This window comes from Oculina patagonica, chromosome 8, assembly GCF_052425735.1.
Source record: "Oculina patagonica isolate OP01 chromosome 8, crgOcupat, whole genome shotgun sequence".
Lineage (NCBI taxonomy): Eukaryota > Metazoa > Cnidaria > Anthozoa > Scleractinia > Oculinidae > Oculina > Oculina patagonica.
This window is the reverse complement of record NC_135765.1, coordinates 10,036,587-10,180,765: the sequence shown is the minus strand read 5'-3', so window position 1 is coordinate 10,180,765 and position 144,179 is coordinate 10,036,587. Positions and strand designations below refer to the sequence as shown.

The 144,179-nt window shown below is 38.4% G+C and overlaps 5 protein-coding genes, 2 long non-coding RNA genes and 9 pseudogenes across 18 annotated transcripts in view; 10 read left to right on the top strand and 6 right to left on the bottom strand.

The window, feature by feature from the left end:
• The first annotated feature begins 1,017 nt into the window (after positions 1-1,017).
• On the top strand, positions 1,018-5,125 carry LOC144662663 (uncharacterized). The gene is made up of 3 exons (XR_013572497.1): positions 1,018-1,229; positions 2,715-2,794; positions 3,395-5,125. It is a non-coding gene; the product is annotated as an uncharacterized LOC144662663 (long non-coding RNA).
• A 5,239-nt stretch (positions 5,126-10,364) lies between these two features.
• Positions 10,365-12,182, bottom strand: LOC144662616 (melanocyte-stimulating hormone receptor-like; annotated as a pseudogene).
• A 3,322-nt stretch (positions 12,183-15,504) lies between these two features.
• On the top strand, positions 15,505-16,766 carry LOC144662590 (leukocyte elastase inhibitor pseudogene; annotated as a pseudogene).
• Positions 16,767-19,274: 2,508 nt separating this feature from the next.
• On the bottom strand, positions 19,275-21,085 carry LOC144662580 (leukocyte elastase inhibitor pseudogene; annotated as a pseudogene).
• Positions 21,086-21,254: 169 nt separating this feature from the next.
• On the top strand, positions 21,255-22,562 carry LOC144662588 (leukocyte elastase inhibitor pseudogene; annotated as a pseudogene).
• Positions 22,563-26,862: 4,300 nt separating this feature from the next.
• On the top strand, positions 26,863-28,614 carry LOC144662600 (leukocyte elastase inhibitor pseudogene; annotated as a pseudogene).
• Positions 28,615-31,236: 2,622 nt separating this feature from the next.
• Positions 31,237-31,993, top strand: LOC144664142 (serpin B6-like; annotated as a pseudogene).
• A 9,545-nt stretch (positions 31,994-41,538) lies between these two features.
• LOC144662585 (serpin B6 pseudogene) lies at positions 41,539-43,360 on the bottom strand (annotated as a pseudogene).
• LOC144662591 (leukocyte elastase inhibitor pseudogene) lies at positions 43,327-44,938 on the top strand (annotated as a pseudogene).
• Positions 44,939-46,018: 1,080 nt separating this feature from the next.
• Positions 46,019-51,824, top strand: LOC144662654 (uncharacterized). The gene is made up of 3 exons (XR_013572492.1): positions 46,019-46,660; positions 49,473-49,520; positions 50,592-51,824. It is a non-coding gene; the product is annotated as an uncharacterized LOC144662654 (long non-coding RNA).
• A 4,396-nt stretch (positions 51,825-56,220) lies between these two features.
• On the top strand, positions 56,221-58,492 carry LOC144662596 (serpin B6 pseudogene; annotated as a pseudogene).
• A 5,673-nt stretch (positions 58,493-64,165) lies between these two features.
• On the bottom strand, positions 64,166-99,428 carry LOC144662548 (rho guanine nucleotide exchange factor 7-like). Of its 10 annotated transcripts, none has more exons than XM_078523379.1 (30): positions 99,170-99,427; positions 98,961-99,053; positions 98,734-98,818; positions 95,700-95,800; positions 94,717-94,791; positions 93,217-93,255; positions 92,737-92,821; positions 92,548-92,633; positions 92,121-92,171; positions 91,840-91,883; positions 91,241-91,336; positions 90,261-90,315; positions 89,763-89,825; positions 89,403-89,486; positions 87,829-87,888; positions 87,329-87,388; positions 86,834-86,914; positions 86,074-86,136; positions 84,210-84,296; positions 83,499-83,577; positions 82,331-82,605; positions 81,716-81,889; positions 81,259-81,319; positions 78,394-78,420; positions 77,506-77,553; positions 76,438-76,527; positions 69,384-69,410; positions 67,687-67,786; positions 67,241-67,295; positions 64,166-66,745 (listed from the first exon to the last, which is right to left on the bottom strand). In XM_078523379.1, exons 1-30 carry the CDS (start codon positions 99,338-99,340, stop codon positions 66,617-66,619), a joined length of 2,544 nt encoding a protein of 847 aa, XP_078379505.1. In that variant the 5' UTR covers positions 99,341-99,427; the 3' UTR covers positions 64,166-66,616. The 10 variants fall into 10 exon arrangements, 8 of the variants coding, with proteins under 8 accessions (XP_078379505.1, XP_078379504.1, XP_078379506.1 ...); XM_078523378.1 differs by lacking the exon at positions 78,394-78,420 and adding an exon at positions 78,320-78,370; XM_078523380.1 differs by lacking the exons at positions 69,384-69,410; positions 78,394-78,420 and adding an exon at positions 78,320-78,370.
• Positions 99,429-100,522: 1,094 nt separating this feature from the next.
• On the bottom strand, positions 100,523-111,967 carry LOC144662554 (uncharacterized). 2 transcript variants are annotated; one of them, XM_078523392.1, is made up of 7 exons: positions 111,777-111,967; positions 111,571-111,664; positions 108,852-109,076; positions 106,448-106,637; positions 105,644-105,919; positions 103,383-104,545; positions 100,523-102,669 (listed from the first exon to the last, which is right to left on the bottom strand). In XM_078523392.1, exons 1-7 carry the CDS (start codon positions 111,941-111,943, stop codon positions 102,610-102,612), a joined length of 2,175 nt encoding a protein of 724 aa, XP_078379518.1. In that variant the 5' UTR covers positions 111,944-111,967; the 3' UTR covers positions 100,523-102,609. The 2 variants fall into 2 exon arrangements, with proteins under 2 accessions (XP_078379518.1, XP_078379519.1); XM_078523393.1 differs by having other exon boundaries at positions 103,383-104,539.
• A 2,153-nt stretch (positions 111,968-114,120) lies between these two features.
• LOC144662550 (tyrosine-protein kinase HTK16-like) lies at positions 114,121-132,687 on the bottom strand. 2 transcript variants are annotated; one of them, XR_013572474.1, is made up of 13 exons: positions 131,969-132,687; positions 129,188-129,502; positions 126,906-127,043; positions 125,424-125,696; positions 124,133-124,415; positions 122,947-123,068; positions 121,558-121,611; positions 120,481-120,573; positions 119,547-119,732; positions 118,787-118,878; positions 118,050-118,176; positions 114,325-116,175; positions 114,121-114,232 (listed from the first exon to the last, which is right to left on the bottom strand). XR_013572474.1 is itself a non-coding variant. In XM_078523387.1 (12 exons), exons 1-12 carry the CDS (start codon positions 132,554-132,556, stop codon positions 115,987-115,989), a joined length of 2,460 nt encoding a protein of 819 aa, XP_078379513.1. In that variant the 5' UTR covers positions 132,557-132,687; the 3' UTR covers positions 114,121-115,986. The 2 variants fall into 2 exon arrangements, 1 of the variants encoding a protein (XP_078379513.1); XM_078523387.1 differs by having other exon boundaries at positions 114,121-116,175.
• Positions 132,688-134,059: 1,372 nt separating this feature from the next.
• LOC144662631 (A-kinase anchor protein 14-like) lies at positions 134,060-138,475 on the top strand. The gene is made up of 4 exons (XM_078523492.1): positions 134,060-134,463; positions 135,320-135,499; positions 136,860-136,912; positions 137,320-138,475. The coding sequence occupies exons 1-4, from the start codon at positions 134,155-134,157 to the stop codon at positions 137,402-137,404; spliced, it is 627 nt and encodes a 208-aa protein (XP_078379618.1). The 5' UTR covers positions 134,060-134,154; the 3' UTR covers positions 137,405-138,475.
• Positions 138,476-143,540: 5,065 nt separating this feature from the next.
• The window catches only part of LOC144664141 (uncharacterized), a 3,696-nt gene continuing 3,057 nt past the window's right edge, over positions 143,541-144,179 (top strand). Inside the window, exon 1 of the mRNA XM_078525260.1 lies at positions 143,541-143,716. Within this exon, the coding sequence (XP_078381386.1) occupies positions 143,541-143,716 (176 nt within the window). The remainder of the gene's footprint in view (positions 143,717-144,179) is intronic.

Sequence of the window (144,179 nt, the reverse complement as noted above, 5' to 3'; positions counted from 1 at the left end):
TTCTTTAACAAGAAGATAGGCTGCCTGTTTCTGGCATTCCATGTTGGAATCGTTCATGAGTGCATAATTTTTCTGCACTGGATCTCGAACGTACCAATTGTTGCTCGAAAATGACTGCAAAATTCACTCGGTGCGTAGGTAATAATAATTATAAAAACAATATATAATTATAATAAAAACCTTCCCAAAATCCTTTGCAACTGAAAAATCGTCAATGCCAAATAACTTGGTCAGTTTGAAGTCAGCAGGAGTAGTACGTCGTATAGAAATAACTCTTACCATAAACTACTTATTGTATAAGTCGTAGGTTGATGACGTCATTAGTCACGTGACTTTGCTCAGAAGTTCGTTTTTGCTCACTGTGACGAAAATAGTTTATTACTAAAAAAGCAGTCATTGCAGTTTGAAGCACATTGGTGTGAGGCATTTCGGACTGCCCAGGTACCGAACAAAATATCAAAATTAAGGTAGCTATGCACAATTTTCAAAAAATGGGAGTCTGGGTACAAGTGCGTATCTGGCGTTGCATTAATGCGAGGTAATAAGAAATTACATGTTGGTAGATAATTATATGTGAAGTAGTTTTTAATTAATCCCATTGTTATGACGTCATCGGTCACGTGACCAGAACGGATCACATTTTAAAATTCGCTTGAAAACTTTACTAGAACCTCTCTCTTAGGATCTTTTTGAGCAAAGTTGTAGTTTTTTAAATAGTGTTTTGAAAAATGGCCATTATTACTTTTTCGTGAAAAAGTACGGTAGTAAAAAATACAATTGAAAAGTTTGTTGGCTTCCTACTCAACGACCATTTGCATTTGAAATAAAAGAAAATTTTGCCAAAGGCTTGAGTGTATGCTCTTTATTATAGCGTGATCAGTTTCTTTTCATTGTAATTGCTTTGAGCGAGGTTGAATGTAATTTCTTTCAGACAAAGGAGTGGCGCTTGGGGAGAGTTTAAGCTGTGTCCCCCCTAGTCCCCCCCTGCTTGCGGATTCCCCGCGGTCCGTATTGCGGGCGCATTTTCAAAATGGCGTCGATCTAGTGTTTTGATTTTGCAATTTCGAGTTCTATAGGATAGTTTTGTCAATGTTCTTTCTTCTTGACGCGAGTCCCGAAACAAAGGGTATTCGATATCCTTTATTTGTATTCCCGATACTGGAGAAGAATATGGAATGAGGAGAAACGGTGGAAGCTTTTCGCACAAACATTTCTAACAGAGACTTCAGGTAAGCGTTTCTCATTGTACTATAATTTCATTTTAGTAGAAACTCAGCTGTGTTCTATTGGAAATCCGCGAATCTGATTGGTTCTCCCACTGATTTCTATTCGCCGATAGAAAACAGTCGCGCGCGAGAGAAGCTCTTTAAGCGGTAAATTTTCTTCATTTTTGTCTTCAAAGTGCACAATATTGTAGGTTTTGGACTGCAATCCTTTAGAGTTTCTACTAAAACAATTAGACTACTCGCCCTCGTTTTCTATGAGTGATAGTCGACTCGGCTGCGCCTCGTTGACTATTTCCCGACGTTACTAATCGAACAGTTCGGTAATCGAACTTGATCGAACTGAATCGAACTTAATCGAACGATTCGGTTCGATTAGTTCGATAATCGAACAGAATCGAACCCAAAACTTTGTGTGAGAGAGTTCGATTCCGTTCGATTTCCGAACTAATCGAACCAAATCGAACTTAATCGAACACAAAAGACAAATCTTAAATTCACCCTCATACAACCAGATAATTGAACAGTCTGTCTAAGTAACAGTAATAAATGAATAAATTTTTTATTTATGGACTTTCGGCAAAAAAACCCGAAACGCAAAGTTCAACAGACAATAGAAAATAAATCCTCCTTCACTCTAGTTCTATTTCATGTTATCAACCTATGGAGTCCCAAGTAGTCTGCGTAGCTGGCGATTTCGTCGGAAAGCACGCGTGGGAGATCACACCCGTTTATTGGGAACATACCGCCATTTGCAGCCAAATGTAATTAGACCGTGAATTTTACGACCGTTGTTTTTTAATCAACATCCATTTTCCATGATTTTCAAATCGAACCCAGTCGAACTTAATCGAGCCTAATCGAACTTAATCAAACGTTCGATTTAGTTCGATTACTCAAAATTTTTTGTGAGAGTTCGATTCTGTTCGATTACCGAACTTAATCGAACCTAATCGCGTGATTACAGTTCGATTCAGTTCGAGTAAGTTCGATTAATCGAACGTTCGATTTGGTTCGATTAGTAACGTCGGGCTATTTGCTCATAGAAAACTCGGGCTCGTAGTCTAATTGTTAATTGAAGACTGGCTTAAGCTTATGTCTTCGGCGTTTTTTTATGTGAAGATTAATAAAAGTGCTAAAGATAGAATCGTACTAAAACTAAGCTGGTCTTAGCTCACTGGAATTAAAGCCGAAATGATCTTGTAGATTTTGAGGCGATAGTGTCATAGTAATGTCACTCAGTAGGTCGAGGCATGTAATTGTTATTTATATTTGTTATCTGAATGTTAAGCTACTTCAATTTAATAAGAATCGCATCCTTTAATTATTTATACGTGAGGAAATGTTTGTCAAAATATTGACCATGTGGTCATTTCCGGCCGCAAAGAAATAAATGAGACCATTTCTTAAGTTTAAATTTCTATCTTTCCATGATGTGTATTGTATTGCCAGACATAGATTGACGTTTCTTTTGCATTTTGTTGTATACAGGTAATTTGTGGGATTATTAGAATGTCTAATTTGTAAACAGGATTTACAGAATTCTGAACTGAGGACTTTCTGAATTGCTGGTGAGTTAAACTATGGATTATAACAAGTTCAGGCAGTTATTGATCTCTTCAGCCAATCTCAGCAATTTCCATCCTCCTCTCTTCACACATTCACTACCTGAGACATTTTTAAAAGATCTACTTTTTGACCAGACATTTGCCTATGTTATAAAAAAGCTGTTTGACATTTTTTTAAGGCATGTATTTTCAGTTGTTGGATGGCCTTCAGTAGCATTTTAAACTACAGCTAGCAATGTAAAAAATTCAGATGAAGACTGACATTTTTTTCTGCAAAATTATGATTAATGAAAGGAAGGGTGCAAAGAAAATTGATTTCTTCCTGGCCTGACCCAGGTAGACTGTGCAAGGTGAAACCATTATATGCTTGCCCAAAGTCCCATGTTTCTCTGGAAAGATCAACAACAACAAATAAAAATCCATAAATGTCATTTGGCTATCTAGCAAGTGGAAAAAATTATTGAATCCACTAGCCCAACATGAAAGCAGTCAGTTTTTTTTTTCACACACTGAAAAAGGCCATTCAATATACAGTCTGCATGCTGGAAAAATAGCAATTTTGTCAAAATAAACAGTTTTTGTTTGTTTTGTTTCTATTTACAGGTGACTTGAAGAGTGCAATGACATTTCTCTTAGTCAAAATGAACTCAAAAATACACATTGTGTTAATGTAATAAAATTGTCACATGATTGATTCCCACATGTTGCCAGTTTAAACCTGAATATACTTTAGTGACATTTATAGCTATTTTATATGTAATATGAACATCCCAGAACCCAATAAGGCTACATGTGAATACTGACACTTTATTACATGTAAGTTTTGAAACCATTCTGGGTTCATGACAAAACTATTTTGTTTTGGCATGATTGTAGATTACCCCGGCACTTTTTTGCATAACTGAAATGACTGCCACCGCAGTCCGCAGTCACCATACAAATATCAAAAATTATTTCATGCTGAACTGATTTTAATGTCACTGCAGTCCACGGTCCACGGTCCGTCACAAAAAGTTTGGTGTTTAGATTGCCTGCCACTGCGTAGTCACGCATTTCTTGTCTGCCACCGTGGTCCGCAGTCCCATAGTGAACATATGGGACAGAATGTTTTGTGTTTAGAGAGGCCTACTTATTCATTTCGGTTAGCCTAAAATGCACTTTGGTTAGCCTGTTCACGGTTAGCTATCTATATTTGTAAGGGCAACACTATATATTGTTAACATGTAGAATTCTGGGTACACTATGGACTGCGATTTGGTTGCTTGCGGTTAGCCTTTATATTGTGTTCAGGATATCTACTGTTCTTAAATCCACTACGGGACTGCGGACCAGGGTGGCAGGCGATTAGCAGACTTTGTATTATTTTCAAATAAAACACTATGGGACTGTGGACCGCGGTGGCAGGCAATTATAACAGTTAAATCCAATTTTGATCAATGGACTGCATGACTGCGGACTGCGTTATGAGTGAAATATAACTTAACAACAAAATTTCACTGCGGACTGTGGACCACGGGAGCAGATGAATAATGGCGGGGTATTCTCCAATGCTCCTTTGTTTCAATAAAAATAATGAAATTACAGAGAATTTACGAAATTATTATCGCAGACCATAAATTTACTCTAGCACAGGCTTAAGTGTCTTCAATAGTGTAAAGGTCGGGACAACTTATGCGACTTGACAGGTGGCGGCGACAAGTCGCTCCATGTGTACTGCTTACAACTAAGTCGCTGCAACAAGGTGTTTGTTTGGTGCACAAACAGCTAATTTGGAAGAGGGGGAATGCAAACTAGTTTTCCATATTCAATATGGCGAAAATACATGACGCGCTCTCAAACCAGTTTGAATTCGTGCGACACGTCGCAGGGACAAAATTCTGTTGCAGCGACACAGTTTGTCGCATGTCACACAAGGCGACTGTCGCCGCGGCGTGTTGCAGCGACGTGTCGCCTAGTGTGTCCAGACCTTAATGGCAGTTTAATTATAATGTGTGGTTCCAAAAATATCCATACCTACCCCAAGATTGGACCCTTCCGACCCCCTGGAACTTTCAATTTAGCTTCATACTTTATTTTAAAAATTTGGGCTATTGCGCCCTCCCTCCCCTTCGGAATTTCCATTGACCATCCTTGGGGTGAGTATCAAATTTTCTGGAACCGCACAATGTAGGCATTTACTTATAAAAGTACTGTAAGCTGCAGATTTATTCAGACTAATCTATTTTTTAACCTTTTCACATTTTCCTGTTTTCTATGGAATATATAATTATATATTGTTTTTACCGGTTTCACTTGTAATAATAATAATAATAATAATAATAATAATAATAATGGTTTATTAACAGTATATCCATACTACATGGCTCTTCACCTGTTAATACTAACTAAATATAGAAAAATTACAATTTGATATAGAAGACAAAAAGAAAATATTCCTATAGCTATTAATTATTAATATAAAAGACAAAAATTCCTATAGCTAACATGTACAAAAATTACAATTTGATATAAAAAAAAAAGAAAAATTCCTAAGTTTCTTAAGCAGGTGGTGGGTATGTATGTGTTACCAAGGTCTTCAATATGAATCCGCATTTCTAGAATAGCACAATTTTTAATACCCTAGTCTAGAAATCTAGTTTATTTCAATGGCCCACTTTCTGGGCCATTGAAATATTACACCCTGTTCCAGCAAATGTCTTAAATATTGGATACTCTGTTCTAGAATGGGAGTACTGTATAGATATTTTAGAGATGTACCCTTCTGAAGTAAAAGGATAAGGTTATACGCACAGGTTAACTATTTGGAGTGAGTAGAAGTAAAACATACTACTACTTGTTGGCTATCTTTGCAGATTCACAAAAACTTGGAACCCAACTACAAACCCCTTAACCAACCCTACTCATTTTCAGTTCACAATTATGAAGATCCATGCACCCAGCATACTTGCTTGTAGGCATGCATTGCATTGTACGCATGCATTTCAAAACAAGTAAGCAGCAAAACATGTACAAACATTACATGAAGTACATGGTACGAATAAGTTGGCTCAAGGAGCCTTTAATTACCTCAAGAGTTATATCGACTAAAAAGAACATGAATTTCGCGCTAGATCGAGTGAGCAGGACGGAACGCCTGGTAGAATAAAGGTAAGCGAAATCTCGTCCGTTTGGTCAGTTTCTTCGGAAAATCGGTTATCATTATTCACATTATGCAGCGGTTAAACCAACCGGATTTTTCCTACAAATAGTAAGCACCTACGGACAACCGGTTGGTGCGATCATCGGTCTTCTCTTTTGTGCGGACCTCTGTGGAAGCAGCATTAACCGGTATTCGATCTTTCAAGCTGTAATTATGACACAATCTGCTCAAGCAGGTCGATTTTGATATAGGCAAAAACATCGTAAATATTTCACACACGTACTGATAAAAACGGTTATAGCTAGAGAAAAACAAGAATTGTTATTGAGCAAATTGAAATATAAAATTGGTTGGTAGACAATGTAAATGAAATATTTTACAGCGCCTTGAAAAATTCCTTTTTTATCCTTCGAGATGCTGTGGCGGGCCTGGAAGGAGAAGATTAGAAGAATATAAATTTGAATCAAACCAAATCTGTTTTCGTTTTAGCGTCGGTGAAGTCTTTCAGTTACCAGAGTTTCAGCAAAATTATTGTTGACGTAAATTTCGGAGTGGGTAGTTTTTACAGAGACAGCCTCTTAAGTAAGATTATTTACGGACATGCTTATAACGACTCTTATTTACACCCATGTCTCTCCCCCCCAGAAGGAAATCGTTGACAAAAAAGCAGGCCGTAGGTAAGTGGCCCTTAGTGCCGGAGATTATCGCGGTTTCGGTAGCATTAAAAGCGGCTAGGAATATTTCTGTTCCCCCCTGGATGGGATGCTAGTCCATCGCAGGGTTACCCCCCAGCATTATTTCGCCGGTACCCATTGATAAACCTGGGTGGAGGGAGGCATTATGACAGTAAAATATCTTGACCAAGAACATAGCACAGTGACCCCGGCCAAGGCTCGAACCCGGATCGATCGATCCGGAGTCCGGCGCGCTAACCATAAGGCCACCTCGCCTCCCATAGCTCATCTTTATTAATAATGCAACTACAGCGACCCTGTTATACCGTAATTTTCTTTCCTAATATTTGAAAGTAACAGCTGTCCTTGAAAAAATGGATGAAAATTGTTGTTTTGTTTTCACAGCACGAAATGGCAACTTTACTATTCTGTAAAGCCGCCGTAAAGGTGCCATAAAGGCCGTCTTTACGGAACTTTTGGCACCTTTACTCGGACGTAAAGTTGAACTATACGCGTCTTTACGGTACGCCATAAATCTCCGTAAGGGGCTACATTACGCAACTTTACGCGTCCTTATAACAACTCCGTAAAGCAATCTCTTCAGCCTACGGAACTTTACGTAATTTGTAATGCTGCGTAAATTTTCCATTTCGTGCTGTGTTTGAAATAAGAAAGAAAAAGAGGCCGAAGAATTTCCGAGCCAAACTGTCGTATTTCAGTTTCAGGAATATCAGGCAAGAGCAAACAAGAATTATAAATTCAATTGTCCCTGCCTACACTTTTCTTTCATGCTCGTATTTGCACGTTTAATCCTAACAGTATTGTTCTCGATTGTTTCCATGCTTTCTCTAGGTGCATACTCCTATCCTCTTAAGTTTTTCCTTTAATCATACTACAATGTATCGAAAAACCAATCGACTTATCTTCTATTGTATCTATTTTCAAAAAAAGAAAACTTCTCAGAGTTACACGTATAAAAGCACACGCATAAGAGAACGAGAATTGTTTTTAATAGGTAGTTATACGTGTTTTAATCTTATACATCCATAGGATTGAAGAAACAGGATGGCATCGTTAGCAACAGAGGCAGCTGGTGACTAACAAGTGACCATTTGACAGCCACCACGGACCGCTGTTACCTCCAAAAGAGTTTATCCTTCATTCTACACTGAAATGCAATTTGTTGCGCATGGTCTTAATTCCACTTATAATATTCCAATCTCACCACCGTCACTTTGTCATGGATCATCCCTTACTTTTGACTCAAGTACTTCTAGTTTTTACTGGTTTATAGACGCCATAACACTTATCGCTTCACCCCTGACCATTCTTTTAAATATAATGGTAATCCTTGTTTTTAAGAAAAGTAAAGAGATGCAGAAACCCTCGAGCATTCTGTTGTCAAGCCTGGCCGTTACGGATCTTCTAATTGGCGCTATAGTTATGCCCTTATCTGCCACTACTGATTTCTTAGTATCATCTCAAGATTCGTTTGCGCTTTCATGTATGACAGACTCGGCGACAATTTTTTTCATGTTTTTTCTCTTTTTTGCTACTCTATGCCACTTGACTGTCATTGCTTGGGAGAGGTACGTAGCAATACAAAAATGGATGGACTACAAGGTTATCGTCACTAAAGGCCGCCTAAGAAAATTCGCACTAGCTGCCTGGCTCTCCGCGTTTTTCGCAGCGCCTCCATCACCTATACTGGCAGTGGTTGGTCTGGATCACAGGTTTACGGAAGGCTGGTATACCGTGTGTGCTTTTATGGGAGTAGTTTGTTTAATACTTATTGCGTTCTTTTATCGAAAGGTTTACACTGGAATACGCAATCGTCAAATAAACGAAATCAGCCAAGTCAATGTTCAGATGAGAGTGAAGATGGAAGCTAAAGTTGCCAAGACGACTAGCATGCTAACCGCTGCACTGATATTCTCCTTCATTCCAATATTTGTTGTCTCTATCTTAGGAATCATTTTTCCAGTGAAGGCTTTTGCCCTCTTGTATACAACTGACGCTTTCAGGTTTTCAGAGACAGTGACGCAGTTCAACTCTCTATTTAATCCTCTGCTTTACAGTTATAGAGACCGCCGTTTCAGGAACGCTATTAGAGAAATGTTAGGAATGAAAAAACCACAAGCAGTCAAGCAAGCAGTTGCTGCCGCTCCAGTTAACAGGCGAAAGGATCCGGTTGGGACGACAAACAAGCTGCACAAGGTGGAAAAACCTGCTCCCCGCTTGACAAGATCAGCATCCTGCAATCCACCAGTAGTTTTAGATTCTGTCCATCAAAGATCCCATGAAGTAACGTTGAAAAGGTCCAGGTCTGCCCCCATGCTTGATAAATACAGCAGCTTCTTGGATGGCCTAAGCCTGCAGCAACCCTCTTCCATTATGACAACACGTGTGACTATTCATGCTGAAAGCGGCGTGCAACGTAAAGCGAGGAAGAACAATGCCGCCCCACTTGCCAAGCAAAAGGATCCGGTTGGTACGACAAACAAGCTGCACAAGGTGGAGAAACCAGTTGCCCGCTTGACAAGATCGGCATCCTGCAATCCACCAGTAGTTTTAAATTCTGTCCATCAAAGACCCCATGAAGTAACGTTGAAAAGGTCCAGGTCTGTCCCCATGCTTGATAAATACAGCAGCTTCCTGGATGGCCTAAGCCTGCAGCAACCCTCTTCCATTATGACAACACGAGTGACTATTCATGCTGAAAGCGGCGTGCAACGTCAGGCGAGGAAGAACAACACTGAATGTTCAGAAGATGACGAAAAGCCTCAAGTAACTTTCAACCTCATCAAAAATAAATCAAGATCGAGATCTTGGGATTTCACTGCCTCCGTAAAGACCCAAGAACCTGAAGAAAGACCCAATTCGGCGCCAGGCTTGATGGTCCCAGATGAAGCGCCAACAACTACCGGATTCACAACAAGGCTTTGAAGAGCACGAATAAGAAGGTTTACATAAAGTGAGTGAGGTAAAAGAAGAACAAGTTAAAATGATTGCAGCAAAGTCACAGAACTTCAAACAAACCCCGACTACATGGTCAAAATGGCCATATATTGATGACTTATGTCCAGTTTAAATTGAACCGCCTTGGATATTTATGTTGTGCCTAGTAATCTCGAAGTCCTCGAGCAATGATTTTTGTTTCCATTTTCAATACCCTTTTTAAAATCCTGAATTCAACCCTTTGTATCTCAAGGATGTTTGCGCAAGAAGTGAAACTCACCCGCGCACGTGTGTAAAAGTATGTTGGTATTTCGAGTATTTTAAAAACAAAGTTTACTGTAAATATGTCAATATGATATGGCTGTGGTGAAGAGCATAGGTCTTGCCTATGTTTCGAATAGAAGATCACTGCCTGGCAATGCAAAATTAATAGAACAGTTTTCACTTGAGTGTCGAAAGTAATTCGCGTTTGCTTTGATTTTGCATCACTACGCTTAGTGATTGGCTCAAAAAACTCGCTTCACTTTCTCAGCCAATCAGAAGCAAAACCAAAACCAATTGTGATTCGCTCGCGCACTTTTTCCCGCGCTTCGTGTCGGCACATTGCTTCGAGTTTTTATTGGTTCACTGGATTGTCTGTGTCATTTGTGATTGGCCAGAGTAATTCACCTTGGTTTTGGTTTCACGACACTCAATTGAAAACTGCTATATATGTATAAAATGTCCAAAGAGAAGGGTAACCCTTCACGTAAACGAATATTTCTTTCATCATTTGTAAAGGGAGTATAAGCCACAAGTTAATGTTTTTTTTATATCCGTCGTCGGTATAGAGTGTTGAGTTTAATACGTATATAAATACCTTGTAGATTGGCAGTTACAAAATGAAATAGTATTCTCGATCATGTACATGTATTACGACACTCATCTGTATTCGAATTGTACAGTCTGTAAAGTTGCATGTCTACAGAACGCTATCTATTGTCAAGCAATTTGATTCAAAGTAGATTACGGTCGCGGTAAAATGTATTTATATGTAAATAAATAACATGATAGAAATTATTGAATCTTCTGCTAGCTAGAACTGAAAATCGAATTGTGATCAGGGCTGCAAGAAGACAACTTTGCAGTTCACTTCAAAATAAGAGTTGGATTGCAAAGTTTTTGGTCTCTCTTCATTGATCCTTCAAGCTAAGCATGTACAAAGCTGTAACTTGCCAATAAACTAGTAAATGTACAATGTTGTCTCTTTTTATCGACAAACTGCCTCAATAAACTTTGGGGAGATTGAAAAATCTGAATTAATATATTAGCTACGTGTCAAAAACATTGTTCCTTAGTTTCTTCCGCCATTGCAAAAGAAGTGAAGTAAACCAGAGGCGTCTTTTATAAGTGATTCCTGCTCCTTTCATTCCTGGGTTGGGCACCTTTGAGTACGTGCAGAACCAAGAGAAAATGAGGCTCGCCATTGTAAACGCCCATACAGATCTCCAGCTCATATTTTACCTACTACTTAAACGTTATATATTTTCTTCTTATAACAAACATCTCTTAAATTTGCATCTGAATCATTAAAAAAACAAAACTAAAACGTACGTACGTACGCTACTCGAATGTACACAAGCGGTACTGAACGAAAAGAGCATTGCTTAGCAAAAAATGAGTCAACGGCAAAACATTTGCTTCACGGCTCTGCGAATCTCTCGATCTCGCCAACAGTACAATAAAGGGTTTAGCGAAGAATTTATGAAAATAAGTGTGATCGTTGCAAAATAAACTTCTCGCGTAATGCTTCCACTCACAAGAGCAATACAATAAGGCATGTAACAACATAACAGTAAAATGTACACTAGAAAGGTGTTCAAAGCAGTTTTCTTGAATCTTTTTACGCTGAAACATATTTTCATGATTCGCATGTTGCTGCTGATGGTGCTGATGTTGAATCTGTGTTTGATGGCGTCGCACGATCAGGTAGATTTTGAAATAAACTGCAAAGTTTCCAAGAAGAATGGTAAAAATCGTAGCAAATGCGGCAATGTCAAAAAAACTCAGTCCTAAATTTAAAAGCAGCGTGCACACGCCAGAGAACACCCAAATAAAAATCACCACCCAAGTTACACGAACCAGTGTCACTACCTCATGATATCTCAAATGTAACTGAAGAACGAGCAAGCGATCGACTGTTATCGCTGTAATGGAGATGAAAGATGCACAGCACAAAAAGTAACTCATAATGTCATAAACTAGATAAACAGTAGATATTCGGCTTAGTATGATTGCTATAAACAAGGGCTGAGCGACCATGCCCACAGCTAGGTCTGATACGGCAAGACTTGACAGTAAGATATTCGCCCCTGAATGCAACGAAGATGTCCTCCAAAATGTTATTAGAATCACAGAGTTTCCGAACAGCGCAGTAAAGGAGAGAAAGGCATTCAAAACGCAGATTACGATCCAATAAGTTATAGATTGTTCGTTTGTTGTACCTTCAGGGTCAGTGCAAGTGTCGTTCTTGTTAAAATACTTAAAAGGCTGAGTGCAGTTAATTTTCATGGTTAATTCAAGCGTTCTTCCATCTATAGACGACTTTGTAGAGCCGCGGTTTGTAAAGGGCATGAAGGTCTTCTTGCTTGTTCTGTTGGAGAAAACATAGACTGGATTTTAACTGAAGTTTATTAACTTCCCACTTTCATTTGCACTAGGGAAATAATTTCATTAGTAAAGGAAATCTTTAAATGGGTTTATGTACACATAGCTGTCATTTTCGCTTGCCTGTACATTAACCGTCAATTGCACACAGAAAAAAATAATTTTCTGCATGCAATAACGCTTATTTTTAAGGCAAGCGAAAAAGACAAGTGTCTATACAGAATCCCGATTGTGACTAAATAATGTTTTTTGCCTGCAAATTTCGATTATTACAAGGAAGCAAAAAGAGGTGTGTAGATACAGAATGCTGGATTGTGATTTAACGATTAGTACAAGCTAGCCAAAAGGCCAAGTGTATGTACTGAAAGGGTATTGTGTCGATTGAATCAATGATGTTTTCTGCCTGCAAACGACACGTGTATATACAGAATGCCGGATTGTAATTAAATAATGTTTTCTGCAGCAATTTACGATTATTACAAGCACGCCAAAAAGCCAAGTGTATGTACAGAATGGGAGTGTGGAGTGATTGAATAATGTTTACTGCCCGCAATTTACGATAATTACCAGGAAGCCAAAACGACATGTGTATATACAAAATGTCGGGTTGTGATTAAATAAATGTTCTCTGCCTGCAATTTGCGATTATTACACGCAAGCCAAAAAGCCAAGTGTGTATACAGAGGGCCATTTGTGATTAACATCATTTAGTGACTCTTTAGTTTTATGAAGCAACTACTACAAGTCGAATACAAATGTTATCAAACGGCCGAGGTCACGCAAGGAAAAGAGCCATTATTTCATTGCCAGATCTCACTCTAAAGAGAGAAAGAAATACAACTTATAGAATTGCTCTGAAAAATTGATTTCTATCTTCAATTTGTTATTCCATGTAAATACAATTAAAGTCTTCGAAATTACATTTCCTTTATTTGCACTGTAAATGCATTTTATGTGGAGTTTATTCCAAATCCTTTTCATCCTTATCTTTGTTTTGGATTTTTCGTATCAATTTGGGAGATTTTCCTACATTTTTGAAAAATTTGATTATCCTAGATGGCGCATCCAAGATAGTTGTGGCTTACGTTTCGCTATATCCGTTTTTTTCGGCAGGGAAGGGAGGGGGGGGGGGTTATCCTGCATGACGTTCCCCTCGGGAAATTGCTTGTAGTTTTGTGGACGGCGCGTTTTGTAGTTTTTGATTGTATTGAGCTTCGTTGTGCTAAACTTGACTTTTTCTGGGATTTGGAGGAGCAATCATTGAGCCACTTGTGACGACGTCACAGTTTTCACGTTAGCGGATTTTTGCGAGAAGCAACTAATACTGATAACATAGATCTTTCTACACGACTGTCCATTTTGAATCTATCGACGGAATTCTGACAGAGCTAATAGATCAGTTTTTGGTGCAAATTGGTGGTGAAATAGGCAAATACAACTATTATTGATCCAGGTCTCTTTTACAGGGTTTACCAATGATTAAGACCATGCCAGTAGAAAGGATTTTTTTTAATGAACTTTATTTGACAACACACAAATTATTCCAAAAAAATAGTTTACTTGAATTGCAATTGACAAATTTAAATACAAACATTCTTATAATAACAGGTCTGAGAAAGAGAAGCCTTTTCTCCTCTCAAGTTGGAAATTAAAGAAGATTTTCAAGTCGAAGTTTGAAGAGTAGTTTGATAGTGAATTCATTAAAGTTACATTGCTTTAAATTACACTTTTGGCGGTATAAGAAAAATTTGGCAAATAATAAGCAATAATTAAATTTAGATAGCGTTTTATCGTTTCCGCTATTCCAGATTCCAAAGAGAATTTCAGCTACTGTTGGTGAAAATTCCGAAAAGTTTGTGTTATTGAACCATGAAATAACTTTTTAAAGAAGGACTTTGATACTTCACACTCGACAAAAGAATGTAGAATGGAGACGGGTCTATTGCAATAAATGCATTTGTTGTCCTTTTCAATTCCAGAAGTATATAGTTCCTTTTTGTAACAATTGTTCTATGAAGAAGTTTATAATTAAATTCTCTAAGTTTTGTTTCTTTTGAAGTTTTACTTATCTGATTAAAAGCCAGATCCCACCTAAAATTTTCCAGTTTAAGTTCTGGCTGCCATTTCTTTTGGCCGGTAGGTTCGACATCGGTCGCATTGATATAGAGCCAGTAATAATCTTTACATTTCATTTTGGCTAAGTCTATAACAGTAGAGTTAGACAGTTGATACAAGGTGTTGCCAGAGAAACTACGCTTGTTAACATGAGGTGCGGTCCTCGCCTTTTCAAGTAGATATTTTGGTATCGCTGAGAGGATTTGAAAAAACTTTAAAAAGCAACATTTAATGTTGTATTTTTGTTGAAACACTTGAAAAGAAAGAAACTTTCTATTGTGATCCAGAAGATCTTGGATTGATAGGACTCAGTAGAAAGGATGTAATTGGACAAGCCTTAAAACATCACTTGCCCCCATAAATAGCGAATTAATTGTTCTCGCATTTTATGCAATTTCCTGCAGCGTAATGTTTTCTTATGAAAAATATATATTTATGGTAATAATCGTTATTATTTGATTCCTTTTTCTTTTGAGTATTAGATGAGAGACCACAACGCTCCATGCAAGTAATCCCATATAAATAAGTAGAAGGGACAGGGTGGCGGGAGCCCGGGAGATAAGGGGCGGGAGAAGAGAGGGCGGGAGATGGGATTTCCAAGATGGCGGAAACCGAGAGGAATTGAAAAACTTTCGCAACATTTCGTTATTTTTTGCAAAAGAAATGGGATAAAGAGGAGGGAACCACCAAGGAAAGGGGCGGGAAGCGAAAAGTACGTTTCCCCTACCCCAAATAATGGTTTGCTCATAGGCATAATTCTGCTGTGTAGTTTGTTTAGCTGCAACACTTCTTGCAGTCTTAACAGTTCGCTGTTACCCATTTTAATATACAATTGTAGAGAAAGAGGTACTGTAAGAGTGAAGTGTCTTGCCATGCCGAAAAACACTGAACGAACCAACGGTATTGTTCGGTATTTTACTGTTGCTCAGAATTTTTGTAACCTTCCTCACTTTTAAAATGGAGTCCGCTTTAATTTATTTATTTATTTATTCATCTATTTATTTTTATGGGAGTTTCCTTTTTAAGCAAATCTGGTTTATCATGTTTATGGGGCTTTCTGTCTGTTTGACGTGACGTCGGCGTGACGCGCGTGACACAAAACACCCCATTCCTCCCCAGCCTGGCCATTATTTCGATTGTCACGAATGCAATGTTTATTCGGTGTTTGGACGTCAGTAAGTTTTCAAAATGAAGACAGTGATCGAAGCAAACAACAGATTCGCTGTGGATCTCCACAAAGCTCTCCGAAATGACGAGCATTTTGTGGACGAAAACCTGTTTTATTCGCCGAGCAGTTTGAGCATTGCACTTGCCATGACTTCCTTGGGAGCAAGAGGAAACACAGCTGTGCAGATGGCCAAGGCTCTACACTGGGAAGGAATATCTAAATATCAACTTCGCAGCGAAGAACAACAATTTCTCGATACCCTCTTGGAATCAAACAGCGCGAGCAACGAACTGCTAGCTGCAAATCGACTTTTCGTGCAAAAGAACTTCAGTCTTGTGCAAGAATTCGTGGAAGGAACAAAAACATTCTTCGATGCCGAAATAGCCTTGGTTGATTATCAGAAAGATTCAGAGGGCGCCAGAAAAGAGGTGAATGAGTGGGTCGAGGAGAAAACGAAACAGAAGATCAAGAATTTGATTCCTGAGAATGTGTTCAACTCACGCACTCGGCTGACCCTAGTGAATGCAATTTACTTCAAGGGATTATGGCAAAACCAGTTCGATGAAGAGGCGACTTTCCCACAGCAATTCTTCATCTCCGAAAGTGAAAAGGTAGAAGTACAGATGATGCACGTCACGACAAAGTTCAAGCATGCTGAAGATGGCGGGGAGCTTGCTTGTCAAGTTCTTGAGTTGCCTTACCAAGGAGAAGATCTGTCCATGGTCATTCTGCTTCCTCACGACACCCATGGGCTGGGCAAGTTAGAGGAAGACCTCACACATGACAAGTTACAAAAGGCTCTTGCTCTGGTATCACAGTCTCACCCTCACAAGGTAGAGGTGTCACTGCCAAGATTTATGCTGACTCAGCAATTTGCACTTAATGAAATTCTTACTAACATGGGAGCAACAGATATGTTTAATGAGTGCAAGGCTGATTTCTCAGGCATGTCACCAGGCCCCGAGAAGCTCCATGTATCTCATGTCATTCACAAGGCATTTGTGGAAGTGAACGAGAAGGGCACAGAAGCTGCGGCAGCTACTGCAGTAGTCATGATGGCTCCAACAGGTTTTGTGAGAAATACAATATTTTGTGCCGATCATCCATTTCTATTCATGATTTGCCACAAGAAGTCCAGTGCAATTTTGTTCATGGGACGTGTAGTGAAACCACAATCATCAACAGAGATAACATCAATATCATTGCCCCAGTAGGTGTGGTGGGTGAGGGTGGGGAGAACAGCCTATCAAAAGCTTTGTAACATAATGGGACTGAGAGCGAAATAAAAAAAAGTGTTAAATTAGGTTTCTTCATTTTGTATTGTATTTGGGTACAATACCCAGGGGTGGGGGGGGGGAAGACTACTTCCTATAGTGGCATAACGGGGAGGCTCCACCTGAAAGGAATACCTTTTCCAGGCTGTAGGTATATGGAAGGGTAGGGATTAATTTCATGGTTGGAGTGTACAAAAGAGAAAGGAGAGCTGTCACAAACAGAGTAAGTATTTTATCAAGTGAAAAAATTAAGAAAAGAGATGCAGTACACCTTCTGTAAGTGTGTGTAAGATTGGGAGGCGTGGTGGCCTAATGGTTAGTGCGCTGGACGCTGGATTGAGCGGTCCGAGAGCTGCTGATAATTTCTTTTTTATATGGCTGGCTCTGCGAGCATGCAAGATGAGGTACACCCTGCATTGTGATTGGCTACCCGAGTGGGTAAGATGGGCCTATCTTGTATGCTTGAGATTGCCCGCAATTTTCCTGCAAATTCGTCGCTGTTTCTGCAGGCTCACGCGCTGAAATTTTGTGCAAGGAAAAAGATTTGATTTATTCATTCTTCGAGCATGTCAATAAATTAAATCAATTTATTTTATTGTTTAATCTAATTGCAACAAATAATTTTGTGGGGTCGTTTGTGCCTTTAACTGGCTTCCTTCAGGTTACTATAAAGCAGTATAAAGAGAGTAATTTCAATTCATAACTCATGACTTTATTGCTCATATAATGAATCCTTTATTGACCAAGCTTGTTCGGTCAAGATGGTGGGATATTGGCCTCCTTCTTTTTCTGCGTGTTTATAATCTTAGGCTTAAACCTAAGGTAAACAAAGTGACATGATGCATAAAACCTGTTCTACAATTTTCAGTTGGTCTCTCAACATACAAATTATGACATAAAATACAAACCAACCCCTATCAGTGCTTAGCTGCTTTTCACCAAAGGAAACGCTACTACTTTTATGAGCAAAACAAAACAGAGGACAAGTGCTTTGGCTGCGTAGTTCTACAAATAAAGTACAATCAAACATGTTTTGCTGTTGATTTTTGAGGGATCCATTTTTTGATCTATGGATTTTTTCGGGTTATGGTGGAAGCCCTAGGGATTTTTTTGGATCCTGATTTTTGCCCCCATTCAATCATCCCCATCACTTGAAATCCCGAGTACCCCCCCCCCCCCATGGGGCCTAAACGCTCTGGGTTCAAGCCCTGGCTGAGGTCACTGCACTGTATTCTTGGGCAAGACACTTCACTCTCACAGTGCCTCTCTCCACCCAGGTGTATAAATGAGTACCAGTGAACTACTGGGGGCTAACCCTGCAATGGACTAGCATCCCATTCAGGGGGGAGTACAAATACTCCTAGTTGCTTAATGCCACACAAAACAGGATACGCTTCAGTGGTATGGGCCACTTGGTTTGACATAGACTTTACCTTATGTCCCTAGGGCGTACTCAAAAAAGTTTTATACGGGGAGGCTCTGCCTCGAGCTCTAACCCCTTACCCCTTTATACCCCCTTATATACCCCCTTATATACCATTTTGACAGAAATTGTTCTCCTTCCGTATACCTTTTACTGAAAAAGGTACCCCTTTCATATACCTAAAAGACATGGTTAGACTTAGAACACAACGTTTTCATGTCACTTTCATGTGCTAGCACTTTAAATGAAAATAATACAGCCATAATATTGCATCTGCTTGAAATATTTTAATTAAAGACCCTTTTAACAACCTAAAGGGCAGATTTCCATACTCTTGCGTATACCTAAACTTGTGAAATCCCTACCCTTTTACATACCTGAAGCCTGAAAACGGTACCCCTTTCGGGCAGAGCCTCCCATATAGGCAATTTAAGGGAGTACTCACCCCCCCCCCCCCCCCCCAAGCGCCTTATGAACAGAATAATTATATGGTACGTGTATAGGGACGTCCCCTTATCCAAAGGGCAGGGCTAAAAAAAGTGCCATCAGGTCCTCTGGGACAAGTAGATTTTCCTGTAAGGCAAGTACCATTTTCATGCTGACTTGCCCGATGGGAAAGGGCCCAGGCAAGTCATCCACCAAGTAATCATAAAAAAAAAAAGACAAGCATGCATGACTGCCCTGGGTAGGCAAAATTTGGGAAATCCCAGTCTGAAAGGCAACTGGAAATCAAGTTTTCTTCAAGCCCTAAAAGGTATGCCCACAGGTTAATAAGATTGCACTATTGATATATTTGTTGTAAGACCATGTACAAATGCAAAATGTCAACGTTTTAGAAATATCTCAGATGTTCAAGTTGAACAACTGCAAAGAAAGTCTGACAAAAAATGGTTCAACAGGGTTCAATGCCATGACCCCTGCAATACCACTGAGCTATTATGTCACTGGCAAGCAGGTTGATTGCAGGTCAACCTTCTGTCAGTACCTTCATATAGCTCAATGGTAGAGTCAGTGTTCCAGATAAGAGAAAGCGTTTCACTGTGTCAGGTCAAAAACCAGACAAGGTCAGCTACCTGACCTGACCAATCAATAAAAAAACTTCTTGTGATTCAGTGGGAGCATACACAAATAGACCTGTTGGAATTCCTTGTTGACGTCTTGTATTAAACATTTATCTAGAACCCTGAGAGTGTTGGGTCAAGTGATAGAATAAGGGCAATAGGTGGCGTGAAATTCTGCCACCCTTTCTCTGCAGCTTGAAGATAGTCCTTTCTAATAGAATTAAATACTTAGATTTATTATCCAATTTCCACTCATGGATTACAAAATCAATAATGCATGCAGAAACAAGTATCTCGCCATATTTGTACTCCACAAGACCAGTGTAGCAGACTTCATATTCTTCTTGACCGCACAAATGATTCATAAGCAATGGAAAGTCAGCATTTTGGAAAAAGAAAAGGTTGGATAATATATCTCTCATTAGACACCCTTTGGGCTTGCCAAAGTACTACAAGGCTCGTAAAAATATACAGCGACACTATACACACTAAAGAAGATATATATACTCAGACTTACAGTTCATCGCTTTGATGTGCCGAGTTGGAATTACTATCAACTCTGACAGTGTCATGCTCCTGTTCAGTTACCTCAGGCGTTTTGACGCGGCCAATAAATAAAATAGCGTTTGAACTCTTGTGATAGATTACAAACAAGAATGGGTGATCAGCATAGAACTCTGGAGGCATGTCTAAAGATCTCTTCTGCAGAACTACTCCAGATGCTGCTGCAGCTTCTGTCCCCCGCTCGTTGACGTCAACATGTGCTTTGTGTATCACGTGAGACACATACAGGCTTTCAACTGAACTAAGCCCAGACAAGTCTGCTACACCAGGTTCAAACAAGTCACTAATGCCTAGTTCACTCAGTACCTCCTTCAGCTCAAAATGCTGACTCAAGATAAATTTAGGAATGGATACTTTCACAGTGGTGTTCTCGAGAGACATGATCCATTGCGACATCATTTCAGTGTTTATCATCTGTTCAAGTTGCGAGACTCCATTGATTTCATTGGGCAGGATTACCAACATAGCAACATTATCGCCACTGTAAGGTAGCTCTATGACTTTACAATTGTTTTCTATGTCAAAGAAGAAACTATGTTTTGAGGTGCGTGACATCATTTCAACTTCAACAACATTTTCACGGTCGCTACCAGTGCGAAATCGAGCATGATGAGTTTTCTCCTGATTAAATTCATGCAACCACGTGCCCTTGAAATAAATTGCATTAATTAACGCCAGCCGTGTATCTTGATTGACAGCTCCGGGTGGGAGAAATCCCTTAATTTTCCTTGCGGTATTTTGTTCGACCCACTCATTGATCTCCTCTCTCGCTCGTTCATAGCTCTTTTTGAAGTCGACTTTTGCAATGAGTGTATTGTAGAATGTCAGAGAGCTTTCCTTAAATTCGGCTGTCTCATCTAAGTGCTCGTGTCCCCAAATTCGATTGGCAATCTTCAGCTCTAAGTTTTCGTGCTCAGATTCCGTAATGGCCTCCTGTAGAGATTTCAATGCTAAATGAACATCTTCGAATTCATGCGAGTACCACTTCAATGCCTGGGCTAATTGATGAGCCGTGTTTTCTCTGCTTCCCAAGAACACCATTGCCAACGAAACTGCAATACTTGTTGGAGAGTAGAAGAGATTCTCATCTTTCAGTTTCTGCTCTTGGTTGAAAATCTTCAGCAAATCGAAACCAAAATCGTTGATGGTTTCTATGACCGCTCCCACCTGTTCGCTTTCATTTTGGTCTGCGAACACCAAACTGTTAAACAGTGAGAGAAAAAACACAAAACGTAAGGCGCTACCAACCATCTTTCTTTGAGCAAACTGCATCTGAAGATCAATACCATGTACCAGGCTCTGTCGATCTGCTGGATTACGTGACGCGTGACATAGTGGTTCAAACGTTTCTTGTTCTGATTGGTTGAATTACATGTTATTTTGCACAAGTGCTTAGAACCGCCCCTCTTTTCGCAAGTAAGTTCACATTTATAGACACATGCTTTCATATATAGCCCCTTTTATATGCTCGAGAAGGATTCTAAAATGGAAGCTGTAATCAAAGCAAACAACAAATTCACCGTTGATCTACACAAAGCTCTCAGAAATGAACCAACCTTCGCCGGTCAAAACCTGTTTTATTCGCCGAGCAGTTTGAGCATTGCACTTGGCATGACTTTTATGGGAGCAAGAGGAAACACAGCTGCGCAGATGGCCAAGGCTCTACACTGGGAAGGAATATCTAAATATCAACTTCGCAGCGAAGAACAACAATTTCTCGATACCCTCTTGGAATCAAACAGCGCGAGCAACGAACTGCTAGCTGCAAATCGACTTTTCGTGCAAAAGAACTTCAGTCTTGTGCAAGAATTCGTGGAAGGAACAAAAACATTCTTCGATGCCGAAATAGCCTTGGTTGATTATCAGAAAGATTCAGAGGGCGCCAGAAAAGAGGTGAATGAGTGGGTCGAGGAGAAAACGAAACAGAAGATCAAGAATTTGATTCCTGAGAATGTGTTCAACTCACGCACTCGGCTGACCCTAGTGAATGCAATTTACTTCAAGGGATTATGGCAAAACCAGTTCGATGAAGAGGCGACTTTCCCACAGCAATTCTTCATCTCCGAAAGTGAAAAGGTAGAAGTACAGATGATGCACGTCACGACAAAGTTCAAGCATGCTGAAGATGGCGGGGAGCTTGCTTGTCAAGTTCTTGAGTTGCCTTACCAAGGAGAAGATCTGTCCATGGTCATTCTGCTTCCTCACGACACCCATGGGCTGGGCAAGTTACATGTAGAGGAAGACCTCACACATGACAAGTTACAAAAGGCTCTTGCTCTGGTATCACAGTCTCACCCTCACAAGGTAGAGGTGTCACTGCCAAGATTTATGCTGACTCAGCAATTTGCACTTAATGAAATTCTTACTAACATGGGAGCAACAGATATGTTTAATGAGTGCAAGGCTGATTTCTCAGGCATGTCACCAGGCCCCGAGAAGCTCCATGTATCTCATGTCATTCACAAGGCATTTGTGGAAGTGAACGAGAAGGGCACAGAAGCTGCGGCAGCTACTGCAGTAGTCATGATGGCTCCAACAGGTTTTGTGAGAAATACAATATTTTGTGCCGATCATCCATTTCTATTCATGATTTGCCACAAGAAGTCCAGTGCAATTTTGTTCATGGGACGTGTAGTGAAACCACAATCATCAACAGAGATAACATCAATATCATTGCCCCAGTAGGTGTGGTGGGTGAGGGTGGGGAGAACAGCCTATCAAAAGCTTTGTAACATAATGGGACTGAGAGCGAAATAAAAAAAGTGTTAAATTAGGTTTCTTCATTTTGTATTGTATTTGGGTACAATACCCAGGGGTGGGGGGGGGAGACTACTCCCTATAGTGGCATAACGGGGAGGCTCCACCTGAAAGGAATACCTTTTCCAGGCTGTAGGTATATGGAAGGGTAGGGATTAATTTCATGGTTGGAGTGTACAAAAGGGAAGGGAGAGCTGTTGTTTAGGTATTAAAAGGATCCTTTAAGGTATCACAAACAGAGTAAGTATTTAATCAAGTGAAAAAATGAAGAAAAGAGATGCAGTACACCTTCTGTAGGTGTGTGTAAGATTGGGAGCCGCGGTGGCCTAATGGTTAGTGCGCTGGACTCTGGATCGAGCAGTCCGGGTTTGAGACCTGGCCAGGGCACTGCGTTGTGTTCTTAGGCAAGACATCTTACTCTCATAGTGCCTCTCTCCACCCAGGTGTACAAATGGGTACCAGCGAATTTACTAATAATAATAATAATAATAATAACAATAATAATAATAATAACTGATATTTAAACAGGGTGACCCCTTCAGTCGCAGGACTGCTGGGGGTAACCCTACGATGGACTAGCATCCCATCCAGGGGGGAGTTGAAATACTCATGGCCGCTTAATGCTAAAGAAACCAGGATAAGCCCGGCCTGATGAGCCACTTAGCTCAAAATTCAACCACAACATTGTACATCACAAATCTCTATATACCCCACCTTCTCGTGATCTTCAATTTTTTGATGCCTACCCCTCTCTGTTAATATCCCTTTCCCTATCATAAGAATACTGATACTAATTTATGACAATTAAATTATCATAAAGAGAAAATAATTATATTAGGGATCAATGTAAATAATAGACGGATTTAGGTGGAAGAAATAACCACACAAGGACCTAACTTTTCTTGATTTTTAAGGCTCAAAGACCACGATTAACTCTTTCTCTTTAAATATTTGACCCAAATTTTCTGCACCTCTCATCAATCAATAAGAGTTATTCATTTGAAAATAATATTACATTTTATTGTGGGTTAAGTTTTAGTGGAGATGGAAAAATAAAGCATGTAATTATTTAACTTCACCATTAAGAGATCTTCCTTTCCCTTCTCTCAATCTTACAATTGCACTCCAGGAAGGGTGTGAAAGATGCCACAAAAAAATTACATTTTATTCAATATTATTAAAGTAGCAATGGTATATTGCAATTCCTGAGTTTTCATGAGATAGGATAATATGCGAGCCAGCGAGGCATGCAAGCCATGCAAGCCAGAAATCCCAAATCCCAATAAAAGGCTAACCGCAGGCTACCTAAACTAACTGTAGGCTAACCAGGGTACTATTTAGGCTAACCGGAGTGCTATGTAGGCTAACCAATGTGTTATTGAGGCTAACTCTGAATGGCTTGCATGACTCGCGAGCCATGCAAGCCAGAAATTCCTAATCCCAATAAAAGGCTAACCGCAAGCTACCTAAGCTAAGTGTAGGCTAACCAGAGTGCTATTTAGGCTAACCGAAGTGCTATTTAGGCTAACCAATGTGCTATTTAGGCTAACCGAAATGGCTAGCATGGCTAGCAGATTATCCGGACCTGTTTTCATTGGTTAACAGGTAAATTGGCATATGAGTTCATATACCATGGACCACAAACATGATGGGTAGAATGCATCAACGAGAACCACCGGGGAGCTCAAATATATGCAATTCTTTGTTGTTGTTTTTTTCTAATAAAACACTCACGCTTGCTGGATATGAGATAGTTATAACCAACCTCAGCGCTATGCACCTCGTTGGCTATCTACCATCTCATATCCAACATGCGCTCATGGAATAATAATGTTAAATATAAGTTGAAAAAATTACACTTTTTATAAATGTTAATATATTGTCAATGAATCACTGTTCCAGAACAAAGAGATTTTGGGGCCCTTAAAACACAAGACACGTATGGTAGCTACAAAATGATGAACAACTAATTAGACCACTCAATTGTCAAATATTAAATATTTTATTCTGGAAGCTTTTAGAATAAATGATTTTTTCACAGCAGTGATTGTGTCATTCTTTATTACGTATTAGGCTTCAGAATTCATTAGTCACCAAAATTTCAGCTTCCAAAGAGTATTCAAACCCTATGAAATCCTTGTCTGAAGTAGTCCGAAAATCGCATCTGGTGCACGATATTGTGACGCCGTTACTCGTCATTACCTCGGAAGAGACTGGGACTGGGTTCACTTTGCACTAGGAGCCTGGTACAGTAGCATGGCCTTTATTCTTTATACTTTGCCAAAAGTTGTATCATGAAATGCTGATCACATCATAACTCAACAATAAAAAATGGGGGTCACCGAGCTCATTTTCGAGTTACCTTATTGCGTTACCTTATATTTTCGCGGGAATAAAAGACCCGCGAAAATATTTTAAACGTTTTTTATTGTATTTTTATGTCAATTACGTATTTTTGACCAAATCGCGAAAACTAAGTCTTGCGAACGGCCCGTTCCAATTTCGCGAAATTACGTTCCCGCGAAAATAAGTAACAATAAGGTATTAGTACGGAAAGCTGAAATTCAAGGGTATTTTAAACAGGTTATATTGTTGCTATGATAACCACTTGAGTCAAGAAAATGATCACAACTTATCGACCAATGATAGGGCATGTAATAGTAGTTGACAAAGTGTTTGAATACTGACTCATCAAAGTACAGTCAACTCTCTCTAAGACGGACACCGTCGGGACCGGCTCCAACTGTCCGTCTTAGAGAAGTGTCCGTCTTAAAAGGGAGTTAAGTTACAGTGAAGTGACTGAAAAACGGCAAGGACGGGACCAACACCAGGTGTCCGTCTTAGAGAAGTGTCCGTCTTATAGAGGTGTCCGTTAAGAGAGAGTTAACTGTATAAGGTCTGTAAGTATAAGGTCTGGATCTCGCCACTTAAAGCTACTGAACTACGAACAATTGATAGTTAATAAAGTCAATAAATGCTCGAGCGATTCGAAATTGTAAAACTTAAAACAAACCCCAAATTGGAACCTTTAAACTACATCATTCTGTTTGCGTGTTTTCCGAACAGTGTACAGCTTTAAAGCTTGGTTTTCACTAACGACGCAAGCACAAGCCCAAGCACAAGCGCTATGATAACAGCTCTTATTTCTCCGTGAAAACGCCTTCGACTCAAGCAAAAGCACAAGCGCATTGCATTTTGATGCTTGTGCTTGTGCTTGTGGCAAGCACAAGCACAAAGATTAAAATTTGTACTTTTTGCGTGATCGCGCTTGTGCTTGCGTCGCTAGTGAAAACCAGGGACCGGTTGTTTAAAGGGTGGATAACGCTACCACCGCATAACTCACTATCCAGTGGATAAGTGTTAACAAAACATACTGCACTATCCACCAGCTAGTGATTTATCCGGTGGATAGCGTTATCCATCTTTTGAACAACTGAGGCCAGGCTTAAAAGTATTGCCATTCATCGCAATCCTTCAAAGGAACCAGTCGATCGAGAAAGACGAATCGCCCGAGGAGTTCGGCTTCAGTCCAGTGATCAAACCAATAGGTAGCTAAACTACGTGCCTAAGTTTGAGGTTATTTTGAAAGGCAAGTCAAGGTAACTTTAATTGCTAAATATTTTCAAGTGTTTTCACCGCCCAGTATGAGAGGTTCGTTTGCCTTTCAAAAGACGATAAAAGTCAATGTACGTCAGTCGTATTGGCCTTGGAATATTGGCCACGCAATGACGGCGCCACATCTCATCAAAGATGCGGCAGACTAGCTATTAGACTATTAATTATATTGTTTTGGACATTTCATTAATCAACAAGTTATGAAAATTTCTTTGACATTGTATCTATTAATCCTAATAAAAACTAATAAGTTTTGGGCTGCAACGCTGTGTTGATGAAGATCTGATAAAGAAAACTAAAGTTATTATTTTAACAAAAGTGGTAAATTTTCAGATATGTTTGTCTGAGAGAAGTCTTGACGCCGAGTGTTTCCTTTGCATAAGCTCAGAAAACATTATTTAATAATCTTTGAGGTCTATGTATTGTTTTTTTTTTTCAAAGGAGATAAACAGCTATAATGGTGCCAGCCTCTGTTGCAGCTAGTTCGCGATGTACATTATCGTCTTTTGAAAGGCAAACAAACCTCTCAAACTGTGTGAAAACACTTGAAATATTTAGCAATTAAAATTGCCTTGACTTGTCATTCGAGATAACGTCAAACTTAAGCACCCAGTTTAGCTTCCTATTGGTTTGATCAATGGACTAAAGAACTCATCGGGCGCCGATTCGAGTTTGTGGGCGAGAAGTTTTCTAAAATGGAAGCTGTAATCGAAGCAAACAACAAATTCACCGTTGATCTACACAAAGCGCTCAAAAATGACCAAAACTTCGCCGGCAAAAACCTGTTTTATTCGCCGAGCAGTTTGAGCATTGCACTTGCCATGACTTTCATGGGAGCAAGAGGAAACACAGCTGCGCAGATGGCCAAGGCTCTTCACTGGGAAGCGATGCCTAAAGAACAACTCCACACTGAAGAACAACACTTTCTCCAAGCTCTCCAAGCGTCGAACACCGCAAATAACGAGCTGCTAGCTGCAAATCGACTTTTCGTGCAGAAGAACTTCAGCCTGGTGCAAGAATTCGTGGAGGGGACAAAAAAGTTCTACGATGCTGAGATAGCTTTGGCGGACTACCAGGAAGATACAGAGGGCGCTAGAAAAGAGGTGAATGAGTGGGTCGAGGAAAAAACGAAACAGAAGATCAAGAATTTGATTGCCAAAGGAGTATTCACCACACTCACTCGGTTGACCCTGGTGAATGCAATTTACTTCAAGGGAATTTGGCAAATTCAGTTCAGTGAAGAGGATACTCGCAAACAGCAGTTCTTCGTCTCCGAAAGTGAAAAGGTAGAAGTACAGATGATGCACGTCACGGGAACATTCGATCATGCTCAAGCTGGCGGTGAGCTTGCTTGTCAGATTCTTGAGTTGCCTTACCAAGGGGAAGATCTTTCCATGGTCATTCTGCTACCTCGCGACACCCATGGGCTGGGCAAGTTAGAGGAAGACCTCACACATGACAAGTTACAGGATGCTCTTACATTGGTATCACGGTCTCACCCTGAAGAGGTAGAGGTGTCACTGCCAAGATTTATGCTGACTCAGCAGTTTAAACTCAACCAGATTCTTGCAAACATGGGAGCAACAGATATGTTTGATGAGGTCAAGGCTGATTTCTCAGCAATGTCACCAGGCCCAGAGAAGCTCTATGTAACCCATGTCATTCACAAGGCATTTGTAGAAGTGAATGAGAAAGGTACCAAAGCTGCGGCATCTACAGCGGTAGTCTTGGGTAACAAGTCTCTAAAGCCTATCTTTCGCGCTGACCATCCATTTTTGTTCATGATTTGTCACAAGAAGTCCAGTGCGATTTTGTTTATGGGCCGTGTGGTGAAACCAGAATCTAATTGAGAGTGCTGTATGCCAATATCCTTATCTGTTGGTTGCTACGTAATCAGTAAGAACAGTTTAAGACTGCTATAGTTACCTGTGCATCAAAAATGTTTGTTATAGTTTAACAGTAATAATTATAATTATATTGTTATAAGGGGGATTGGGTAAGGTTCATTTTAGGGACTCTATGATTGGCCATATTTTTGGCTGGCGATTAGAGAAAATCTGACTGTTCTGTATAATCTGTGAAACATTTGTTTCTATAGTGGTTTGCTTATTGTTTAATGGTGTTCCAACTTAATTATACTTTACAAATGCTGTTTTTTTGTTCATTTTAGTACCCGTTTTAAGTTAAGCCTGAAATAACTACATTTCCGGGCTAACGATTAAGAGTTCCCTGACAATCTAACCTAATCTAAGCGTTGTTTTCCGGTAGTTCAGTTACTTTGGGCGCATTGCGTTCCTAAAATATTACCATGAAAACTCAAGCTTTAAATTTAATTTACGCTGTTTAATAATCGCTTTTCTTACATGTAGTTAATTTGTTTGTTTGTTTTGCTTTTGTAGAGATAATTTTTAGTTCAGATTAATGTTTTAAATGAGACCGCTTTGTACATTAGTTCTATTGTTATTAGTAAAATGAGTTGAACACACTATCGATCAACGCGTAATCATTTTCACAAGACTTGTGAGATAACTTTGTTTTATACACCGCAACAACGCCACAAAATATATTTCACCTATCCCCTATCTGTATCTCGAAAGCAAAACTAATTTCAAAGAATGAGGCGCACATTTTAAGTTCGTTTTGAATAAGTTTTCGCTGTAATTTGGCAAGAATGTCACATTCCTAATAATTCGGTAATGCAACCGAGTCGGGAAACTTTATTTTATTTCTTTCAGTGGTTATTTTAAACTCTCAAAGTTTAACTGCGTGCAAAAAACAACGCAATATTCCCGTCACATTTTCTTAAAAAAAAGGTTTGAAAAACACATAGCGATCAGTGATCGCTTTCTCCCGTTCAAATCCGACCGCAAACAAACTCGATTTGTGAGCCTCGATATTTGGAAATCGAACGCTCTATTCAGACAACGTTGATCAGTTACTTTTACTTCAAGTGAATATATCTTCGTAATATCTAAAATTCTTAAGCTTTGAGAAAATATATACCTTGCTGGGGTTTTCGTTAAACGCTGGACAGTAAAGCAGCTCTAAGGAACGACTGTCATTTGGGGTATACTGATGTTTACGTAATTTCAGCTATCGAATCTTTGTTTTTCCGCTCAACAATTTTCTATAATAAATATTACGCATGCATTGCGACCCATTTAATGTGACGTTCAACGAGGGTCCATGTTCCCTTTGTTCCCAACAAAATTTTCCCGTGTTTCCTAAAGGTATTTCTTCGATTTTGGTGTTTGCTGCTTCCTAAAATATGCTTTCGTTCCCGTGTTCCCAGTTTTATTTTTCTTATGTTCCCATGTTCCCAAAAAGTTAAGGTGGGGATTGTTCCTTGAAACCCCTGGGGTAGCCTGTTCAATGAAGTTAACTATGTTTTTGTGGTCGGTAATATCATTTTATCTGCAAGGACATTTTCACATTCACTTTAAATAAGAGAGCTGCGTTCTAGATGTAAGCGAGTCATTTATTTTGACGGTAACTGCAGATGACACAGCACTACGAACATTTGATAGTTAATAAATGCTCCAGCCATTCGAAATCGTAAAACTTGAAACAAACACCAAATTGGAACCTTAAAACTACATCATTCTATTTGCGTGTTTTCCGAACAGTGTACATCTTTAAAAGTATTGTTATTCATCGCAATCCTGCAAAGGAACCAGTCGATCGAGAAAGACGAATCGCCCGAGGAGTTCGGCTTCAGTCCAGTGATCAAACCAATAGGTAGCTAAACTACGTGCCTACGTTTGAGGTTATTTTGAAAGGCAAGTCAAGGTAACTTTAATTGCTAAATATTTTCAAGTGTTTTCACCGCCCAGTATGAGAGGTTCGTTTGCCTTTCAAAAGACGATAATGTACGTCAGTCAATGTACGTCAGTCGTATTGGCCTTGGAATATTGGCCACGCAATGACGGCGCCACATCTCATCAAAGATGCGGCAGACTAGCTATAAATTATATTGTTTTGGACATTTCATTATTCAACACGTTATGATAATTTCTTTGACACTGTATCTATTAAGAGGTTCCTAAAAAAGTCTAATACGTTTTGGGCTGTAACGCTGTATTGATGAAGATCAATATAAAGAAAACTAAAGTAATTATTTTAACAAAAGTGGTAAAATTTTCAGAAATGAAGTTAAGCTTGGAAAACAGCCAATGAGAGTAGTTGATAGATATGTTTATCTGAGAGTAGTCTTGACGCCGAGTGTTTCTTTTGCATTAGCTCAGAAGACATTGTATAATAAATCTTTGAGGTCTATGTATTGTTTTTTTCAAAGGAGATAAACGTCTATAATGGTGCCTCTGTTTTAGCTAGTTCGCAATGTACATTATCGTCTTTTGAAAGGCAAACAAACCTCTCAAACTGTGTGAAAACACTTGAAATATTTAGCAATTAAAATTGCCTTGACTTGTCATTCGAGATAACGTCAAACTTAAGCACCCAGTTTAGCTTCCTATTGGTTTGATCAATGGACTAAAGAACTCATCGGGCGCCGATTCGAGTTTGTGGGCGAGAAGTTTTCTAAAATGGAAGCTGTAATCGAAGCAAACAACAAATTCACCGTTGATCTACATAAGGCGCTCAAAAATGACCAAAACTTCGCCGGCAAAAACCTGTTTTATTCGCCAAGCGGTTTGAGCATTGCACGTGCCATGACTTTCATGGGAGCAAGAGGAAACACAGCTGCGCAGATGGCCAAGGCTCTACACTGGGAAGCGATGCCTTAAGAACAACTCCACACCGGAGAACAACACTTTCTCCAAGCTCTCCAAGTGTCGAACACCGCAAAAAATGAGCTGCTGGCTGCAAATCGCCTTTTTGTGCAGAAGAACTTCAGCCTGGTGCAGGAATTCGTGGAGGCGACAAAAACGTTCTACGATGCTGAAATAGCCTTGGTTGATTACTAGAAAGAAGCAGAGGGCGCTAGAAAAGAGGTGAATGGGTGGGTCGAGCAGAAAACGAACTCAGAAGATCAAGGATTTGATTGCCGAATTAAGGAGTCTTTAACACACTCACTCGGCTGACCCTGGTGAATGCAATTTATTTCTAGGGATTTTGGCAAAAACCAGTTCGATGAAAAGTGTACTTGGGAACAGCAATTCTTTGTCTCCGAAAGTGAAGAGGTTGAAGTACAGTTGATGCACGTCACGGAGACGTTCAGGCATGTTAAGGATTGCAGGGAGGAAGAGTTTAGGCTCGAGGGGATGATGGCGGTGAAGGAACATGCCGTGGGGCACCGCACGAAAAAGTTCAAACATGCTGAAGACAGCGGGGAGCTCGCTTGTCAAATTCTTGAGTTGCCTTACCAAGGTGAAGATCTGTCCATGGTCATTCTGCTACCTCACGACACCCATGGGCTGGGCAAGTTAGAGGAAGACCTCACACATGACAAGTTACAAAAGGCTCTTGCTCTGGTATCACAGTCTCACCCTCACAAGGTGGAGGTGTCACTGCCAAGATTTAAGCTGACTCAGCAGTTTAAACGCAATGAAATTCTTGCAAACATGGGAGCAACAGATATGTTTAATGAGTTCGAGGCTGATTTCTCAAGCATGTCACCAGGCCCCGAGAAGCTCCATGTATCCAATGTCATTCACTAAGGCATTTGTGGAAGTGAATGAGAAGGGCACAGAAGCTGCAGCAGCTACCGCCGTAGTCATACAGAAACGAATGGGTGTAAAGTACAAACCTATCTTTTGCGCCGACCATCCATTTTTGTTCATGATTTGTCACTAGAGGTCCAGTGCGATTTTGTTTATGGGTCGTGCAGTGAAACCAGAATCTAATTGAGAGTGTTGTATGCCAAAAACCTTACCTGTAGGTTGCTACGTACTCAGTCAGAACAGTTTAAGACTGCTATAGTTACCTGTGCATTGAACAATGTTTGTTATCGTCCAACAGTTTAATATAATTATATTGTAATAATGGGGGAATTGGTAAGGTCAATTTTTTGGCTACCGATTAGTAAAAATCTGACTGTATATTCTGTGAAACAATTGTTTCTGGGTACCTGTAGGCCAAGTGGTGTGCAAACTATAAGTTCAACCTGACAGAACTACATTTCCCGGCTAACAGTTACCCAGCAATATAACCTAATCTAAGCGTTGTTTCTCAGCAGTTCAGTTGCTTTGGACGCAGTGCGTACCTAAAATATTACTAATTTGTTTGTTTGTTTTGCTTTTGTAGCTGAATGAAGCACTTTAAAAGTTGAATGAAGATACTTTATAAGACCATTTTGTATATTAGTTCTGTTAAAGGTAAAATAAATTTATAACTCTATGGATCAACGCGTAATTTAACCTCGTTTAATACACCGGAAGAATACCCTAAAATATATTTTCCTTATCTCTTAGCCGTATGTCGAAACCAAAATTTCGAAGAATGAGGCACACATTTAAAGTTCGTTTTGAATAGGTTTTCGACCTTTTTCGCTGTAATTTGACAAGTATGTTGTCTGATAATCGGTCGGAAAAAAACTATAAACTCTCAAAGTTTAATCAAGTAATCAATTACTCAATATTCCCGTCACATTTTCTTAGAGAAAGGTGTGAAAAACAAAAAGCGATTAGTGATCGAAATGAACTCGATTTGTGAGCCTCGGTATTTGCAAATTGAACGCTCTATTCAGAGAACGTTGATTATTTTGACTTCAATTGAATAATTTATATCTTTGGAATCTAAAATTCTGAAGCTTTCAGAAATACATACCTTGCTGGGGTTTGTTAAACGCTGGACGTTAAAGCATCTCTAAAGCACGATGATTATTTGGGGTATACTGATGTATACATAATTTCGGATATCGAATCTTTTTTCCCCTCAACAGAATATGTAAATTCACTATGATAAATATTACGCATGCATTGCGGACCCATTTAATGTGACGTACAACGAGGGCCTCCCAGGAGGTTCCGTGTTTCCTTTGTTCCCAACAAAATTTCCCCGTGTTCCCTAAAGGTATTTCTTCGATTTTGGTGTTCGCTGTTTCCTAAAATATGCTTTCGTTCCCAGTTTTATTTTTCTTATGTTCTCATGTTCATAAAAAGTTAAGGTGGGGGTTGTTCCTTGAAACCCCTGGGGTAGCCTGTTCAAAGAAGTTACACTCCTTCTTATAAAAGCGTGAACACTAAAAAATATGTCTGGAATGTTTGTGTTTAGCCAATCACATGCGAGAACTTCAGACCACAGAAACCACAAACAGTAAATGGGTTTCCATCGGTCACGGAGCAACTTTAGTTCTTATTTTGTTTCAGGATACACGCTCTGTCTTTTTTAAGAATTTAAGAACTGCTATTCTTTCGTATCGAGGGCCACATCCAGAACATGGTTTCAGGGATTTTTGAAAGAAAAAAAGGACGGTTTCTCTAGCGACGATATACGACATAGTTCAGTGCATGCAGTATGTTGTAGACATGTCTAGACATAAGATGTAAACACGATAAACCGAATATAAAATACAAAATTGTGGAGTTTTCGTTACTGATTGTAAATCTTTTCGGTAGAACAAGGGATTCGATTTATTTCGGCAAACGATTTCAACCCTTAGGCAATTAGAGGTTCCGTGATCGTAAGACTGCAAACTGCAAAGGCTCCAGACGAAAATTATTCAAAATGTTGGCGTGATTGGTGCAAAGTAAACACCTCAATCGCTCAATCGTTTGATTTTCGCTTTTCCTTCCCGCTATCGTTTCGCTGTTATCGAAGAAACAAACCTTCCTTCTATCAGTGTTTAGGTCTGCTACAATAGTTGGGGTGAGATAAAAACCGGAAAATGCAAGCTTACCTCAGTACAAATTGTAACATGCCATCAGGCGAACGGTAACTGCAGATACGAATTCGTTACAATTTTTGAAAATTGGCGGCAACTGGGGCAAATCGTAGCGTCGGGCGCATCGGTTTTTCAATTTTTTCTATAAAAAAAATCACTCAAACCTATTCTTCAGTGGAGCAGTGAATGTTTTCAAAAAGGAAGGAATTACAATTAAGTGTGTTTACTTGTAAATTGGAGCGAAACGAGAACCAAATATTGTTCCGTGACCGATGGAAACCCATGTGGTTTCTGCGGTCTGAAGTTCTCGCATGTGATTGGTTAAAAGACAAAGAACATTCCAGACATATTTTAAGTGTTCACGCTTTAATAAGAAGCGGTGTAACTATGTTTTTGTGGTCGGTAATATCTTTTATCTGGGAGAGCATTTTCACATCCACTTAAAACAAGAGAACTGTGTTCTAAATATGAGCGAGTCCTTTATTTTGACGTTAACATGGGCTCCTGACGGTAACTGCTGGCTGATAACAGAGCACTCCAAATGTATGCTTCAGCTTTTATTCCAAAAACTCTCTTTATGAAAGTTACATTTTGTTTATGGGATGTGTAGTGGAGCCAGAATCATCCAGTAGGTGTAGGGTTAGCAGTGGCGGATCTAAGGAAGGGGCCTGGGCCCCCACCTCATTTTTTGAGAAAACCCATTCTCGTCCCCATAGCCCTTTCGTTTCTCTTAGCCGGCTGGGCCTTGGCACGAGGAAACAAAGGGCTCTGGGGACACAGGATTTCCAGTCCTAGATTCTAGGACTTCCGGTCTTCATGTATGCAGTCACGACGTTTCAAAAGAATGTATGAGAGAGTCGTTACGTTTTCGACTTCCGTTTAGGAATTCTTTGTTCCAAACAGCCAATCAAAAAAATTCGAATTAATTCAAAAATCCTATGTCCCCAGAGCCCTCCGTTTTCTCGTGCCAAGTCGGCTAAGAGAAACGAAAGGGCTATGGGGACGAGAATGGAGAAAACCAAGGCCCACAGTGCTGAGAAAAATAATATTCGAGAGCATGCCCCCCTCTTATTCCAGGGTCTGGATAATCGGGTCCCCCACTTACCTGAAGGTTAGGGTGTGGAGAGCTGCTTATAACTTCTTTTTTATATGGCTGGCTCTGCGAGCATGCAAGATGAGGTACACCCTGCATTGTGATTGGCTACCCGAGCGGGTAAGATGGGCCTATCTTGTATGCTCGGGATTGCCTGCAATTTTCCCGCAAATTTGTTGTTGGTTCTGCCGGCTCACGCGCTGAAATTTTGTGCAAGGAAAAGTCTTTTATTTATTCATTCTTCGAGCATGTCAATAAATTCAATAAATTCATTTTATTGTTTAATCTAATTGCAACAAATAATTTTGTGGGGTCTTTCGTGCCTTTAACTGGCTTCCTTCAGGTTACTATCAGGTTACTAATAAGCAGTATAAAGAGAGTAATTTCAATTCATAACTCATGTCTTTATTGCTCATATAATGAATCCTTTATTGACCAAGCTTGTTTGGTCAAGATGGCGAGATATTGGCCTACTTCTTTTTCTGCGTGTTTATTATCTTAGGCTAAAACCTGAGGTAAACAAAGTGACATGATGGTTACATCATCACCCGGGTGATGATGGATAATTGATGCGTGATAACTATCGATTATTTAGCGCGAGGTTTGTCACGTCATGTCAGTCATTTGCTCTTAGTTCGCGGTCAACAGCTCTCGTTTACAGACCAATCTCCAAAATATCATGACTCACGAAAACTCTTCTGGCAAATCAGTCAGACGCTCAACGCGACTAAAGTCTTCAAAGAAAGATCCTGACTTCCTCTACTCCGAGCTGGCCGGACAGTGGCAAGATTTTCAGTTTCCAAATGAAGAACTACCTCAGCCGGCGCTCACCAAACATGGCAAACAGCGTGTGGTAGAAGCAGATTTGGGCGCGCATTCTGCTCAAGGAGCTTCTCCCGCCACAGTAGACCCTATTCCCAGGGCACGCGATTTGGAACTAGAAATCCGGCTAACTGAAGCTCAAAACCAAAAGCTGGCTCTGGAACTTGAAGTTTTGCGACTTCGCCGCGCCGAGGGCAGCACAGACGTGCATGCCGAGAATGCCGCTCCTGAAAAGACACGCAAGAAGCGTACAGTGGACTGGCCTCACGAATTCGCTCTAGGTAACTTTTCCTCTAATGATTACGACAAATTAGAGCTACCCGACTTTGTCGGGGGCTTTTTAGCTATGATCAAGTCGTATGATTCGCCCCTTAAGTCGGCCATGTTAGAGTTACTGGAGCTTCTCATGACAAAGGCCTCCAGTTACTCATGGTCAAGCGTTCGTTCCTTCCACGGCCACATCGCCAAACAAGTAGAATTGTGGCGCATGGAATGGACCAGCCTCCCGGAGATTCGTGAAAAAGCCACAACCTATTTCAAGCACTCAGATCTCCGATCCAGTCAAATTAGACCAAATACAACGGGTTCCTTGTTTTCGCCGAACGTCCCACCCTCCACCAACCAGCGCCCTTCAACGAAACCCGAAGCCGATAAGCCATGTCGCCAATGGAACTACTCTGACTCCTGTTCATGCGACAAAGCCAATTTAGAATCCTTCAACGCCTTCCACAAGTGCCGGGTTTGCGCTAAGGACCACCCCATGCTACATTGTCCAAAGCGAAGAAACCCAATTCCTCCCCTTAATTCATCATGACTAACATCACAGATTTCCTCGGACAGCGACCTTTCCAATTTATCGACCTCGGATCTGACTAATGGATTACCACCGGGCTCAATCACCGGGACTACCCTGACGTCAACTGTACATCAAACGTTTGTAACTCCTGTCATTCAAAATATTCTTGTGTCGAAACACGACCTCCCTAACGCCTTTGGCGCTAGAATACCGGTACTGACCCCTTTGAACATTCCCGTTTGGGAATCTAAATTACTGGACTATCCCGATCGCCAAATCGTCGACTTTCTACACTACGGCTGGCCTATCAATTATACTGCAAATCACCTGCCTGTTTCCTCCGATAAGAATCACGCATCAGCAATTACATACGCCGATCATGTACAGCATTATGTCAACACAGAACTTCGCTATCACGCGATAGCTGGTCCTTTTCGTGACAATCCTTTGCCACAGCCTTTGGTCTGTTGCCCACTACAAACTGTACCTAAGCGCGGGTCGTCTAAACGTCGCGTGGTTATGGATCTAAGTTTCCCCCCACACGCTTCAGTCAATATTGGTATTCCGGATTCTTCTTATTTAAACGAGCCCTATAAACTTCGCCTTCCAGGGATCGATCGGTTATGCGAGTTCATCTTGCAGCTAGGCAAAGGTTGCTTGCTGTATAAACTCGACCTGCAACGCGCCTACCGTCAAATACCAATCGATCCCAAAGACTATCATCTGCTGGGATTTCGTTTCAACAATCTTCTCTATTTTGACACTCGTTGTCCATTTGGTTTGAAGACTTCCGCTATGATCTGTCAACGCACTACAAAGGCCGTTGTGCACTGTTTCACGCAATTAGGCTTTCTGACGGACGTTTACCTCGATGACTTTTACGGAGCCGCTTTCCCCGCAAGAGCATCCAAGGCGTTCACTTCATTGAAACAGCTGCTACAAGACCTCGGTCTTCAGACTTCACCCGATAAAGATTCACCGCCATCCACCAAAATGGTTTGCCTCGGTATTGATGTCGATTCAGAGGAGCTATCGCTCTCTGTCCCTCCTTTCCGTGTACAAGAACTCTTACAAGAACTGACTCTCTGGTCTCAGAGATCGCGTTACACCCTGAAACAGCTGCAGTCCTTACTGGGAAAACTTTCATTCGTAACCGCTTGCGTCAAACCGGGACGAATATTCATGGATCGTTTGTTGAATAATTTGCGTTCCTTCCCAAAGTCTTGTTCGTCTCGACCAATTTCTGACGACAAGCGCACCGATATTTCTTGGTGGTCTAATTTCTTGCCCTTGTTCAACGGTGTTTCTCTCATCAAGCCACGTTCCTGGGACTTTTCCGATCTTCACTTCGCCACGGACGCATCATTGACGGGCGGTGGTGCCATCTGTTTAGAAGAGTGCTTTCATTTTCAGTTCTCCCCTGATATTCTTACTAGCGCTTCTCACATCTCCTCTTTGGAACTCTATACCATAGTGGTCGCCGTTCAGTTCTGGGCGCCCAAGCTTCGCCATCGCAAATTCATCGTGTCCTGCGACAATGAAGCCGCTGTTACAGTTATCAATTCTGGCTCTTCAAAGGACTATTTCATGCAGCGCTGCTTACGACAACTGTGGTTTTCCGCCGCCGTCTTTGACTTTGAGCTCCAGGCTCGTCACATCCCAGGAGATCACAATGTTTTAGCCGACGCCTTGAGTCGTTGGCACTCGGATCCCGCACTTCAGGACACTTTTCAGATGTCTGCCCGCAGTTTAGGCAGAATTTACACTTTTCAGCAAGTCCCACAAGACTGTCTCACGTTTCAAATTCAGTGACAATTTGTTTTGTTCTTAGTGATCTCGCTTTAATGCTAGGATATTTTATTATCTCTTATATAGTCAGCTTAGTTATTCCGTTTTCCCTTTTTTATTTTCTGCTCTAGGTAGTTTACAAGGTCTCCAGTGGCTAGACAGTTTCAGTGACAGACTCATTCGTTTGGCCCATGCCGCGTCTACGCATAGGAACATGCAGTCTCACCTAAAACTATTTACACAGTTTTGTAATGACCTCGGTCATCAGCCTTTCCCTGTTCAAATCACCACTATTTTACGCTATCTTGCTTTTCTTTCTGCTTCAGGCAGGGCTTTCGGCACTATCCAAAATCATATTTCAAGCATTAAGCATTTTCATCGGTTATTAGGTTTTGCTCCCGGGTGGGATTCGGCGTATTTATTTCAGTTGGCATTACGGGGTTCCAAACGTTATCTCGGGACGGCAACTTTTCGTAAACTTCCCATCACACCGAAATTGCTATTGTCCATGGTTCGTTTGTTCAATTTGGGAAACCCTCTCCACGCGGCCATGTGGGCGCTTTTTCTGGTGGCTTTTTTCTCCTTTCTTCGCAAGTCTAACTTAGTGGCGGATTCTCCCAGCGTGACTTCCGATAAGCTTCCTCGCCGCCGCGATTTCGTTTTAACCTCTGAGGGTGCTTTTTTGCACATACGAGCCACTAAAACTATTCAGTTTTCACAGCGTATTTTGACGATTCCGCTGCCATTTATCCCAAGCTCTCCCCTCTGCCCTGTCTCTGCATTGCGCAACCATTTTCGCCTCAACAATCTTGCCCCGACCGATTTTTTGTTTTCAGTTAAATCTTCTAATACCTCATCTCCGCGTCCCATCACTTACCGTAACTTTACCTCCTTTCTATCTAAGGTAATCGCTACCCTCGATTTAGATCCCCAGTCTTTTTCTCCTCATAGTTTCCGAAGGGGAGGTGCGTCTTTTGCCTTCGAATGCAACGTCCCGGCCGAACTAATTAAGTTTCAAGGGGATTGGCGTAGCGACGCTTACTTAGTCTATCTTGAAATGTCCTCAACACAGAAGCGTCTCGCAGTTGGTCTCTCAACATACAACGACATAAAATACAAACAACCCCTTCAGGGCTTTTCACCAAAGGAAACGCTACTACTTTTATGAGCAAAACAAAATAGAGGACAATTTTTGGGGCTCATTCTCAGAGGAGCTTATATTGAAAAGCAGTTTTGCATCTCAGATTTTAAAAAGCTATTGCTAATAAAGACTATACCTATATGTACAGAATATATGAGGGAGGAGTGGTGGCCTAATGCCCGGGGAGGGGGGTACTCGGGATTTGAAGCGATGGGGATGATTGAAGGATTTTTTTGGGTTCAAAATTTTTGATTCTGGGATTTTTTTGGGTAGGAAAATTTGGCAAGTGTTTTTTGGTTTAATTAAGTAGGGAAATCTTTGGGTATTTAAAACAATCTGAAGATTCATGGTAGTGCTTTGGCTGTGTAGTTCTGCGAATAAAGTACAATCAAACATGTTTTGCTGTTGATTTTTGAGGGATCAATTTTTTGATCTATGGATTTTTTTGGGTTATGGTGGAAGCCCTAGGGATTTTTTTGGGTCCTGATTTTTGCTCCCATTCAATCATCCCCGTCACTTGAAATCCCGAGTACCCCCCCCCTGGGGCGGGGGCCTAATGGTTAGTGTAGTGTACTCTAGATCGAACGCTCTGGGTTCAAGCCCTGGCTGAGGTCACTGCATTGTATTCGTGGGCAAGACACTTTACTCTCACAGTGCCTCTCTCCACCCAGGTTTATAAATGAGTACCAGTGAAGTACTGGCGGCTAACCCTGCAATGGACTAGCATCCCATTCAGGGGGAGTACAAATACTCCTAGTATTTAATGCCAAACTAAACAGGATAAGCTTCAGTGGTATGGGCCACTTGGTTTGACGTATACTTTACCCTATGTCCCAAGGGGGTACTCAAAAAAGTTTTATACGGGGAGGCTCTGCCTCAAGCACTAACCCCTTACCATTTTATATACCATTTAGAAGGTACTCCTTTCATATACCTGAAAGACATAGCATAGACTTAGAACACAACATTTTCATGTCATTTTTATGTGCTAGGACTTTAAATTAAAATAATACAGCCATAATATTGCATCTGCTAGAAATATTTTAATTAAAGCCCTTTTAAAAACCTAAAGGGCAGATTTCCATACTCTTTCGTATACTTAAACTTGTGAAATCCCTACCCTTTTATATACCTGAAGCCTGAAAACGGTACCCCTTTTGGGCGGAGCCTCCCATATAGGCAATTTAAGGGAGCACCCCCCCCCCCAGCGCCTTATGAACAGAATACACAGTACGTGTATAGGGACATCCCCCTTATCCAAAGGGCAGGGTTAAAAAAAGTGCCATCCGGTCCTCTGAGAGAAGTAGATTTTCCTGCAAGGCAAGTAGCTTTTCATGCTGACTTGCCCGATGCGAAAGGGCCCAGGCAAGTCATCCACCAAGTAATCATAAAAAAAATTAAACTAAGACAAGCATGCATGACTGCCCTGGGCAGGCAAAATTTGAGAGCTGCCAGTCTGAAAGGCAACTGGAAATCAAGTTTTCTTCAAGCCCTAGAAGGTATGCCCACAGGTGAATAAGATTGCACTATTGATATATTTGTTGTAAGACCATGTACAAATGCAAAATGTCAATGTTTTAGAAATATCCCAGATGCTCAAGTTGAACAATTGCAAAGAAAGTCTGACAAAAAATGGTTCAACAGGGTTCAATGCCATGACCCCTGCAATACCACTGAGCTATTATGTCACTGGCAAGCAGGTTGATTGCAGGTCAACCTTCTGTCAGTACCTTCATATAGCTCAATGGTAGAGTCAGTGTTCCAGATAAGAGAAAGCGTTTCACTGTGTCAGGTCAAAAACCAGACAAGGTCAGCTACCTGACCTGACAAATTAATAAAAAAACTTCTTGTGATTCAGTGGGAGCAGAGACAAATAGACCTGTTGAAATTCCTTGTTGACATCTTGTATTAAAAATTTATCTGGAACCTTGAGAGTGTTGGGTCAAGTGATAGAATAAGGGCAATAGGTGGAGTGAAATTCTGCCACCCTTTCTCTGCAGCTTGAAGATAGTCCTTTCTAATAGAATTAAATACTTAGATTTATTATCCAATTTCCACTCATGGATTACAAAATCAATAATGCGTGAAACAAGTATCTCGCCATATTTGCACTCCACAAGACCAGTTTAGCAGACTCCGTATTCTTCTTGACCGCACAAATGATTCATAAGCAATGGAAAGTCAGCATTTTGGAAAAAGAAAAGGTTGGATAATATATCTCTCATTAGACACCCTCTGGGCTTGCCAAAGTACTACAAGGCTTGTAAAAATATACAGTGACACTACACACTAAAGAAGATATATATACTCAGACTTACAGTTCATCGCTTTGATGTGCCGAGTTGGAATTACTATCAACTCTGACAGTGTCATGTTCCTGTTCAGTTACCTCAGGCGTTTTGACGCGGCCAATAAATAAAATAACATTTGAACGCTTGTGATAGATTACAAACAAGAACGGGTGATCAGCATAGAACTCTGGAGGCATGTCTAAAGATCTTTTCTGCATAACTACTCCAGATGCTGCTGCAGCTTCTGTCCCCTGCTCGTTGACGTCAACATGTGCTTTGTGTATCACGTGAGACACATACAGGCTTTCAACTGGACTAAGCCCAGACAAGTCTGCTACACCAGGTTCAAACAAGTCACTAATGCCTAGTTTACTCAGTACCTCCTTCAGCTCAAAATGCTGACTCAGGATAAATTTAGGAATGGATACTTTCACGGTGGTGTTCTCGAGAGACATGATCCATTGAGACATCATTTCAGTGTTTATCATCTGTTCAAGTCGCGAGACTCCATTGATTTCATTGGGTAAGATTACCAACATAGCAATGTTATCACCACTGTAAGGTAGCTCTATGACTTTACAATTGTTTTCTATGTCAAAGAAGAAACTATGTTTTGAGGTGCGTGACATCATTTCAACTTCAACAACATTTTCATGGTCGCTACCAGTGTAAAATCGAGCATGATGAGTTTTCTCCTGATTAAATTCATGCAACCACGTGCCCTTGAAATAAATTGCATTAATTAACGCCAGCCGTGTATCTTGATTGACAGCCCCGGGTGGGAGAAATCCCTTAATTTTCCTTGCGGTATTTTGTTCGACCCACTCATTGATCTCCTCTCTCGCTCGTTCATAGCTCTTTTTGAAGTCGACTTTTGCAATGAGTGTATTGTAGAATGTCAGAGAGCTTTCCTTAAATTCGGCTGTCTCATCTAAGTGCTCGTGTCCCCAAATTCGATTGGCAATCTTCAGCTCTAAGTTTTCGTGCTCAGATTCCGTAATGGCCTCCTGAAGAGATTTCAATGCTAAATGAACATCTTCGAATTCATGTGAGTACCACTTCAACGCCTGGGCTATTTGATGAGCCGTGTTTTCTCTGCTTCCCAAGAACACCATTGCCAACGAAACTGCAATACTTGTTGGAGAGTAGAAGAGATTCTCATCTTTAAGTTTCTGCTCTTGGTTGAAAATCTTCAGCAAATCGAAACCAAAATCGTTGATGGTTTCTATGACCGCTCCCACCTGTTCGCTTTCATTTTGGTCTGCGAACACCAAACTGTTAAACAGTGAGAGAAAAAACACAAAACGTAAGCCGCTACCAACCATCTTTCTTTAAGCAAACTGCATCTGAAGATCAATACCATGTACCAGGCTCTGTCGATCTGCTGGATTACGTGACGCGTGACATAGTGGTTCAAACGTTTCTTGTTCTGATTGGTTGAATTACATGTTATTTTCACAAGTGCTTAGAACCGCCCCTCTTTTCGCAAGTAAGTTCACATTTATAGACACATGCTTTCATTTTTAGCCCCTTTTGTATGCTCGAGAAGGATTCTAAAATGGAAGCTGTAATCAAAGCAAACAACAAATTCACCGTTGATCTACACAAAGCTCTCAGAAATGAAGCAACCTTCGCCGGCCAAAACCTGTTTTATTCGCCGAGCAGTTTGAGTATTGCGCTTGCCATGACTTTCATGGGAGCAAGAGGAAACACAGCTGCACAGATGGCCAAGGCTCTTCACTGGGACGCAATACCCAAAGAACAACTCCACACCGAAGAACAACACTTTCTCCAAGCTCTCCAAGCGTCGAACAACGCAAGTAACGAACTGCTAGCTGCAAATCGACTTTTCGTGCAGAAGAACTTCAGCCTGGTGCAAGAATTCGTGGAGGGGACAAAAAAGTTCTACGATGCTGAAATAGCCTTGGTTGATTACCAGGAAGATGCAGAGGGCGCTAGAAAAGAGGTGAATGAATGGGTCGAGCAGAAAACGAAACAGAAGATCAAAGATTTGATTGCCGAAGGAGTCTTCAGTTCACGCACTCGGTTGACCCTGGTGAATGCAATTTACTTCAAGGGATTTTGGCAAAACCAGTTCAAGGAAATGCATACTCGCAAACAGCAATTCTTCGTCTCCGAAAGTGAAAAGGTAGAAGTACAGATGATGCACGCCACGACAAAGTTCAACCATGTTGAAGATTGCGGGGAGCTTGCTTGTCAAGTTCTTGAGTTGCCTTACCAAGGAGAAGATCTTTCCATGGTCATTCTGCTACCCCACGACACCCATGGGCTGGGCAAGTTAGAGGAAGACCTCACACATGACGAGCTACAAAAGGCTCTTGCACTGGTGTCACAGTCTCACCCTCACAAGGTGGAGGTGTCACTGCCAAGATTTAAGCTGACTCAGCAGTTTAAGCTCAACCAGATTCTTGCAAACATGGGAGCAACAGATATGTTTAGTGAGTTCGATGCTGATTTCTCAGGCATGTCACCAGGCCCTGAGAATATCTATATATCCCATATCATTCACAAGGCATTTGTGGAAGTGAATGAGAAGGGCACAGAAGCTGCAGCAGCTACCGCCATAGTCATACAGGCACGAATGGCTCTAATGAACCCTATCTTTTGTGCTGACCATCCATTTTTGTTCATGATTTGTCACAAGAAGTCCAGTGCGATTTTGTTTATGGGCCGTGTGGTGAAACCAGAATCTACTGGTAACTAGGAGTGCTGTACGCATTTGTATGCACGTTGCTACTTAGTCAGAACAGTTCAGGACTGCTATATTAGCTGTGCAACGAACGTTGTTTTTCTTACAGTCGAAAAATAGTAATAATTATATTGTAAGGGGGGGGGGGGGTAAGGTAAGGTTGTTTTCAGGTCTCTATAATTGGCTATTTTTCAGGCTCGTAATTAGTAGTAAAATAAAATTGTGATTGCAGTATATTGTTTGAACTATTTGTTTCAGCGAATGTGGAAACAAATTTCCATTCAGGAAATAATTACTATATTCCTTTCAGTCAGGGTTATCTCTTTGGTCAGGGGGTGGGCAGGACTTATATACTGGTGGGGGGGGGACAGCTGACATTTCAGCTTGTTTTTGCAGTTTCATCAATGGTAAGTTCCCTGCAAGACTGATTTCCTTGTTCTCTCCCCGCAACCCGAAATAACTTGGAAATAATTTCTAGTCCAGTTTATTTAATTGAAAATATTCGTAAGAACCAGATGACCAGTAATTAATTTGTAGTTCACTTAATTTATAGCTATAAATATAAAGTACTTAAATCTGTTGCAGCTCAAAAAAGGCTTTATATGAAAATAAATTTACAAAAAAATTAATGCATTTGGTTTGCAGAGTATATTCAGTCATGATCAATTAATTGGTCAAGTATGCAATAAAAGAAAATACACTAGAATCTGGATTTTTAGAAAATCCAATCCAAAGAAGAGTGGCTTTATAGAAATCAAAGAGCAAGACATTGGGCTAAAAATGCAATGTCCTGCTTAGAGAGGGGAAACCACCTTTGGTACTAGTTACTGATGGGCATATGCCATTGCTAGTAAGAAATAAAACTTATCTCTCGGAATGTTGTACTTACTTTAAGCAATCAAAGCCCTTTCCCCTTCAATTGAAATATATGCAAATTTGTTGTCACAAAAAAGAGTTTTTGTTGCATAGCACTCAAAATAATTATCAATGAGTTTTTGATAGTGTTCTTGGAGTGCTGTTTATGCTGTATAAATAAAACACATTTCATCAGTGTGAATGTGATGTGTAAGGAATGCAGCGTTCCTTAGACATCATGAAGGGTTTCCACGAAACGTCTAGTTAATACAGCATTTATAGCACTCTAAGAACACTGTTCAACGCTTAAAAAGATTTAATTACGATTATGCATGCATTGCGGACCTAACCTACATGCAGCCGTGTTTGCGCAATCTGCACAGACTGTTTACAGCCTCTCTGTTTTTCAACACAAAAGAAGACTAGAGAATAAGCAAGCGAAAAAAAAAATCTATATTTCTTGCTCCTCGCTCACCCCCCACCCCCTCGCACCCCTGTTTTGCGTAAGAGGGCTCCAGCTGGAGTAATAGCGGAGCTCCACGCGCCGAAGGCGCGTAGCGTAGCTCCATTGGTAACATGCGGGTACAAGGGAACAGACAGGGCAAATGGTATCCTATCGAACCGAGAAATTTTGGTTGTCGCGTACGTACGTCCGTCCGTCCGTACGCACGGATTAGGCCTGGGAACGAGCTAGGCTCCGGTGGCAACCCGCGTCTTTTAGCGGGAAAAATCATTACTATCAAGGCCTTAGCAAAAAAGTTTTTTAAAAACGATTTCTACTCAGCTAAGCTTTATATAGTAGGAAGTTTTAAACGCGAGGAAAAAAAATCATTCTTAGCTCTTGTTGACAATGTTAGAATTACATGAAGGGGAGACTAACTTGAGGAAGTCCGCTGTGTGAAAAGTCAGGAAACAATCTCACAGCATGCCGATTTACCAAGCGTACGCATGAGTTCATTACTAAGCATGAAGACTCCTCGATTGAAAAGCACACGAAGAACTCAGTTTTAAAGACAGTTTATTACAGATACATTATTTCTGGATATATTCCTCGTTTCACCCGCGATGACAACCATAGTTAGTAGAGGAGTAAAGATTGTGGCCGATCGAAATGGAAAATCTTCCAAGCATGTCCAAGCTTCTTGGTGAGTTTGAAGCAAAGACGGTCAAAGACAACATTCCTTTACGAAAACAAGGTGAGCTATTGATGTTCATTTTTTAACAGATTAGAAAAGTCTTTGGTATTTAGATTAACCAGCATTCAACCTAATACACTGTACATCATTTTTAAACGAAGCTGGGTTCTAGCTCTCAGTCGTGTACCGGTATGTCAAACAAGGACATAGACTTATGAACTGAAATTCGTCTTGTCTTAAACACGAGTTGTATTCAAAGCATACCTTACTTCTGGTTTTTCCTATCCGCGTTAATTTGTTTATTCTGTAGTTAAATCACCGAAGTAGGAAGAACACACCACTTTTAAACGTTTGAAAGAGTACAGAACAAGTAGAGAACAAAATTTACATGAAAATTTGTAAGAATGTGGTCGAGTCAGATGCAATACAGTATGGGGCCCAGTTCTCGGCCACTATAGACGTAAACTAGTATTTCTTTTCTCAGAATAACCAAAGAAACTTGAAATTTCTCCCAGAGCTTTCTACATTATTCAGCTTTTTGGTGTAAAGCTATCGACCGGTTAATAATTAATTATCCCGAACAATAATAAAAATAAAATCTCCTTTTGTGGGCCCAGTTCTCGGCCACACGGCCCAGTTCTCGGCCACCAAAAAGCTTATGCGTAATTTCCGTATAAAAAGGCTCAATTAATTTTCACAGTCATAAAATCACTCTGTAAACTTATTTATGTTATATCGATCGCAAATTATTTTTATGAGGCTTTTTGCAGATTCTTGCAAAACCGCAGAATTGTGTTGTGTGACCAATGCATTTAGATGGTTTACTTTGCAGTGGAAGGGTCTTGAAAGAGTTAGGTGTTGTAGAAATAATAAACAAGACAAGAGTTAGCTCAAAACTTAGAGATTTAATTGAACTTTATTTTTAAAACATTTCTTTCTTTTATTCTGGCTGCAGTAGATGAAATTATATTAAAAACCAAGCGCTAAGCTGTGATAGCGAGCAGGGTGGCCGAGAACTGGCAAATACGCAAAAGTCGCACGGAAAAATTCCGAAGTAAATTAAGACCAACAAAATACAAAGAATCAACGAAAAGTTAACTTAAGCAGAAAGCTGAATTATTTTACGTTTCACATGCAAAAAAATTAGCTCTTTTGGTTGGCGCTTTCGGATAAAATACGAATTTAACTGCATCCAAGAATTTCAAGGAGCCGTAAACAAACAAGATTTCGGGAAAACAAATTAACCTACCTCCGCGTAAACTCGACGTGTGAGCTTTCTATAGCGTGTTGAAGGATCAAACTAACGATACTTAGAGCACAAGAATCAGTCTATCGCAAATGTAAATCTATCGCTGGATGTAAATAACTTTTTGTTTTAATTCAACTGAGGCGTGAAAAAACGCGTTGAACACAAAGTGGCCGAGAACTGGACCCGGCCGAGAACTGGGCCCCATACTGTATAGGGGACATTGCTAGCTGAGAGTCTTAGCGAAATATAGTTTCTCCATGGCCTCTGTTATTTTTCACTGAGAACTTTGCGTAGTCTTCCTTATTTTAGTTTTTATATTTTTATCATATGAATGTTATGAGTGAAAACGTTTTGTGAAAGTTTTGTATTTCTTATCTGATTTTACAGCCTTTCTCAGAATAAATTGATTAGTTTTTTCATATTTTTATACCGTATTTAATCGATTAAACGCCTCCCTCGAATGAGCGCTACATATTAGAACAGAAATATTAATAAACGTCGCCCTCAAATAAACGCTGCATCATATCATGATGCAGCATTCATTCGAATAACAGACTCGGAAAGCAAATGCAGTAATAATCAAGCTTGAGCAGGCTAAAAAAAATATTTTTCTTGATTGTAACAAGGTTTTAAGGTATTGAAATTGACTTTTCAGGCATGCACTAAAACATGTTTCTGTTTTTTTTTTTTTAAATTTAAATGTTCAGTTACCATACTATTGTTTACAAGAAATAAATTGAATTTTAAATGAACGCCGCCCTCGTATAAACGCTTTCCTCTAATAAACGCCGCACTCGAATCACGAAAAATTAAATAAACGCTGTGGCGTTTAATCGAATAAATATGGTACATAAAAGAATATAGCACAGATTCTAAAATGTTATGCGAAAGATCATGAAATTTTCTTAAGTTATAACAACCAAGCTGATCCTGAAGTTATAATGTAGGATAAGGGCTTCGAAAAAAAATAAATTCCAGATTGCCCTGTGGTTAACAAGCAGCTCTCAAATTTTGCTTGCCTAGGACTGTGCATGATTATGTTTCTTAGTAAACTTGTGACTGTATAATTTACATGTAGACAACTTGCCTGGGCCTTTTAACCTAAATTACGCAAACAGGCACGAAAAATTAATTGCTTGACAGAAAAATCTACTTGCCCCAGATAATCAGAGGGTACTTTTTTAGCCCTGTGGCTATGAGCATTGCTTTCTGGAAGGTTGCACATGACTCGTACAATTCTTTAAGCCTTTCAAAGTTTTCCAACTTAAAGCAGTGACTAAATCAAATATTTTTGCCAATTTTTTTTCTACAAGAGAAGTAGGATTAGTTTTTGATCGTGAAAAAAATCAGTTCAAAATGGGCCTGTCTGCGATGACTCGAGGATTATGTAATTAAAAGTAAATAATACATACATGTATTATTTATTTACATGTACAACAAGTTTTTTGAGGTCAATTTCAGTGAGAAGTATTTATGGAGGGTGTAAGATGCAGTTTGAAGTTATCATTTATTTTGGTAAATCTGTTGTCTTTCTAAAACTTGCTGTTAGGATTTCCATACTTTTTGCCAGGATGCAAGTTAAGAATTTTACAGGTTTTTGATCTGTATAAATTTTGTTTTCAGTGCAGGGAAAACAGTCAAGGGGTGCAGTTAGTGAAATTGGTGATGCAGGTAATCATTACATAAGTGTCAGCTTATACCTTTCTTTAGCTAGATATTAAAGAAGCTCCATGACACATTAGTGCATGAAACTTGTTTTTCAAGTGTAAAACTTTTGGGTGTGAAAAATGGTATGCGTTTTAACCCCTTGGTAAGTTTACATTGTATATTTCCCTAAAATCCTCGTTCAATTGAGGAATTTAATATACACAATTTATGTGTAACAGCACATGTACATAAAATGTTTTTATTGTTCAAGTAAAATGTTTTCGTTGTTCATACAATGCACCCCTCCCCCACCGTGGAGGAGGGGTATGAGGGCAAAGAACCAACAAGATCTGCTACCTGACCCGACAAAATACCGGAATACTTGTAATGATTTTGTGGGAGAAGTGCAAATTGACCTGTTGTGTTTGAATTCCTTTTGTTAATACCTTAATTAAACCTTAATAGCTAATAAGCTCAAGCCCTAACTTAACATAAATTGTCTTGTTGTGGTACCAGGCAAATGTAGAAATAGAACTTAAACTCAGCTGAAATTTTACGTGAACACAAAGACTTAGTAAAATTTTAGAGCTGTTTAGGCCAGAAAAGCCAGCTGGGCTTGTTGATGAACCGGCTAAGTGTTTTCTTAGCTACATCCCTGATAAAAGTTTTAGGGAGAATATGCAAGCTTTCCTGGACTTAATCACAGTACTTTCAACAGCACCTGTCAGAGATAAATAATTATAAGAGTCTCAAAAGACACATCATTTTGTAGGGAACTCTTGAATTAAGCCGGTGTTTCACACCCCAAAACATTCATCAAAGCCTCGCCATGTGCCGGGTCTTTTTGATAGCACTATTAGTGTCTTCAGTAGGTAAAAAAAGGTTTTGCTGACACACTCACTCTGAAAGGACTTTTTGGTTCTAAACATACATGTATCCCCCAACACATTCCCTGGCCCATGCAAAAATTGGAAAAATAACTCTCTTTTTTATGTATCTGTATAATGTTCTGAATAAATTCAATTAAAATTATAAATATTCATTTGATGTCAATGATCATCAACAAAATGGTATCTGTTATTTTCCCTTTTTCAGGGTTAACACGAGTAGCAGAATTTCCACAGAGAGTTGCAGACACAGAGAGAGAGAGATAAATGAACAATCAGAATATATTATTTCTTCATTGCATGTACAACTAATACTTATACTCTGTGTGAAATACAATTTATGTGGTCAGGTGTAATTTTAAAGTTAATGAAAAAGAGCCAGATAAGGCTCATCCATGTACGTATTTCTTAAGGGATCTCTGACAACACAATATGAAAATCATCCGGCTACCCAAACATTTGTGGGAGGTTTGGTGACCTGATGGTTATTGGGTTATTGTGCTGGACTCCGGATCGAGCGGTCCGGGTTCGAGACCTGGCCCGGGCACTACGTTGCGTTCTTAGGCAAGACACTTTACTCTCATAGTTCTTCTCTTCACCCAGGTGTATAAATGGGTACCGGCTTATTTACTGCTGGGGGAGGGGGGGGGGGGTTAACCCTGCGATGGACTAGCATCCCATCCAGGGGGAGTAGAAATACTCCTAGCCGCTTAATAATGCTGCAGAAACCTGGTTACGCTCCAGCCTGATGAGCCACTTGGCTCAACAGCAGGCTTTACCTACCCAAACATTTAATTCCCAGTGCCCACACTGTGAAGAACAGTTATCATGATAATGAGATACACAGTTCATCAATCTCTAAATCAATCTCACATGTTGCAATACAATAATAACTGATAAAATGTATGTTGTTCATAGGCAAATTTTTACTTCACCAAAACCGAACTCAGTCATTAAATAATAAAACATTAAACACAGCTGTTTTGTTTTGTGGGTGTGTCTCACAGATTAGTTATTTGTTGTTATTTATAGTATCGGGAAATAATACTGTCACTGTTCCAATAGGGCCCCCGTTTGAGGGGGGGAGGGGGGGGGGGTGGGACAAGCTACATGCAAAACTTTCCAGTTGTATGCTATGTACAGCTATAACATACCAGTTATGGTGGGTGTATGGATATTTTCTAGAGCAACGCTTTCTTTGTTCTAGTTTCTCTTTGAGAGTTTATATATCTTTGGGAGGTTATGCACAAACTGCTAGATGATCATCCTCTTTTGATTGATCAACTATTTTTACTTTTATTTGGTGCTGTTGTTCATGGTGAAAAACAATACATAATATATATAAAGAAAATAACACGAATAAAAAATCATTCTAAAAAAAATGTAAAGGGCATATAACCGGGGAGCTCCGCTTTTAGGCTTGCCTAAATCTATATATTATTTTGACCACTGTTAAGTCTAGGATCAGTAAAATCATTTTACCTGCAAAAAAACTTTCCTGGGCAGGGGCCCGTTTCTCGAAGGTCCCGATAAGTTTTCGCACCCGTAAAGCTATAGCAAAATCCTGAACCTTAGGATTATAGAGCTGTTTTATTCCATGATATTTTTAATATAAACGGAGGTTCCCTTCATACAAAGTTTCAGGCCAATACACTTTGTTTTTAAGATAGAGGTAACTAAAAATGTCTTTACGGGGGGGCCCGAAAAGTTTACGGGTCTTTCGAGAAACGGGTCCCTTTTTACTAAGAAGAAAGCTGCGAGATACTAAAGGAAACAACTTTACATGAGAGCTGTGTATTACACATGACAGAGTCATTTGATAAGTAATATATCAAACACGAGCCCGGGGGGGGGGGGGTACTCCCTATAATGGCCTATACGGGGAGGCTCCGCCCGAAAGGGGTACCTTTTTCAGGCTTCAGGTATATAAAAGGGTAGGGATTTCAAAAGTTTAGGTATACGAAAGGGTATGGGCATTTAATTAAAATATTTTGAACAGATGCAATTTATGGCTGTATTATTTCAATTTATTAAGCGCTACATGGAAATGACAAGAAAACGTCATGTTTTAAGCCTATACCATGACTTTCAGGTATATGAAAGGGGGGGTACCTTTTTTCATTAAAAAGTATACAAAAGAGGTACAATTTCTGGCAAAATGGTATATAAAAGGGTAAGGGGTAAGAGCTCGGGGCGGAGCCTCCCCGTACAAAACTTTTTTGAGTACCCCCCCCCCCCGGGAACACGAGAGACAGTGTTTTATCAGGATATGCAAACACCGAGAAGTTGAGGTGTTTGGATAGCCGATGAAACACTGTCTCGAGTGTTTGTTATATCTTCTCAATTGAAACAAAAACTACGGAGTAAACGGAGAAATAAAACCTTAAAAAATCTATGCTAATGAAGACCAGGTATCCAAACCTCCTTCACGGTTATTATCTTCTTTGTTTTAACTTGATGAATTTTTAATGAGTTTGAGAACCGCAGCCAACTCCGTAAAATCAGGAGGTCAAAGAGGAAAGGACGAAACACAAACATCCGACTTTTTAATACAAACGTAAAGTCGGTTAATGGTGCTGTAACGTGGAGATCCACAAACCACAGGCTTCCCAAGCTCAAAAGTCGTCTTTTTGATGTGTTTTTGAGAGCCCTTCGGGCGGCCGACTCTACATACATGTTGTATGCGACAGCTTGTGTATATAGAGAAATGTATGGGAAAATTACGGATTCTCTAAAATCGGGTAAATAACTATCTATTTCGAAATAAAGTTTACCTACCTCAAGGTAAACTTTATTCCGAAATAGATAGTTATTTACACGGTTTTAGAGAATCCGTGATTTTCCCATACATTTCTCTATATACACAAGCTGTCGCATACAACATGTATGTAGAGTCGGCCGCCCGAAGGGCTCTCAAAACCCCCGGAGGGGGGGGGGTACTCAAAAGAATTTTATACGGGGAGGCTCCGCCCCAAGTTCTAACCCCTTACCCTTTTATATACCATTTTTGACAGAAATTGTACCCCTTTCGTATACTTTAACTGAGAAAAGGTACCCCTTTCATATACCTAAGAGACATGGCGTGGACTTAAAATAGGACGTTTTCTTGTCATTTTTATGTAGCGCTTAATAAATTAAAATAGTACAGCCATTAATTGCGTCTGTTCGAAATATTTTTATTAAAGGCCCTTTTAAATAGCCAAATGACAGATTTCCATACCCTTTCATATACTTAAACTCGTGAAATCCCTACCCTTTTATATACCCGAAGCCTGAAAAAGGTACCCCTTTCGGGCGGAGCCTCCCCGTATAGGCCATTATAGGGAGTACCCCCCCCCCCCCGGGTCAAAAACACATCAAAAAGACGACTTTTGAGCTTGGGAAGCCTGTGCACAAACAGGCCACTAGCACTATGAAGTAAAATAGCAGTGACCAGTATATTGCAATTCATGAGTCTTGATTGGTTAACAGGCAATCATAAACATGCGCGCGTATGGGAAACGCGAACGGCGCGAGGGGCCACGCGAGAAAAAAAATCGATTTTTCCTTGCGCGGCCTTCTCGCGATCGCGCACACAAGCAAGCACAGGGCACACAGAAATCTCTAAAATCTCAAAATCTCTACCGTGCAAAATAGTCCGGCGGCTTAGCTTCTGAAATGTGCGATTTTTGATACAAGCATCAAACTTTGCAGGATTACAAGCATTCACATACTAATCAATTCTTGATATAGTGCCATTGTGCCAACGCCAATTTCCTATTTTCGGCTAGTAAACAGCGATGAAATTTTCAGCCAAGAAGCCCCTCCCACACGAAGTACTTTTTCTTGTCCTTTTATACACCTTTTATTGTAGATTTTTTTTAAAAATACAGATATGAATGCTTTAAATTAGGCTTACAATTGTTTTGTTTTTACCATCTTTTTAATACCAATAATTCACTAGGAAATTATTGCATGGAAAAAGATTTTTTCGTTCCCTGCCCTCTGCTCCCTCGCGTCTTTCGTTTTGCGCTAGCGTCCAGGTCTCTCGCGATTCATTCTCCGATCCCAGCGTTCAGGCGGTGTTGGACACGGTTCACGTGACATTTTTCGACCAATCATTTGTCACCTTGGTGGAAGCAATGGCGGACAATTTTGTCGCGGGATTTTAAGAAGGTCTCATCTTTTTCGTGCGATTCCGGCGAAACTTTAACGGTTGTTACAGATTATTTTATTGGAGCTGGAAGAATAATACCTAGGCCAGTCATCTGTCAAGTTCTGAATTAAGGGAAGCGATTTTTCTCTCAAAACTAGTCGATTGAAATCATGCTATATGGTAAAGGGTTGTTTGGCGCAAGCGTTCGACGTCGATGAACATTTGCTCATTTTTTGACAAACAAGGATCAGTACTGTGGATTATTTTTGCATAGAACTTAAGTTCGATAGTTGAACTTTAAGAAAAGTACGGTGGGCCCGGGCGGGCCCCGCCGTTTTAACGGTCAAATTTGGACTTGAAGTTGGGGTTTTTTCCTTGATATGTTACTCATTTCTCTTCCATTTCGCGGCATTTTGCGGGAGTTGATGGTGTGATTTCTGTCGATGTTCTTACAGGACAAGGGCTTAATTTGGTACTCCCGTTCACGTGTATTTATATTTTAATGTTCACTTGCCATTTTTGTTATTGTAGTGTTTATATCATCCTTTTGTTTGGCCGATATTCGGCATGTCGGAGCGATTGCCCAGCCACAGGCAGTTGAACTATAATGCTCCCGCAGTCCCGCAGTCGACGAATAATTATCCTTCGTTCAACATACTTTACACATGTATTACATTTATCGGCTTCGCGCAACACGCTTTAGTAAGAACGAGAAATTTGCATGTATTCCAATTATACTCCGCGCACCCGCTTTAATTAAGAACGAAAAATATACACGTATTCCACTTATCCTTCGCGCAACATAAACAATGAAAAATATGCATGTACTCCACTTATCCTTCGCGCAGCACGCTTTAATAGAACGATAAATATACATGTGTTCCACTTATCCTTCGCGCAACTCGCTCGAAGAACTAGAAATATGCATTTGTTCCACCTATCTATTCAAGAAGACGAATATAAAGTGTTTATATATCATCATTTTGTTTGGCCGATACTCGGCATATATATCAAAACGGCCGTTGGGCCCTCCAAGTAAAACAACTCAGCGAAAATCCATCAAAAACCACGATAGGGCGAACTGCGTTGGCCAGCAGTACATCGACGTACTTCATTCATTACTCAACATTTCTGAAAAGCAAAGCGCCAAAGATAAGTTCAATTTTAGCCCGTTTACTTCGATCACAAACGTGCTAGAATCGAATAATATTCCCAATAGTCGACGAACCGCGATGTTTCGAATCCAAAATATGAGTTGTTCCACCGTAAAATGTCGCCTTTATGAATCCAGCAATACGCATCTACGATCATCTATAGGTGCTACTAGACTCGCGAAAGATTTGATATGGATTTCCTCCGATATTTCTTTCAGCATTGGAATATCTTCGCACCGCGAGGAGATGTTTACAGATCGGCGATCAGACGATAATAAGTGCAATTGAAAATTTCTTCCGGCATGCTTTGCGAGTCGTGTCCAACACCGCCCAGCGTTCGCCGTTCGCTAACAGAAGAAAAATTGGAAAATGTAGAGGCTGTGAACAGTCTAAATTACACCATTTCATTTCTAAATTTTGTACGTGCGACTTGGTATCACTACCTGACATATATTGTCTATAAACCAGGACAAACAAATATTTCACGAAATTTCATTGATTTTAATAAATTACGGTTTCCATGGAAACTGGCGTTTTTCGGGCTTGGCTGAAAAAACTTCCGTTGGTGACCACTTTCATTGTGCCAAGTTTCATGCTTGTATCAAAAAGTGCACAATTCAACTAAAATTTCGAGCTAAGCCGCCAGACTAAAACGACCTTCAAAGCAATCGTGTAAGCGTACGTGATACAGCGCCGTCATGCGATACTTGTTTACAAAGCGTACGTGACTTCCTGGTTCTGACATGGTTGTGTTATCTGCATAACTGCTAAGTGCTGAAAATCCCCCTCTTTTGCAAGATAGTTTTGTGCTTTTAACGGGAGAGTGAGTTTCTAAAATGGAAGCTGTAATCAAAGCAAACAACAAATTCACCGTTGATCTACACAAAGCTCTCAAAAATGACCAAAACTTCGACGGCCAAAACCTGTTTTATTCGCCGAGCAGTTTGAGCATTGCACTTGCCATGACTTTCATGGGAGCAAGAGGAAAAACAGCTGCGCAGATGGCCAAGGCTCTTCACTGGGAAGCAATGCCTAAAGAACAACTCCACACTGAAGAACAACACTTTCTCCAAGCTCTCCAAGCGTCGAACAACGCGAGTAACGAACTGCTGGCTGCAAATCGACTTTTCGTGCAGAAGAACTTCAGTCTGGTGCAGGAATTCGTGGAGGGGACAAAAACGTTCTACGATGCTGAAATAGCTTTGGTGGATTACCAACAAGATACAGAGGGCGCTAGAAAAGAGGTGAATGAGTGGGTCGAGCAGAAAACGAAACAGAAGATCAAGAATTTGATTGCCGAAGGAGTATTCAACAGTCTAACTCGGCTGACCCTGGTAAATGCGATTTATTTCAAGGGCTTTTGGCAAAACAAGTTCAAGAAAAGGCATACTCGCAAACAGCAATTCTTCGTCTCCGAAAGTGAAAAGGTTAAAGTACAGATGATGCACGTCACGGAGACGTTTAACCATGTTGAAGATTACGGGGAGCTTGCTGGTCAAATTCTTGAGTTGCCTTACCAAGGAGAAGATCTGTCCATGGTCATTCTGCTACCTCACGACACCCATGGGCTGGCCAAGTTATAGGAAGACCTCACACATGACAAGTTACAAAAGGCTCTTGCACTGGTGTCACAGTCTCACCCTCACAAGGTGGAGGTGTCACTGCCAAGATTTAAGCTGACTCAGCAGTTTAAACTCAACCAGATTCTTGCAAACATGGGAGCAACAGATATGTTTAGTGAGTTCGAGGCTGATTTCTCAGGCATGTATCCAGGTCCAGAGAAGCTCTATGTATCCCTTGTCATTCACAAGGCATTTGTGGAAGTGAATGAGAAGAGCACAGAAGCAGCGGCAGCTACCGCAGTAGTCATGAAGGTGCGGAGTAGGGGCGGGGCTGAAATGAATCCTAGATTTTGCGCCGACCATCCATTTTTGTTCATTATTTGTCACAAGAAGTCCAGTTCAATTTTGTTTATGGGACGTGTAGTGAAACCAGAATCTAATTAAGGGTGCTTTATGCATTTAAGCCCAAAATAATATATCTACACTCAACTCTCTCTAAGACAGACACCTTCGAGACCGGCCACAGCTGTCCGTCTTAGAGAGGTGTCCGCTCTGTAGAGAGTCGAGGTTACATGACACCAGTAAATTTGAGATAATAAAGCTAAACCTTTTCACAATGCAACAGACCTTTGCTAACTGCAACAAGACTAAAATAATAAAAGGACATATTTGCTTGTAAAAGCAAAAATTGGAACTACCAATTTTGGAACGGACTAACTTTGCTTTAGGTCGATACGAAGTTTGAAAGTATTTTCACTAATTAAACATGATTAAAAACACTTCTCAAGTGTCCATTAATGATTTCAAAGTGTCCGTTGTCCGTCTTAGAGAGGTGTCCTTCTTATAGGGGTTTGGTTACAGTAAAATGACTGAAAAATGGCAGGGACCATCACTAGGTGTCCGTCTTATGGAGGTGTCCGCTAAGAGAGAGTTGACTGTATTTGCAAGTTGCTACTTAGTCAGAACAGTTCAGGACTGCTACAGCTGTATGTGTACTCTCCATCGAACATTGTTTCTTACAGTCCAAAAAGTTATAATTATATTGTAATTGAGTGTGTGTGTGTGAGGGGGGAGGGGGAGGGGGAGGGGGAGGTAAGATTGTTTTTAGGACTCCATGATTGGCTAGTTTTTGGACTCGTAATTAGTAGTAAAATTAAATTGTGATTACAGTATATTCTGTGAAACATTTGCTTCAGAGAATTGTGGAAACAAATTTTCATTCAGGAAATAATAAATTACCATAAAATTCCAGAGATAAGCCCTGGTCTTATGTATTTGCTCAATACTCCTTTCAGGTGGGTTTATCTCTTGGGTGGGCGTTTGGCAGGGCCCCTGCCAAACGCCCACCCAAGAGACTGGGCTTTTATATATGTGGGGGGGGGGGGGCACCTAAGGTAAGGGAAAAGTTAGGGTAAGGCTCTTGGACAAAAATTTGTGTTTTTTAAAATCTTTCCGTATCTGTACTTGGGTAGGATATGTGGTCACTAAGAAGAAATGCGTATTACACATGTCCGATTCATTTGATACATGTAGATCAACTCCATAAAATCTGGAGGTCAAAGAGGACAGGACAAAACACCAAAATCCAGCTTTTTAATACAAATGTTCAGTCGGTCCTCTTTACTGGTGCTAATACGCAGAGATCAACAAGCACACCACTATGCTGACTATGAACAAAATATAAAAATTTATTAAAAACAAGCAATGGTATATTGTAATTCCTGAGTTTTGATTGGTTAACAGGCAATGGTATATGAGCTCAAATACCATGGATCATAAATATGGTAGGTGAACAAGTCAAAGAGAACAGCCTGGGAGAATATTGTAATTCTTTTCTGTTAAAAGCATAAGTGAAAATAATAATAAATCAAAGCCTTTTCGAGCCACGACTGAATTTTTTTCACCAAGTTTTACGGTTGGTTTTCATATCTTGAATATATATGAGCGGCAAATGTTCAAACATTTCTTTGATGCAATTAAAAAAGCAAAAAATTAAAACGAGCAAACATGCGTGACAATTGCAGACAATCGGCGGTTGACCCCACAATGTCTATTACATTGATATAAGATCTTTTCATTTTACGTGACTGAGATTGTCGGATTAGCTCACTCGTGTAGGTTTCAGGATGGAGTGTGAGAGGTCGTGAGATCAAAACCCAGAAGTGTTTGTTCCTTTTTCCTATTTTTTCTGTTTTTACCCCGCAGCACTAAAATGGTTTGTTTATTCTATCACTCCTGTATACATTGGAGAATAAAAGCGTTTACATGTAAGCCGTAAAGTAATAACGTTGTAAATAAATATATCAGAACATATAGACTGATTCAGGTAAGTATACGAAAGAGATCGATCGGTGCATCGCTTTTGCAGCTCTTAATGTGGAAGATAAACTTGTTTATCGTATTTGAAAATTCCGGCGTTATCTTTGCAATAGGAAATTATGTTATGCGAGGAATCTTCTATGTATAGTATGAATGCGCGAGTGTCAGTTTCATGCATGCGTTACAAGCAGCTGTAACGCATGCAAATATCGCATGTTGCATCGCTTTTGCGGCTCTTAATGTCCACTTTTTCGGCGGTCAAGTACCTTCCACACATAATTTTCAGCCGCATTTTGTTTCTTTGCTTTTGTCTTCCTTGTTAAATTTTAAAAAATAGCCTTATTACGGCCGCCTTGCTACACTCTTACTTCTCTTATCAAAATGTTTACAGCTGATGGACTAACCAACCAACCGACCAACCATGTGAGTGAAGTCGGGCTACCCACTATACTCCTTCATTGAAAATTCAGTCGTAAAAATGGTATTGAGATTGAGGGATCAGTAATTCATTTTATTTATACCCCCATGCCAGGTAATCAAGAAAGTATTATGACATAGAAAAGTCGTATCAGTTTTTGACTTGATTACTTTTATTGCATCAAACAGTAATTGATTATAATTATGTTTATTTATACATTATCATAAAATTAATGCTAATAATTTAAAATACATTATTGTAAGGAAACGCTACCATGAATGTTGTTGTTTTAACTTTTTATCATTTTGAAATAATTGCTATTTTAACTGGCCTCAAGTCTGTCCAGGCACGAGTTGCACAGGTACTTACAAGGAAATTGTTATGGTACTTATTTTGACTTCAAATGAGAACGAGTTTACGGAATCAAATTCGATTTCACTAGGCATTTTTGCAGCAGGTAAAAATTTCAAGAAAATGTTGTCATGGGCTCATGGCTATATCGTTTTGACCAGTAGTGTAGCAGCTTTAATTGTTTTGGGGCTAGGAACATTCCCCCCGGGGGGGGGGGGGGCACTCCCCTATATGGCCTATACGAGGACGTGCCGCTGGATAGGGTATGGTTTTTGACTCCTCGGTAATATAATTTTAAGCTCCTCTGTCCTAAACAGGGCCTGAACCTGTCCTAGACAGGGTATGGCTGCAAGAGTGTCGTCGAGTATTTACATTTTTTTCGCTTTCGCTTCAATGAAAAGCATTATTTTATTTGCTGGGACCAGTGTTCGCATTTCAATACGTCGAACATCGCGTACGGGACGCAATCACAATAAAGGGTAAATAATTGTTGATGTTGTCCTTTGTCCTAAATAGGGTCTTAAAATAGGGGGTGTTGTCCTACACAGGGTTGGTTTTTAAAGTTCTTATTGTCCTAAACAGGGTCAGGGTTTCAAACCCCCAGCGGCACCCCTATACCTAAACATAGGCCAAGTACCCCCCTCCCCTTCCCGGGAACATTGTTCCTGTTGTTTGCTCTATTGTTCTCTTGAGAGACTTTGCAAGAGCTACTACCTGACCTGTTTTGCCCAGTAACAAACTCTATGATTCATACATCAATAAACCTTAGGTACATCAATAGCTGTGACTGTAGTTATAGGTAGATTCCTTTGTAACATCATTGTTACATTTTGCAATTTCAAAGTTCACCCGATAAACAAGGGACAACCAGAATGGGCCATTTCCAAGTTACCCTTTGCCTCTATTTCAAAACGAGTCTACGTGCGAAACCATTCACATGAAAATGAGTTTCATCCACATGTTGATTTTCGTGCAAATCAAACTCGTTTTCATTTGAATGGTTTTGCACGTAGACGAGTTTTGAAACAGAGGCAAAGGATAACTCAAAAAAAGCCTATTCAGTTATGATGCCCAGATTAAGGTGGCTCCGTAGTTATTTCGGGCGTATTCATCAGTGACATACTTTGCGTCAGAACGTTTTCGGCTTAACGCGATGGCTTTAAAACTTTGGGAAAACTTTCATGTATCATTTAGCAATAACATGATAAAGTTTGATTGCAATGGAGAAATATATTTTAAATGCTATTGGCGTTTAACTGGACCCATGTTTTTGAACAAAATTGAATCCAAACAAAAATTTTGCCGATATATTTTTGCTAAATTTCTGGAATAAGCTAATATTGACTTAACACATGAGATAACCAAGTTTCAAGAAAATCGTTGGAGTAGAAATGAAGAAATACTGGGAAATATTAAACTCGTCTAAATAAAACTCTTAAAATTTACTGTAATTTTATACACTTGCTGCTTCTTCACGAAATAATCTACAAACCCAATATTTTGCGAAAAGCCTCCCCAATACTTGCTAAATAGAAGTGCTAACCGACTGTTGATCGAGCTTACCGTTAAAAAGTATTCGTTACTTCTGTAGGTCTCTGTAAACATTATAAAATGATCGAAAATCCTCGCGGACCTCCAAGGTTGCGTTCTGCATTTATTTTCGAAAATTATACCGCAGTTTTCTCTCAAACTCCTGTCACGTAAACCTCAGGGCACTACAAAAAATTTGCAACGACTTTTGCTGCTGTGCCGTGCTGTAATTTGGAGAATTGGCGTTGGGATTGTGAGCTACTCCGCAACTGTTCTTTGGCGAAGCGAACGAGCAGTTTTGTGTATATCATTATGAATACGAAATGAGCACGTGTGACATTCATGACAAGAATTCGCACTTTTGAAAGGGGGGGGGGGGTGTCATTTATATGCACACCGACCATCCTTGGAGGGGAGGGAAGATATTTGTCGCATTGGAGTAACATGAGGTGCGTTAAGCTTGACTATGCTATCGTTCAAAAAATCGTACACCTAAGATATACTCTCTTTACAATGTCACACAGCTCCTCGATATCATCAGGTCGAGGGGGGGGTCTGCGTCACTGATGATATTTTTTGAGCAGATTATAACGGTGCAACAGTTGTAAAATCTGTTATAAAAAATGTAAATTTGAACGTTTGAGAAATTGTAAATCCACTTCGATTATTAATATAAAAAAGCTGGAATCACAGAATTGACTAGTCCCCACGTTTAATACTAACGCACCTCATGTTACTCCAATGCGACAAAGATCTTCCCACCCCTCCAAGGATGGTCGGCGTGCATATAAATGACACCCCCCTTTCAAAAGCGCCAATTCTTGTCATGAATGTCACACGTGCTCATTTCGTATTCATAATGATATAAACAAAACTGCTCGTTCGCTTCGCCAAAGAACAGTTGCAGAGTAGCTCACAATCTCAACGCCAATTCTCCAAATTACAGCACGGCACAGCAGCAAAAGTCGTTGCAAAATTTTTTGTAGTGCCCTGAAGTTTACGTGACAGGAGTTTGAGAGAGAACCGCGGTATAATTTTCGAAAATAAATGCAGAACGCAACCTTGGAGGTCCGCGAGGATTTTCGATCATTTTATAATGTTTACAGAGACCTACAGAACTAGCGAATACTTTTTAACGGTTAGCTCGATCAACAATCGGTTAGGCACTTCTATTTAGCAAGTATTGGGGAGGCTTTTCGCAAAATATTGGGTTTGTAGATTATTTCGTGAAGAAGCGGCAAGTGTATAAAATTACAGTAAATTTTAAGAGTTTTATTTAGACGAGTTTAATATTTCCCAGTATTTCTTCATTTCTACTCCAACGATTTTCTTGAAACTTGGCTATCTCATGTGTTAAGTCGATATTAGCTTATTCCAGAAATTTAGCAAAAATATATCGGCAAAATTTTTTTTTGGATTCAATTTTGTCCAAAAACATGGGTCCAGTTAAACGCCAATAACATTTAAAATATATTTCTCCATTGCAATCAAACTTTATCATGTTATTGCTAAATGATACATGAAAGTTTTCCCAACGTTTCAAAGCCATCGCGTTAAAGCCGAAAAAGTTCTGACGCGAAGTATGTCACTGATGAATACGCCCGAAATAACTACGGAGCCACCTTAAAAGGAAATGGATTAGACCCAAATTGGGGTTGGTATCATTACTGTGCTAAGTGTTAAAACCTATCAAAAACAATTCATTAAGCTTTGTCAGGATATTTTAAGTCACGCTTGGCACAAACACATCTAACCAACATTTATGGTGAACCGGTTCCTCTAACCCCCAATACTTTTAACACAATTAACAACCAGGCCTACATAAAAAAGCGTAAAGAGATGTCAATATAAAAGATTCTTGCAGAAAAGCTTAGCCCTTAGATTCAACCTTTTGTATAATTCTGATTTGCCCATCATTCCACAACGATTCTGGGAGCATATGGTTAATTGCATTTTCTTTGTTAAGTTGAAAAACGACTAAACTTGAGTTTAGTTTTTAATTTAATCTAATTAAAAAATGCATTCCAGAGTTAATAATGAATCATTGCATAGTAACCAGTAGATTTTCAAATCACGCCCAATTCTCTTAAGCTGAGATGAAGTCCCCAAACAAAACCTGAAACTTTCATCTTTCTGAAAGCTTGCCATGTGGTACTTTCCAAAACTTTAAAAACTCAAGTCCAGTTCGCTTTTTAACCATTTGGGTAAGATCTCTTACAAGAAGCCAATCTTTTGCCTCTAAGAATGTATGATGATACATTATGAACGAAACCAAGCCTCGCTATCTCATGCCAAAGATAACGATAAGAAATGTTGTGTTATAAAACAGTTTATAAAAACCTGCACACGTCTGTAAAGAATACATTTCGAAGTCTAACAATTTACAAATTGTACACTGTTCTCCGAAAACACCCTTACATTATAAATGGTTTAGTTATAGTTACGTTAAATCTTGCCTTTCAATTTGGCCAAAAGGGAGGGCTTTGATGAATCTGTAAAAAAAAAGATCAAAATAGACAAAACAACAACAGGTTTAAAATATAATTATAACTAAAAACTAAGTTAGAAAATCAGCAATTTATGTACAAGATAACCATCGACTTTGCCTAACAGTAACAAAAATGCAAATATTAACAAGTAGAATAATATAAAAACCTAGGACTTATTATTTTGCAGTTAAGTAACATTTCGACAAAAGGACAATTAGTTTGGCAGAGAGGGAACTTGTAACATTCCTTTAAAGAGCCTTATATCTAATGCTATGTGATATGCACAACAGCTAATTAAAGTGTAAGAAATCGTCTCCCTTTTCTTCTAATAAAATGTATTCCCATACTCTCGTTTCTATAGTCTATTACAGTAAACAGTTAGTACCCTCAACTAGTGCCTTCAGTTTATTATGTAAAGTCAAAGGAGAGAGCATATTATTTTTTCCAGTGAAACATTATATTATGAAAATAATAACTCATTCATCGATATTTTGTTCAGCAGTAATTGGTGTTTTATTTATATTATTGTCTACTTATAAAATGTATATTACTTAAACATGTAAATAACTCTGCATTACTTAAACATGTAAATATCTCTGCAGTAATTGACTTACGGCCCTTTATAAACGGGGATCATACTATTTTCTTTTGTTTAACAAGTCAGTTATCTAGGAACAAAATTAAGCCTTGACATACAGAGAATTTCACACAGTTTTTAAATTTCAACAAAATAGCAGAAACAAATTGTTTTGGAGGTTACAAAAACTTTGCAGGGGCCTGTTTATACAGAGAAGAGTCGGTCCCTGGTTGAAGGATTACCCTCCATTCCGAGCCACCCAGGGCGAGAGAGCTTCTCATACATTTATTTATAAAAAGCCACAAACTGTTAAACATATGAGAAATCGCAAAGCTGACTTGGTAAGCAAGGGTCAAGAAGATCTGGGGTAAGGGTGGAGGGTTACTCGCTTTGAAGGGTGTTTCTGCCAACATTTTTTCCATGTAAACACTAAGCTATTTTTACTCGCCTACCAGGGACAAGTCTGGACAAATAGAGCATGAGTAAAACCGGGGAGGGCCAATGTTTGTCTTGGTTGGCATGCAGGGACAACTTTTGTCATATAAACACTCGGCTTGAAGGAGCACTAAGGACAGGGTAAACCTCATTGCAGGGACTTTTCTTCATATAAACAGGCCCTAGAAAATCTCTACTGTAACAATAAATTGGCATTATTTTGTTGGAAGTGTAGTTTAAACTGAATATTTTATTGAAGCAAAAGAATACCATGAAAGATAAAAAAAACTTTGGTATGGATATCGATTGTCAGCCATGTTTCGTTTCATTTCTCCTAAAACAACAGTTTATAAACTATTACTTACAAAGCTGTCGCTTTGTTTACAACATTTGAAGTTATTTTGCTTTCTGGCAATAGAGGCTGGCCAGAGGCCTTCCAACAACCAAATAGCGCTAGCACAAAGGAAAGCCAAGATCCTTAATGGCCGATACTGGTATCTTAAATGCTTTTCGCATTTTTGCAACAGAGTTTTAATTTAAAGTATATTTCCAACAATTAACAGTAGAAACAATCTTTGGAAGAAAAAAGGTACTTGACAAAATTACAATAGCTTACAATGGGCATTTAATGAGCAGAAAGTCATTAATAAATTAATAAATCCTAAATCCTCATCTTTGAAATATATATTAAGATACTATGCAAATATAATATTGACTGCAATAATATATTATCCTGTTGTTTGAAAAGGATACAGTGCTATGTTAATTGCCACACAAACATAGTAGCAATTACGTAATAAGAAATATTTTTACACCAATTAAAAATAAAATGGTAAAATTAAAATGGCACTTCTCTACATCGCAATAAATATGTACTGTTAACAGTAATCACATTTTCTTTGGTCATTTGCAATTAAAATTACCAAAAGCCTACTGATTCAAGACATGCAATTTTTTTCCATGCATGTAATTTTTTAATAGGAAACTTTTAAATCCATAACTACAGTCCATCAAGTTAAAAATTCCCTGCAGCCGAGAACGAAAGAGTTCTTAATCCTATGAGTATTTCAGTCAATAAAATGGTTTGCTTTATATTTTTTATTAAGAAAGTACAACTTTAGAATCCTAACTTATTAGTTAAAAGGCATATTATTGAAAACACTAATAGTTAACCACTTTAAGTTTAAAGTGTAATTTTGAGTACGTTTTGATAGCAGATTATTAATTATTAGTGCAGTTACAAAATCTAAGATGTCATCTTCGCTAGCTTTTGTCGATGTCTTCCCATTTCATATCAGGAATCACTCCTTTCAGTGAACAGCGAATAAACTTCTCCATCTTTTTTCTTGCATTCTGCTCCTCTTGTAAACTTTGCCGGAGGGATTCAGTTTCCTACATACGAAAAACAAGATGACAATAACAAAATATCATTGTAAACATAAAAAAAAATATGTTTAAAAGAGTTAATGAGATTATAGTTCAGCACCATCAACTAACAATATCTATAGATCGGTGTAATGTATTGTAAGAATTACTTTTGTTCCCATAAGAAAGTTGTTACAACTGTTGTTGTTGTTAAGTTTGTGAAAACCTAAGAACATGTATCTCTTTTTTCAGGCAAATATTTTTGAAATCTCAAAATGACCTCCAACAACTGGGCTAAAAAAATTCAGAATGAGGACAAAGCTACAAAGATTTGTGAAATGTGTTGGAATGGTAAAATTACAGCAGTAACCAATCTGTAGTACTTTGCCATCATGGTGGTAGTTCTTTTAAATCTTAGATGTGACTTTAGGAATGCAAGAAGTAGGCACTTAAGAATGATGTCTGATTTCTCTAACTATGAAGGAACTATTTTTAAGACTAAATAAAATTATTAAAACTTACAAGTTGTAGTTCTTCCACTCTTCTTCTAAGACAGTTAAATTCACCAACAACATCTCTGCAAACAAGACAAACAAAGGTAATTAGAGACACACGAAAAATGAAAAATAGGGGGAGCGCGGGAGATGACGGGAAAGGCCTTCTGCCTTTTTCCTTCTAGTGTCCAGTGCACACTTTTGTTTCACAATTCTCCCCAGGCTCTGCGCGCTTACTTTTTACCTCTCCCCATTTCCCAGCCCGTATTAAAAAATCAGAGCCCTCTGTGGAGGAGAGAGAAGAACATCCTAAACTAAGTTACATTACTCACTATCTTTACTGTCTAGCTTTGTCTTTCTGTGAAAAGGTTGAACTGCTTTTAATTTACAAATTTGGGGAATAGTGAGCTTGCGAACGTTGAAAAGATTATTCTAAACCCTAAATCATCTTGACTTATATTTCGACATGCTCACCTAGTAGACTTTTTCTTTGATTTCTTTGATTTCAGCAGGTCACCTTTAAAACTGGATGATGATGTTCTATGGGCGGGTAGTTCTGGAAGGATTGGACTACCTGTGAAATGAACGGTGGAACAAGCACTCTCATGCACTGGTCTTAGTCATGCAAGCATGCCATAATTTCAAATTAAAATTTATATATTTTAAAGTAAATTATACTTGCGATGTAGCTGGATTTGTTTTAACGTTACTAAAAGATTTAAGAAAACTTTAAGAAAATTTAAGTTGATTATAACATGACGTCTCTGCTAGATCACAGATAAGTTTCGACTTAAATGACTTATTTCTTCCTCACCTGGTGGGGAATATGGCTGGTCGAGTTATATTTATTGATTAAAGTACGTTAACTTTCAAACTTAAACTTAGTAAATATAATTCAGTCAACTTTTTCATTTGATTTAAGATTCATTTGTTAGCCTTGAGATACAATTTTAATGTGTCAATTGCAAACGCGTAATTTATCTACTACTTCCGCATTTTTTTAATATCATGTCTTTCAGGGAAAATATAGGAGTAGTTACTGCTTTAACTATTCACACCAATAGATACAGTTCACTATTTATAATAAATTACCTTTGAATGTCTTATTAAAAATTATCAGAGGTTACTAAGCAATTTCAAACAAATTGTGTTCAAATTTATTTTCATGCCTAAAGGACTCTATTCTTTTATTGTAGTTTTATTGCAAAATTTAACAAATTACTCCGATGTTTATCTATCATCTATATTACATTTATTAAAAATGGACTATTTCTCAATAATTTAGTATCACAACAACATCTCAATGAACGTTTTTATGATTAAAATCATAAAAAGCTTATAACAGTCTAGATTGATTTCACTTGTGATATACACATACTAATACATGGGTGGGAAAAAAGTTTACAACTGATTTTGATAGAACTATTCTGCAGTGTTCCTTTAAGTAACTATGTAATTGTTAACTTTACAGTTTATTAATCCTTTTCATTCCATACACGAGTAAATGATTCAATTAACACAATCATATATCACAAATTGTCACACATACTCATAACATTGCTCCTCGACTATCAAATAACTTCAAACACAAACTTTTTTCAACTAAATTACATATTAATTAATTTTACATTCTCTAATATCTTTCCCCGAAGTGGATTTTCGAAGACATTGACATGTTTTCTAATTTCTCAAGACCCAGAAGGTTTGTTTTGCAGGGATGTTTTTCATCAAAACAAGTTAGAGTAAATACAATACTAGAATCTTTTTCATGCAAATACCCTCCAAACCTGACTTGCATGTTTTTGTGAAAGTAGTGAATTTGCTCAAACAAGGAGAAAGGCACTTTCAAGCAATGATGATCAAAAGAAAATCTTGATTATCTTATATGTGTTGCTAGTGAGTTTTACACGTGATTTCTCCCCACACTTCAGAAAAAAAAGTTCTGAAATTTGGAGTAAATTGATAATAGGAAACATATGAATTGTCAGAGAAGGGCGTGTCCGAGACACAATTATCATTATAATTCCCAAATCCATAATCACCACTCAAACACCCTTGAGCTTCCAACCTGTATCCGTTTCACATAGACCCCCTGGGAATGACTATGAGTCCTCCACTTCAAAAAAGTCAGAAAGAAAAAAAAAAAACAAGAAAATGTTTGCAAGTAATACCTGAAATTGCCTCTGTCCTTTGTTTGTCTGTATGGTAAAGTAAGGGAAATCAGAAAGATACTGTGTGATTATGACTGCATTTGAGAAGCGTTCATGATAATGATGATAACGGTCAATACCCATATACTCAGTTGAAGTGAAACTACTTCACAACATTGGAAATGCGAGGCTATATTGCCAGCTGGCTCCACGTCAGCCATTCCAAATAGATGGGAATTTGCAAACACATTGGTGTGTCCTGGGAAAGTACATGTAGGACAGGGTGGCTTGGTCAGCATTACATTGCCTTCTGCAAGTTGCCAAATGAGTATAAGATAGAGCTTTCTACTCAAGCAGAAATATGCAGCATTCAAGTAAGCAGTGGGTGAAAATCTATTCCACAAGGTGCAAGCCATACAGAATTTTCTCATCAGACAACAACACATCCTTTCAATTAACTCTCGTATCCCCCTCCAATAACAAGGTCACTTTCTACATCTTAATGACATCTCAATGAAATCATTCACAGGAGAGAAAAAAAAACTTGCTAAACCTCGAGTATTCAAATTTAATTGGGAGAATCACATTCCTTCCTTCAGTCATAAACAGTGCTTCATTATTTAAAATATATACATGAGGTGCACATTTTTCTATAGATGATTCTGATTTGCAATCCAAGAATCAAGTAATCAGTGTTAAAATAATGAAATAGTCAAACATCAAGTCTAATAGATTAATATTCAATAAATAAGATCACTTGACATGACTGTGATAGCTACAAAAGTGAACTAAAATATTAACATCGTGAATATGACTTATGGTACGTTCTTCACTTATCATCACTTGAACTGCAGTGGAACTCTGCAACATTATAGCCAACTCTCGACTTAATGTTCTCACTTGTCCGATCCAAACTAAATTCCAGTCCTATAAACATTAGACCGACAAACATCGCCAATCTGATAATAGGGCGATATACATCATTTTCATGGCCACTTGCGCAACAAAAATGTTCATTCAGGTTTTTAAGGAAAATAGCATCTCTTTAAGTAGTTACGCCATCATGGTACCTCTATCTTCTTTTCAGGTAATTCTTATGCTGAGTTGAAGTTCTATTCAAGTCTTAATACTTTGTGGCCAAGCTACTACAAGTAACATATGGCCAGGAGTCTGATGTCTTAAACAGAGTTCCACTGCATCAATAAATAGATCTCCTAATAATATCATTACTATGTACGAGTACTCATTGAATTCTAAATAATGTAACATTAAGCAATATTATTAATACACTGATAATGACTCCTATTTGAGTTGATTGTGTTCTATCTATTATTGCCTTTTTGGTATAATGGTATATATGAGTATACTTTTACACAATGTGTCACATGACGAAAATGTTGGTACGAAAATAAAATATGTTTTTAATTGGATTAAGGGGAATAATTGACTAGGGGATAAAAATATTATAGGTGCAATGTCTAAATATCTGCTTCCGTGCAGTTTATTCTACCTCAATTGCCAATCTACAAACTACCATGCAACAATAATTATGTGTTATCATAATGTTATGATCAAAACAGCTACTAACATTTATTCTGTATACAAAATGAGAATAACTTTCAATTCATCAAAATATCCAAGGTAGTGTTGATTTTTAGTTCAAGCCTTGACAAAAGTTAAATTAAAGAAATAAAACCATTGACCAGTATCCTCCATTCCAGCGATAATTCTTTAGGTGAACCTTCACAACAATTTCAATCATGTTTATATTTCAATTTGCTAGCACTATTTGCATAAAGGGTCCACCAAACAACCAAGGCATCTATGGTCGAATTAATCCACTGAATGTTTCAAACTTTGAAACAAAGAATCAAAACTACTTTGGGAAATGCAAGTTATTCTTATTATTTAAGCAGAAGATATTGGCCATTTTGAACAATCATAAAGGCCTTGCATAGTTGCCTTAAGTAACTCTAGCCAACCCTAGTCTGTGACTATCATTTATACTTAACAATACTAAAAAATTTTCTTCTTTATGAACTATTTTAATCATTATTGCAACATGGAAGTCAAGACACCTATAGTGTGAGAAAAAAGTGGACTAAATATACTGTAACTATAAACTGTATTTGACGTCGCAATTTGCAGTTAGTTTTTATACATGAACAACTGCGTTCAAGGCCCACTTTAAGTACTTTAATGATAGTATAATGTATCATTAATATCTAGTATACTGCAATTAAAATACCACTTTTATGTTGTGATACCAGGAAAAAAATATTAAGAGATGTAACCATTCCACTGGACTATAAAATAATTTCGTAAAATCATTCTTCACCTTTAGAATCACAAAATTAATAGCATTGGACTTTCCACTCCAACCTTACTCTTGACTACTTTGTAACTAAATGAGGCCTAACTCTTGTTGTTAACATAAAATGTATCAAAGTTAAATTTAAAAAATAAAAATATCAAAAGCTATCATACCAAACGTGAATTCAAAAAAATGGGCAAACTTAAACTGATGGTCACACAAAAAAAAAAATGGAAGAACAAAGAAATGGTATGCACAATGCAGCCCAGCCATAGCAAACTTGAATATAACAGTCTTAGCCATTCCTTATAAACCGAGACGTCTTCTGCTTTGTCCCTGCCAAGATGGACCAACATTAAAATTACATCTTGTATGGGCAATAATTATTGTGTGATGACCATCAGTCGAGTACATTGTTATAATTCTGTAGTGCCAAAACTTGTCTACAGAATTTACCACTTGCAATACAATAAACCATCAAAAGTTTGTCTCAAACAATTTAACCCACCAGTCTCTGAAAAACGGAATTACGTCTGAGGCATCACACAGAACTGCTCTTTGCATACAAATAAAATTTTGTTAGAAAGAGACAAATAATGTAACTAAACAGCCCTTTAAGCTTGGTTCTTGTAAACATAAATTTCTCTGATTATTGTATAGTCTTGGGGTTCTCCAGAATTTTACACAATATTCTTTAACCAATATCAACACAGAAGCATTATCTTAGATTGTGAAAATAATGATGGTATAAAAATACATAACAAAAACTTGACTAGCATGATAAAAAAATAACACTAATGCATAAAGGCTCTTTAATTGAACAAGAGCCCCAAATTTTCTTCTTGATCCAAAATGATGTAAAACGTAAAAAATATTGCAATAACAGTCCTACAAAGTTTCAATCTTCCACGAAACAAACCTCACTGCTGATAGCATAAATTAATACTTTCTTCAGTGGACATTTATACACGTACCTTGGGAGAAAAAGATCTACACATGATACTGTTACTTTGTTCTATGATAATATCAATGTAACCAAATTTTCCCCAAATTGTATTAAGAATAATGTTATGCCAAGCCAATGTGCAGTGATAGTGGTTGTAAAACAATAATATTTTTTAGATAAAAGTAATTAGAATAAAAAAAATATCTACAATAAAATAATCAAGTACGCCCCTAAATATAATTCCTTTTACAAGAAGGGTGCTAATCTAATTAATATGTATACATTCTGCTCTTGCTTGCAAGTCCTGGACAGCATCCAAGGGGCAAGATCTTGGCACCGCGAGAACGGCTTGAATGATTAGTACCATCATGCTCATCATGATCTGGAGTGTCATTTGGAATGCCTTCAGCAGGCCCATTTGGTTTGGGTATATTTGCATCTTCTGTTAGGGTACACATAATGAAGGTATAACAAAGACTTAGAATATGATGCCTGAGTTGGAGCTAATGATATTTGCATATAGTTACATTCAAAACAGCTGGAGCGTTCCTATCAAGGGTGAATTAATGAATTAATTAAAGGAAGTTTAATTTCATTCTTTGCTTCAATATTCCATTCTTGACTTGAATATTTCAATGTTCAAACTGCGACTCAATTCAAAACTAGAATGTTGTTTGGATTGTTGTCTGGCTTCATGTGACAGGCACGTGGGAATTTGGCCAGAATTTGCATAATTTCGGCAACTGTCAAATGTCACACATGGTGTTTTCTCATCATTTTGCCTTTTTTTTAACCCTTTGATAATACCAAAAGAGAAACAAGAAGACATTTTGGTGCACTGAAAAGGCACACAAATACTACTGGCAGAAGAAAAAGTGGAAAAAATGTCGTTGACCCATTTTATGTCAAATAAGGGAACTTTTTCAAATTCTCTTGGTCTGCTGCATGAATGAAATCAACATTCTAGTTTTAAATTGAGTCACGTTTGAACATTGAGAAAGTCAATTCAAGAATGGAATGTTGAAGAAAAGAATGAAATCAAATTTCCATTAGTGAGTTCATTAAAATTCACCCTTGATAGGAACTCTTGAGCTGTTTTGACTGTAAGGCATTTTATTCCCAAATGCGGCCATGTTCATTTTTTTAAAAAAGAAATACAATATTGAAAAACACAGTACTGTAAAACAGCACCAAATGAATATCCTGCTCAGAAGCATTAGCTTTAAATTATTGTCGCACACTAGTGTTAAGGTTGCAGAGATCAATGTTAACAGCACATTAATTGAATCAAGACTTGACAGGGTTAGGGACTTTTAGCACAAATTAGATTAATGACTCACAAAAACAATTACATTTAAATGAAGTCTGAAATGGTTAGTGATTTAAATTACAGTGAAGGATAATTACAATTAATTTGCCTGAAAACAAAAAAGGAAAGAAAAAGAAAACAAAAACATGCATAACAAGTGCATTTATTAAAATGTGCAAAAAATGGATCTTATATCAAGTGCAATCTGAATGTGCAAGATAGTGTTAACGCTAGCTGTAGCAGTAAACCAACAAAACCTTGTCCAAACTACGTTAGGTAACCACATTCCAAGATTTGATATTTGTTATACCTTCAATACATGCACCACTATAAATATGGACTTATAATCTATTACACTATTCGTCAAAGTAAACATCATTTGAACTATGATATCTTTATGAATGTTCGGAAAGAGAATGGAGTTCCAACAACAACTTAAGTGCAATCTAAATCAATGTATGCCTGCCTTGCTTCAATGTGTTGAATAATAGAGGTTGTTTAAACATGCAAGAAAGTGACAGACAATGTATGAAGTGCATGTCGAATGGATTCAAGAATAACGTAAAGAAAAACAAATTTTTGGTCGAAGAATGGTTGCCTGAAGTCCTTTAACTAAAGGAATTCAGTTAAGTAACTGTGGTAAACCAAAAATGAAGAAAACAAAAACAACAGAAAGTGCATTATACGCATGACAAATACAGTGAACAGCAACAAGGACATTGATTGATTAAGGTCTTTTTAATCAAACAATACATTTTAGTACACTTTTAACAGAAAAGCTTGTTACAAAAATGAAATTAATGAGCTAGATTACAGAAAAGAAATACAATGTTAGAAGTTGCGACTAAAAATTAAATTAATATGCTGTAAACATCCGCTTCTCAATATTCATTTTGTAAGTTGATGTTTGTAGGTCTTCACTGACATAAAAAAATGTTATGATTCTTACAAGTTAGCCATCAGAATATGGCAATGTCTATGTAAAACAGTGCTCTGGGTATTGTCTACTAAACAAACACTTAAACAATGATTTGTGATATCTTTGGTTTACAAAAACAAAACAAAGAACAAGCAATAACCATTGGGTGCAACTAAACAATTTACTTTAAAAACCTTATTCTCTAAAGCTGTTTCATGAATTTTGGCCCCACTTTCAAATTTATGCACTATTGAAATTCAAAATAACTAAAAAATACCAACAATCCTAGTCTTAATTGATTATCAAACAGCTACTAAATAATAAGTTCAAACCCTATTTTTGCATTAGTAGCAGTAACTATCCCTATTAACCCTCAATGAACTGCAATACTCATCTTCAAATATTTCAACTAAATTCTGTTATGACAGCATATGATGCTCGATATAAAAAAGATACGAAGAAGTTTTACTGGCATATAAATGTCACTGACATCATACTATTCTACATAATTTATATTACCAATTATTAACATCTGTCCTCTTACTGATGACTGTTGAATCATGTAACAGTTTCAAAACAAATAGCTGTGGATCATGCTCTTGGAACTTCTTCTTTAACATTCAAACAACATTGCCATTACACCAGCTTTTAGTGCGCATAGCTGCTATGCCATAGTGCCTATCTTTTAACATCCACCTTTTGAAACCGACCTTCGTTTCATGCAAATGAGCCTCACGTTCAGAAGGTCATGCTAGTAGGCTTTGAATGGTGGATTGTTTAGCATGTTGAAAGATGGATGTGGAAAGTTAGACACTTTGCACGTAACACTGAAAGCAGGTGTAGATTCTTCTTTAAAAGGATTCACTGATAAAAAAACTATCTATCTTTTATCTATATATTTTTTTCATTTAAGAAGAAAAAAGGGTGGCCTTTTGATGACGCCAGTCATCATCAAACGGAGTTCGCAATCTCGGGACTGCCTCTCTCATGTAAGACAGTCTGTTTTGCGCGGACTGTACTTAAGAACACAACACGCAATAATTCTGTGCGTGCTAAACTGTTTATTTAAAATCTTACTATGCTAATATATATCACACCCTAGATCACTATATAAGCCTGAACTCCGTATTATAATTTTACTTGATAGATGACATGGCGTCATCGACTCGCTTCCTTCGCTTATTTTTCTTCTTAAATGTTTCACAAAACATTTTATTATTCGAAATATTTTTTTCAATAACAAATTATAATAACTAAGTAAGCAGGGCCTTGATGAAGAGGGTGAAAATATATTTGGCACCTTTTTTTCAATTACTAGCAATTATTAAGTAACGAAAATAAGCCACTAAGCATATAATTGACCATTTTTGAGTTACCCTATGCCTCTGTTTCAAAATGAGTCTACGTGCGAAACCAGTCACATAAAAATGAGTTCCACCTACTGGTCATTTTCATGCAAATCAAACTCATTTCCATTTGAATGGTTTTGAGGCATTGGGTAACTCAGAAATGGCCTATTGACAGTTAGTGATCTTAATCTGCATGTAGCTACAGGACCTGGCTACAATGTTAACACATGACACTTACTGTTTAGCGTATGCCTTGCTCTTGCACTTGTACAGTAAGCCTCGACAACTTGCAGAATAAGCATATCTTCTTCTAATACACGGTTTTTTCCTGAAAGGATTAAACACAGTTTGAACATAAGTTATGCTTACAATCATTGCTTATGCTACCATGGTGGCCTAATGGTTAGCAGATCAAGAGATCCAGGTATGAGCCCTGGCCGTGGTCATTGTGTTATGTTCTTGGGCAAGACACTTTATTCTCTCATAGTGCCTCTCTCCACCCATGTGTATAAATGGGTGCCTGCAAATTAATGCTGAGCAGTAACCCTGCTATGGACTGGCATCCTATCCACAGGGGTGTAGAAATAATCCTACTCGCTTTTTGCTACAGAAACCGGGATAAGCTCCAGCGGTATGGACTACTTGGCTTCAGTGTTCTCCCTAGGATTTTGGGAAGGCCAGGGGGTATTCTGACTGTGATTTTTAAATGTCAAAACCTGATTTGTGGAACCTGTTCCCCCACGTTACTATCACTTTTTTTGCTCTTTTCCAGAGTAAGAAATGATCTTATTTACTTGACGTCAGGCTTTGAGAAGCTTTTTGTTTCTCTCTCAAGCAACCGAATCGACTTAGTTCACCATTCTTTCCATGAACGCAGAATTTCATTTAGTTCCTGCGTACGACACCTTGAAGTGCTGTTGTGTTTCTGTGACAATTTGTTAAAGATAGCTGCCGTCCAACAAAACGAATGTATCACAGGTTTGAACATATTAATGTGAGGGTAAATCACTTTTATAATCCTATTAATGGTGAGAAAACTCAGTTAAAAAAAGCCAGTTTCGTCGACTGTTTGCTTATGGATAGGAATTCCCAGTTTCAAATTTCAAATTAAGGTTACGTTGTATGTAATCTTGAATTTTAAGCCAGGCAGCAACGATTTTTCTGTGAATCAAGCTAGGCGGCCCGCCTGGCCTTAAATACCTAGGGAGAACACTGGGCTTAATGTTGGTCACAGAATTCCATACTTGGCACTCAAAAAGAATCCAAATGTTCACACTACACGGGAATTATATATTTCTTGTCTTACCTGAGCTGCCACTGTGCTTTTCATCCTCTAGTTCACTCTTTGATCGACCTTCAAGTAAAAGATTATATTCTGTGAGACTGAATTGTGAAATTCTGAAATGGCTATTAAAAACGTTCAAACAAGGTTAAAACAAAATTATAAGGGAAGAACCTTTATTATTACATTTAATGACTGTTTAGCACCACATAAATAATTTAAAATTTTTTAGCAAAAGCTAATAGGTATTATTGCTGTTAGCAAATTATTATTATAATTAGAACCTTTAAAAGCACAACCTATTCAAAGAGCATACAGGCACAGACCTGTCTAGGCATCCTAAAATCATGCTAACTGTCCAAGTCTTGGGCAGCAATTATCCTCCAGTAGAACAGATCAAGGCTACCACTACATTATAATATTATATTATTTTAAATTCACTCTTTAAATGTTCATAGCATAGTTAGAGGCCCATCTACACTAAATAACAGGATTGCTGAATGACATGGCTTGGATAAAATTGATACTCTCTCTATTCTACCCATTCTCAGACATCTAAAGAGGATCTTAAGAAAGTAAATCAGATACATTAACTTGTACATTTTTATCTAAGCCATACCTAAAATCCAGTTCAGTGTATAAATGGGTGTTATAAAGTTATGCTTACATAATATTATTTAACATACTTTTTTAACAAAGAGACTTCAGAGTTGTTAAATTTATTTTGTTTAACAGGGCAGAACATTAACAGCAAGTTACAATTTCATTTAGGGAATTTCAAGCATTAAGCCTTTAAAGTTGTAAAGGGTTCAAGAAATTTATTTTAAAGATTACTTACAGTCTGAAGTGCAAGATTTGAAAGATGTAAGCGGATTAAGTGTAAGACAACCTAGAAGAGAAGTTATCAGTCACCTTTGAAACTTGGCCTTGAGATGGAAACTGGTTGAAGGGGAGGAGATAGGTTTTTAATGTTAGTTCAGAAGTTTAATTGACTTGTAAGATTAACCAATAAACTTTACATTGTCATTAAATATGTATTTATTTATTGTTCATCGTGGTGTACAAGAGAAAAAGATGAACATTTATTCATTTGTCTGACGATGGAATTGATTTGAAGTGCTGATCGGTTTAGCTGCTGTACTGCTAGTCTTCATTGGGCGATGCAGGAGTTTCATTAAGGGCCAGGCACAGGGCAAATTGACCGAATGTAAACAGGACTTTGCCCGGCTGTTGACCAATGAGGGTAAGCCTTGCTGATACTCTGCCCTGGTGCCCACCTGCTCCAAACCTTAATGAAAATCCTCAGGCGATGAGGTCGATTGTTTACTTGTCTCTAATGCAACCCTGCAGCTACAAAATATTAATAGTGATACATATAAAAATGGCCTCATCGGCTGATGAAGATTAATTTAGCAGTATAACTGTCGAAAAGTTGTGATCAACACCTCAAAGCGATTCCATTGTAAGACAAATGAATAAACTTTCATCTTTTCCAAACTTTACATTATTTCTTCAACAGGAAATTCCTTAAATTATAAAATATTTCGATGGATTTTGAAGCCATTTTGTCATGTTGCAATTCTTTAGAACTTGAGTAACTCATTTATGCCCATTTATGGTCAGCTTATCTGTTCTGATTTAATAAGAACAGTTCAACCTGTTACTCTGTTAAACAACAAAAGCTGATAACATTGATTAGGTAATTTCTGTTGACCAATACATATGAATGTTAAAAAATCTCAATTTCAATTTTCTTTCATTTAAATTCTTTAAAGAAGTGATTTCCACAATTAGCAGATTACTTTATAAGACAATAAGAATAAAAATTTCACTGGTTAAACCAAAGATTAACTTTAAATCACAACAAATACACTGTGCAATAATTGTACTTAGGACCATTGCAATGTATGTCTGGCTGGACAATTATTGTTCAACCATACATACATGGAAATGATCCTTAGCAGTCCATAGGAATTGCTATCTAAGATTAAGCAGACAGCTGCAGGTCATTTGATTATACTGATTTTTATGATGTGCATGTATACACTGTATATCAAAAACAAGATGGAGAGATATTTTCAAGGATAAATAATTGCAGCTCCAAACATTTAAAAATTTCTTTGCTTTGATACAAAATATGGTATGGTATTAATATTTGCGTGTTTTAACAATTTCACCCAAACTGTTTTTTGTGCGTATTAAATTAAAGGATTATTTTGAAATCACGAAAATTACGAATAGAATAGGAATTAAATATATATTATACTAAACTTTATACAACAAAAAAAAACCCCCCAAAAAAAAACAACCCAAAAAAAAAAAAAAACAAAACCACCAAACAATAACTATATTTATACTACTGTACAATGCATTTGTAATGTAGACTGGTAATAAAAATAAATTACAAAGACTAAGAAGACTAAAAAGTACTGCTCATACTAAGCGCTCATAACAAAAAGAAGACAGTAAGTACTTACTGTAGCTTTCAATTATTGAAATCTCAAAATTATGTTATATTCATTTATACCAATCCATCATGCTTGTGTTCATACGATTTATTTTTAAGTTTGTTTTTAAAATGTAGCTGTACATGTATGTACATAAAATTACATTTAATTTCTTTGTTCAGTTGACCAGTTTACCTATCAGTGTAATGATACTGTAAAGAAAACTTAACACTGTAAGGCATTTTGGCCATCTGAATGTTGAGCTAGGTTCCGACGAAAGTTTATTTTTTACATTTCAGAAAAATTGAAGAGAACATTTTCATGATGGGCCAACTTTGAAGTTCGTAAGATATCTCCTTCAAATATCTTGTTTCATGAATATATATTTTTCTTTTTGTAGTCTAAGAGTATATGTATTAGAAATTTGAAGGTAAAAATACACTAAGAAAATCTTTTTCTGCTAAAACCATTACAGTTAAAAAGTTAAAACCTTATTTATTAACTAATAACTTAAACTTCACTGCAACAAAGGTATTTTGCACAGTTAACAGTGTTTTAAAAACAAGTCAACTGCAAAAATACCACTTTATACGTCACTTTTTGGGACTAATGCACATACAAGAGATGGCTTTCTGAGTTTTCTTGAATGGTTATTCTCAAACTCATTAATAATTCATCAAGTTAAAACATTGAAAATCATAACCCTAAAGAAGGTTTGGATACTCGGTCTTAATTGGCATAGATTTTTATGATTTTAGTTTTCAAAAATAATATGACTTTTTTAATTTTCACAAACATGTTTCGATGGTACATCCGTCATCGTCAGTGTGATGGTTATGAAAGTTTACAGTGATTTAAAACGTGCCTGTTACAAATCATATGTTACATTGCGTTGGAAAGCAATACGCTAGATAAATTTCGAAGTTAACGGAATTAAAAAGAAGCGCACGCGTGTGCAACTATAGGGAAAGCGTCAAATTGATGTGTTTGACCTGTTGATTAAGATTTTATTTTTCTGTTTATTCCATAGGTTTTGTTTTGATTGAGAAGATATATCAAACACTTTAGACAGTGTCGTCTGTTATCCAGTCACCTCAAATTTTGTCAAAAGTACCCTGCTGCGTGTTATATTTTCAACTCTCTTCTCAGTGTTTGTATATCCTGATGAAATACTGTCCCTCCTGTTTGATATACTACTTGAAATACAGGTTTAACCAAGAAAAAAAAATAAGGGTCTCCGTTTGTGGGCCATTTGTCAACCAGTGATGCAGCCTTTCTCACGAAAAGATAACAGTTTGCTAGAAGTTGATTTTAATTTGCAAGTTCTTACCTTGTTTTTTCTTTGATGGGTGAAGAAGGCCTCTCATAGAGCGATGTGCTGTGGATGTGTCCTTCACGGAAATAATAAAAAAAAACAAATTAAACAATTTGCAAGTGAACTTTGGCTGCCTTGTATTAGTTTATTGACTCCACATGACCCTAAATGAGGCAATGTTTTTTCACAGCCAGGCACATACAAAGAAATGCATTTAGAGAGGAAATAACAGTTCAGTAACTATTTGAAGAACTACACAAAAAGTCAGTTTCTAAACAATTGCAAGAAAACTGAAAAGAAGAAAGAAAAAAGAAGAAGAAAGAAATGTCTTTATCCTTGTAGTTGATCTTCAACAAAGTTTTCTTTGATTTCAAAGTTATTTTAAACACCACAGGAAAAAATGCTAAAAAAAAAATTATTCTTAGCTCCTTTAAAATTTATAACCACTCAAAAACAGCAAGGAATTATGTACCTCCTTAGCAATCAGTGCATAAGCGGGTCTTAGAGGAGGAGTGGGTCTAAGCCTTGTGAAATCCCAGTGTTTTCTTCTGTTTGGACTGTGAGGGGCGGAGCTGAAGGTCGTCAGGTCAGTAGCTACTGAATGTGACGTTGAAACAGAACGAAACTTTGATCCATCGCTGGATGACTATTAAATGAGAAAGTAAATACATAAACATCAACATTTATGGAAAGCTGCAGTTGACAAACATACAAAGTGAAGACATTTGATTACTTCCATTTTCAAGCTGCTGTCAACGGCCAACTTCCCTCCCCCCCCCCCCCCCCCCGTTTTTCCACGCATAAACATTTAAGTTTGTCTTTTTCAACTGAGCCAATTGACGTTTGGAGCGTGAACACAACAAGTTTTGACAGCTCCGCCTGTGTGTTTCTGCCTGTGAAATACGGGTTTGAAAACGCTACATCGCCATGAATGTCAACAATAAAAAGCTGTGTTTTTTGAAGGAACTAGTCCTTCGCTCAACAATCAAACAAAAAATGTAGATAAACTTTAATGTATTACGCGTGAAAAAATACAAAAAAGTTGGCCATTCACGCTAGCTTGAAAATGGTAGTACCCTCCCATTACCTGTGAATGCACACCAGAAGTACTAAGAGACCCCTTTGGTGTAGCTGAGTTTGGTGGTGACCCAATGGAATCGCTTCGAGGAGGACTTGACTTTGAGTATGTCCGTTCTGAAAGTGACGCAGTATGTCTCTCCACCCAAGGTGATGGTGATGTCACACTACTCTTCTCTGAGTGTTGCCGAACCTTTGGACTTTGACCAGGGAACTGAACTGTGTCAAGCCATGCTGTCTTCTCGTGGGGATGGTTGGTTGATAGTTTCATGACATCACCACTGACTGTAGGGTCAAAGGATGAATAATCAGTTATTATTAAAAACTAGCAATGGTATATTGCAATTCCTGCATTTTGACTGGTTAACAGAGAATGGTATATGAGCTCATATACCATTGACCACAAATTTGGTAGCCGATACGCGTCAACGAAAACATCTGGAGAGCTTGAATATTGCAATTCTTTGAGCGTTTTTTATAATTGTTAACTGCACAAATCCAGTAATAATCCCTAGGCTAATATTTGTTTTAAAGGCTATTTTGGGGGTTGGGGGTGGGAAGTATATTGGGAGTAGTGGGGGGATCATTACAGGAAGGAACTTTGCATTCCAAAATGTTTGAGTTTATGATTTAAATGGAAAGTGTGTCTGGAAAATTTAAGGCCTGCACAAGAATGCCAAACGGTAAAACTTTCTAAACGTGGCAAGGTAAAATACAAAACAAGTTTTATTAGCTCTATAGGTAATCTGATCAATCTGGAGTCCAGTGTCAAGGGATTCACTAAGGTTTGGTGTAGGTGGGCATCAGGACCTACTCTCTTTGGTAATCTTAAGTTGGCTCAGATGTTGAAAAGAGACAGGCAAAGTCCTGTTCACAGCCAGTCAATTTGCCTGGTGCCTGGCCCTTGATGAAAACCCTGTAGTGTGCCATTGTGCCTCCTACGAGGTCACCACTACTGCCCCTTCACTTCAGTATTTCTAGCATTAGGTGCCTAGGAGACTATGCAAGTCTATCTAGGGTCTCATCTCAGCTTTTTGTTCAGTTTTCTAACAATGTGCCAGTTCATACATCAAATAATTAAAACCAAAGTTTATACCTGAGAGAAACGCTGTCACTTGAGGGCAAGGATAATTCAAATCTTTACATGATGCCTAAAACATTCAAGGAGTTCAACTTACCTCTTATCTCAAATGCATTCAAAATGCCTTCTGAGTCTTCTAGTGAATGTATTGTCAAGTCTGAAAGGCCATACTTTTTCTGAAACAAGATATAAATAACACTTGCTTTCAATAAGATGCAACATGATGTTGACATTGTCATTGTCAATAATGTAAGCCTAATGTATCGTATGTAGTTTAAATGTGTTTTTAATAAAGTATTAAAAAATGCAGCATAACTGAATTACTACTGATGATGAGTGGACTACATGTATTTTGATAACTTCTGTGTAAACATGTTTTAATTCTCAAGAATTATTGACCTACATTGAATTTCTCTTTACTTAAGATACACTGCTAAGCAGACAAAAGTTGAGAATAATAATGAAGTTGATCATTTCCTTGATAAGGTACATGTCACAGAGAATAACAAATAGATGTATATATACATCAATTTGTATTATAACAAATAAAATTAATTACAGATCATTTTATTCAGCCAGAGAAATTAAAAAATAAAACTAAAGCACACTCTTACATAGTAAATATCTACACACACCTGGAGCTTAGTTGATAAACACCTTTTAAACAAAACTAAGCTCACCTTAACACCTAATAAGCAAGTTCAATTTCCCCACATAACTACAAAAACACCTAATTGTAATCTTTACATTGTGTACCATAAGCTACGTCAAATGAATAGTATAGCAATAGAAAACTATCAAAATTTACCTCAAATCTATATCCACAGGCATTTGCATTAACTGAAAGTATAATCAGACTGTTTGGAAACAGAAGAAATGACCTTTCTCGGACCTCCTGTGTAGAAAATATACAAAATATGTGAGGTCTTGTTATTGATATTGTAACATTAGTATTGTTATCACTGATTAGTGAATTCATCATATTCTAGAAACAAGCTCTAGCTATGCTCATGGCTCAAGGAAAACATTCAAAGATACTGTAATAATATCAAGTGACCTCCATGTCTGACCTTTTGAAAATTACAGATTAAGTTCCTTAGCTGTCTGTCATCTTGTACCATGCAATTACTATGATAATTTAATTTATTTTAACAAACTCTATTAATATTTTAATACAACAGAAGTCAAATAAATTACTCTATGATTTCTTGTAATAATTTTACCATAATATTGTACTTCCCTTAGAAATTATACATTAATTAGCAGCACAGCCTAGTTTAATTCTTCACACAAATTTAACATGTCATCCAAGACCACTGATATTAAGTCCATAAGAAACAATTAAAAAATATATTGCAACAGCAAACCAAATGTGTTGAAACAATATTCTGAAGAATGAAAAGAGGAGTAAACACCTTCAACCCAAGATAGGAGTTTAATGGTTCTACTTCAAGTCAGTGTTATGGAACAGTATTATGGTACAGTATTAAAGTTTCTACTTGATAGATTTCTTTAATTTTTTGCTGCGGTCAGATAATGAGTTACTTGTGTCAGAAATGCAAAAAAAAGCTGGGGTCACCGACTTCGTTTCAGAGAAAAAGGGTGTGGAAAACTACCCTGATTTTGAAAAATTGGCCCACGTAATTCAACATGATTTACAGGGTCTATAATAAAAAATATCGTAGAGTCAGTAAACGGAGGCTAACGATCTTATTCACATTTTGTAGTAGTGCGTCTGTTGCATAAAATAATAAAATTTTCCTAGTTTTGCCATCTTTTTTGTAAAACTTAACCCTGGAAAAGCCCATTTGAAACTGTCGTACGACAAAAAGGAAAGCTCAAAAAGTGGAATCCAAACTGTCAGTGTGACAAAAAAAATCACACTTCCACTCGATAGATTTTTTCATTTTCTCGCAAAACATAGATATTAATTAACAAAAGTGATCCGTTAAGGAAAAAGTAGGGGTCACCTACCATTTAAGAGAGCAAATTGCAAGCAAAGCTAGCGGAATGGCAACTCGCCCTATATGTTCTTAGAAATTTTACTTAGCGCGTGCACTCAATGTATGGCGTGGCATGGTGTTGCGACATGAATTACGTGCACAGTAGGGATGCACATAAACAATTAGCGCGAACGTCCTTAAATAAATTTTAAAAAAATATATATAATTATATATCTAATTAGTAAATAAAAGTTTTGCAAAATTTAGCCTGCGAATACAACCGCCTCTCATCGCTCCTGTTGCTATGTGCGACACGAGATTTTGCACATAAAGCAGAAGCGAATGAGAGGTGGCTGTATTGACAGGCTATATTCACAGGGTATGCAAAATTATTCACCAGTAGTACATGTTGCACCTGCATTAACATAATTTTTTAATTAAATAAATGAAAGATAAAGGAACAAAGAACAAATATATGTACACTATGCATGGCAAGACCAAGATACATTTTATGGGTTTAATTTTTGAAGTAGGACCACTCTAGCTAGAAGACACTAATGATTAATGTGAAACTTGAATACAGCATAATTTGGCAGTGCTTGAAATTTTTATCAACCAATTATTTTGCAAATTGATCAAATACTTACTCCAATCACACATTAATTATATTGTGTATTAAACTATATGTCATCTAGGCTTACGATTTAAATCCATACTGAGCAACATTACCCCATTTTCTCCATGTATAAGGAACTGTGACATCAAAATAAGATCTCCTTCTTTACTAATATCCTGAAAGAAATCAATAAACCAACAAAGGTTAAAGCTGGTTTGATGTTAAGTTGAGCGATTGAGCCTGAATACTGTTTATCAGTGCAAGACAATCTTGGTTTGAAGTTTCAAATTGTTGATATTTTACAATGAATTTAGGACCTTTCTTGAAAGAACTTTCAGAGCTAATTATTTGTGACTCTTAAAGCATTTAACCAAAATGTACACATACTGTTAGCAATATTTATCAACTTTTAATACTGAGTATTTAAAAGCCAATTAAAGCTATAACATGTATGTGTGTTTTCTACTTGAATCAAGGAAGCAACACTTTGTAAATGCTCAATCATTTCAAGACTATTTCTTATGTCATTAATGATAGAATGTATACCAATAAAGTGCTTCCATCACAAGCGGCCCAGTGTTTACAAGAAATCACAACAAAATATACAATACACTCTTAGCAAATAAATCAGAAAGAAAATCTAATTCTCTTCATTTACATGGATTTTCACTCAAACCGTAACCCAATGCGAAATCATCACAAAATAATGTTAAGCATGAGTGATCCTAAAAATTGCATATCCTAGGTCATTGGCCTGTTGAAATAACGCAGCATACAGTTGTCCAAATTGGTGTTACACTTTCAACCTTTTATCAAGTACATGTACATGACTGAGCCAAGATCACACAATTTCTTCTTTCAGTATCATATTACCTCTTCTTCCCATCCTTCTATTGTTCCTGTAAGCATCTCTAACTCTGTTTCTTTCCTTTTTCTTGTCTCATGGCAACTTGTCTGAAATCGGAAGATATTACACATCTTCAGACTACAGCTGTGAGGCACCAGTCGCAATATTAACATTGTACTTCGTCTTGTACTGCGTTTAACTTAATAATTATCAAATACAGTCCTGAAGGGACAAACAAAGTCATTATAGTGCACATGCCACAGCACGATCATGATATAAGCTGGGATGCGTGGCTATGGCAACCATGCTAATAACGTGCAAGGAAATACTGGTATTAAAAAAAAACTTACAGTGATTACAAGATAATATCTCAGAATGACGACAATGGGTCATGCAATCACGACAACAAGCGTTACATGCATATATACTCAAATGTCTTCACACATGATTCAGTCAGTTAATTTCAGGTCCATATCAAAACTGAGTTAATCCAAATTATGTTAAACTGTGTTTATACTCACAGTTAAATTCTGAAACACAGCTATCGCCTTCTTAGTGTCCAATTCGTCTACATGCCCCTCCTGTCATAAAAGAAACAACAAAGTCAAGATTTAAGACAGGTTTTGAAAGATGATTAACTTTAAATCTCTACAAAAAATTTTGAGAAGATTTTACAGCATAGTTTTCTATTCTTAGCACTTATGTGAAATAGGATTAATAATATTTCGTTTAAAATTCCCAATGCTCTCAACACAACAGATTTTATAAAAATTACAGTTGTGATATTTTTTCCTGCTGCAGCCTTGAGACTTTTAAAAAGACTACAGTATGAAAAAAAAAAATATAATTTAGCAAGTACTTGTAAGACAACACCTTGTCTATCAAACGACTTTGAACCAGATTTCATCTGCTATTGACCTCGGATTTGCTTTTCAAAAATGTGATCACTGCCAACTTTCATTTTAACTAATTCTATGGCACAAAGGGTCTGTGAAACTTGGAATTGTTGTATAAACTGTACCTCAAGGTGCCGTTCCAGTTCTTTCATGTGATTTGGATACTTGCCTAGATGTCTGAAGGGCTGTTAAAGAAACAAGTCATTTCATTAGTTAATTTTATGCAGAAAGTGAGAAAATAGTTGGTAATTAATATTAATCAACACAATATTAACAGACTACAAATTGCATTATGTCAAGTTAATTCTATTTCATAACATTACTTTTTTAGTTTGCAATGCACACAATTCATTATAATATTTTTGTTATTTGTTGTATATTTAGGGGTTTTACATGTATAAGTGTTTTTCCTTGTGATAACTATTTATAACCTAGCTATGCTTTGGAATTTTAATCCCTGAAGAGGTATTTTGGTTTAAATTGTTTGATAAAAATTCTGTTCATGGCCTTTGAGGTTAAAATAACGTCAGTTTCAGGTTTATGGCAATTTCAAATATTTAACAGAAACTTGCATCCAAATGATAACAACAAATGAAATTCAAACACCAACTACTGTACATAAAACTTAAAATTGAAAAGTTTTCTGCAAGAAACACTGATTAACTAAAACTTGACAAAACATAGCACTTCTGATGCGTGTAATGTCATCTTTAAAATCTCAATACTATAACTAAGAAATTTTGTGTTTTCTTTGAGAAAATGGGAATAAAATATTATGCAGCCACAGAACTTGTAAATTAAAAAGTTCTAATTGTGATATATTTTTGGTGGTTTTGTCTGATGATAAATATTGATGGCTTCAAACACAAGAATCACTTTAGACTCCTTTGGCTTTGAAAGAAACTTACATGGGTTTAGTTTTGAAGTCAGGAACTTTATAACAAAACACAAAACCAACATAAGAAAATGAAAATGTGAAAATTCATAAAAATAGTAATGATATATAGCAAGCAGCCCAAAAGTGTGACCACTTTTGATTTATCCACATTCTTTGTGTAGAATTAATCCAATCAGAAAACAACAGGAAGCCATACTCAGCTTCTGATTGGATGATCACTGCACGTAAGAATGTGAATTAACCAAAAGTTATTTATATGTGGCTGGCATGTTGTTGTTCCCCATTAGTACCTGGTACCAAAACAGACTTTTCAATGTACCAGGCTAAGACATACACAACTATTGGTGCTATTTGATAGTCATTAGAATGTCAACATGTACAAGTATACATTTGTAGGTAAATAATAAAGATGGTAGAATTTTTTTTTTACATTATCAACCTAGTAAATGGCCAAAGCTCACAACGAGTCTCTACGTAGCTCAGTTGGTTAGAGCGCCCAACCGGTATCTGGAGGGCCATGGGCTTCGATTCCCGTACGAGGACTCAGATTATTTTACTTTGGTCCCATGCTCGATGTCATGTAGAATAATTTCTTCACTATACATTTGTAGTTTACACAAGTTGTAAATGTAATATATTCTGTGCAACAGTAGTACAAGTTCAACATTTAATTCTCCATACTGTCTTTCATATTTTTAGTTGTATTTTTCTCTGGAAGAATTTGCTTTAAATCATGAAAACAGAATTCTGAGACCATGCATTAAATACATTTTTATTTTTCAAACAATATGTTCGACCTACATTACTGAGGCTTGTCGTGAGTGTTAATATCCCAGGTGCTGGCGCTCCTTTGCTCTCAATAAATGCTGATAACTCGTCACTATAAATAACCAACAAAATCTATCAATTATACATACATGCATGTACTTAACATCGAGAATAACTTCGAGGAATTATGTTGCAATAATTCTGTCAAGTCATCTTTTGCCCCACACAAAAATTTTATCCTTCAATGTAAAAAATGCAACCCAGTCAAAATGTTTTTCAGTATATTTCAAAATTACCCCAATGTGCGATGGTGAGGGTAATATATCATCTTAGGGGAGCTTCCTACATCTGGCCCTCCACAGTGTGAGAAAGGGGTTCAAAATTACATCTATATTTTGTTAACACTTCAACTGCTCTTGGGTGGTTTGCACAGTACGTCACGTACAACTCCTTCATCTGTAATTGCAAATGAAATCAATAATACCCAATCCTTAATTTCTTAAAGAAATGTCACTGACAATGATAATACAGAACTGTGCACAGTATCGTTGCCACTTGATAAAATTTTTCAGATTAATTTTTGACATCTTTTTCACAACTCTCTTATGGCTTACATTTGAACTAGCCGATGAAAGTGAACAAAAACTGTAAGAGATGGAGTTGTCAAGTTTCAGGTTTTCTCTAGGACAATTATCAACTCTGCCTCCCTCACATCTTGCATTTTTATTGGTCAGTCAAAAAGGAAGCCATCAGAAAGTTGTCAAAAATTAATTAAGAACTTCATCAAGTGGCAATGGTATGTACAGTTTGTAGCACTCCGTAACAACTCAAAAACTTATTAATAATAATTAGCACTGCTGGTCAACAGAAGTCTACAATCTAAGGCTATACCTGAGGAGCAATCTGTAAATAGCTGGCCCCCATTCTTTGCTGAGGTAAGGGAAGGCTGTAGTGAAGAAAGTAATTTATACATTTATTAATAAATTACTCAATTAAACATAATTATGTTAATTAATTTAATTATCAATCATAAAATTATATGATTCCAAACAGGCTTTTATCCAGGATTTAAAAAGTGGGAGTCTAAAATTGTTATAAGGCCTGATTTTGTCCCCATAGGAGCGCCTGAGGAAAATGCAAGGTGTTTTTCTGCAGTTATGAGTGCAAATGAAATTTGCTAAAAAAACCCTCTGTTATACAGTTGTTCATGTTAATTCTCTCTGAAAAGTAGCCACCCATTGGACTCCTGGACTCCCACCTGGCTAAAAGCCTGATTCGAAATCCAAAATTGTCTAATAATTCTCCGCTAATGCCCTGTTTCTCATAAGGTTGTTATTTCAATTTTCAATGAAAGTCATTCAGGACGTGCAGGTTCGGAAAAAAACAACAAAAAAACATCACCACTGCTGTGCATGAAACAAACCCAGAGGAATGTCAAAATCAACTCAAGAAAATTTGTTGCCAGAAAATGGTTATGCTGGAGGGAATCCTGTGTTGCACTAGCATGCGATGCAGGGAGGGAGGGTGGGGAGAAATCCTCCTAGTTCCTTCATGCTACAGATGAGAAACTCCCATAAGTGACCAGGCATAGTTTTCACTGATGCAATGGCGTAGTTTTCACTGCTGCAAGTTTATTTTTTCCTTAGTAGCCATTTGGCCATTGACTGCTCAAGTTTGGTCACCAGTGACAAATTTTAGTTGCTAAATTAAGCTTGTGCTTTTGATCTTTCTTCTCAATTTTAGATGCCAGGCAGGTGACTTAGGTTCCAATTTAGTTGCCAGCTCTAAAATTTTAGCTGCCATGGACACTAAAATGGTCTTAATTTACCTTATGTTAAAACAAAATTCTTAGCAAGTATGATTTCACTCACTGTGAGCATTCATCCATAATGTTAAAAAACATCTGCTGAAACTGGACAATCTCTTCAAAGTTTCCAGCAAGAACTTTCATATCTTTTGCTGGTAATCTGTTAAAAAACACACACAGAGAAAACTGAAAACTGACTGTTACTGACTGTCACATAACAGGGAAATGTGGAAGAACAATGAAATGCTGTTTGGTACTTTTTTTCTTGGGGGAGAAAAAAAGAAAAAAACCACAAATTTTTGTCAAAAAAAAAAAAAAAAATATTGTTAATGAACTGAAATACAAATTTTCTCGGACATTTTAAGACTTCTGTTTCTTCATCAGCGTAGAAATGTCATTAACTGATATTTTTGTGTTTTGGAAGACATACATTATTGTTACTTATATTCGCGCGACTTAATTTTCGCGATTTTCGCGGTTTTCAAAAAATCGCGAAATTAAAGACCCGCGAAAATTTATTTCAAGCGTTTTCTATAAATTGTATTTTTTATGTTAATTACGTATTTCTAGCCAAATCGCGGAAATTAAGTCCCGCAAAATATTCCCGTTCCATTTTCGCGAAATTAAGTTCCCGCGAAAATAAGTAACAATGTAAATACTTACATATTTGACCCCTGTAAGGGTTTTAAGTAATTTTGTAGTAGAGCCTGTGAAATAATGATAATAAAAAAAACCCATAAAGTCTGAATTAGTTCAAAAGTAAATTACCCGTTCTTCCTGACAGGGCGGTACACTCCTTTTAACTTAATATTTATTTTTTGTGTATGTTAAAGTTTGAGTTATAAACAAGACCCAGTATTATATGATATATATGAGTCCTATTTTAGGAATTAAAATATAAATAAACTGCAGAAAGAAAATGTAGCTTGTAAATTAGGACTTACTTGAAGTTCGCTAACATGGGCTCTCTCTGTATCCAATATGTTTTGAACCACCTGTAACATTTCATATGAACAAAGATTATTAGTGGAACAAGGCAAGACAACAATGAATACAACTACTGCAGTAAAATAATTTTTATTATATTTACGTAATAATCAACAAAAAATGAGCAAACAGTCATGACTGACAGATAAACTAACTGCTGGAAGGAACTAATAAAACTGAAAATCTGCCCCTGAACTTGGTGCATTGCTATGCCATCTAAAGTAAACAGGATGACAGTCTCTGGAAATATCTTTTTTTAGGAAACCCTTAGGAAACCTTCTTTTGTTTTATTGTCCCTTTAAATTTATCATAACTACCCCAGATTCATAAAAAACAACTTCATAAGAACCCCGGACGCAAGTAAAAGCAGAATGTTATGCTTACCAAGTTATGATAGACCCTTGCACTTTCCCGCTTGCTTGATGATAACGATGATGGTTGAGGTGTGATTGGTGTTGTGGGTTCAGGACCTAAACACAAATTGACATTTTTATGTCTTGTTATTTATGCACTATTAAATGTATTGTGTAAAACATAAGTCAGTGGATCACGCTAAGAACTTGCGGTATTTACTTGCTGATATTTCTTTAACATAGTTGCTAGGAAACCAGCCAACTTTGCCGTTCAATGTTCCTTCCCACCATCCTCCATCTACTGCCTGCAGAGAAGCAAAAAATAACAGTTGACCACAATGTGCTCTAGCAGAGCCCAGGTGCCTCAGGCAACTAGCTTTTACCTTCGGGCGACCTGTATAACTTTTCTATCATAAAAGCTTCCAAGAGCTGGGCACCCAAGATTTCTTACAGAAGAACCTTCAGGCACCCTGAAATTATTCCAAGAGCACAGCTTTGCAATAATACACTTCTATTAAGACAAAATTAATTACAACTGTAAACTACACGAAACTGATCCCCATCTTGTTGTCTCGACCAAGTCCGAGAGCAAACAACTGATCTTACTACAAGATATTTCAGGGATCAGTCCTTATTTGGACCTCAAGTAGTGATAATACACAAATGTTTTATGCAATACATCGATTTCCAAATAACCTACCTTGGTAACTTCTAAGATCTCTCCTCTCTCAAAACAAAGCTGAAAATGAGGCAAAGAGGAAAATGTCACTGGTAAATTCAAACCTTGACGTAACTACAGTACTACAGTGTAGGTAAATTCTGCACCAGGCCAAGTGGTGCATACTGTAGCAGCCTATCCCACAGCATCAATGTTACTGGGAATAAACATTTTTAATTCCCCTGGATGGGATGCTAGTCCCCAGGGAGGGGGGATACTTGGGATTTCAAGTGACAGGGATGATCGAATACACCTTATTCATAAATGGTGGAATGCGCAGAAGAGTTTGGGTCGAGTACATGAAAGCGAGGCGAGTGAGGCTTCGGCTTCGAACCAAGCATTATCATTATCACATTATAAATACTACTTCAATTCGCCATACTTTTCTTTGTTTTGGTTCGAAGCCGAAGCCTCACTCGCCTCGCTTTCACGTACTCGACCCAAACTCTTCCGCGCGTTCCGCCATTTATGAATAAGGTGTATGGGGGCAAAAATCAAGATCCAAAAAATCCCTTAACCAAAAATTAACCCCCAAAAATCAACAAAAAAATATGTTTGTTTGTACTCCATTTGCAGAACTTTGCAACTAAAGCGCTATCACAATTCTTAAGATCATTTCAAAGACCAAAAATTAAAAAAAAAAATTTCCCCCAAAAAACAAAAAAAAATTAAAACCCCAAAAATTCTTCTTTCATCCCCATCACTTTAAATGCTGAGTACCCCCCCCCCCCCGAGGTTGCTAGTCCATTACAGGGTCCCCCCCCCTCGGCATTAAATTTGTAGGTACCCCTTTATAATACAGTTACACCTGGGCCAAGTTGTTCAAAGGGTGGATAACGCTACCCACTGGATGAATCGCTATTCAGTGGATAACTGTCATACAAAACCTACTTCGCTATCCAACAGATAGTGATTTATCAGGTGGATAGAATTATCCACCCTTTGAACAACTGGGGCCTAGGTGGATGGAGGCACTGTGAGTGTTAAGTGTCTGGCCCAATCAGAACATGATGCAAATTCAAATGAACCTGCTACTGAGCAACTTATATGGTATTTTCATGTATCATGATCAATATGCAGGTCACAGGAACATGTCCTAGCCTACACCCAGGACGTACTGACCAATGTAAGTATATTTATTTAACACTCCTGGCCCAGGAGTGTTAATACGCATTGGTCAGTAATCTGTTGGGGCAACCCAGCGAAATGCTGGTGATAGGAGGAAGGGGGGGGGGGGGTTGGTTAGTCTGTGACAGAAAAGTTAGCATCCTGTCCAGGGGAAAAGCAACAATCTAGAATTCCAGAAACTAGGAAAAGCTCTGGCATTGTCGTCAGTTCAGCAGTTACCGTGGTAACTTGTGTTAAATTGTCTCCCATCAATAATCATTACAGATGTTCGTTGAGACACATCAGGTTTCAAACCAACAGCATGTCTCAGACTTAAAAAGTTAAAACAATGTGAGTGCAACATTTGTGTGATACCTCATCTTCATCTCGTCCGTTGAATGGAAAGGCTGCTTTAACAAGGTGGATACCACCTCCATAATCTGTCATTTCCTGCATCAAACAACAAATACAAGTAATATAAGATTCAAGTTTTTTACTATAATAGAAAGGGGCTATTAAACTCTGGGGGTCTGGTGGTTTTAGCTGATTTTGAGCATCAGTCAGTGGGTATGTTCTTTATTATCTGGCAGTCTACGGTCAAAAACTTTATGGCGGTCTTGGTCTCAGCAGAAAATAAATTAAAGAAATTGGCAGTCCAGTAAGAAAAAAATATGGCAGTCTGTGGACTGAATGACCCCCTATAATAGACCCCACTGGAGGCAATTGCTATCAGCCAAAAGGAAACAAAGAATGGAAGTAAAACAAATAATTTTCAGTTTTGCAAGATTTGGTTTGGATATTTAATTATGATCACCAAATACTGAACACGGATCGCAATTGACATTGCCACCCTGTTGCTAAACAGATTACTCTAAATGTTGCCATGACTAATATTAATACCACACATGTTACTTTCAAGAAATAGCTACAAGCTTTCAAGTTTATGCAGGGATGCAAAATTAATATTTTTTTCCCTTGAAAGGACATGCGTCCGACTAAGTCACCATTTTGAACAGACAAAACAAAAGTGAGGTGGGACATCATATTACAGTACTGCTCGATACATGAACCTGCTAATCTAATGCATTGTCGACGCAGAACATTGGTGTTTGCACTGAAAAGCAAAAAATTAGTTGTCCAGACATTCTCTCTTCAGGACCACAGTTGGCATTTCATCGGACATTGGCAAATTGTGGTCAGCCAGTGTCCGATGTCCGACTGTTATTTGCAGCCCTCTTATGGCTAAAATAATCAAAAAAAAAATTTTACAATTTTATTAAAAACTCTGTATTTCTACTAAAAGGCCTCTCAAATTTACTGTATGCTAGATATTAATTTGAATGTTCAAATCTACTTACAAGATGTCTTGTGTCGTCAGCAACTTCTTGTTCTGACTCCGGTGCTGTATCTTGTGTTGTTACTTCATGGTGTTGAGTAAACTGCTTGCCCAAACCATATCCTGATAAAATATAAAAGTAAGGTTGGTTGGCTTTCGGCCATGATCTTATGAAATGATTTTACAGTATGAAGGAAACATTTTAAAAGGAAAAGAAAAAAAAAAGAAATAGAAAGTTTGTCCACAAAATTTCACAGTAACCCTCAAAGTTTTGCCTTTTTAGGTCACCCAAATGTTCATTTTTTGGGCAAACTTTCAGCCTCAGGCATTATCCTCCATTATAACCCCCCCAGTAATTTTTGCGCGTGCTCATTGGATAAAACGCATCACGTGGTACAAAATCGGACGACGGGTATCAGCGAATATACCCCGTCCGATTTGATATCCGTCGCCCGATTTTGTAGGCAAGCACAAAACAAACAAATGAAGTCACCTTATTCAATTCTAACTTAATGAAATCACAGAGTTAAAAAATCACGTAAACCAATCAATTACATTTGTTTCAACCACAAAATCACTGTAGGTGTGATAAAGCGCGTTGTAGAACTTAATCGGAGGGTTATAAAATAAATAAACCCCTTCTAGCTTGCTGGTATGTTGGAGGATATGCCCTTGGCTGAGATTGTCCTCAAATAATTACCTCGGCTTCGCTTCTCGGCCAACTGTTTATTTTTCGTACAATCTTTCAGCCTCGGCCATTATCCTCCAATATACCAGCCGCTTGAAGGGGTTTATTTACTAAATATACCAGCCTCCTAAAGGGGTTTATTTACTAAATGTATCAGGGTCGGCCAGGGGTAGCTTTTTATGATATATACTGGATGGTATTTTTTTATATACCAGGAGACTTCCCCCTAAAATATTTTAAAAATTAAATCTACAGTAATTCTAATTAACAAATAGAGGGCAAGCCCAGGGTTTCTGGCGATAACGAAGGGCAAAGCCCCAAGTCAACGTTCAAAGTCGATAGAAACCGAGAGCGAGCCAGCTAATTGTTTTAGCATAACCCAGTGGCTGATCTATTAAACACAGAATTTATATTGCTAGAACTGATTTATTGAAAATTTTTATTTATAAAATTCAGCGAACAACTAAGTATGCGCTCTGAGAGCCGTCTGTTGATCAATAGATGGCACCTTTGTAGCCAATCAGATTGCGCGTTTTGCCAATTGGCAGCCAATGGGTTATGCCAAAGAGACACCCACCCGTTTTAGCATAACAAGTACATGTACAGCACATACCCAATGAATAACATTTTTAAAACTTGCTCAAAACTAGAGCAATTTTCAATTGATTGAGGTTGTAAAACAAAAATCAAAGTTATTGCTCTGGCTAGTCACAATGGGCACAGACAATCCAGTGAAGCAATCAAAGCTCAAAGCAAAATTTATACATGTAGCTGGAATGAAGCACGAGAAAACATGCACAAGCAAGTCACGATTGATTCTGTTTTACTTTTGACTGGTTGAGGAAGTGGTGTGGGGTTTTTAAACCAATCACTATAAGCGTAGTAATGTAAAACCAAAGCAATTTTCACTTTAGTGTCAAAAGTAATTATTACTTTCAACACTCAAGTGAAAACTGCTCTATATACACAAAAACATTAAAAGAAATGTAAGCTAATCAAGAAAGAGAATTTTGAAAATTATTTTCTAACTCAGAACGGAAGAGATAATCCTCATCTCTAAAATTATCTACCAATAATGATGAAGATTAACAAACTTAGCAGAACAGATTATATTTAAACAGAAAAATAAAAGATGCAAGCAGTACCAAAAACTCCAGATATTTTGGCCTTTTGTTCACAACAAAAGCCACATTTTAAAGCAAGCCAACTGGAAAATTTGAGTCAAACCCTTCTGTACAATTTAAAGGTCAGGAACTCTAAAACGATTTTCGATTTAGGAATCTAACAAGCAAGGCTACTTCAATTGATAAAGTTTTCTGTGTGATAGTTTAGCAACTTACGAAGTCCAGACTTGATTTTCCGTAACATAGAAGTCTTTCTCTTAGCGGAAACCGCTAAAGTTATCAAGTTTGATTTACGAATGACATCAACGGAAAGCATTGAGCACACTCAGCTACGATGGGAGATAACAGCTTGCTAATTCTTGAAGACTGAATATTCGACACGTTCAGCTTTAAGCTGAAGTCGAAGTTTCGTTTCAAAGCTTTAATATATTTGAAATTCAAACCTTTGTAGTGTAAAAAAAACAAAGAGCCATTACCAAATACGGTGCTTTCATTATATTCGACAACACTTCCTCTTTCAGAGTTCGTCATGAATGATCATGTGAATATGTCAAAAGCAAGCTTATTAAGCTTTCACGAAAGAGAAACAATCTTTAAGCAACGCTGATTACATTGTGATTATTCTAGGCAGTTATTAAACCCTTCACATGACGGAATTTCGAAAGAAACCAACTCAGAGATCGATAAAATAAATTGACGATCAATCGCGAACAGTATTTTCTTTCCTGTCGCAAAATCGTGATAAGCCAATCGTTCTTCAATTGAACAAAAACTTGGGTTGTAAATATTAGCAAGCTTGATTCGTTTATACTTCACAAAGCAGTAAAGCTATAATGAAGAACACTTATGGGTAGTACTTTTAGGCAGTTAAAAACAAGCCTTTACACAATAGCCAACAATATATTTGCGTACCTTTGAATCCCTCTTGAAGAGCTAACTAATTTTGAGAACAGCCACAACAAATCAAATTCAATTCAATATTCCAAACACAGGAATCGAACTGGATCGTTCTGGATACCAAAGCATTAAAACCGCAACTTTCCTCGATAAACACGGTTTGACGAGGTAACCCAGTTTCGATTGAGTTTTTCTTCCGAAAGCAAAAGTTCTTTGTCACACGAGCTGGCGTTTTGTTCGCTCTATGCACATGACAATCAATCAATGAAGTTGACAGGTTTTTTTTCCCAAGGAGCAAAAGCCCATTCTCTAAAGCTCAATTTACAATCTATGTAAAACTCACTTACCAGTAGCAACATTTTCTAGGCGGTCAAGAGTTCGTAGCACACGGGCAAAGCCTTCTTCTGTGTCGAGGTCGGCCGGAGAGAAAATCTACACACACACAAACATGGCGCACATTATTACGACTTGTTGAGCGTGCTCAGATGGGGCATGAAATTTTAATGTCGCAACGCCGCGATGTTTATTTTATATAATCATAATATACGAAAATTATTCATGTTCGCCAACAAACCTGGTCGTCTGCTAGCTGCAGTTCTTGACAGGCGCTGAAAAATGAGCTGAAGTTCTCCAAACGCTCTTCTTCCGAAATCGGCTCTTGATGGATCTGTGACATAAGCGACCAGCGGACAGATTTACAAAAAGTGAAATCGACTATGCTCATTTACATGACAAAATGCCGAAACAGATCTCACTGCGGCTGATAAACAGTCGCTCTCTTACCTTATTTATTGTACCCGGTTTTACACGATTCACCAAACGGCAAAGAATCGAGCCGTCTTTTAAAATATTCTGCAAATAGCTGTCAAACTCATGTTCAGCCGATTTTTGCCGCTGCTCTAAAAGACCCAAAGCGACAAACCAGCTCTCGATTTGGCGCGGTTTTAGCCTCATTTTATACAAATTTACCCGATCAGTGGTTCGAGGCCTGCACTGTAGGCGAGTGACAGTGCTGAACAAAATAAACTCTATCCCACTGTGTGTCAGGGTAGTTCAAATTCCTTGAGCAGAGGGTGGAACGGCATTCCTCGGTAATTCATTCCATTGTAATACAGGAAATCGACATAATACATTACGCGCCAAATCCCGAACAACAATGGCTTCTTCAACTTTTGAAATTTTACCGCGAAAATTTATTCCGCGAAACGCAGCGTTTATTCTCGTCAGTTTAATTAAAATAAGTGATAAAGATGATCTTTTTAGAGACGAATTTCTTTATTAATAGCAAATCGGGGATAATCGCGAGATTTATAAACCAAGCAGGTTTTACGCGCGGGAAGTTCAAACCCTTATTTCCTGGATGAGTCAACACCATGACAAATGAGTCAACACCCCTCCCTTTATTCAGTGGGAGGGCTTCGCCAGCTGCCAACTCATGCAGCCGGACCGTCATTTCATCTCCCAGTTAATCTGATTGCTTGAATTTGCGAACAAATAATATTTAAGGCAGTGAAAAGAAGTTCACTGCACTTAAATTGTTCGCCACTTGGCGCCTCGATTTGCTTATAAGGAAAACGTGTCGGTATCGTGGACACTGGACAATCAGGGAAAATACAGTCTTTCATCACATTCAATTAAGGATTGATTGAAATCATCGATCATGATCATTGATACAATTTAAAGCTTTTACTCGGCCAGTTACCAAGAGCTACAGATGTCAATGTATCGGATTACAAGGAAATGTCGAAAACGTGATGTGTGGATAGAAGGGGGTAGGGGGAGGTGTGTGTAGGCATGATAAGGGGTAGGGTAACTTGTCAGTTGAAATTGATCTTGCGTTTTTCGTGACTACGCTATTTTAGCTCGTCACGTAATGTTCCCTCGCCGATGTTCGTTGGAGACATTACGTGATCGTGACACACCAAAACCCAACGTCACGCAGTCTAGTCACGCGAAAAATTTCTCAAATGTTATTGAAAATTATGTTGGAGTTTACACCGATAATTCGAATATTTATAGCTAGGAAAGTTTTGAAGAAATCATAAAAGATGTACTGGTATGTACTGAAACGTTCTGCGTTCTGAGGAAATTCCCATACAAACATTGTAACATCCATGTTTGCCCATCAGGCCATAACAAGGTGTAAGGTATGTTTATTTGTATTTCAGATTTCACTTAAACAGCTCTCCTAACCAGGATTTGCAACGAAAAAAGCGACAAATTTTACAAAAGTTTCCTAAAAAGTTATTAACATGTTTGCTTAAACCCTGCTATGGATGATTGCAATTTAGTATTTTCAACATAATATCTTAATACATAACAGTGGAACAAGAAAATTTCTTGTCAAATTGGACAAAAACCACATGTCTCTTGCTGTTATTTGACACGACTACACAAATATTCTATAACTACATTTTTTAAAAGATTAAATTCTTTGTCTTCTCTGCCTAAGTACCTCTTGTGATAAGCTCTGGGTATATGACTTAAACTACATAAGGCAATGAGCTTGCCGGTAAGGAGGAAAGAATGGCAATGACCTAAAGCCCTCAGCATTTAAAAGCCCTGTTACACAGCAGAATTTGTTATGAGCGATTTCTAAAAAAAATCATAACATGGTTAGCTTGTTTTACTTTTTTGTTTGCATAATTTTTGTAGGACAGCTTTGTGAATGGTTTTACTTCACATCTGTAACGTTTTCAGTCAGTAGTCTTTCACAGACATAATTATTATGGCCTACCAACAAAGAAAAGGAATATGTAATGATCCGAATAATAGATGTGAGAGAGACTACTTAGCCAATGGTCACAGCATAAAATCTGAACAATAATATCAATGTAACATGAATATTTTTGTCGCAAAACCATCACATACAAGTTGTGATATTACAGTGAATGACAAATTATAATAAAATTATTATCTAACTTTGGCATGAAATTTTGGGTCTGTCCATTTAATGAGTTCGAGTTCGAGTTAGAATTTCAAGTTGAGTTTGAGTTCGAGTTCGAGTTAGAATTTCGAGTTCGAGTTAAAATATCGAGTTCGAGTTGCTTGTGGTTAGCTCCACTCTGGTTGCTTGCGGTTAGTTCCACTCCTATTTGCTTGCGGTTAGTTCCACTCCTATTTGCTTGCGGTTAGTTCCACTCCTATTTGCTTGCGGTTAGTTCCACTCTTATTTGCTTGCAGTTAGCTTTTATTTGGTGGTAAAGGGGACACTATGCGTGACCAACTGGGAAAATGTTACCCCATAACTCGACCTCAAAATTTCTAACTTGAACTCATGATGTGGAGGTATCTGGAATGTGTAACAACTAGCTAGTTCTATATTCCAGTCTGTGCAAACAAAGTCTGAACCCCACAAAAGGTTGAGAATGTGACTTTATTTTGCAATGGAGGCAGCTTGATAAAACTCATAATTTGTCTTTCATTGTATTACCGGTAATTCTAAACACATGTAGGTTACCAAATTAGTACTTGCGGAATAAAGGATTAGTTTTACTTGCACTTTGTCAAAACTCTTTAACCTGTATTTTTATCTATTAGACTTTTGACAAAATGCAAATAAAAGAAGCAATACTTCCTAATCTCACTCAACACCTAGATACAAATTGCACCACATAATAACAGGGCCTTTAGATTCTGTTTTTGAGAATCTGCTTCTCACTATTACTTTTATACTCTTATTTTTACTTTGACTAGGCTGATGCATTTTGGTTTCTCTGCATGAGATTGATCAACTACTTGAAGATATAATAAAGTGGGGAAATGGCGGTGAACAGGGTTTGCAGTGGGGGTGGGGGATGGGGGTGAATAGGGGCCAAAACACGGGGACTCCCCTGGGGACTTCCCAATGGGAGTTTACATCATTTTCACATCATGGTTGCATTGTTAACATTATCCCCAGTAATGTCCAAAATAAAATCATTGTAAACTAATGGATTAATTCAGTTGAGTTCAATTCACCTGGGGAGACATAAATTGGCCCTTGAAAGATATGATAATTATTTTCTCTATGGAGATTATAATAACCGAAGTACGTTCAATAATAAAAACGTTTCACAACATAAAACAATGCAACCTATGATATAGATTATTGTTAAAGGCAACCTAAGGTTGATATTCTTTATCCTTTCTTCCTCATTGAGTCTCTTCAACATTTTGTCCATCTTTGTAGCCCTAACCACTTCGGAATTATTTCACTGTGTGATCTCAATCATTCAAGATATCTACATAAATGGATTTGTAGACTGTCCGTGTCTCTGCATGGCCTGTTGTGCACCAGCATTCTGAAAATTAAACACAACCCGTTATTCACGGACAGTGATAACTTGAAATGGAAAAAAAGAAGCAGTTATTTATTTAGCAGGCAATTAGACAATACTAAAACACAAAGTAAAACATTACAATCATGGAAAAAGTCCCCAGGGGAGGGGTGGGTGTGGAACTTGGGTATGATTTGGGTGGGTGAGTGCTGCCCGGCCACCTGGGTCTCCATATTCTCTCCCCGTATAAGAAAGAATTTGTGTTCGAAATGATACCTCCATTCAAGAAATGGGTCAATTTTTAATACCCCATTCTGGCTGCTGATAATTTGAATTTTTTGTGCATTCAAAATATGATTTTTTTATCACGTACACCCTGTGTTGGAATCACCTCAAAAATGGATACCCCATTCTAAATCATGAGCCCCAAAATCACAACTATGTTGGTTGGCTTAATTGAGAGTGGTGCTCTTTAAAAATAATAACATTTGTAATCCAGAAGAATAAATTTCTGAGGCTGGTTTTGATTGAGTTGTACTCTACTTGTTTTTTTTTAATTAGTTTGACTCCTCAAACAATTTAAGCTGATGATGTTTGATTAGTGCTGCATTGTTGTGAATGAATGCAGTGATTATTCAAGGGTGACACTCTTTATTAGTGTTGCTCTCATATGTGGCGCTTAATCAGGGGTGGTGCTTAAATGGGGGCAACGCTTAATCAAGTAAAACGATACCTACCATAAATGGGTTGGCTTGTTGACCCTGTTGCCAACCACCGAACTGTTGCATTTGCTGCTGCTGTCCAAATTGACCACCTCCCATTCCTGCCATATTACCGCCAAATGACGCTCCTCCTTGACCGCCAAAACCACTACTTGGCTGTCCACCGAAGCCACCAGGATTTCCAAAGCCAGAAGCCTGTTGTTGACCCCCTCCAAATCCGCCACCGCCAGACATGGGATTAGCTCCAAATCCACCTGAGGAAGCTCCGAACCCAGATGTTGGCTGCATAGCACCAAATCCCTGATGACTGCCAAAGCCGGGTTGATTTCCACCAAAGTTCATTTGACCCCTCACTGGGGGTTGTTGTTGTTGTTGTTGCGGTTGGCCACCTCCCATTTTTCCAAACTGTGTCCAAGCCATTGCCGTCATTCCAGCCCCGCCAAAGCTAAGATTCTGTTGTGTCGATGTTGATGGCATACCCATACCTTGGCCCCCCATGGGTTGTTGGCTCCCCATGGGTTGTTGGCCGCCCATGGGTTGTTGGCCCCCCATGTTTTGCTGTCCTCCCATGCTCCCCCAGCTTGGTTGCTGATTTCCGCCGAAAGATGACTGCGGCTGCGCTGACGTAAAGCTGCCAAATCCTCCACCAGAAGGTTGGTTGCCTCCAAATGCTGCACTGGATGGCTGTCCACCAAATCCCGAACTCGCAGGCTGGTTTCCAAATGCCGAACCTGCTGACTGCGCGGTGCTGAAGTTTCCAAATCCACTTCCTGCCCCAGACGTAGCCGACATACTACTAGCAGGACTCATGCTCCTCGTGGGACCATTGAGCTGTCCAAAGCCAGCAGAACCTCCACCCAGACCTTGAAACGGATTGGACGGCTGCTGCTGTTGTGGCTGCTTTGGTTGCTGAAACCCTCCTGACGCCGCACCTGATGTTGTACTTGAGAAGGGGTTTGGTCCGCTAGACATTCCAAATGACGAAGAACCAGTGGAGCCAAAACCTGATCCTGAACTGATACTTGCGCCGCTGCTGCTGGGTGCTGCACCAAACAAGTTGTCCAAGTCACTGAGTGCTGCATACCTGTCTCCTGCACTCTGGGGTGCTGAGCCTCCAGAAGCTGACACCAGTGGTCCAAATCCAGAATTAGCTGCTGGCTGGGGAGCTGGAGCTGGAGCTGTGGTCAAAAAATTAAATCATCATAATTCCCTCCAAGAGATTAAAATGGAATCTAAAGTTTATTTAGGAAAATATTTTAAAGTTGTTATGTTTAAGACGGAATCCACTACTAAGGAAGTCAAGTAATATTTATTAAAGTTGGACAAAAATCAATTTCCAGAATAATTTAAATCCTATTGCGTTATTTCCTACCTTTAATAAAAGGTAAAGATGTAACTAATTATCCGTAATAACACCAACAACAATTTCTTACCAGAGTCTGAGAAATTGAATTTCAAAGTTCACAAGGTATGGACAAAATCTCACGTGAAGCCATTTTGTAAATTCGTCTTAAGCGATTCAGTGGAATTCAGCGGAACTTCAAAATGTGTTTTCGATGTGTGGTGTTGTTAGAAAAGATTTCTTTTGATAAGATATTTGAAGCAGTAACAAAAAAGTTTGCAATAAGGTGGAAATAATTCTGGTACAACAATTTCTTATCAGAGTCTGAGAAAATGATATTTAAAGTTCACAAGCTATGGGCAAAAGCTTACATCTTTTAAGCGATTCAGTGGAATTCAGCGGAACTTCAAAATGTGTTTTCGATGTGTGGTGTTGTTAGAAAAGATGTCTTTCGATAAGATAATTGAAGCAATTACACAAAAGCTTGCAATCAGGTGTTAATAATTTTGGTACATAATTTTGTCCAATAACTACTCCAAGTCATGGTGGATTTCCTCTTAAATGTTTTCTGTCATTTGGTATTGGTAAACTTTATTAGGTCAAACTACTGGACATCACACATGGGGGCACACAGCCTCAAATAAAAAGCCTTATGTTTATTTGGCATACCGTAAAATTCCGGTTATAAGCCCTGGGCTTATACAACTTCATAAGGGTTTTTGGGTAGGCTTATAAGTGGTGGGGCTTATATTCGGGAGGGCTTATAAGCGGAATAAAAAAACGTTCCAAAAAGGGGCCACAGGAGTGTTTATCGAAATACGTTTTTAGGTTAAAAAACGCATAATAAAGCAACATTTAGCCCTGTTCAGTACTGTCAACCGGCAGAGGGGGCCTTTAATGTTTTGACAGTAAACCACCACATATGTAAACTTACCTGATGACGCTTGAGCACCAAAGGCATTGAACCCCCCAGAGGATGGCGGAGAAGACCCAAAAGCATCAAACAAACTTGCTTGTGGTTGTGGTTGAGCTGCAGGTTGTTGCTGGGGTGGCGTGCCAAATGCTGCAAACCCTGGCTGGGCTTGTTGAGCAGGCTGTGCCGCTGTCGTTCCAAATGGATCAAAAGCATTCTGAGCAGGAGCTGTTGGCTGCCCTCCAAATGCATTGAATGCGGCAAAGCCACCTTGCTGTGGTGGTGAACCAAACTGACCTGGAATACAGTTATATAAAATTAAGCAAGAACGTAATTTGCAGAAACCTGGTGGGTAACTCATGGCTCAGTCACTAAATACCGCACCACCAAGCATGAATTATTTTACCTTGCACTTAAAATTAAGCCTATTTTTTATACACCAATAATTACAAGGTGGGTTTAATCGTGATCCTTGAAAGGCCCCTTATTTTCGTGAATTATGAAATAGCTATTTTTTCTCGTGAAACATGATTTGGATACATAGCCACGAACCATGAATTGACTTTTTTTCCATGAATTCCGAAATGACTCTTGTTTTTAAAAACATTTTATCTTTTATCTGCGTAGTACAACCGCTGACCCACTTTGTCTAGAGACTAACTATGCCTTAACAATATTAATTTTTTAGCTACATCTAAGGCACTGGCAAGTTGATTATCACTCAAAGGAAACAAGATATCATGATATTTGAAGGAGTGTTAAGATGTTGTTCACTGTTGAGAAATATAGAGTTAAAATTATTTAAAGTAGAGAATCTATGTTTACCCTGTGGCTGCGGTTGAGCAAATGGATCACCTCCCAGGTCACCAAGTAAATCCACTGATGGAGCTTTCGGCTGTGGAGCTGGTTGAGGGGCTGCATTCTGCACCATTCCTGGGGGAGGAGCAACAGACACCGGTACAGATGACCCACTCGTTTGACTTCCAGTACGAGGTCTCTCCCTTGTAGCTTGTGCCTGAATAAAACCATGGAGAGTCTTTTAAAAAACAAACCAGATCTATATGTACATTATATAATTAACATCTTTTGAACATGCATAACATGGGAGCTCTAAAGTTCAAAACCCAACTAACAACAGACATGACCTTTTGAGCTGGTTACCTTATTATAGGAAATTAACGCTTCATGAAATTAACGCGAATTTCAAAAATTCGCGTTAATTTAAGTCGCATTAATTTTTGTTAACGTTAATTTCCGCGCCGTTAATTAAGTGGAGCGTTAATTTCCATGACCTTAATTCCCATTATTTCGGAACCAATTTCTCGATACAGTCCAGACGTCTTGACTCTTAGGAAGAGGCATCATTTCGTCAGGGTGGAAATCTGCCGGATCACTAAAACCGTGAAAAACGCTCGAGGCGTTCAGTTTCCTTTGTGTTTAAGTAACTTGTTCCTGTTATCCTGTTAGGATTCATGTCAAGTTCTTTTTTCCTTTGTGTTTGTCGCGTTAATTTCCTTCATTTTGAAATGTTACTCCCTCTTTCGCGTTAATTTCATTTATTGGGAAATAATTTTTCCTTCAATTTGCGTTAATTTAAGTCGCGTTAATTTCAAATACCTTAATTCACCTTAATTAATACAAGCATTAATTTCCTATAATAAGGTAAAAGTGAACTTCTGTTTCCTGTGAAGTCCACTTAGTAGATGTTTGACCACAACAAAATGTTACAGTGAATGAGCAGAGTTTGCATGTTGTTGGGAAACAGTAAAACCAATTTCGGCAGGAGATTCAATGCCGCCAATAAAAGCATTTCTCCTGTAATTCCTGCATGACAGCAAAATCACCTGGCATAAAACTGTCATGACTGAGGAAAAGGGAGGTAATCTGTATTACTTTGGGTGGGGATGTGCAGCTGGGACTCTGAAACCCTTACCCTATACCAGACTGTTCAGCTGATTCTGCAACCCAATACTAGACTTGACACCGACAATCCCTACCCTATCCAGGCTTGCTTTTTCAGAACTGTTTCACTGTTAGTATTTTCAGTGGAAAAAATCTGTCGACAATGTTGCTGCGATAGTTTCATTTCCGTTTTGGAAAGCCTTAGTTTTTTACTTCTGAGTCTCTATTCCTATTCTGAACTTAATTCTTCATACCACATGACTAATCACTTTCCCAGCAAGTGATACCCAATTTTATACCATGCCATAGAAAATACAGCCAATCAGAATACAGGAAAGCCGTTGTATATTCGACGGTATTCAACCCAACCTTCCCATCGTGCGCTGCGATTGTATTCTCGACGAAATTTAGTAAGCGTATTTTCTATGGCATGGTATAAAATAGTTATACAACACTTTCTCGTGGTATACTATGGAATATCCCACTTGTCACTTGTATTTTCTTGGTATACACACTCGCCTAAAGGCTCGTGTGTATACCGAGAAAATACAAGTGACTCGTGGGATATTCCATAGTATACCACTTGAAAGCGTTGCATAACTAGTATGTACACTGTAGACCAAAACTCTCAGATTTCTATATCCTATGGAGATCCCAGACTGAACTGCTTGCAAATTATTATCAATACCCTTCACAGCAGCATATACCTATATAGCTCAAACATGGCAGTTCTCCCCTCCCCAGACTTAATCTTTATGTAACATAGGACAAGATGCAACATGCACATAATAATAATAATAACGGCTTTATTGGAAGAGCTCCCACAGAGTGGCTATTCGTCTTCCAAATAAACTAAATTTACAAAGAGTTATTAAAATATATAAAAGATTATTATTTACAATATTTACAATAAAAAATAAAAACTATGAAATCTGAAACTTCCCATAAAATTACACGAATACTATAAAAATGGATCACTAAAAAGTCATTCGATTTCTAAAAAGAAAAAAAAAAAGAAAAAAGAAAAAAAAAGAAAAATGAGGGAAAAACTTAATAACCTATGCGAGACTTTGCATTTTTAAATAAAATCTCTTTAACGGCCTTGATAAAAAGGGTATTAAAAAAATGGGGGGAAAAAAAATAAAAAAATAACACCAACCAAAAAAAAAAAAAAAAAAAAAAAAAAAAAAAAAAAAAAAATAAAAAAAAAAAATTTTAAAAACTATGTATATGTGGGTATATTTCGTACGTTCGCTGGTAGGCACATGAGAGGGCTAGATAAAGAAAGGTTCTTGATCATGAAGCGCTTTAAAACTGTTGTGCTTACTTGTACTGTAACAGCAGGTGTATTTTCTCCTAAAAGTTGTTTCAGTGGTTTAGGTTCTGGTGCTGCCTGACTTGTGTTGCTAGTGTTGACTTGTTGTGGCGGAATGTACCATCTTTTCCGTTCGTATTTCTGAACCATAAAATCCTTAACCTTTTGTTCATCTTTAGATTCTGGTTCTGTTGGTTGTGTAGAGTTCCACAGCCCAAGCCAAACCTTTTTACAATACTGTTAGGAAAACAAGAAGATAAGTGACTACTCAAATCAATACTCAAAGAATACAAAATACTGTAGACCAGGGCTAAAAAAAAGGTGAATTCCAACCTTGCCATTCAGACAAGCAGCTCTCAAATTCTACTTGCCCAGGACAGTTGTGTGCTCAGTTTAGTTTCTGTTTTTCATGATCTAGTTGGCAAATGACTTGCCTGTGCCCTAACCCATCAGGACCTGGTTGTTCAAAGGGTGGATAACACTATCCACCGGATAAATTGCTATCCAGTGGATAAGTGTTCACAAAACATACCACGCTATCCACTGGATAGTGATTTATCCGGTGGATAGCGTTATCCATGCTTTGAACAACCGGGGCCAGGCAAGTAGTAATGAAAAGTTACTTGCCCATTAAGAAAATCTACTTGTCCCAGATGAGCAGATAGTCCTGCAGACACCATAGATGGCGCAGATTGTAATAATTAGCTAAATTTTCCATTTTCACTAACATTCTGGACAAGTGTTTCCTCTAGGCATGGTTATTAAAGTACAAAGACACAAATACCAGTTATTATTAAAAATTAGCAATGGTATATTGCAATTTCTGAGTTTTGGATGGTTTATAGGCCTTGCTATGTACCATGGACCACTTTTTATACCAACAATTACAAAACAATTACCACATTTGATATTTGTATCTAGAAACATAACGATTAAGCAACTTCAAAAGGAAATGCTACTTATTTATTTCTTAGCAGAAATTGTCCATTACTCAAGCAAAGACATAATATACATTTGCTACCAGTTAATGCCAGCAGGATCACCACATATTGTGCATGTTACATAGGAAACAACACATAATTAAGAGTTGGAGAAATGAGAACTGGTACTGTACCAACATTTTCAACCCAAACTGTTGCCGAGGAATCAATTGAAAATGTTTGGACAATTTGACAAAAGAGCATACATACATCTGTGCTGCTAGTACCAAACAATGAAATTCATGTATGTCGGTTTTAAATCATTAAAGAAACATGTTCAGGCCAAGCCATCATAGATTTCAAAATACTAAATACACTGTATTTCTCAAGAGAAAGCACCACATTATATATCTGTCTCTTTGCACCAAATAAATGTTTCTGATATCGCAAACCATTCACGATATCACAACATATGTTACAAAAACAGCTCTGATTTAGAACGAGTTGTGATTTCCAACATATTATGTTGTTAGACTCAGAAGCCAATTTTTTAAAAAAAATAATACTTATGTTTTTTCTCTAAGTTTTAATCTTTTCCTTAACTTAATTTATAAAATGGGAATATTTCTTTATATTATTTACCAATTGACAAGAATTATTAAAATATCATCCATATAAAACAAGGGATACTCTAGATTAAATTAATCAAGGGGAGGGGTGTGTATATTAGGCATGTCTAATTATACACTAGACTAGGATTTAGGAAATATTTAAGATAGTTGGAAATATGGAGTTTAACTCTCTGATAAACATCGAAAAATTTCTTCAGGGTTTTACAAGAAAAGACAGTTGGGTTTCCTTGTTGGTTAATAGTTCAGTGAGGACATTAACCCTCCACATTGTGTCATATTTATAGCATCATAATTCACTACATTATTCTATGTGTTAATTAATTGATTTTGATGTAAGCAGCACTCACTTCATCAAAATATTTGAAGACATTTTATTTTTAACAAGTTACAAGCAAACACGACTGGTGAAATCAAAGAAATTTAAAATAACATGTGAATAAAAAAAATCAGCTAAATGAATCAAAAGGAATTTAACAACTACGCTTTGCAGCACAGGGAATATACCTGCATTGTCTTCGATTTGCGGTGAACAATGCAACCACAAGGGGTTTACTGTAAGTCGCGCCATTTTTGTATAAATACACAAATCTAAGCAAAGCTATTTCCCTGTACAATTGTGAATGCAACTTGCTGTCTTTTATTTTAAAAACGAAGGAGATAAACACTTATAAAATTGTTCATTAAAATGATTTTAACAAGTAAAACATGAAATCGACTAGTGCATGTATTTAACCAGCGATATCGACAAGACACGATTTTGATTAGTCACGATCAGTCACGATAAGCGAAGGTGAAACCGGTTTTCAACTTTTCAGCTCTTCCAGTTATTCCTATATCAATTAGCCATTTACAACGGCATTCATGGACTCCAAAGCATCAGTTTACACAGAAACCGCAAATCAACCAGCCTAATATTAGCCAAATTGCTCGAACGAAAGTTAACGTGAAATCGAGCGATGATGAGGTTGGGTGTCATGTCCTTCCGAACAAGATTCGGATCTACTCGTAACGATTTGAGTACCAATTGAAAAGGGAGCCGGTAGACGCCGCCTCTTAATTCACTATTTCATTTGGAACGAGACAAAGGAACCTTCAAGCGACAAACTATTTTAAACTACAATGAAAGAAAATGCTTTACGTTCGTTACTATAAAACACTTTTCTGTAATATAAAGTTTACCTCATTTCCCGTGCCTTGTAGACTTTCTATTTCTTGTGGAGTAAAACTAGTCATCGAGATTGACTTGACTCGATGAGGAGGGTTTAATCCTCTTCTGTATAAACGTAAAACAAAGTGGGAAATTAACGTTCGGAAGAGCTGCAAAGCTCAATCATTCAACTAATAGTACGAAAAAGCTCGCGAAAATTTCCGCCGATTCAACTCACAAAATGCCGCTACACGATGTACAGACGAAAGATCCTATGGTCGTATTCACATATGTTGGTCCCCTTTGTCCGCAGTCGAAGCATTTTTTGTTGTGGGGTAAAGCTGCGAGGTCTCGAAGAAGTTTTAAGTTCTTTTCGTCCTGCTTTTTCTTGGCAGAAGCCATCATGGATGTCTGCTCGACCAGCGTACCACGAACTGCGCGCGCAAGTCCGCTTGAGTGAATCGCTAGGGGAGGGGTGGCGCTTAACATATCGGTCACGCAATTTAGTCACGTAACATTCAGTGACAGTTTCCAACGAATTTTTTTTGAAATACATCGGATAACCTGAATCACTATATGGGCTCCTAATACTACTTAGTATAAAAATATAAAACGATAGCTACAAGACTTGGAAAAGCTCAAAGTAAGAGAGGGTATTCGAGAGTGACCCGAGGGCTGTTGAAATTTCATCCGTTAGGCGTTTCAGGAGGTTCGAAGATAAGGTCACTTATTAAATTTTGGAAAACAACTTTGGATGTTTTGTAAACTTAGAAATGTATTTTCAGTGTTACCGGATTTTTGTTTCTTTCTGATATTTCAAACCGATATATTCAAGCATGAAGAAAATCGTCTTTTAGAATGTCTTAGCTCCTTGGGGGCCGGGGATGGCGAGGGGAAGTCTCGGGTCTTTGTTGTCACCCTCTGTCTTTGCTTCCTGTCGCTAACACAAAGCAAACTAGAGTCGAGGCAATCTTGCACCTCGATTCTTAGTTCCTTACTGCAAAAGCTGGACGAATAGACCGACTCTCAAGCTGTTCCGCTGCAGGACCGATTTTGATTGGTGTAAAAAACAATAAAAATAGCCAGAAGTAAAACACCAAGAAGTTAGTGGGGCAAGTCGTTGAGCCATGCTTTTGAAAGCTGGGCATACGAAATTCAAGCGGAAGTCCGATATTTTCGTGCTCTCAACCAGAACTTTACGGGATCGCTCGTTTTCCGAACGCTGTTCAAGAGGAACGAAAGACCATTGTGTTTGAGGCTGGGGACGCATTTCCGGCTGTCGCTTCTCTTCGCCGGAGAATGTGGAAATGCGTCTGCGTTTGTAGGCTAGGGACGAGCCGGGACGAGGTTGATCTTTGATTACTATTTGGCAGTTCAAATAGGACGTAACGCACTGCTTTACAAGCTCGCACAAATAACATGGCATGCACTGAACCCTCCTTCCCATTAATCCCATAGACCCAGCCCCCCGTAATATGTGGTGGGACGTATGTGGCATTTACGTAATGCAGTAGGTCCCATTTAAAAGGCGGCTTTCCCTGGTTTTTCTAGCGCACACACTTTCCCGAATCTATCGGCTGATACTATACTTTCAGAGTTCCGTTTGGTAGCTACTTCACTCATCAGTCATCACTAGAGTACCGTATTTACTCGAATAAGCGCCGCGGCGCTTATTAAATTTTTCGCGTCTCAAGTGCGGCGCTTATTCGAGGGCGGCGCTTATTTGAGGGCGGCGCTTATTTAAAATTTGGACGCCACAAAGTATCTTATCTTTTACAGTTATTGAAAAGAGCGTCTTTTGATTGTCAGTATTTGTCTCTTGCTGAGACAGAAGTGGCGCTAGCGATAGCTGTCCTGGCAAAGGTTGGCGGCCTTCGCAACATTTACAGAACTACGTATTGTTAGAGTGTTGAATAGAAAAACTAATGGGAGAGCGAAAAAACAATCACTCATAACTGCAAAACATCGCTTTTGATGCAAAGAAATGTTCAAGCTTGTCTTAGAGTTGCTTTGTAGTGCCGTTTTAAGTTAAACGAAATTCTTCAAATAAGCGCCGCATCGAGACTGCGGCGCTTATTCGGGGGCGGCGCTTATTAACTTTTTTGTCCTAAATGGGGCGGCGGTTATTCGGGGGCGGCGCTTATTCGAGTATATACGGTAAATGAACTTTTCGAAAAAGATTACGATTGGTATTACCATAGCATCGCAATGACGTCATGTATTTCCATATCAGAACTTACCGTTTTCAAAAAAATAGAATACTGTCCTTCGAAAATTCAGTCTTGCCATCAGTTTTCTCGTCAATGCTAATGCGGCCCCATGTTTTGTCAACTGATTGAAGCCCTTACCATGTACTTCTCAACCGACCCAACCTTGTTTCCAGGGTCTCTCTCGCCGCCCCTCGGGAAGGGGGGGAGGTGCGTATTTAAATAATGGAACTCCCGTAGGGGACTAATTAGAGGTTTTGCAGTATTACCGACACGAAAGAGTGTTGCACTCTAAATACGAGACTCAAATACACCAGAAGCCAAAATCTATATCTTTTTCCCACTAAGTTGTAAGTTTTACAGAAAACCTGAAACACTTGAGTAACTACGCTCTCCAGCCATTTTATTTTACAACTCTCAATTTCTAATAATATTTTAGTATTCCTAGCTACTTACAGGTGAATTTTTTGAGGACGCTTGGCTCGGTCTCATTCCCAGGCTGTTTCTGTTGAAACCTAGGAACGAGGAGAAGCCTGCCTCGTACTAATGGTCACTCACTAAAAATGCGTGCTCCTAAACCTGATTATAGACATATTGCCACGCGATCTAATTTGAAAGTCAACACTTTTCAACTGGACTATCTAGTTATGCCCCGTTTGTTCAAAGGGTGGATAAAGCTATTCACCGGATAAATCACTATCCAGTGGATAGCGTAGTATGTTTTGTCAGCACTTATCCGCTGGATACAGATTTATCTGGAGGATAGCGTAATCCACACTTTGAACAACCGGGGCCTGGTGAGACAATTGCGTTTCAGCTGCTCCTTCGAAACACCATTGTCACGCGACGCCTAGCATTGCGTGACGAGCTTCCGTGCTAAGAAATCAGCAAAGAATTAGAATGTTTCCAAAATATCAATAAAATCCTATTGCCTAAACAATTTCAATATAACCAGAAGCTGTCACCCAGCTAATTGTACAAAAACGCACTTGAAATTTGAAACAATAAAAATATTTTTTTTCGTATATTACCTCACTCTTGGGTGACTCGAGGTTATTCCATTTTAGCAACGGTCATCAAACTAAATCGCCGCTAGACACAATAACAATTCATCATTTTCTACAGGATCCGAAGTAACAAAACAAGGCTTCTTGCAGAATGTTTTAAATATTTACAAAAACAATTTACTCCAAAAAATAAACTAATATAACCTCTCTGTTATTTCAAGTATTCAAACTAATTCATTAGAGAGATTAAGCAACATGTTTGTTTCTGCTGGAAACGATCAAAATCCTACATTTGCCGTTTGCAGTTTCTTTTTGAAAATAAGTAGTTTCGAAGAAGTCAAGAACGCGTGCTTTTAATCTTTCTTCAGGCTTTGTTTACTACCTTGTAAAAAGGCAACGTCAGCGAAAATCAAAATCAACGTTAAGCTTATATCTGCTGGTTGCTTTCCCTCTCTAATATTAAGGCTGTGTTCACACTTGCTCCCTGGGCACGGTGCCCGAGGACGATTCTCACCCGGCACTCATGTGAACATGCTATTTTTTCAAGAAGCTACGCCATAACTCGGGCACGGACAGTACAAGGTGTCAACCTTGTAATCGGGCACATAAGGATACTTGGGTACTCTCGGTTTCTGTGTGTGAACACGACGCTATTTTTTGCTAGTGCTCTGGTACCAGTGCTCGGGACTAAGTGTGAACATAGCCTAAGAGAACAACGCCCGGAATCGAGCTTCCATTTGGAATCAAAGCCATCCCGCAACAGATACACAACAACTAATAAAAGAGGCTGCCAAAAGAGAACAACCGACTAATCTTGTTGTCACATAAACTACATACTCAGTATTATTTATCAGGCGAGCCAATGGAAATCTGGGAAGGATCACTAATAATATTTGCTACAAGATTAATTTTTCACTAAGTACTGTAATTTTGTTTTTTGGTCTATCATGTACATTTTTGGGAAGAGGGCATTTTCCCACCCCTACTTGTATTTTCAGGATACATTTTTAACTCATTCACTCGTTACAGTACACTTAAATCCTTTTGGGTCGTTAAAGTGAATTTCATGCTTGCGTGACGACTGTAGAGAGCGTTATGTCACGCAAGCACCTACGAGGGACACCAAACTATAAAAATAAACGCGATCCTATCTAAAATTTTACACGGTTATTCTTCTAATTTATATTATCATATTATTAATTAATTAATTAATTCGGTTTATTAACTTGCACTTTTATCCTTTAATCGGCAGCTTTACATCTGCGTAAAAAGGATTTGTGCTGAATACATTATGCAACTCAGCGAATGTTGGTCTCTTTTCCGGCTTCAAATCCCAGCATTGCAGCATCAGTGAATATGTATGTTCTGGACAAGCTTCGGGTCTCTCAAGCCGTTTGTTATCCTCCTCTAACATTCGTATCACCTGAGCAGAAATATAACATTAAAGGGACATGGTCAGCATTGTCACGATATTTTAAGTCATTTTTCTGATTACTTCCAAATTGAAGGAAACCTCAAAAGAATAGTTGTGTGATGTAGGAAAACAACAAAGGAGTAATCAAAACCCCCAAAAAACCATGGATGGTTTCGTCTGACGAAGATTAAGACGGATTACGACTGACAAACTTGAAAAAACTTGCCAGTTTCTTCAAAATGAGTTGTTCGTGACTGAGTTCCTTTAAGTTATTTCATTTAAGGTCATCATCATCATCATCATCACATTCCATTGAAATAGAACCTGCACTGAGATTTCTGTCAAACTTTGCCCATTGATTGTTTATGTTACAAGAACGTAACTTTTGAAATAAAAACGGGGGGTACCCATGCTCGTTTAGGAGCAACAGCACGTACCTTGTTTAAACCCAATAAATCTTTATAATATCACCATGATTGTAGTCACAACGGCTTGCTAAATTGACGTTTCCAACAATTATTTCTTATTCTACACTGAGAATTGGTCCATATTTATTCTACAGAAAGAAAGTTACTATTCAATTTAGAACAACAGAAAAAAAATTATAGGTCACCGTACTCGTTTACGAGAAAATGACGATTTACCTCTCTGGCGAGGTCCAGCCGTAAAGAAAAAGCCGCCATTTTTTAGTGCGTGCGCGCTAAACAGCTAATCACGTAAAATTATGTGCAGAATATTAGCGATGCGCAATGCAATACTGGGAAATGACATTAAAAATGATTTGACGCTGTCTTCCGGACAAAAGCAAGAACACCTAAAAAACGCAACTGCACGATTCACAGAAAATTTATCTCTTCGAGCTTGACCAAACAGAACTCGACGTAAACATGAAACGTTGGCAAAGGCGGGAAAAAGTCGCATAAGCCAAACGCTGATTGGCTAAAATGTCAGCTTACTTTTAATTGGTTACAACCAAAGGAACGTCGCACGCCCAATTTAACGCAAAACCAAACGAGACAAAATGTGTTTTCAAATACACAGAAAGCTCTATAACACCTAACCATAGTTACCAGTGGAGTCGGTGCTGGCAAATTATCTGCAGTTTAATAATAATTACTGATAAACTGAAACGGCTTTGCTCCTTTAAAACTGTTTTCAATCTAAAACAGCGTTTAATTTAATTTACAACAAACCTAGCCACCAATTCAACGACAGTCTCAGTTTGTGTAAAACCTAATTTGTGATCTATCATGACTAAGATCGTTTAAAAATATCGCTTCCCTGTCGTTTTAAAGTGAACCACACAAAATTTACAGCTTAGGAATTTGTCTGGGTGCTAAATCTGATATCTCAATACCTCAGTGGATGATTTGGAGATTAAAGTGCATTACATTTACCGGTAGGATATCACTTTTACATTCCGTTAGCTGTTTACTTAACCTTTCAGACAAAATATTTCTTTGGTTTTTCTCCCGAAAACCGGTGGTTGCTGTTTAAATCGAGCGGATATTGACATAATCGCTCACGGCTTTAGGGAACCGTTTAGCCAATCAGATTGTACGTTAAAACCGGCAGCCTCTTCGCTACTAAAACGAAAAATGTGTTTTTACGCGTGGGGAAATTAGGAGGCCAAAAATTATTCAGCAAACATAAGGTCAATTTGTATCAAATGCGCAAAATTCATATTAGTTTATTAGTCGTCGTACAGCTCATCGCTATTAAAATGAACACAATCCTATTACTAAATGAACATATTTTGACGTCTCTGAATTGATTTTACACAGAACGCGACAAAGGCAACGTTGAACCACTTGTTCAAAGAAATAATACAGACAAACATCTGTTATTAGTGAGTGTCTTTTCCTTGACAAACTTCCACTCACCTCCCCTCCTGACATTTCTCCATATGGTAACTGACCAAACGAGTACATTTCCCACAGTGTCACGCCATAACTCCACACATCACTCTGATGCGAGAACGTTCCGAAGTTGATTGATTCCGGCGCATACCTGAGAAGAAAACATGCTCGTAAGTATCTTTTACTGTCAGAAAAGCGAGGCTGAGCCCATGGTTTTCGTGGCAGGTTGTTTCCCTTACGACGTCACAGGCACGCGACAACATTCGGGGTGCTCGCAGCGTGTTCTCGTGACTACTCTGATTGGTTAATAAAACTCGTGATCTTTTCGGATACTTTTCGGATACTTTCGGATATACGGTCACAGAGGACTGAAGTACCCAAGATGATTTTCTTAGGCCGTTTTCTTTGCGCAAAAACCGTTTTCGGTTGGTTTGGTGAATCAGCTTACTCAAACGACATCAATCTGGGTCGAAGCGGTCGATATGGTTTAAGTTTCCCTGAGGAAACCTTTCCAGTCAATTTTGTCTGAAACGGACTTACAGGTTCTTCAATTTTAGGTTCTTATAGGCAGGTTCTTACTGTTACGGAAAATGGTTGGACAAGTGTTTTACTACGACAGTTGAAGTTCCCAAATCAGAAGTTTAAGATGGTGGGCCCCACTAGAACGCAACTTGTCTGGAGTAAGGCACAACAGATCTCAGTTTTCCGGTAATTTCTTCCAGGACGAGTTCACACTAGTGCTAGAGTCTGCGGTAACTTACCATTTTACTGGCCAGCGGCCACCCTGTGAAGCTTTGTAATAATCGCTTCCTGAACCAACAGCGCGAGACAGTCCAAAGTCGCTTATTTTTACCTGAAAACAAAAAAAAAGAGAGGAAGCATGACAGAGTGCTGCAAACGTGCACCTAAAGCCCTCCTAAAGCTACTTTCTTATCTCATATGTTGACGTTTGTCCGTTGTCAAGTAGCTTGTTTTATCCATGTAAACACAGATCCAGACTACCAAAATCTAACAATGTGGCCGCAGACAAACATCATCCCACTCCTCCCTCACCCCACACCGCCTCCCGCCTTACCCTACCCTAATGATTCGGTTTGTAGACTGGTCAAACAAACGTTTCTCTTCGCGGGCTCAGTGCGTTCCTTTTGAGAGAGAAGTTCACATCTTCACTTTGATCACGATTAACACGAGTTTTATAAGCCAGTCAAAAAGCTCCGGAATATTCAATAGCAAAGCGTGCGAGGTCTAAAAATAGAATACTTAAATGAATATAACCCCCACAAGGCTCAGAGAACATCAGCGTGTTCTGAGAGAAATAGAAGGAATCTTGGCGAAGTTTTCGTTTTATGAAAGTGTTTTGGGAACATCGGCTGTTTTAGAAAGTGTTTTAGGAAAATCGTTCGCCATTTTGGTTTGTTTGTCTGACTAGTCTTGTCTGAGTCGTGACGTCACTCGCGCGCTTCGCTATTGGAAATGTGGGGTCCTAAAGCACAACGTATCAGTCACAGGTCATTTTCTGACCTGCTGCTTGGTAGACATGAGAATGTTCCTCGTCGCTAAGTCCCTATGAACGAAGCGCTTTTTCTCCAGGTACATCATACCCCACGCTATCTGAGCAGCCCAAAGTTTAAGGTCCCGCTGAGAAATCTCTGATTGATGATCAATTAGAAAGTCGAGTAAGGCTCCCATCTGAACCAATTCTTGAACCTGCAAAACGATAAATACATTTGCTTAGCAGTAGTCATTAAACTAATTTTAAACTCTCTGAGGATCTGAATGAATTACACGAACAAAACCGTTCAAAGTGGTTTTTTTTCTTCTAACTCATTAATTCTTTTTTATGAAATGAATATATGAAATTCATATATTTGTACTGCGGATATACATTTTAAGCAAATGAAAGATCATCGCAGTAATGTACTCAACCTAAGCAGTTGAGAAAAGCAAGCCTGAAAAAAATTCAGGCTTGAACGGGAATCGAACCCTCTGCGATACTAGTGCAGCGCTCTATTCTTTTTTCGAGTTCATCCCCACGCCTTGGCATTTTGGCTTTTTCAGTCGCGGTATAGCTTAAAGACTGTTTTCTTACTTTCAGTTTTACCATCTCCCAGGTCAAGGCTTCATTCACGCTGTACTCATCTTGATATAATAATAATAGAATAACTCCTTTATCAGTCGCCAAGCTAGTGTGCTCAAAACCGTTCAGCGAGAATCAAACTTTGAAGACAAATAGCAGATTTAAAATCGAAGTGATTAAAATGAAAGACATCAAGAAATGGAAAGAAGAACATACTGTAAACCCAAACGTGAACCTGCTCGTAGGCAAAGCACTTTGCAGTTCTTATTGTTTTACCAAACTTTCACTAATTGATCCTCCTTTGCAGCCGTTATATAGGACGTCACGCAGTCTTCTCAATTGCGTGACAAACGAAACAAATGACAGTTGATCACTCACCAGAATCAATGGTGGTCCGAGACAAACACCAATGAGTCTTACAATACATGGGTGATCAAGCCCTGACATAATTCGTGCCTCACGCAGAAATTCCTGCAAGGGAATATAATTTATACCAAAAAGTTTTACTTTGATAAAATAACATCTTTAACACCACTGACATCACTCCTTGACTCAACCCGGTCATACTTCCAGTGCATTTAATAATAGTAATAGTAATAATAATAATAATAATAATAATAATAATAATAATAATAATAATAATAATAGCTTTTATTTATACACGATAAATATTGCAGCATATTAGCTGAGGTGGTTGTGTCTTATGAAAATAACAATAACTTAAGAAATCAATAAACTACGCTAAATCATTAAAGTCAGGGACGGTATTGCATGCTGCACTAGCAGTAAAAACTTCAAGTTATTAGAATGCTAAGTGTTATAACTTTAAGGGCTTTTGTTTGGCTCGTTCAAAGCAAGTGTATTCCATTCAAACCATGATCCTGGAATTGTAATATTACGGTGTATTCTGATCAACTATACAACACAATACAAATCTTTTCAGTGCTAATTATCTAGTATTACAGTATTTACGATAATAAAACAGATTACAATACAAATTATGATTAGATAAAGTACGATGAAATTACAAAATGATCACTATAAAAATTACAATAAAATTTAAACTCTTGTGCACTTTCAAGGAATTTGTACCCACTTGAAGGGGATTCTTGGAAGTCCATAAATGTAGCATGCATAATCGTGCACAATAAGTTGAAGAAAACTCTAGTCTAACTTTCACTCCTCAACTGACACAGACTCTCTTTCTCATTTGACTCAAATGAGAATGTTCGGCGGATGTTTGAACTTTGGCACTTTGTTTACCTTAAAAGTCACATAACACTTCGAAACACTACATGTGAAATCTAAAGCCGAAGTGGTGAATTATACGTACCGGTAAACACCACTTTTTCGACAGAGTAGTAGTTTAGTGCCCAAAACTTCCCAACCTTCCCCCCCTTGCCGCTCCACTACCCCCACTACAAATATCCCAAGCCACCTTAAATGAAATTTCACCTGTTCTCCATGAGCTATTTTTTCAGGATGTAAAGTCTTCAAGGCCACTGGAACCTGAAAATAAACAAAAATTATTAACTGAAACTAATATAGAGCGGTTTTCACTTGAGTGTTGGAAGTAATTCTCGTTTGCTTTGGTTTTGCATTACTACCGTAGAATTCCAGTTATAAGCCCTGGGCTTATACAACTTCGTAAGGGGTTTTTGGTGGGCTTATAGGCGGAGGGGCTTATATCCAGGAGGGCTTATAAGCGGAATGAAAAAAACGTTTCAAAACGAGCCACGGGAGTGTTGATGACAATACGTTTTTAAGTTAAAAACACACAATAAAGCAACATTTAGCCCTATTCAGTACTGTCATCTGGTAGAGGGGGGCTTATATCCGGGGGGGCTTATAACCGGAATTCTACGGTATGCTTAGTGTTTGGGCTGGCTCAAAGAAACTTGCACTACTTTCTCAGCCATGGAATCAGAAGTAACACAAAAACCAATTGTGATTTGCTTGTGCACATTTTCCTGTGCTTCGTGCAGGCTACATGTATTTGCTTCAAATTTTCATTGTATAACTGGATTGTCTGTGTACGTTGTGATTGGCCAGGGTGATTTCCTTGGTTTTGGTTTTACGACACTAAATTGAAAACTGCGCTTCCCACGAGTTATCGACACAAACTTTTTTCCTTACAGTATAAAGCAGACAGGTGACAAGAATCATAAGAAAAAATCATAAACTAGAGTATATTGTCTTGATGAACCACAAATTTCTCTGAACTGCTATTAAAAGAAGCATATACCGTAATGATTCAATTTAGCGCCCTCCTTCCAATAAGCGCCACCTTTCGAATGTGTTTTTGTAAATAAGCGCCCCTATTCCAATAAGCGCCCCCATTCAAATAAGCGCCCCTATTGTGGACAACTACCCCTACTGAAGTCATAGATAAGTCATGAACATTCACCGTACCGTACCGTACATATATTCACCGTACCGTACATGTATATATTTACTGCTAAAATGAACAATTCTTTCAAAAGTAACTAAACTTTCAACAGTTTGTTACTGTTACAGTTTCTGTTATTGTTAGTTATTTTAATATTTATTGAAGTTTTGTTTTGAACTTTTGGTTGTTTCTCAAAATATTAAATAAGTGCCCTGTCCCGAATAAGCGCCCTGTCTCGAATAAGCGCCCTGTCTCGAATAAGCGCCCTCCCTCGAGGTGCCAAAAGTAAATAAGCGCCCCAGGCGCTAAATCGAATCAGTTATTAGCATAAAAATCCTTCTTTTGTGAGATTCTAAGTGTTTTTGATCTTGCTTTGGGCAGATTGCCAAATTTATGGTAAAAGGAAACAATCTTTGTAAAAATTTGGTCACATGATTAATAGCATTTCTTTTCACCTTGTTTCCTTTAGGATCTGTCCAGACACCTTTAAGAACAGAACCAAACTCTCCCTGACCCAGCTCTGATCCAAGCTCTAGTGACTGTCTGAAAATCAATGTCTGTTGAGATTGCATGGGAGCTGAAAGGAATAAAGGAGAAAACTCAATACAAAGCAAGGCAATGTTGGTTATGTGGATTGAAGATCTGATTTGCGAGCCTAGCACAAGGTCAATGATTTTTTTCTACTCCCCCAGATTTTTTTTAACCTCTTCATGGCGATTAAAAAGTCTCTTTAGAGAGAGGCCTTTATTTTCACTTTAACTGTAACAATGTCAACAAAAGAAATAAAGACGCATAGTTTGCTCATGAAGTAAGACAGAAAACAGAGTTTGTGAGCAGGAGACTATATTAATCTAAAAACACGCAAATGAAAACGTGAAGTGGGTTTCATCGTTCCTGGATATTACCAAACTACAACAAACCAAAAGAAAGTTGCTGACATATTGAGTACAAATATTAAGAAGATAAAAGAACGTTATCATTCTCATTATTCTGTACTTTGAATTGAGATTGAACAAGATGCAATTCGCAAGCTCCTGCTAACCAAGCAAGCAGGAAACTAAATACCGTATTTATTCGATTTAGCGCCCAACCTCGAATAAGCGCCCACCTCGAATAAGCGCCCACCCTGAAGGTAGAAAAAGTTAATAAGCGCCCAGCCTCGAATAACCGCCCACCCCCACCCCTCTAAATTGAGGGCACAAGAGGAATTCTAATTATTGCTGAAGATGAGATTAAAATTGACTAACTACTATTAAATGACTATCCCGAAAAACGAGTTTTTTTAGCTTTTTTACTGAAACTTTTAATGAATATTTAATTTCAGCTTTCGTACACCTTCACATTTAGTTATTATAATTGTTGTTTTCTTGCAAAATAAACGTGCTACTTGCTTAAAATGGTGAAAATTTAATAAGCGCCCAGCCTCGAATAAGCGCCCACCCTCAAGGTCCAAAAATTTCATAAGCGCCCAGGGCGGTAAATCGAATAAATACGGTAAGTCGCGATTTTACTCTATGCGGTAATTCTTGGGGGGGGGGGGGATCTATTAGACATGGGTGTTTATTAGAGGGGAGCATATAATACAAACCCTACACCTCATGGGGGGGAATTGTTTTTTTTTTTGTTTAAGGAGTCACATACCTGGCGACGAAATTGGGACATTTGGTTTTGCAGAACTTGGAGGATTTGGTTGACTTGGTTTTGTTGGACTTGGAGGATTTGGTGGAAGGGGCGGCGGTGGTCGTCGTTGTCCTCTTGGTGGTGGGATTATAGGATGAGGTGGTAGAGGCTGTCTATCTTCCAGTTTACTGAAATTTTCTCCATCATGGATGCCTGGGGTATGAGCGTTGTGTTCACTGATGGATCTTTTTACAGATGGAGGTGTGGCTTTTCTTGTAGGACCATCAGCGGAATCAAGGGTTTCCTTAAATCAGGAAAAATGGAACATTTGAAGTTAAGCTTTTGATGCCCAGTACATCTGGCTATTGGCAATCTGTATGTTTTTTTGTTAGTCTTGATGGAAAATCCCCCCCCCCCCCCTTTAGTGCATTGGACTCAAGATTGGGTTCACTGTGTCATGATGTTGGGTAAGGCACTTTAATCTGACAATGTCTCTCTCCACCCAGTTAAATAAATGGAAACTAGTAGGCTGTTGGGGCTTGGGTAGGGGGATGAGGGGGGGGGGGGGAGTAAAGGTCTGTCAACTAGTGATAGAATAGCATCCCATCCAAGAAAAGTAGCAACACATCTGGCATGGCCAGGTGGTTAAGGGTGCCTACCACTAGCTGGATTTGTTCTCGATTGTCCCGAGTTCAACTCCTGAGTTGCACTTTGTGAAAAGCCAACTGATCTGCCTCCTGCCAGTTAACCATGGTATGTTTGTTTCCTCTATTGATTAGCTTGCCAAGAAACTAACTATCTTGAAGCTATTAGTCATTGCCCACTGTAAACATATATTTCTACACTTTTATACACTATAAACAAATATTTACATGTTCCCCCTAGTCTGTTTATGCTACAGAATTCAGGATAAACCAAGACAAAGTGCACCACTTGGGACCAGAAATTTTTCCAGTTGGAGGGGGGGGGGGGGGAGGGTTGGGCTTAAGAGACTTTTCTTAAGTCTTTATATTTTTTCGGAAATATTGGAGTGGGGGCTAACTCCCCCCAGCCCCCCACTCCACCATCTCTGATTGCACAATGTACTTCAACCCTCCAAGTTAAGACCATTTTAGTCGCCATGGCGACTAAAATTTTGGAGCTGGCGACTTAATTGGAACCAAAGTCGCCAGCCTGGCGACTAAAATTGAGAAGAAGGATTGAAAGCATGAGCTTAATTTAGCGACTAATTTTTTCACTGGCGACCAAACCTGAGCAGTCCATGACCAAATGGCCACTAAGGAAAAAAATAAACTTGGAGGGTTGTACTTACAGCTGAACCCGCCCTTTGTAGAGGACTTCTTCCAGGCAGGATTCTTCCTGAGGGAGTATTCAGTACAGGAGAGCTGATAGCAGGTGTAAGAGGAGGTCGCTTCCTGGTTGGCGGCAATGGAATGCTCTGAATAGCAACCGGAGGGTTTCCATCAGGAGGAAGAGCCATTTTAAGAAGAACCGGCAGTCCATCTGCGCATCTACTGTAGTGATCAATGACGTGAGGTAGAGTCTCAAACAGTGGGCCATCATCAATATAGAACCATCTGTCTGACTGTAAAAAGAATAAATCTTAGGGCCTCTTTACATGAGAGTTTTCGTCCCGGGATGACTTTCGTCCCGGGATGACTTTCGTCCCAGGATGAATTCATCTCGGTGTCTGGTCATTTTCTTGTTGCTGTTAACATGATGATACATGATTTCGTCCCGGGATGAACTCATCCCGGGACGATTTCATCCCGGGATGAAACACTGGGATGAAATGTCATCCCGGGATGAAATGTGACGAAAAACCCCATGTAAACAGGCCTTCCCAGGATGAAATGTAATGTTATGTAAGCATGGGCGAGATAAATTCAACTCGGGCGGGACGACTTATCCCGGGATGAACACGCTCATGTAAAATGAAATTTTTTTCATCCCGGGACGAAATTCATCCCAGGACAAAACTCATCTCGGCTCTCATGTAAAGAGGCCCTTAGATTTGCAACCAAAATGAAGAGTTTAATATGAAGAAAGGTTCAATAATTTATTAAACTTTGAGTAAACAAAAGATAAAGAATTGAGTCAAATCCCATAATGATAATTAAGATCATAATGATAATTATAGTAATATTAATAACGATAAAATAGTAATTAAAAACTTATAATAATAATAATTAACTGCTGAGGGATAGCCTGTAATAGAGGTAGTACCAGTTATATGTCTGATACATCAACCTACTCTGTTACTAAAAGTAGTAAAAATATTGTTGTCACCGACTAAAACCTAAAAACAGACATTTTGGTTAAAAATTACTGTAACCTTCTTCAGCGTAAGTTCCAGTGGCGTCCAGATGTAAATTAGATGATTTTCTTATTTACATCTGGACGCCATTTGAACTCACGCTGAAGAAGGTTACAGTAATTTTTAACTGAAAAGTCTGTTTTTTAGATTTTAGTCAGTGACTGAACAATTTTTTACTACTTTTAAATCATGCCTGACTACGACTACGGTATTTTTTGTATACTCTAGACTGTTCACAGTCCCCTATTTTTCCGTGAAGTCATAGAGATCGATCGTTCAGTCTGACAGGCCGCCATCTTGGTTTACAAACGCGAGCGAAAACTGGGGAGAGTGCATAAACTCCCCCCAGTTTTCGCTCGCCTTTGTAAACCAAGATGGCAGCCTGTCGGACTGAACGATCGATCTCTACGACTTCACAGATAAATAGGGGACTGTGAACAGTTTATGTATACTCTGTTACTACTATCTACTATTTACCCTGCTCCGTATTTGATAATGATAAATTTGTGAGTTGACAGCCACAGAAAGGACATAGTAACCATGGTCTCGGGTGCTAAGACGAACCAGGAACAACCCGTCGACTAATCCCCACTTCTGAAAGAGTGCAATAGTTTCCTGAGGGTATAAAAACACAGCAGCACATCAGTTGAGAACACTGAAGGTTTCATTCATGAACAAGATGATTTATTTGTTTATCACAATTAAGGTCATTGCCCTGTATTGCATTGCACATCTTTACTGTGCAGAATTTTACGCGTAATTAGCGCACGCACATAAACAAAATGGCGGCTTTATTCTATATGGCTTAGTCAGCGAGAGAAGTAAATTGTCGCTTTCTCGTAAACGAGTCTAGTGACCTATCAATTTTTTCTAATATTTTGGGTGTAGCGATAAAAAATTTTTCTGTAAAATGAAAACAGGTCAATTCTTGCGTTTGAAAAATAAATTATCGCTAAAAACGCATACTTTGCTAGTACTCGCACAGGAATTTTTAAGGAATTATATGGAATATACAAGGTCTTCCCGCTCCTAAACGAATCTGGTGACCCCCCTTTTTTATTTCAAAATTTAAGTTCCCTTAAAGTAATAAACCAGGAGGTGAAGTTTGGTTAAAAATCTATGGTAATGACCTTAACCCATTTATATACTACTTATTAACCGAGAGTGAGGTCATTACAGGGGAATCTCAGACTGAGGCTGTGATGTATTGACCGAGCGACAGCGAGGTCAATACATCAAGGTCGAGGTCTGAGATTCCCCTGTAATGGCCGAACGGACGAGGTTAATAAGTTATTTATTATATGGCCTTTAAGCACTATTCAAAAAAGAGTATAATCAAGGGAAAAAAACACTGGAGGTAAAATTCGCTCTCTGTGGCTCTCTTCGTCGCACATACTAAAGAAGTATCGGTATGCTTATATTTTTTCCTTCAGTTATTGAAAAGATAGTTATTTTGTCGGCATTTTTTGTTGTTTTCGCCCCCTGGCTAGTAACTTTTACTCACAACTCAAAAAACCGTCGAGCCGAGAAAAATTTTCATAATGCCCGGTCATTACAAGAAAATAATGCCCGCTCAGCAGCCAATCAGAGCGCGCGTACTATTGTAGACATATAATAATAATTAATAAATGAAAGTTGTTAAGTGTAAGAATCTAATATAAGGTCAGGGCTTTCAAGTAATATATCAAACAAGAGAAACAGTGTTTCGTCAGGATATCCAAACACTGGGAAGAAAGTTGAAAATACGAGGCGCAGCAGAGTATTTTTGAGGAAATTCAAGGTGTTTGGATAGCCGATGAAACACTGTCTCAAGTGTTTTTAACCCCTTGCCTACCAAGGACGTATATATACGTCCTCTCTGTTGTCACGCAACGACCGAGGACGTATATATACGTCCTCAACCAAAGGACATCACTGAAAGCCTGGTTGTTCGCAATGTCTTAAATAAATCATCCCCGGTTGTTAAGAAAGGTCTGGCACTACTTTTGAAGCACTGCTGACCCAATAAAATTGTTTTTTGCTCGGACAATTTACAAAATGGTGGCTTGTGTGCGTGAAGGCAGAATGGACACAGATGAAGCTATTGCTGAAATTTTTGCCAATAGCGACTCTGGTGTAAGCGATTTAAGTCACAGCGAATTAAAGCCAAGTGGTTTTGAAGAGTCAAAACAAAAAGAAGAAGAAGGTGGCAAAGAAGAAGCCTTGATCGATCGAAGAAATTGAACCTCCAAATGCACATGGTCAAGGAGTTCGCCAGGGAGCTGTACGAGTCAAAAGCACAGCAAGAGAATGCGTAAAAGGGAGAGGAACTCATTGCAAATGCTTAATCTAGGTGTACTTTAATATTTTATCTGAAAAGATGCCATTGCTTAGCCAAATTTAGACTCTCATTAAAAATTCAATATGGCCGCCGGTTGCTTGGTGTGTTTGGCTCTGGTTAAGGCAAGGGGTTAAATACATCTTCTCAATCGAAACAAAACAGCTGAGCAATAAAATCAAAAATATCTAATGCTAATTAAGACCAGGTATCAAAACCTCCTTTGCAGTCATGATTTCCTTTGTTTTAACTTGATGAATTATTAATGAGTTTAAGAATAAGATTTGAGTTGAGTGTAGCTGGCTGGCTTTGTGCAGCACCCATTAGAGAAATATATAAGTGCGGAAAGCATCTCCCCAATTATAGGGAACTTTTAATCTATTAAAAAACTTTAAGCTATAAAAGAAGTAAACATAACAAGGAAGAAAAACAAACATCATACCTTTCTACCTAAATTTTCATGTAACCACATCCTTGGTAAAGTCTTTGGAGGCTGTACTGGATAGTTATCAATCATTTCAGCTATATGCCCATGGCCATATCTTAGGGCAAGGTCTCTGGGAGTGTCCCCTTCTAACGTTCGTGGGTGTAGTGGAGCCCCAAGCTCCAAGAGAACTTTCAAGCAATCTTCATGACCTCTTAACGCTGCTATATGAAGAGCTACAAAGCCAGTCACAGGAGAGCGGTCCTGTAAGTCAGCTTTGCCTTTCCTTATGAGTGACGAGCACACTATTGCATGACCTCCCATACAGGCAGCCTGAGAACAATTCAATGATTGAGCAGTAGTAATACATAAATTGTTAGACAGTATACACTTAAGTACTGTCGCTTGCATCTAAGCATGAACACGTGTCCCCAAAACATGATCTTTTTGGGTATTAAATGTGGCATGATTGGTCATCAAACATTTGAAATTTTGCAGACCATAAGGCAAACTTTCACACTCAAATGCTCAAAATAAATACTCAGTATGGGTGAAACTTTACACTAGTAGTGATCCAAATGAACCTGCAAATGCATATTGACACAGAACAGGATCAATCTTTTTTTGGAAGAAGTCTCTATATCCAATCTTTCCCCCTTTTTGAACCCGGAATGTGTTGAACTTTCGGTGCAAAAGTTGTCGAATGGGATACAGTCTGCCAGACTTAAAACGTTTGATGACCAATCATGCCACATAAAACCATGAATACCCAATAAGATCAGCGGCACGTGTTCACCCTTAGATGTAAGGGACAGTAAACGTGTCTGCTTATTATTTATCTGCGAGTGTTTATGGTATTCTATGAGTTGATACACCTGATTGAAAAAACGTTGACCCATAAAAAACATTAACCATAAAAGATGCAGCCACAATGTTTACTGGGAAAACTAAAAAAAGTAATTGTTGTCTATGACAGAATGAACATTATAATAAGACAGGTTGCAAAGAAAGAAAATATATTGATTATAAATAATGGTAGTTATAGGACAGAGTGAAGTCCAATTTAGTCTGTAATCATACGAGTGATTAACAAAAACGGTAGTGGTGATTTATTTAATCACGAGTATGAGACAGAATTGGACGACACAAAGTCCTATTGCCAATTAATCATAAGTATAACAAAATTCAAGGAAAAATTTGGTTGCCATTCCATCTTGCCATTCTTGTTTTGTCCCAAGTAATGGGCCCAAGATTTCTTCTTATTGGTCAGCACCAAGAATTCTTACTCTGGTGAAGTCTAATTTTTTGAACTTGGTATTCAAGTACACACGCAACATACTTTGCTGACCTCCTTTGCTTCGAGAGGACTGGGTCAGATTTGTTTTGCCAGCTTCGTCCCCAGGGCCTCCTAAAAATGGCGGCTGATCAGACAAGTAAGGTAGTGTGCATGATGTCTGCTCGAGGTTGCTCTGCTAATCGATAGCAATCAATGAATGGTTTTTATGTGGCTATTGATTGATCATCAATTGACCAATACCAATCAACACCAATTAACTTATTTTATTGATTGATCGATTGGTTTTCCAGTCATTCATTACATCGATTGGTTGCCCTGGGAACCATGGACACAGGACTTTGCCATTGAGCTCGCAGGCTAATTTTTAACTCGGAAAAGAGTTGTAGTGGGCGAAGTGAATTCACTCCTTCACTCCTTCACTCCATCACTCCTTCACTCGTTTCCTGTTAGACATATGCACGCAATGCGTGCAAGTGTTTTAAGGCCTCTAGAGAATGAGACCTTTTCTCTGATACCTACATGTCTTGTTAAATTACATAAAATTAACATGCTTAGTCACCAACCGAAATATTGTATTAATGTCAGTTTTCTTGAAATAATATTATGATATTTATTCAGCTATAAGCCGAGACCGTAAACCTTTGGTTTTTTAGAACCAGTTAGAAAAAAACTAACCCAAAACACTCAGGTAAAGATGAATTTATTTCAGTACGATTTGGTGAAAAAAAATCGCTCGACTTATAGCCAATGATATTATTATTATTATTATTTTTCGTTACCTTCAAATAACAAAAAGGAAAAATAAAAAGAAAGAAATCAATTTGCAACAGATGGGAACTCTATCTCTTGGCCTTTCGGTCTGCTCTCGATCAGTATTTGATGACAATCAAAGTGAAGTAAACAGAAGTTTGGAAAGTATAACATCATTTGTATTAGCAAACCTTTATTTGTCAGTTTGTTGTTTTCGATTCTTGTTTCATAATAACTTTTCCGAGTTTAGTGGCTTATAGCCACTTTTAGTTATTTATAATAAAATTATCTATAGATGATTAAATAGTTTCCACCGTCTGAGAGTGAGGCCACCAGCTATTACAAAGCTAGTGAATTTATTCTCTTGCGATTTTCACTATTATTCACTAGCTAGTGAAGTTATTCACGGTTCAATGAATTCTCTGGAACTTTGATTCCATCTAAATAAATAAATAATGACCTGATCTGACCTCAAAACATCACAGATTCCCAGAATGTTTATTTGACGTAAGATAATCTAAGCTTATAAAATCTAAGAGTAAATATTACAAAGACTCATTGATTCTGTATTAATTTCGCAGACAAAACAGATAGAATCTACGTATCATATGAATATATCTGATACCCAATCGATTCTCAGAAACGTATTGTGCATTTCATCCAAGATTATCGCTAACACGCCTTTAACAGGAAGTGAATTCTATAACAAAACTCAATTCCTGGGAATTTACTCTTTAAACAGTTTATTTTACCTGCAACGGCGTGTTTCCCTCATCATCTTTACACTTCGTGTCCGCACCATGTTTTAGCAATAGAGAAACAATCTCCTCATAACCACGAAACGCAGCTTCGTGGAGTGGCGTTACACCATGCTCATTTCTTGTGCTGACATCGGATTGATTTCCACCGGTCAACAAACCCGATACTAAATTGAAATTCCCCTCCGCACACGCTAAATGAAGAGGGGTTGTCACTCCATGTTTTCTACATGAAGCAGGGGGCGGATTCCCCCTACAGAACTGCGAAAGATTGATCGGCAGCCCATCGGCTTGTTCTCTGTAGTATTCGATTAGCGAATCGAGCCCCTCAAAAATTGGACCATCGTCTATGGAGTAATAAATCCCACCTCGGCACTGTATTTGGAAATGAAGCGCTTGATTCGCATGCCATAACGACAACACAAAGTTATCTTCAACGCCGGCTTTGTTTCTGACAAGGAAGAGTCCTTCTTGTCTACCATTTTGGAGCAAGATTTCGATCGCTTGTTCACGTGTGATTCGTCCGTGATACCAAGAACAATCGTTAAGAGTAGCGGACATGTTTAGCTCCGTTCCAACCATTTACGAGCGAGGTCATTCCGTGTAAACGAATTTCCGGCATTGAATATATTGGTACTTCATAGGCTGCGCATATTTGCAAACAGGATCAAGAGAGATTTGTCCTCATTCATTTGACATCCGATCTACATAGAAACGAGGTTATGTTACTCTGTGTACAAAGTCCCAGACAAAGTGCACGAATTTCTACCCAGGCGGGGGTAGGGCCGGGGCTCCCAGGGATGGCGAAACAGGTCAAACAGAACTCAAAATCCTAAGATCCGCTGAAATGCGCTAACTATTGAGCTATTTAATTTACAACATTTTTGGAAGTTTCGCGGTCACTGTCACAACAGCATTGCTGCACGCAAAAAAAACCCGGTGGATCTGATCTGCAAGTAACGAAGCTAAAACGCGCTGATCAAAGAATTTTTTGAGTTTGAAATTTTCTATTCCGGAATTTTTTCTGTGTAGAAAAATTTGGGGAATTTAAGTGGGTATTTTTGGGGTTTTTAAAAATAATCTAAGGCCCCGTCCACACTGACCCGGGTAAATTTGAAAACGGAGAAATTTGAAAACGCCGCGTAAAATGTTTTCCGTCCACATCATTTGTGAGCGTTTTTGAAAAGCTCCGTTTTCGGTGACCGAAAACGCCGTTTTCGTGTGGAAGATTGGCCTAACCGGGGAAAAAAGATGCGTTTTCAAATTTACCCGGGTCAGTGTGGACGGGACCTAAAGACTCCTGCTAAAGACCCGTAGTTATGCAAATAAAGTACAAACAAACGTGTTTTGCCGTTGATTTTCTTTTTTTTTTTTTTGGGGGGGGGGGGGGTTAATTTTTGGTCTTGGGAATTTTTAGTTTTGCTGGCTGCCTAGGGATTTTTTTGGTCTTGATTTTTGCTCCCATTCGATCATCCCCGTCACTTGAAATCCTGAGTACCCCACTACCCCCTGGGAAAAAACCCGGGGGGACTCCCATATGCCATATGAAAGTGACGGGATGCTCGTCGTCTCGCTTAGGGGTATAAATTTCGGACTTTTGGTCTCGCTTAGGGTTTTATGGGGGGAAAATGGCAATATTTTTAGCCTTTAGGGTCTCGCTTAGGGCTGCACGCGAAGAAATATACAAATATAAGTTCTTTTCTCAGAATTTTGGTATCTTTTAGGGGTCCAAAATAGCTTGAGCCACGTCCAGATTAGTCTCTTTTAGGAGTTCTTTTCAAAATTTCCGACGAGCATCCCCGTCCCTTTAATATGGGGGTCCCCCCAACCCGGGAAAAAACTATACCCCTTGTCCCCGACCTTCCGCCCGGATCGGATTTCTGTGCGTTGTGCTTTGTTACCAACTCGGTCGAATTAGCAGAAGTACTAACGGGCGAAATAAACATAAAATTTACTTCTGTCCAGTCAATGTCAATGCGTCTGTCAATGCTGTCAATGCCCATTTACTTCCTGTGCCGTCGGTAATATGGATCAGCGGTTTCAAACCAAGAGGATGCGCCGGTTGATGATCGTTTCCATGGAAACTGAGGGAAATCAAAATGGTGGACAAACTTGAGTGAAGGAAGTTTTGCTACAGACACAGCAAAAGATTAACATTTCAGCCTTTCATTTCAAAAACCATGTCTTCTGCAGGGACGGCAAAGAAACCTGCGCCTGTTATCCGTACAGTGGTACCAGGAAATCGAACGATTGATGAAATCTACGAAGAAGAAGCCCGTGAGATTGTGGACGAAGCGATTGAAAATGCACGACGGAGATTGTCGGTTTACGCTGGTGGGGCAAGGGATGGAGAAGCTCCAGATGTAAAGGACGATGATGAACCGACAATAGATCCTGAAACTGGCTATGAGATACCAAATATCAAGTGGATGACTGCAGATAACTTTACTGTGGCTGGAGGGTTAGAAAAGATCGAGGAATTTATCCAGGTACGTCGCTTTAAATTTAATAATGATACAGAAAAATATAAACTATCACTCTCCCAATGGTATTGTGATTTTGAAGTATCCATTCCAAAATATACAAATCTGGGAGATCGCAAATTTTGCGTGAATGTATTTGGTGTCGACTCAGAAAAACGGATTCCGGCTTGGCTGCATAACACCAGTCCACTCCAAAACACCTCTGGAATGCTATGAAGATGACTCTACTAAATCAGTGGCTACATGGCTTCAAAGCCGGATTATAGACATGCAGCCACTTAGCTGTAATGTGTAACCACGTAGCCATGACGTAGCCCAAAGAGCATTCACACTGTCTATTTCTCATTCTTAAAGATGATTTCCAGTCCGTACTGCGCAATCTCCGCCTGCAATGTTTGTGAGTCTCACAAACAGAAGAATGTTTACTAGCAAAAATAAAGATTCCGGGACAAAACTTACCTTTTTCTTCATTATTAACACCAGATATCCTTACAAAACAATAATAACGAGTAAAAGAAGCTCGACGGTATTTCAAACGGACATTTTAGCTCATCGTGAATTCTTGAACGAAACGATCCGTAATGGCGAACTAAAAAACTTCATGTATGCTATCACAGAAGTGTAACGTTTCAACAAATTTAAAACAAAAATGAAAACAAACCCTGAGTCTGCGCAGTACGGACTGGAAATCATCTTTAAAACGTGAAAAGGATGTGGGGCGGTGTTCAGCTTTTCAGGGGTACAGCCTGGGTATTGTGCACTTACTGTGAGATTTCATCCACCACCTTTTCCCCACCCCCACCTCAGAAAAATCTGTGATAGAAAAGTAAGGAAAATTCATACATTGACAACTGTTTTACAGACATGGGAGCGCGATAGGTGCTGGCTTTATTGCATTGACTTCTTGAGAGAAGAGGAACATCCGTACAGTTGGCGATACCGCTATGCCGTCAAGTGGAGTATACCAACCAGGAGGAGGCCCATTCCAAGAGCAACTGCATCAACTTACTTCACTCTTGAAGTTAGCAAATTTAAACCAAAGGTATAATAAAATTAATTAGCTCAATAAGTGCATGGGTGGGTGCGAGCACCAGAGGCATGAGTGTCTAGGGTGGTCTGGGGGTATTTTCCCCCAGGAAGTTTTGAAAAATCAAGTTGTCGAAGTCCAAATGTCCTGCATTCTGAGAGTCATTTTGACCCTAATTCCCCAATAAGGTGGACCTTTGTGGCCTGTGGGGAGTGAGGGCACAGACATACCCATCACGGACCCATGCGTATGGATCTGAGTGATAGGTGGGATGCCCCGTAATAATTCTTGATGTGGTGTGTTCCATTGGGATATGAACTTCTATAATACACCTCTTCCCACGTGTAGCAGCATACATCTCTCTCTCTCTTTTTGTCAACCCATTCCAGACCAAGTGGTTAATTTGGACCATCTCAGGCTGGGAAATAATTTTCAACCCATATGAACTACATGGAATCAAAACTTACATACATGTTTTTTGTTTTCTTTCAAAAACAATTGTGCATAACATACCAAAAATGTACCAAAACATTGCATGAACTTGAAAATTTGTTGAACAGCCCCAGATAAATCACTTTCCAGTGAATAAGTGTTGATAAAACTGCTCTATCCATGTACTTACATACATGTTTTTTGTTTTCTTTCAAAAACAATTGTGCATAACATACCAAAAATGTACCAAAACATTGCATGAACTTGAAAATTTGTTGAACAGCCCCAGATAAATCACTTTCCAGTGAATAAGTGTTGATAAAACTGCTCTATCCATGTACTTACATACATGTTTTTTGTTTTCTTTCAAAAACAATTGTGCATAACATACCAAAAATGTACCAAAACATTGCATGAACTTGAAAATTTGTTGAACAGCCCCAGATAAATCACTTTCCAGTGAATAAGTGTTGATAAAACTGCTCTATCCATGTACTTACATACATGTTTTTTGTTTTCTTTCAAAAACAATTGTGCATAACATACCAAAAATGTACCAAAACATTGCATGAACTTGAAAATTTGTTGAACAGCCCCAGATAAATCACTTTCCAGTGAATAAGTGTTGATAAAACTGCTCTATCCACTGGATAGTGGTTTATCCAGTGGATAGCATTATCCACCCTTTGAACGACCAGGGGCAGAAAAAATATACCACATCTAAGGAATTAAGTCCCCCTGAGGATTTATGTCTACTGTTTGCTAAATATCTGACATATCAGTCAATTGTATTATAGAGAGGAAAAGTTATAAACTCAGGTGCAGACTTACCTCTTGAAGCCAAGAGGGTTCTCTAGTACATTAGCACTGTAACATTTGTTTGACATTGTTGTATTAAGTTTATCAAGAGATATTTAGTGGATAATTTTTTCTTCTGTTTCAGACTTTTCCTGTTGAAGTATACTATATTTTTGAGACACATCGTCTTGTTCACAGGTATGCTGTACTATGTAGTAACCATAGAGCTGTGATAGAAATTTCTTTGAAATGCAGTTAAAAAAGTAGCCAACTGAATCATCCATTGTGGAGGGGGACAATGGGCAGGATCCCAGGAGAAAAGGGTGAGAGGCGGGAAGTGGAATTCCTTAGGTGGCAGGAACTGGTAGAAAACAAGTGAAATTTTGCAACATTAAATTTTCGTTATATTTTGCAATAGATATGGGACAAAGAGGAGGGAACCACTACGTCCTATTTAAAAAGGGGCAGGAAGCGGGAAAAAGTACGGGAGACAGGAGGTTCAGACCCCCTTGCTCCCCCCGCCCCCCCACCCCCAACTCTATTACCAAACCTCTTGCACAGAAAAAATAACACCAAATGAGTGCTCGTTTCCTCTTTATTCTTAGACCTGGAAAAACAAGATTTCGAGAAAAGTGGTTGAAAGACATCATAGAGAGCAAGATTCGACTGATGGACACAGTGAAATTTTAACCCTGTTATCAAGAGCTGTGCACTTCATTAGAAATCTGAAAACACTATTTGGAAAAAATTCTACAAAAAGGCATTTGGTAAAGTGCAGGGAATTATGAGATAGACAGTTTTTTAAACTTCTTATGTTTACTGTATTAACGCTCATCTTAACTTTCCCGTTTATAAATACATTCGCCTATAAACAGTTGAACTCAGTTTTGGCCATAAAACACATGCAGTTCAGAAATGAGTTTCCTGCAACACAAGATTAGAAACAGCATGTAAAGTACGTTAAAGTTGCATATCTTAAGAAAGGGCTAAAACTTCATTTACATGTACATGTGTGTATAAAATTTAATTTGAAATCAAACAGACGTGATTACTTAATTTCAGGGTTTTTTTAATCTCTGCTTTTTTTTGTATTTTATATATACACTGTACACAATGTATAACGGTACATTTCATTTAACTTTATAGTTTATTTCAAAATAATTGTGACTTCTACTGTCGCCCTGACTGTCACCTTAACACACCAAATCTCTTCCTTCTGCATTTTTATTGAATAAACTTCAACCAAGTGTAAAATTTATTTACTCTCCCTAAATATCTTATTTTTTACATTATAATTTATCGAATTTAGTATTTCCGTCAATGCTAGAGTAAAGAATAACTAAACATTAAGATGTAATTGTGCACATATGGCTTTCCTTGGAAGGAAATGAACTTATTGTAAAAAAAAAGTCATGTATTACCTGCAGTTGATCTGTAGACTTGAATTTGATGTAAAAAGAAGACGTAAGCCAACGAAAAAGGCAAAGACCCCAATGGACAGTGGAAAAGAAAGTAATTTTCATAATAACATTACAATATAGTATCTGTAAACATTAATGCGTTTCTGAGTGTACAAGTGTAAATAAAAATTTGTCAATAACCCTTTCACAAATGTAGAACATTCCCGCGCATAAAATGGAAGTTAATAAAATAACTTTCTTATTCTTAAAGACTACTGCGTTTGTTCTGCACAGTGCCTTGTTACATTATAAGCGGAAAAGATGTCAACTTGCAAAGAAAATAAAGTAATGTTTTGCCAAATACGAGCATTTTTTAACAGCTTTGAGTAACCTCGTTTTTAGAACTCTCGTACCTTCCTTGCTGTCAGAAATCAAACTAAAATAATATACTTTGTACTATATAGCTTATGTATCGATTAAATCGAAACTTCAACAAACCACGGATATTTGAAGTTTTGGTTGTTCAACCATCCCTCTGGCGAAAAATAGTGTTCAAATGCCCCACATAACAGTCCCATTTTGCGATCAAATTCCCCTACCCCCGGGACATATTAAAATGAAAAAAAAAAATCAGTAGAATGGAAGTGACAACCTCGTTCTCAGGGAGAGTCATCGACCGGGAGAGCGCGCGAGAAAATTACTTCTCTCACTCAACAGTCTAGTTTTAGCCGGGAGTTTTTATTTATTTTTTTCACTTACGATATCATAGTATATAGTATATGCGCGATGTTTCTTACATCTGAATATAATTCCCGAGCTTCCTGTAGCTCAGCGGTGCCATGACATTTGCAGACTACGTATTAGAAGTCTGCAAGTCTACAGTCGGCAATGTCAGACACCCAAAGCTTACTGGTAGAGCGTCTGACCGCTGGCGAAAGAAAATGGAAGACATTAAAAATTTATTCCGAGTTGTTTTTTTTTTTTCTTAGTTTGTTTAAGTCCATGCCAGCCCCTGAACTCTCATTACCCCCGCCTCAATCTCGAGCCCAGAGTGACCCCCGGCTCCGCGATCCGTCAGCGGTTGGTCAGCGGTAGGGTCGCCGGGACTCACTCTGGGAAACTGAATTTTAATTCAGTGTCCTACTGGTCCTCACAGAACAATAGAAATCAACACGGAAGTCTGAAAATCTTCCCCGGAAGTAAACCAAACCGGAAACCCTGGAAAAACATTTTTTTGTTTTCCATGGTCAAATGTTCAGATGTATCACCTTGTAAACACCTAAGAACTCGTGATATGGCGCTACATAAATGAAGTATTTTCTTATTCTACCATTTTTGAACTCAAAAGATTTCATGAATAAAAAAAGACTTCCTTTAAAAGTCAATTCTGAACGGAGTTTTAAAACAACAATGACGGCGTCACCAAGGACAAGGTCGATTGAAAACTCAATTTATAGTTGACTTACAAATCTCGCTAGAACTACTGTTTTCATTCAAATCTCCGTTACGGTTAAAAAACTGAATATTGCAGACAGTGCTCGATTCAAAATAATAACTAATAACCAGAATTTGAACATCACGCGTTGTTGTTTTGCTGAAAAAAAGGGAATTGTACAATTGTGTGCACGTGAATTGCGTGAATTGTGTGCACGAGCTGAGTCGCCGAAATGCTAATTACACCTTTTGAATAGCGTTGACCGGTGTGGCCTTAAACGTCTTTATTAATATTACCGCCATTCGACGAGGAAAAAATTATTTGCTCGAAAACATGCAATCTATCATGAAAAGATGCGCTGTTAGCGAGAAGCCTCTGAAATATACGAAAGTTGCCAAACAAAATTTTTTATCGACATAACAATAGCTTGTCCGTGCGTTGTACATTATGTAAATTTATTCGCCGTCGTCTGCAAAACAACAACTGACACACGCACGTAGTATTCACAGGCGGAATCCAGGAAGGCAAACAAGATCTTTGATTTAAAACCAATATAGCAGTATGCTCAAGAAAGAGACTAACGGAAATCAAAACACCAGACGCTCTTTTGTTAACTCTCTCATTTGTTAACTGCAGAACGTTTTTGTTACTTTTGTTGCTTCGATAAACACCAGTTCTGTCGATACTGTGTTAAATAGTAAAGAAATAGTTCAACTTTCTCGATTTACTTCCGTTCTGGGAAATTTACTTCCGCTAAGACCTGAGAGCATGCGCAATAAAAACCGGAAGACTAAGGTTCTACCTGAAATCGACCTGAAATTGATCTGATCAATTCCAGTTTCCCAGAGTCCGTCCCGTACCGCTGACCGACATAGACGGACTCTGGGCTCGAGATTGCCCCCGCCTTACATAGTGGCTGAACCCAGGCGCGCGCGCCCGGGTTTAACCCAGGTTGCGCGCGGAAGGGAGAGTTCAGGGACTGGACTAAGTTTGTCACTGATTGATTTTATCTAATTCATATTTTCTACTTGGTTTAAGTTTCTTTCTACACTGTTTTTTTTTTGTTACACAAAAGTTTGAAGTCTGAATAGACTACGGTAAAACAATAGATGTGAGGAAAAACAGAACAACAAAAGAGTCAAGAAAACGCAAAAGCGGTAAATTCGTGATTTCAAGTAATGAGCGTCGTCTATTATCTCTATTGTTTAATTCGTGAAACTAAAGGTGGATTTCCACCGACGCGTAAATTTTTACGAGCGTGAAAAAATTTAGAGACAATGTATGAACGACTTGCGAAAACGTTTACGCTAGTCGTTCATACATTTTCTCTAAATTTTTTCACGCACGTAAACGCGCGTTAAAATTTATGTGTCAGTGGAAATCTAGCCTTATTCTTTGCAACGTTCATTCGAGCAGAGCCTCTTAAAGGAGCTCAGTCACGGACAACTCATTTTGAAAAAACTGGCAAGTTTTTTCAAGTTTGTAAGTCCTTCGTCAGACGAAACCATCCATGGTTATTTTCGGGTTTTGGTTACTCCTTTGTTGTTTTCCTACATCACACAACTATTATTTTGAGGTTTCCTTCAATTTGGAAGTAATCAGAAAAATAATTTGATCTTGGATGCACGTACACGTCTTTACGAGCTCCTGAGCTCTTCCGTGTCACGTGGGTAAATAAATTACATTTTTTTACTTAAAATATCGTGACAATGCTGACCATGTCCCTTTAACTTAACCGCGACTTCGTAAAAGAAAGGGCTCTACTCGCAGGGTGGGTTTTTGAAAGCAAACGCGAAAACTTGTGTAAACAGGCTGACTTCTTACTAGTTTCATTTGAAGATAAGGGTACTTCTGTCAGAAAATTTATTGCAGGGTAGAAAAAGTTTATCCGTGCATGAAGAGGTTTTTTACATTTGGGTTTTGGCGACAAGTATTTTTTTTGTTTTTTAAATACACTTTATTTCAAACACATAACACTACATTACAATGTAATTTACTTAATCAACTTACACTACCTTACACATCGTACACTACATTTCAAATAAACTAAATGAACCAACGTTATACTATTTTACATTTTTTGGAAACAGCAAAAGAAAAGTTAAACAAAAAAAAAAGAGAAAAAAATACGTACACTTAATTAGCGAAAACTGTGCTAATTATATATAAAAAAAACTTTTTTTTTAACTTACAATTACCTTTTATTTACATTTCGAGGCAAAATCCTTCTAAATGATACTTAAATTCCAGTTTCTTAATAAATTCGTTCAAGCTTCCTTGTTTTGAACTAAGCTTATTGTTATAAATATAGTATTTAGCAAACAGAACGACATAGTTAAGCTTTTTCAACATCATCTGGGATGAAACGGAGTCAGGTTCATTTGATAATTTCCCAAAGAGTAATTAAATTGTGTTAAGTGAGTAGGAGGTGTCATTTTCCTTATTTTCCTTTTCCTTGTTGGCGACAAGTAATAATTATTGTAAATTAAAAAGCCAAGAAAGGGTATGCGCGCTTGAAAGATCATTTGTCGAGCAGTGTTGGTCTAAAATATTAAAAGTGAAACCCCTTAGGTGCGGGAAAACTGTGGTAACTTTACTTCATGAATAGGTAATGATCGAGCCTATAAGGACTTCTTGAATTATCAAAAGTTCATGAACTTCTGGTATTATTGAACATCAAAATATAAGCGGAACTTTTGCGTTTTGCGCTCATTTGCCGAAAATTGTTAAGTGAAATAAAACAATAGGTGCTAGAAAATTGATGGTAATGTCAACTGACTTGATATATTAACCGAGAATTATTTAAAATTTTATTGTTTGATTCGTAAAAACACCTTTTTCGTGAACGAGCACGAGACATTAAGAAAGCCTGGAAAATTTAAAGAATGGAGTATTTTTACAGTTAACTAACGCTTTTGAAGTCGCGAACTTAGGTTTTAGTAGCTCTGCCTAAAACTCCAAAGTGTAATTGTTTGCCGTAAGTTTACAACGAAATGTTCGATGCTTTTGGAAAAAAATTATTCAAGCCTGCGCTTTACAAAAGAAAAACGGGCCGCGTAGTTTAAGCGCTTGCATGAAAAGGACTTTTGAATTGACTTGTGTCGGACTTGTGACACGCGAGAAACACGCTAATTAGTTTGAAAAGGACTATCGAATAGACTTGTGACATGCGAGAAACACGCTTATTAGTTTGTTTATAAAACACTATTGGGTTTTAATAGCTCTGCACAAAAACTCTTAAGTGTAATTGTTTTCGTAAGTTAACCACGAAATGTTCGATATTTCTAGAAAACAAATTATAAAAGCCCGCGCTTTGCAAGAGGAAAACGGGCGGCGTAATTTACGTGCTTGCATGAAAAGGACCTTTTAATTTGATTTGACTTGTGACACGAGAGAAACACGCTAATTAGTTTGCAAAGGACTTTTGAATGGACCTGTGACTGCGAGAAACACGCTAATTAGTTTGTTTATAAAACACGATTAACCCTTTTAAAGTCGCGAATTTGGGTTTTAATAGCTCTGCACAAAAACTCCAAAGTGTAATTGTTGTCGTAAGTTTACCACGAAATGCTCGATATTTCTAGAAAACAAATTATTGAAGCCCGCGCCTTGCAAAAGGAAAATGGGCGGCGTAGTTAACGTGCTTGCATGAAAAGGACTTTTGAATTGACTTGTGACGCGCAAGAAACACGCTAATTAGTTTGAAAAGGACTTTTGAATGGACCTGTGACACGCGAGAAACAAGCTAATTAGTTTGAAAAGGACTTTTGAATGGACTTGTGACACGCGAGAAACACGCTAATTAGTTTGTTTATAAAACACGATTTTAATTTGCCCGTTTTGTTCTACAATTGGTTGATATCTTTGAATGGTACTATATAAATCAGGCAACTTTCGACCACAGCTTTCAAATCTTTCACTCAGCTTGTTCGAGAGCTTTGAGAACGTGCCCGTTTAAACAGTGTCGTTCTTCGCATCAAGTAGTTCAGTCATGGCTACCGCAACTGTCGACCCGTATGAATTCAATGACGAGGATTACGTCCCTAGTCGTGAGAACGATTTCAGTGACTCATTCATGAAGAGAGTTTTTGGCTTCCACTGGGACACCAAGGAAAACGAAGCTGGAGCCCAAAGCCACGGCAAAAAGAGAAAGGCCGATCCCTCAAGGTAAAGATATTCTTCTGTGTTAAGACCTGGCTAAACGGAGACGCTAGTTCAACTTGCGTTTCCGTTAAACCAGAACTTGAGTGCATTTGCGTTGACTTGCGTTCACTTTGGTCGTGATCAAATGTTCGAAAATTTGCACGCAAGTCAACCAAGTTTTTTACCGTTTGGCCATCCAACGCTAGTCCACGCAAGTCTAGTTATTTACTTTAAGTACCGAATTGCAGCGCGCGCAGTAGCATTGAAGCGGCTTTTTTTGACAACTTGCGCGCACTTGTGAGTAAACTTGCGAGTTCGTTAGCTAGCGCAAGTCTGTACTTGCGTCCACTTGCTTTACCGTTTGGCCAGGGCTTTAAGGGGGGTTCTTCTTAACTACCAATTTGTTGCTAAGAAAGATTTCTACCCGTCAAATTTTGGAAACCGAACCTCCTATGGAAGAGTTTGCACAACTTAGTTTTATTGAAGA

Bases quoted from the DNA above. Each gene is read 5' to 3' on its own strand.
- LOC144662631 (XM_078523492.1), top strand. From the start codon at position 134,155: ATGTCTTCTGCAGGGACGGCAAAGAAACCTGCGCCTGTTATCCGTACA. The intron at 134,464-135,319 runs GTACGTCGCTTT...ACTGTTTTACAG, and splicing joins AGATCGAGGAATTTATCCAG to ACATGGGAGCGCGATAGGTG. The intron at 136,913-137,319 runs GTATGCTGTACT...CTTTATTCTTAG, and splicing joins ACACATCGTCTTGTTCACAG to ACCTGGAAAAACAAGATTTC.
- LOC144662554 (XM_078523392.1), bottom strand. From the start codon at position 111,943: ATGATGGCTTCTGCCAAGAAAAAGCAGGACGAAAAGAACTTAAAACTT. The intron at 106,638-108,851 runs GTAAGCACAACA...GGTTTTATTCAG, and splicing joins CACCTGCTGTTACAGTACAA to GCACAAGCTACAAGGGAGAG. The intron at 102,670-103,382 runs GTAGGTATCGTT...TTTAATTTTCAG, and splicing joins AACAAGCCAACCCATTTATG to AATGCTGGTGCACAACAGGC.
- LOC144662550 (XM_078523387.1), bottom strand. From the start codon at position 132,556: ATGGTTGGAACGGAGCTAAACATGTCCGCTACTCTTAACGATTGTTCT. The intron at 121,612-122,946 runs GTGAAAAGAAAT...GTTTATTTTCAG, and splicing joins CAGATCCTAAAGGAAACAAG to GTTCCAGTGGCCTTGAAGAC. The intron at 116,176-118,049 runs GTGAGTGGAAGT...ATTTCTGCTCAG, and splicing joins GAGAAATGTCAGGAGGGGAG to GTGATACGAATGTTAGAGGA.
- LOC144662548 (XM_078523378.1), bottom strand. From the start codon at position 99,340: ATGAGGCTAAAACCGCGCCAAATCGAGAGCTGGTTTGTCGCTTTGGGT. The intron at 92,634-92,736 runs GTAAATACCGCA...ATTTGTGTTTAG, and splicing joins TGTTAAAGAAATATCAGCAA to GTCCTGAACCCACAACACCA. The intron at 76,528-77,505 runs GTAAGACAAGAA...TAATCCTTTCAG, and splicing joins AAAGCACAGTGGCAGCTCAG to GAAAAAACCGTGTATTAGAA.